Source organism: Ischnura elegans, chromosome 1 (genome assembly GCF_921293095.1).
Source record: "Ischnura elegans chromosome 1, ioIscEleg1.1, whole genome shotgun sequence".
In the NCBI taxonomy this organism is placed as follows: domain Eukaryota; kingdom Metazoa; phylum Arthropoda; class Insecta; order Odonata; family Coenagrionidae; genus Ischnura; species Ischnura elegans.
Window position 1 is genome coordinate 41,854,111 of NC_060246.1, and position 144,179 is coordinate 41,998,289.

The following is a 144,179-nucleotide window of genomic DNA, read 5'->3' on the forward strand; positions in this document are numbered from 1 at the left end:
AGCTACTTAATACTAGTAAAGTAGTAAAATTGTCCATCCCAATCTACTTGAGAGAAAATTTGTGCCACTGAAGTGGTACCATGCATAGCTATATATTTGGCGCTGTACTATCTATGCACTGTCTTCGTCATACAATCTCTATTTTTAGGTGACTCTTATCATTTTCTGATGTATTCATTCTTCTTGCTAATGTCACGCAAAGATTCCTGATTTTTCACTCGGTTTCTGTAATCTTTCAGAGTCACATTCCACCATATTTCGCTTTCTTCATAAAACGTAATAAGTTTTATTGTCTCCAAGTCCGACCATTTGTAACTACTTTGCACAAGGGGATTTTCCATCCTTTTCCCTTCATCCATCAACAAAACAACATGACACAAAAAACAAACAAAAAACAACAAATTACAGGAGACTCGAGAGACAACACAACTGCACTTCAGCCCAACTTCCGCAAAAGTGTCGGGAAATATCTCCCGCGGTTTGATCAGGCGACAGTGCGAGCGCGAGAAATTGCTAGAGCTAAGATTCATGTTTAGACCTGCGAGTCGAAGTGTCAGACACTCCGCCGCCCAGCTCGCGACACTGCTCGCGACAACTGTCGCGACACTGCTCGCCGACCCGTTTACACTTGCAATTTTGACTGTCAGACAGTAAACTCGCGCAATTTCTCGCAAGTGTAAGGGAGAATGTTACTACATCAAGAAGGAAGCGTAAATTACTTGACGCGGGTGAGGGAGAGATTATAAACCAATGGATATGCAACAATAGGTTGGAAATACAAATTGATACTTGGAAGAATTAAAATACCAAGAATGTGGTCTCCACACAGCGCTCCATTCAATTTCAATATTTTTGTGATAGGATAGTAATGTTAAGCACTAATTAAGGATAATACGTTGGAGTTGAACGCGTCCTATATTTTCGTTTCAACATAAAGCACCATTTTTCATGTTTAAAATTCCATTCCCCCGATCATGGGATAGGAAAAAAATAACACCACAACAGATATAAATCTTTTCGAGTAAGTATATATTTTAGTGCATTTCGAGTATAAGAAATTACGATAAACTGGCGAGGTCGGCAGTGGTATCGTGACACAACTTTCCTTTTCTGCGAGAGAAAATGAATGAAATTTCACAAGGAGTAGAGGTAGGAATCAATTAACTCCCTGGCTCCTTAACGACAACGCAAATGCATATATCGAAAGGTGAATCCGCCGGAATTCCTCTCCCATTTCGACCCCCCTTCTCCATTTTATGGCTCGCGTTCTAACAGTCTCTGCCATACGCCCGTGAATGTGGGGGTGTACGCAGACATATGCATGAGCCTTCAGAGAGAGAGAGAGGGAGACAGCCCCGCGGTGCAGCAGAATCCTTTGAGGGGACAGCAGCGCTGCCGGCGCCATCCTCGCGTGCGGAGAACGAGCGAACCTCCCCGACGGATGAAGAGACAAGAGTGCGCCCAGAGGACCATACTTTTCCGCTCACGTCATTCCACCAATTACCGCCAATTACGTAAGCGCCGGCGGTAAAATGACCGTTGCGGTGGATCCCTGCTCCGCGTCTCTTCCTCTCCCCCTCCCCCCTGTCCATCTCCTGCACCCACACTCAATGCCCGCTCACTCTCACATATATACACGCCCATTCCACGGCTCTGCTCCCCGCTGCCGTCAGATTGTGTGGTACAGTCAGGGCCACCCGACCGACGACGCGACGGCTGGGCCTAGTCAAGAGGAGTGTGGTCCACAAAGGGAGGAAGTGCGCGTAGAATGTAAAAAGTGGAAGAGGAGGTATCGAAGTGCGCAAGGAACCACTTTTAAATAAGGTAGAGCTTCTGAGAATATACTCAAATTTACTCTCATACTAAAACTACAATGTTAAGGACCGGTATAATGGGCAGGGTTACTTTTATGAAGTTCGAAAAGAGAGAAATACTAATACTGGTCCCTCGCAGCTCAATGTCAATTTTGATCTCTTGCGGAACGATGATAGTGAAACACCAATATCAAGGTACAGTAACAAGCGTACTAATATACTGTTTTTACTCTTAAAACAAAAATTTCAAATATAATTACACTCGGCAGAGTCACGCTTTGTCGTAAGTAACGGAAGAAAAGAAATACCTCGGTCTCTAATGAATGATTATCAGTGTGATGGTTATTGCCTTCTTTTAATGGGTAATGACAAACCTAAATCATGGTTCTGTGATACAGTCAAAGCCACCCGATGGCTGGTGCAACGTTGGGCGGAGCGCATGATTAGAAGGGGTGTGAGGCATAAAATAAGAAAAAGTCAGAGAAATGGAGAAATGTGGAAAAATAATGGTGAGATACGTATTTTGTTATAGATTACAGTAAGGCTCTACAAGCTGTAATCCTTTCAAAATTTCCTGTTGAATATCAGGGTTATCCAGATAAATAATGGTTCGTGAGCTATTTTTGTAATATATGGAATAAGGGCCGTATCAGTCCATCGTAAATGCTTCAAAACTCTATACAATGTATTTAGAAGTTGTTACACGAAATTTTTATCCAATTTGTAGGATATTTGGCATGTTTTGTGACCTTGTAGCACTAAATCGATGCCAATACAAACCATCTCATTGGCATGAATTTCAAAAACTTGCGATATTATCCCTATTTGTTTTACTCAATTAAATCTAATGTACAATCTAGTATTCAAAATGTATCAAATTCTTGGGAGTGTGTGAATCTAACCATCTGTGGCAGAAGGAGAAAGACGACTTTAATGCATATGCATGCATGTCTACCAGTTGTCCATCTTAGGACCAAAATTCTCACCCTCAACTTCGTGAGAGCATGGTTTTCTTAAAGTTTAAAAAATTTCTTCGTCAAATTGAACATACGATACGTGAAAATGAAAATAAAAATTATAAATTCATTGAATAGGAAAGATTATTTTAAAGTTTGGAATGTGCTATTGTCACCGTGTAATCTGAAGTTTTGTTTTCAGCCAGTTTTGGTCAATGAATTCAACATTTGAAATGCAGAGATGAATCAAAATGAGCGACTTCAACAAATCGGTCTTAATTTCTCTATACCACTGGAAAACAAGATACTAAATTGTTGGCCAGAATACATAAGAACTCCTCGCGATTTTTTTTTTGTAGGCTGGAGGAAAACTCTCAAATATTAAACCGTCCATCAGCACCACCAAATTAGCCTCCGTGAAACTTACCATCTTTGAGTTAACTCGCGAGAAAATTACCTTTCCTGCCACCAAAGTAACTTCAGAGTTTAAAAAATGGATGGAGGGAGAAAAACAGACGGGCGAAATAGCTGGGAAAGTGCAGGAGGGCGATTGGGAAAAAAACGGTGACGAGGGTTGCGGAGTATGTTTTGCCGGCGACGCCGGGAGAGGGTGCGAGGTTCGGATGGGGAAAGGGTAGTTTTCGGCTATGAGCGCTGGGGGGCGTGGCGGTAGTGAGTGAGTTCGGAAGAGCACGGCGGGAGAGGGAAGGTGGGCGGGCGAGGTGCCGTTGGGGGATTTGATGGGTGATGCTCGCCGTCAAATTGGCGTCGAGTGAGGGATGATGATAATGGGTGCGGGAGGCGAAAGGCCAGCGTCCGGGGAGACGGCTCCACCCCAGCCGCCTCCCGCACCCTCTCGCGCTGCGCCGCACCCAAGCAAATCTAAAATTGAATAGGAGGTAACCATTCGCATTTTACACAATTTCTCGTCTGCCTCCTCATATTTTTGCGCGGATCCTTCACGAAAAGGAAGGGCGAACATTTTTTCAGCTCCAGGGATCGTATGTATGTAGTTTTACCCTACACTATCAGCACAGCCGTTATACTGAATTCGACTCACGAAATTTCGTATGAATATTTTGGCTTGCCACCAATGTTCTAGCAATTTACCAATCACTGGGAGTGTTTTTCCGGCTCAGAGAAGAAATCGTTAGGTTGATGTGTTGTGCCGTCTCAGTATCCTAACGGTTCCGCTAAGTTTTCATTGTGCACGGAGTCAATCAGATAGAATATGTTGGGAATGCCCAGAAACAACTCGTTTAACCCGTCGCATAGTCGTGAGAGTGAAGGATTATATATACATTTCTGGGAATTTACTTCTCGCAACATATTGGTAGTTTTTATTTCTTACAAATATATAACAAGTTTTTCCTCCAGCTAGCGTTCTATACGCCTTTCATGTAAGCTTAACTCGTACTCCAAAAGAAATGCGATCTTCCATCTGCATTAATTAAAATTTCTATATTGCCAAAAATATAAATATCTGTCTTTCCATAAAAAATATGTTTATTAATAACTATAATCACTAATTTGTCTCACTCTCTCAGACATTCCATCGTTTTTCATTTTCAGGATATTTTTTTGCAAATACTTTTTTTCCGTAGCACATATCTCATTCACAATACTACCTTTAACATTCATATTCTGCACGAATATTTACGTGATATATTTAAAATGATATATATCTTGGCTCTGTAATGAATTTATCGACTAGGTAGAAATTTAAAAAAATTTCGAAACTAATTTTGAAATCCTAATCATAAGCAACAGATTATTTCAAATGCATCAAATATATGAATTTTGAAGGATTTTACGACGTTCCTGCATTTTTATTGGCATTCTTTTGGTATGGCGTCAAGTTACTGTTCAATCACGGCCGTCTTTAAACAGGCCGGAGGGATGATATTTGGCAACAACGCGGAGGAGGCCTGTTTAGTATTTGTTTATCATTCTACAACAGTGGACTCGTGGTGAATAAGATACTCGAAATGACTCGTTTGAAGTTAATTTTCTTCCTCTAAACCCTATTTTTGCAGGAGATGACGTTAGAAGATTCATTTTTTAACCTATCATATTAGCTGTAGTCGAAGGTAAGTTATTTATTTGTAAGTTGAAGCGTTGGAAGATGATGAGCTCATACTCAATCAGTTCGACCTCCTGGAAAGTATGAGCAAACCAATATTAATCACTGCCGAGGAATATTCGGGTCTCAATTACGTTTGTGGGTATGCTGTCAGGAAGGCATTGCAGTACTTAACCATTGATATATGTGCATGTTCATGTATTTCAAATGAGGGTTGTGAAGATGCCTATTCAAAGACTTTACACGGCACACGGAATTGCGCAATCGGACGTAGGTGCGAAGGCGCAATCAAAATTGCGTCGTGTAAAGCGGTGAATTGCTAGAACAAATGCGAGAATGCGTGGACGCGAGACGGCAAAATAGCCCATGTTCTATTTTCGTTAGAACAGGGGCTATTTTGCCGTCTCTACTTACTACTTCCTCGGCACTACAGCCCGGTATGGGCTTTGGCCTCCGTCAAGACGCCTGTCCATTCTCTCGTGTTCTGCACTTTCTCCCACCATCTGACAATCCTCATAGCCTTTATGTCTTCTTCCACATCCTGCATCCATCTTTTCCTCTGTCTTCTTCTTTCCATCCATATTTTCATGTAGAATCTTCTTAGGCATCCTTTCTTCACTCATTCTTTTTACATGACCTAGCCAAGCTAGCCGTTGGGTCTTCACAAATCTCACGTCTTCGCCTCGGATAATATTTTCTATTTCCTTGTTTGTTCTTATCCTCCAAGTTACCCCATATGTCACGGGACCATATATCTTTCGCAAAACCTTCCGTTCAAATATCCGCAGAGCTTGCTCGTTTCCAGCGGAGATGCTCCACGTTTCTGCTCCATTTGTCACGACCGGTCTGATAAGTGTCTTACAGATCTTGAATTTCATCTCCTTAGATAGAAGAGTTGACTTCAGGAGCTTAATATTAGCAAAGTAAGCCCTATTTCCAGCCATTATCCTCTTGTTGATGTCTTCTGTCATTGAGTTCTTACAGTTTAAATTAGTACCGAGGTAGCTGAAATATTTTACATTTTCAAAGTTGTACTGCCCAAACGTAACGTTTTGAGTCCATCTTCTGTCCTCCGTGGTCGACATTTTCATGTATTTCGTTTTTCTCTCATTGATTCTGAGCCCTATATTCTTACTCTTCTGTTCTAAGATTTTGAATATTTCTTTCAGAGAATCCATATTCCGTGCCATTAGAACTATGTCGTCAGCATAGGCACATGCCTGAGTAGATTTATGCACAATTGTCCCCTCTAACCCCAGTTCTTTCATGGCTTCATGTATACACAGATTAAATAGTACTGCTGATAGAGAATCTCCTTGTCTTACTCCAGTTGTTATCTACTAGTCTTGCCCCAGATATAGGCCTTAGCTTGAGATCCTTCCATAGTCATATTTACCAACTTAATTAGTTTTTTGGTGTTCCAAATCCCTCCAATGCCTTCAACATTTTTCTTCTATTGAAACTATCAAAAGCTTGCTGGAAATCGATGAAAAGCATATGTAGGTCAATGTTGTACTCAAAGCATTTCTCCATGCATGCATGCTCATTACAAAGATTTGGTCGGTTGTTCCTCTTCCCGGCCTGAAGCCACATTGGTATTCACCAAGGATTACTTCAGCATACGTGTTAAGTCTCCTCTGCAGTATACAAGAAAGTATCTTAGAAGTGACATTTAGTAATGTGATTCCCTTATAGTTGCTGCATTGCAATTTATCTCCCTTCTTGAATATAGGGCAAATTAAACCAATCTTCCATTTCTCAGGCATCTCTTCTTTCTCCCATATTTCACATATCAGTCAATTAGGTTCTTTGTTAATTTTTTTCCTCCATACTTGATTAACTCCGGTACAATTTGATCTTCCCCTGGAGCTCTCCCATTCCGCTGCCGTTTTAAATACTCCTCCACCCCCTCAATTGATGGTCTACTAATACTGGTGTCCATCCTCATGTCCAACATTTCTCCATCCTCCTCATCTATCTCATTGACATTCAGCAATTCCTGAAAGTACTCGGCCCATCTTCCCATTACTTCTTCCTCTGTTCCAACCAACCTCCCATTATTATCCTTACATGCGTTTGTTCTTGGTTGAAATTTATTTGTCATCCGTTTGATTGCCTGGTACATATAACTTTCTACTTTCATTTTGTGTGTTCAGTTCCTCAATCTTTTTCACATACCCTTTCAAGTACTGTTTTTTCTTTTTTCGTAGTATTTTATTTGCTTGTCTCCTGCTTTCTTTATATCTTTCGACATTTTGTCTTGTCTCTTTCTGGATGGTGTTCCTTCGATCTATATTCTTCCTTTCTATAGCTTTTCTGCACTCATCATCAAACGATTCTTCATTCCTTGTTCTCTTTCTTTCTCCTATGGTCTCCTTTGCAGCCTCTTCCATAGCCTTCTTTATATTAAGCAATTTTCTCTCTACCGAGTCATTTACACTCAGGGTCTCTGCTCCTTCTTCTAGTTTCTTAGCCAGGATTTCCTGGTATTGGGCTACAATTTTGCCGTCTCGCATCTGTTCTAGCAATTCACCGCTTTACACGACGCAATTTTGATTGCGCCTTCGTACATACGTAAGATTGCGCAATTCCGTGTACCGTGTAAAACGGACTTATTTCTCCTATGTCTGTAATAAGTGTTGGTCTTCATGCATTGGCCATTATGATGACTCTAGCAGAACCCAAGTATGAGGCTACATTTCTTAAAATTATCTTCCTTGACGATAATTTAAGAGGAATTTATGAAGACAGCTGTTTTCAGTGCAATGTACCGAACAGTGTTATTTTTTTGCAAGATTTATTAAAACTCTGACAAATGTATTTCTAAATAATTATACTAAAGTGAGGAATAACAGATTAGATGTCGCTAGACACACTTCCAATAAGAGAAAATACTCGACAATTATGCGACTGCTTTCAATTCCGTGACTATATATTTCAATAAAATCATCTGTTTTATACATGACTAATTTGTATCATTCCTGTCTGCTCCTGCTTCACAATCAGCAATGGATGCACGATTATCCCGTGGTAAGTAAAACAGCAGTTTTTTAGCGGATTTCCTTGCCGCAAAGCGATTTCTTTTGCCGATATTCTACGCCGAAACATTAAGACTTGGTCGTAGGTGAGAGCAATCCCGCAGGCCTCCTAGATGACGGGCGCGCGACGTTGCCACATCGGTCACTCCGGCCTGTTTAAAGACGGCCGTGGTTCAATGGTGACTAAGGATTCAGCGCGCCACGCCGTCTTCAACTTGAAGCAACGCTGACGTTAGACTTCCACCTCAAGACGCCAGCTGCAACGCTGTTGAAAATGTAACCATTCCAGAGAGATATCAAATACAATCTGAAATGACCACTTTTTTTAATCCATTCCTTCCACGAGTGGTCATTTATTCCAAATAGATTTTTGAGGAAAGATTTTATCTTCTTATAAAATAAAACTACATCTTTGTCTAATAATAATTTTCACTCTAAATTTCGTTTTAGAAGTTCCTGTGGACGTAGCGGATAAACCAGTTCATCCCTTTCATGAAGCCAAACTTTTTACTGAACAAAGAATAAGGAAATTCTTAGCGTCCAAACCTTGATGCCACTCTCAAAATAAGGTGCGTCGAAGCAAAAATTAAAGGACGGTAACCTTGGTTAATGCGATGTTTAACGTTTCCTTCCCATTTTTAATTCACTTTAGCCAAAATTTATTGACAAGTATTTTTCAGCATCGATTCCCGACTACCAAGTTAGATAGCCATTCCTGACATATACCCTGGAAGCTTTTAATGGCCCCTCTCTTAATTATAACGATCATAAAACGCAAATCGATGAAATTATTATCTTCGCTGATATATATTAAGTCTTCCCTTTGCAATACAAGTAACGCAATCCGTATGTTTTAATCAATAAGTATTACTCATCACCATCAATGGAATTAAGTGTTGAAAGTAACTTCCTTTTACTTATGATACTCAGTTTTCAAGAAGCTAGCTCAGCTCAGCTCGAGAAACTCATCTCGCAGAAGCTTATATTCATTGCTGAAATTAAAATGAAAGCTCTCCATATCTCTCATTAATATTGAACGCTAATATAATTTTCTTGCAAAAATTCACAATATGGCAATTAATTTTTAATGGACTTGAAAGTGTTTTTGAAAAATATATTCGCCTTTGGAGACCTAGGTGAGCACGTCGACTGCCGTCTCCAAAGAAGTGAGGCTGTTTAATCTCAAACTTGAAGATCTTTCCGAAGTTTCGAGTTTCACAAATATTGGGAAAAAAATTTTCTCTCGCGCATTGGAGAACTTTTAATTGATCCTTCTCTTAATGAATGATTCCGTTATGTGACTGTTCCTTTCGATAGATACTTACGCAAGTTTCTTCAAATGAGAAAATCCTAGGACTTACCACGATTTCCGAAGGAGAACTTGAAAGAAAGAAAGTGTTGATTGGAGTGCATTGAGTACTAATGGCTGCAAAAACTTTATTAAGGGCGGAATTTATTGATACTGTTGGTATACAATGTATTTCAAAGTCTAAAATTGGAAATTGTGAATTATCTCCCGTGAAAGAGTGTTTTACGTGAATATTTTAAATAACTTCGAAAAATTTAGCGTTAGACATAAATAATGGCATTGCGGTTTCTCGGTCTGCATTTTTGTAGTCAGTTTATTGTTGCCAAGATCCCGGTGGTAATCATGAAACATCACATTTGCACCTTTGACTTAATTGACTTTTCCAGCAAGCGAAAGAAGTCAAGGTGCTTCAATTTTCCATTCTATTTCCGAAAATTATTTTATAACTTGAAACTCCGTAGCATTTCAACGCTGGAATAGGAAATTACGACGAGGTGTAGAAGAATGCACAATGGCCTCGCTGAGTTTCACAGTCTTCAAAATTAACTCTCGGCATCCGTGAAAAATTTCTCGTTCGTGTCTTCCACAAACGTTCCCATTTCCCTTTGGCCCTTGCTCTTTCTGCAGCCAACGTTTTCCCCGAATACCCCCTCTTCCCTCAATCCTCCATCTTACCCTGCGCCTGATTTCCATGGTGACTCGAGAATTAGAAGAGCATTCGAAAATTTAAATGACTATAGAGTGATGGTGCCATCTACGTGAATAAAATTCAAATCTTCCGTTCTCAATCTCACATAGTGTCTTTTCCTTTTTTTTTCTCCTCCAACCCCGTAGCTCAAAGGAAAACGGATTAGCACTCGCGAGGAAAAATATAATAAAAAGAACGCAGCGAACACTCTCTGCCGGAAATTGCGACGCAATATTTTTCTCCGTCGCATTCAAAGAGCACTGGCGTGAGGGAGGAATGTGGGCAATTGAAGGGAAATAAAACGGTGCGCACGACCTCTTGGTTTGAATAGAAGATAGAAACGGCCACTGCAATCTAATGCAGTTGAGCAGCCGAGGAAATGCCAAACGTCGAAAAGCAAGAGAAATGCCCGAATAAGATGATTTTTTTTAATTCCACGGTTGGATGGCTGCTCCAAAATGGAATCTGGAGATTTTTTTTTAGTTAGGCCACGTTGAATCCGACGGACCTTGTGACGAATCTGTGACTGAGCTTGCAACTTATTGAATAATGAAATCAAAAGCTGTATTAAACCTTCCATGCCAGTGCGTTGTTTCACTTCTCTTCAAGATAATCAATAATAATCAGTGAAAACATCTATAGGTTGACACATTTGCTCGTTATAATATCCTAGTGGTGACACATAAGTTGGAATATATAAGTTTCTTTATTCCGTTTCTATTAAATATAAAATCCAAAATCAATCTTAAGATTATTAAGGTTTAAATCATGCTAGCATGGTTTTATTAAAACGGGAATTAAATGTCTATTAATTCATTAAAGGTCGTGATATTAGCTATACTAACCTATCTAACTTAATATGTACTAGTATACCTGATGACTCTTTATAAGGCAACATAAGCGACTATAAATCTGTAAAGTAAAATATAAAACCACAAAAACAAAATAAATTGCTAAAGGAGGAACTTAAGCTCATCATATTCGCGCCTACAGGTACCTCAATGCATGCATCAGGTGCGACTTCCGAAACTTACCAATAGGGGCCAAGGAGGTCAACAGGGATTTATTCGAGATCAAGAGAAGAGATTTGGAGGGTGCGGAGGTCAACAATTTAGGAAACCGCTCCTACTACCTTTTGAGTAAAGCTTGAGCGTTTGATACCGTCAAAAAGCACATTTTTCTGACGCCAATTTTGCTAGTTTTCCTTGTGTATCCTTATAATTCTTCGTATTGCATACCGTTTCAGAAGAGTAGGTATATATTCTCCCGCCTTAGAGAGAGAGTGAAAGAGAGGAGAAAAGAGTTATCGTTAAGGGAAAGAAGAAGCGAAATCCAGGACTAAAATATAAAAAATTGAGTGGGAAATGGATATGACGAGGAGGGAAAAATTCACGCACTCAAGAGACGTATGTGAGGTCTGCGACGGATGTGCAGGAAAGGAGGTCAACAGGAGAGATGGGTTTTCGCGGAGAGAGAGAAGAGGATTTTTTCAAGTGTCGAGCTGGCAAGGCCTCAGTATCCAGAGGTACTGAAAGAGAACGCAGCTGGACATACGTGGACATACGTAGGCACATGGAATGCGCGATAAAAGCATGCACAAACCCATGCACAAGTTTCTCAGAAATATATCTGTTCATTCACAATTTCCGCCTTTTCCTACCTATGATATGTCAGAGAAATAGAAGAATTCTTACAAACTTCAACTTCTTCCACCAACTTCAACTCTCTCCATTGACATTCGAATTGAGTAAACTAAGTGAGTAGCATAGATGTACGGTAAAAGCTTTTGCTACACCTTTGAAAGAGGTCTATTTTTGTCTATATAAATACTAAAATTGAGAGGGATCACTCTTGGCAGATGAATTCTAGATTATTCTTCTTTTTCTATTTAATCAATTTCGGAAGAAATTTATGTTACTAGCAAAGGTTTAATGAGGTTTTCTGTTACTTCTCCAGTCCCTGTGTCAGGAGTATGAGCTGTGAATATTTCTTGGCTTGCTGATACTAAATTGTACGGTGTTCATATTTCAAAATATTTCTTCATGCTAATATTAAGGCTCAGCAAAGATATTATTTCTCCTAGCGTCATTAACGATTACAAATTACTCAGAAAAATTAAAACACGAACAGATAATTTACATTAGTACGAAATACAGCGATATTTTTTTAAACTTCGGCAAATCGTAGCATACAAACTAATCACTTGCAGTTTTCTGAGGGAGTGAGCTCAGGTTGAACATTTTATCCTCATCATTATGAAGTTATCATTAGGAAGCTAGGCAGAGACTTGACACAGTCATGAGAAGAAGTCGACTTCCTTTAATGGTATCCTGCCATTTTCATCCTCTTATCAGATATATATTTTGCTAAGGTTTGTTTGACACCACAATCTACGTAGCATTTTCTCCTAACAGTTCTTACATTTGCGTACAAGAGCAAGGGAGTAATTAATAACTTCAAGTTCGGTGATGCAGATCATTATTTACGATGATCAGAAGTACGGATATTGGCTCAAAGAAATTTGCTTGTTTTCTATACAAAAAATGTTGTACCGTAGTTAATTTTCGGCTTGTAATTCAGGGCAAAAGATCTAACTTTACCTGATGTTGACGATCTTGCGTAGCATTCATTTTAGAACCTCTCCCTATCTGAAAACCTTCCCTTACACAAACCACTATTTCTCTCAATCATACTCTTCCCGGCAAGCCTTTTCGTCTGTCCCCGTATTCCCACTCGAGAACAACCTCTTTAAGCAATAAAAAAACTCCTTCCTCCCCTACTACATATCATGCTCGCTCCCTGCATTCCACCCAGATCCCACATTCTAAATTCGGCTGCACATCAAGAAATGCGTCGGGAGTTTTCACTCTGACGTGCCAGATGGAATAAGAAGTGCTTCCCGGGCACTCCACTCCAACCTCCGGGATACAAACATTCCGAAGGCCTTCTGGAATTTCTGCATCCGGATGAATGTGCAAGATTTCTTACGTTTGATATTGACATGTGGATTGCCTGGGTGAGCGGTAATGCTTGCACCTGCTCTTGCGGTGTTGCTGGCAGGACGAGGAAGGATGACGAAAATGTCACGCAAGAATTTCGGGCGAAGTCTTACGACAGGTGTAGTCTGCTGCTGCTAGTTATTTATACATGGATCTGGATCTTCGTGTGGTTATCAAACTGTTCTTTAACTCTAAAAGTTTCTCTGAGAAATCCGTCTTATGTGAAAACTAGAATAATGCATCAACGTAGCTAGGAAGTATTTTTAATTTTATCTGTCTGTATAAGTTTTACATTTTACCGCATCATTCTAACATTTTTTCACCCCAACTCCGTACTGATTCTCCGAGTTTCCAATTAATATTTATATTGGATCGCCATTCATTTATCTGAGAGCATAATTCGAATACCGACTTATTTTATTAGGCTTTTCGAGAATCAGGCCGTTGAAAGGGTCTTTTCAAATTTTACCAGGAAAGAGGATTGACCTCTCCCTGATAAACATCTTTTTTCGGAATGTATGACAAATTTATTCGGAGCTCACATTTTTTTCCTCCAAATCCTTCTTAATCAAATAAAACTTCTCGATGATATCACTTCAAGTCCTTCTGAACTTTATCCTGAGACAATTCATGCCAAAAAGTAAATTTTATACCTTATAAGATGTAGAGATGTGCTTCAAGCTAAGTGCGCCATGCAATCATGCTAATTAAAATGCAGATCATATTAGCGAACTTTCAAACTTGGTATTCAGCAATTTCTTCGCTTGGATAAAATTAAAGGTTTCATCCAATCATGAAGTTTGCCTCTATTCATTTCTTGACTCATCGGTTCCACAGCCTATAATGACCTCTTACAGTGCTTCAAAATTTGCTATCTCCGCACGGTGAAATCTCAGAGACACTTAGTGAAGTCTTACTCGACCTACCTTGCTCAGGTCTCATCTAAAACCCCCTGGAAGGTAATCATGTGAATGGCAGCAGATATTGTTACTCTGCCCCACATTCGAAAGAAGGAAAATATCATCATTTAGCGAAGTTTTATCAGTTTAAAGCTTCGATTTGACCTAGGGATATAATGACGCAATCGATATCTCCAAACTTGATCAGTCGCGAGCGTAAAAATATCTTAATGCTGATTCGAAATGTGGTTCGAAATGAATAACACTCATCTAATTCTCATACAGGTTTTTGAAACAGATAACGAATTTCACGGTATATGAATGTCATTTTTCGCCTATATATTATCGCCCACGTATTAATCTAGCCTTGTGTGTAGCTAAAAAAAAGTTACGATCGCTAATATTACTGAATTGATGCTTCTCACTATTTTCTATTTTCAAAATTCCGAGTCAGTTATTAAATTAGTCTTTCTTTCCTGGCGCTAGGGAATAGAATGTCTACTACAAAATCAATATTGCTAATAAATACTATACCTTAGATAAATATGCTCCACTTGACTTCAAGCCAAGATGAGGCGTTTAAGAAACAGGAGCTCCTTTCATTAGGATCTTGTAAATATAGCCCGGCAGTTCAAAGAATCAAGATTTTGGTCGATTTTTTTAATTCGTTTCCAGAATGACGCAATTTTGTCATTCAGCGCCCAATCAATTGTCTTTTCTAAATTATTAAGTTCAGCGACTAAAATATTAGACGAAATCACACGATTCCATAAAAATCAATCAAAAATTGATGAGTGGCGTGCAGTATACAAAACTTGGGTGATAAAATCCTGTCAAAATTTTGTTGATCTAAAAGGGTAAAGGAGTAAATATAACACAAAATGAGAAGAAGGCCAGCTGGAGCCGCCAACTCCGGCTCAAGGAAGGAAAATAAAACATTGAAGGGGGAGTGAACAACCACCGGAATGGACGACCGTGGAAACAGTGGGTTTTGAAAGAACAAATAATGGGGTTTGGGATACGAAGAGAATTTAGTGCGGCAAAGACCCTCCATTTTTTCCTTGATGGCATCTTTCGGGCGTATGTGCTAGGAGGATCTTTAAGTCCCCAAGGGGGTGCAGGCAGGAGAAAAAAAATTACGGGAGACTGAATGGAACGTGATACTGGTCGGAAAGGCCTTTTCTTCCCTGAAAGCCACCGGAAGAGCCATCTCAGGTGGGGCTAAGAACTAAGAGGGGTAAAATAGAGAGATGGATAGGGGGAGATAAGAGGAGTAACTGCTCGAGGAAAAGATTCGCGTGGAATTTTAGGAGGCATAGCGAAACGCCTCTTTTTTTTCTTTTCTTTCCGCCTTGTACCTTCAGAGGATTCCTTCCGAAAGAGAGAATAAGTTTAAAATTGTTCGCGATTGCAATTCATTTTACCTTCCTTTCATATGTCCACTTTGCATTCGTTAGTTTTTCCATTAATTATTGCAAAACATGTAAATAATTTAAATATGTTTGAAAAATCTTCACCTTTTACCTGTGAAATAACCGCATTGTAATTCGATGGATCAGTTTCATACATGAGGACACATGGTTTTAATAATCTTTGCACAAATTTTCTCGTCAAAGAAGATGAGATGCACTTAATTTTCATTTCCAATCTAGATACCGGTCACAATCATGGGATTATGTGTAGTAAACATCTCAGTGGTAATATTTCCAAATGTGCCTTCTTCTACAAAATTCTTACTTTCAATTTTATTGGAATTCCAGTTATAAACATCGCATCACATAGTTTGTGGAATGAGGAAATAGCGTTATTTAATTACAAAATTACGTATTTCGTAGTTTTAATTCTAATTTGAAGTCTAAAAAACTATATTAGCTGAAAAACTTAAATTCTTAACTGGAAATATCTTCACGACCAGTCATTAGCTTCATTAGGCATCTGAGTTTAACTTTTGTTATATCAGTTCATGTAATCCACGGAATTATTACAATATTTTAGATGATAACGATACCGCTGCAATCACAATCTAAATGTTGATTGGCTGATATTTTTTTATTTGAGGCATTGATTCATAAGTTTTCCTATCTTTCAATTCTCTATAAGTTATCTTCTTTTTTGCTCTCAATGTACTTCATTAACTCTTTTACTTATAGCGAATCCAATTGCCAATAGCACACCACCATTACAAGCGGAGAGGTGATCGGGTGCAAACGTTTGTATGCATTGCGTGTTGACGACTTGAATTGTTTTCTTAAATTTAACGATTATCTCGATATTTTAAGTCTCTCAGCATGTAAAATACATTTATTTTGGCCAGCTTCCTTTAACCAAAATCACAAAATCATTCAATTCCGATTAATTATATATGGTATTAGTGAAACCTCGTCTGCAGGAGTATGTGTCGATGGGAATGTACTCCAGACAGGAAAATTCAATATAAAAACTCGTGAGGCTAAATTTTCATTTCGTCTACGAAAGATGCCAGCTCTAATTCTAGATACATGTAATTCAACATTTTGTGCAGGTCTCGTTTGGGAAGATGAAACCATATTGCTGATGTCCCCGAAAGTGCTCGCGTAACAAATGCTATTTGTGAGTAATTTCAGTCCATAAAAGTTTATTCCAGTCAATTCTTAGAGAGTATATTTTTTGGAAGCCATCTCATAAAATATCGATATCGTTAATCCCAACCTCTGGAACACCGTCAAGAAATCAGGAAAACCACCTACGACCAAAGAGCCGTAATTAAAGTAAATACGTTCGTAATTTTATTCGCCTCCGACATAAATATTAGAAGAAAAATCCCTACCTGGTTTTTTCCAATGTAGAATTCCGGCAAAAATTAATTTGTTTGGGAATACGACCTTTGGTTCCATAGCATAATATAGTAATTAATACACCTCCCATCAAATGCGAACTTCCTTTGAGTTAATAATGGTATTAAGAGCCGGCAATTTCCGAGGACGATAAAAGCATGGACACACCATCCTAATAGCGACGACGTTTTCCCTTAGCCCTCGATAAATCATTTAAAAGTTGTATCGCGGAGTGACGAATAATTTGCTCTCCTTAATCATTTGCCATCCGCGGGACCCGTTATAGCTTCAGTAAATTCGCGAAGCAATATGCTCGTGGTTTCGTATTCCGTAAAATCTCCAGCAGTACATCAGCTATCAAAATTTCGGGCAATTAGGCGCACCGGATCCGCATTTTTAACCAGGACCGGATGGGAATGGAGATGAAGTAATTTAGCGCACTTTTCTTTCCGTTCCAAATTCAGATCCCAATACATACTACCCTTTCTCTCTTCCAACCTTCACCGAAAGCCACTTACGCGAACACATACATTCCGCATCCACCTCCTCCCCACTTGAACAAATTTGCATATTCGGATGAAAAAGGTGCTTTTTGTTACTCTCGCATACATCATTTCGGGGGCGAGAGGAATGAGGGGGGGGGTGAGGGAAGGGTGGACTTTCACCCGTTCCCATAAACAGCAGCGTGATCCGACCATGCTGCTCCATGAACACGGGTTTCAGCGTACGACTGATAAGTTCATCCCGCGAGGGGTCCAATTTAACCTGCCCTTGTTCCACGTAAATTAAAACCCCAGGAGAGAGAGAGAGAGAGATGAGGCGAGGTGGGCGGAATTAGGTGGAAAGGGAGAGTGGATAGGGGTAAGGGGTGTGAAGGGTACAGTGGAGGGAAGGGGTAGGAGCAGGGGTGGGGGAACAGAACTGTTGGTCCGACTCTCATCCGCGAAAACACTGTGGAAGGAGGAATAAGAGGGATGTCGAAGTCAGGAAACAGTCCTCGAAACGAATACTGCTCCTATGAGACCAAGAAAGGGTCCGAACGTGGAACACTGCCTTTATGCGCCTCCTCCGTATACCTTTCCCTCTCGTACTGTTTGGTACTCAGGTCTTCCCAGTTTCCATCAAATACTGCAAACCCATTTACCGGGATGGTGTTCTCACATAATTCCCCCCGGTCGAGATGGAACATAAGCCCTCGCTTAAAAATAGTGCATGTTATCCGAGTGAGTCGTTGCGTATGCTGAAGAATGAGAACGCAAGCGTTGGTGCTGATGAGGAATTGTTTCGTGTAACCGAACATAACATGGCATGTATTTACATACCACAGCAGCTAATTTCTGTCGTGGGCGTCACCTGTGGCGTACGGACCCCCATGCACCGCCTTCGCCATAGACCCACATATATTTTTCTATGTTCAATAGTTTCAGGTATAACTTGGTGGAAATTCATAGCAGTTATTACTGATTTGTTGGCAAATAAGTACCTTGGATTCGGTGAACTTCTACAGATTTCACTATGGCTTCACTCATCTTATGCATCATATGGATCATATCTACTCTCCAATAAATTATGTGAAAATTTACGAAGTTAGTAGCTCTCATTTAAAATGTCGGTAATTATCTTTTAGCATTTTTACTATTTGACTGATATTGAAAATAAGGTAAACATCGTTATGAGCAGCGTTCCTACTCCCCCAGACTTGAGGTAGGCCATAAGGCACCACACTGCTGAAAGTAATTCTACTGGTTAAGGATGTGCCAAATTCTTTGGCTGAAATCAGATAGGTTAATTTTTAAAAACTAATTTTTATATGCTCACAGCACTTTCAGAGCATATTCCAGCCATTGAAAAAATTCTTTATGATTTAGTTGACGGACAGGAATTAATCTTTTGCGAGCCTACCGCCATATTAATAACGACGCGTTTAGGTTTCGGAATTGAAATAACAGTTTATGGTAAATGTAAAAAATATGAGTTGTAAGAGCTTAATACTTCGTTGAAATACGTGTAATTTGCATTCAACGGCAATCGTTATAAGCAAACGCAATATAGTCACGAGATTATATTGTATCAACAAAACCAGGGACCTAATAGCATGAGTGAGATATGGAGTTCCAATGCAGATGAAGAGTGGAGTGTATGAGGTTCAACGTACCTGTGGGGATAGCTACATTGGCAAACTTCCAGATCTCTGAAATGCCTCCTGATGGAGCATCAAAGGGCAACGAAAAACAGGCAGTTGAAACTCTCCGCCATAGATGAGCACACTTGGGCACATGGCTTACACGCAAGTTATAAAATTCGAAGGGACCAAGCTAATATCCGAAGAGCGTAGATATTTTCCGATGATAAATATGTGAAACCATATTGATCACAGAGAAAGACAACTTCAATAGGAAATATAGCTATTCCCTCGCCCAGGCATGGAAACGTGTTTTGAGAAAAGAAGCAATCTTCAACAGCCAATCAGGAGCTAGGGCTATTCGCAATAGCCAATCAGGACCGACTTGACCGACGGCTAGGAAATAAAAGGCGAAAAAGATACTGCATCGTTACTTCAGTGACTTGTATAAGTCGACTGCAACGCCGGATAAATTGTCGTCCTAGAAAATAAGGACCGACGCGAAGTAAAGCCCGCAAGAGCTACATCTTCATTTCTATCATCCTACAGAAGCCTTCATAGGGTTTTCAACACCTTAGGATGGTTTGAAGAAGTGGGGGTAAGCACATCTCGTAAAAAATATAATGATGGCGAAGGCATAGCAAACAATTCCCTTCCAGGAGACTGACTAGAGCACCGAATGATTCCCAAGGGGAAATGGATAATTAGCAGACATCTTTATCTGATGTAATACGTAAATGAAACTCAAGTTATAATTACGAGAGTAACTGAGATAAACACCCCATGCTCTTCGCACGCATTCTGCTTGTTCGGAATAATTTTTTAAATTGGTAAGAAAGTCTTAGCGGTTTTTCCGCCGGTTGAATAAGTAAACGGAAGCTAAATTTTTTATTTTTTTAGTCCACTATGAAACTTAGATAAGTAGGATTATCACCTCAATAGTACAGAAGCTGCAATTAGAAGTGCATAGCTATATTTTTAAATGCGCCTTGAAGCTAAGAAAATGAATATATGGAGTAGGTATTTAAAAAATTCCCAGCCAACCACTCGCGACCTGAAGTTAACTATCTTCGGGACAACGAGAAGCCCTTGAGACAAAGAGCATGTCGAACATAGAAATTTGGGCTTGATGCAGTGAACAGAGCTGAACGCTGGGCAGCGCGGCTTCGTGATCCTATTTCGAGTGACCATCAAGACTTAAATGGTATGCAGGTTGCGTATGTGCAGGATACATAAACTTCTACTACCATCTTCATACGGTCATTTCTTGTCAAAGTGGTATTTCCCAACGTAATTTCATCCTTTATCCTACAAATATTGTTTTAATTCCTTTTTACTGATATATACCAATTTACCAAAAAAACAGTGGACTAATACAAAATTTATTTAATGTATATGTAAATACTTCCACCACAACAACTCCAATGTTGACACACCCAGAAAGAGACAAAGAGAAGTCATTGGTCTCAAACGAAACCTATTACCATACCTTCTTCCTATTTCTAATAAAAGCCATATATTTCGCCATGCACCATCTATAAACCCAACATACAACTCTTTTTCTCTATTCCCAGACATGTATTATACAATTTCTTTCCCTTACAATTTTCCTGACGACCCATGACATAACTTTTATCCCCATCTCCCTTCATACAGGTATTTCCTTGTAACTCCTGTGAAATTTTATTCAATGGCATCTAGTGATGAACAAGAATCACTCAACTCAAAACAGAAAATACATTTTCAATCCATTCCTCTCTTCAGTTTCATTTCAAATTTGGTGTCCCTTAGTGACCCTTGAAAGTAATGGAAAAATATGACTATGTATGTACATTTGTACAGCAATTAATAAGAAAGCTACAGAACACCTAAGTTGGGAAATTTTGTAGAATTTGGCCATGTCTCTCTAAATAGAAGTTTTTGATAGAGTCATGTACATTTTACAGTATTTCAGCATAGGGCCTTATTTTTAAAAGTGAATAATTTGTGCTTTAAACTGACATTTAACGTGGCCTGTTTTGTATGATTTCTCAAACCCTAGGCCTCTGAATTAAAGCTTTGACCTTAAATATCTCAAAACGCTTCCTCTTCTCTATTTTTATAAAAATATATTTTATTGTCCCAGTGTGTTGTTGATACAAATATATCCAGCAAAAATATCAGAGGCGAAAACTTGTGACATCACCAGAAAAAATTTAGAACAACTCCCATACACCATCAAAATTCCATTGGTAGCACCCCAATTTACTGACAATCAGCCAATCAAGGAGCATAGATTTACAAGGGTCTTGAGGGAGGGTCTTGAGGGAAGGTAAACCAAAATTGATATCATTATATAAGGTACATGGAATTAAAACCTCCGAACAATTAGCTGTTAAGCCAGCTCAAACATCATAAACAAGTTCAAGCCTCATACCCAGATCATCAAGAGCGACCAAACTTGAAAAAATTGAATTTTCAAAGAACAATAGCTCAGTTGGAATAGGCAATGGGAAATTCTTTGACATTTGGTGACAAATTCACAATCTTGGGAGGAGATCCCTACTGATACAACAGTAGGGAACTGCTGAACTAATAAAAATATCAATCACTGGTTACTATTTTCTTCAAAAATAAATATGTATGCCCAGGGGCGGATCCAGAATTTCTTTCTGGGGGGGGGGGGGGGCACAAGCAAAGCCGTATCCAGGATTTTGTTTGGGGGCACAAGGATACCCCATAATACAAAATGAACGGAATGATAACGGGACAGTATTAAATATCTTGCATACTTTTTAAGGGCCTGGGGATGCAGCACGTGCCCCCGTGCCTTCCCCCTAGATCTGTCTACGTGTATGCCCATCAATCCGGAAGAAAAAGACTTAAGCTGATTATCTTTAAAAGCTTAGAAACGGAGCATGACAAACTATACTGATACTTATACAGCTACGATTTCACCTATACACAGGTGAAATTGTAATAATGAATGGCATACTTAATGAAGATAATCTCTTTCACTATGTTTTTAGAAACTAGCATGACACAATTATGAAGGAATGAATGACAACAGAATTAATAAAGATGTGGATAAAAATCAATGCAAAGATCTATTCAACTACAGCCATGTGAATGCAAAACCAATCAAAGTTATCATTCCATGAAAGCCCAGCTGGAAGGAGCACCAGCCAGAAGGACCACTCGAATATACATCAAAATTTCTAAACACCAGAGGTTTTGTTGTATTTCAATCAAAATAATCAGTAGAATAAATTAATTTGCTGCAGGGAATGTAAATTATGTAAATAGATATGCCCCAACAACTTTGGGAAAAATCCCTCTTTGCCTGCTCTTCAAGCTACTTCTTATCTTATGGCCCAAGTAATTTATTTCTTGAGAGGGACAATCCACGACTCTTCCTTATTACCCAAACAATTCCTTACCTTGTTCTTTAAAGACCGTATTCCATCAGCACAAGCTGCCTTCCTTTTAATTTCCTTGCTCTTCATCTGGTATTTTTAGTTAAATTATGTAGATAAATTTGAATAGATTTCTTTGGTGTTTTTGGTTTAGACAATTACAAAAAAAAATTAATATGCACAAAACTTCATATACATATGCCTCCAAAATGTTTTGTCTACTGATTTGAAGAGCTGCTATTCAATCACCCAATGGCAATGGCCATCCACGTTGAAACTCCATAAAAGGGTCAGTAGGGGATTGTAAGGGTCTCATACCTGATCTACCCCTCAAAAGTCTTGCCTCCTTCAGTATTTCAGGAACACAGTGCCGAAGAAGAGAGGTTAAATGATACAGTTGCAGATTTTATAAATATTTGAGAGATGTAACTGGGCCTAAATAATATTGATAATATTGACCAAATTCTCCAAAAATTATCAAGTTGATAATCATTGTAGGCAGGCCCGTCGCTAGCTGATCTGGCGCCCGGGGCAAACTGGGATCGTGCCCCTCCCCCCCCCCCCCCCATTACATTGATGTATCTGCAATCCGGAGATTTGAAAATATAATTGAAAACATTTTCATAATAAAGATATTTTATTGATTATGAAAGTAAAGGAGCTCTTTCATTGTGTTGAAGGGAGCTGAGAGCGCCACAAAGCGGATAACGTTGTTAGTCAAAATTTTAAAAACATTTTAGTCGGCGAACACGGTGCGCCCCCAACTTGCTGCGCCCAGGGCAAAATGCCCTGGTTGACCCGCCCTCGCGACGGGCCTGATTGTAGGAGATCCGGCCATCGAGTAGACTCCTGATTATCCAGCCGCGGTTTATCTATGTTGCGGATTATCTGTGCATGAGTCCACACTCCTTCAAAGTTTTCCGCAATCTTTATAAAAAAATAAAATCAGACACAAAAGCACCAGGATATTTGCATTTCAATGCAAGGCCACACCGGGATTATTATTTCCATTCCCTTTGCAAAATGAAATTATTTTATATACTTGCTCACATGGAATGTTTCAAGATTACTTGGAGTCTGCTCTAGCATTGCAGATGACGATCAGTGGCAGGAAAAAATCTCTCGATTAATTTTGGAAGATTCTTCAATGGTAAAGCAAGAGAAATGTTACCTATTTCATAAATTAAGAGAAATGTTACCTATGATCTTTATTATTACCGTTGCCTCGCTTGCGGTTGAATACGGCCCAAGGGAACCGGAGATTTCGTCGCACTCTGGCATATTTACGCCAATACTAGTCAAGGTCAAACTGGAGAGGAAGGGAATAGTAGAAGTTAAGGCAACGGGGGAAGTAGAGATTACATGAGTCATAGCCAGGCACTCACCTGCTTAGCTTTGCTGTATGTCCCGGTTTCCTCTAACAGCCGCTGCGAAATGGCATGATTACATTCCCGTCCACGGGAGTTCCGTGTTCCTGTTTTCCAAGCATTGCGGTGCGTGATCGTGCTCAGTGATCACGGATCTGCATCCTGCAGCAGTTGCATCCTGAGCAACTTGTGCAAGATGTGACAACTCGGTATGGTGTCTGACAGTGTAATTTCCGACATCCTGCTAAGGTTTTGAAGCATTCGTGCAAACCACTTTTCTCAATCCATGATCTCTCAGCCCCGTGCGCATGGTTTCCAGAAACCAGGTATTACATGGGGCAGTAGGAGTACGAGAATAATCACCTTATCGCCGCTAAAAAGATCGCGGTCGGGGAAAGGAAGGACTTAATGATTCCAGAAATCAACCTAAAATGACAGATAATGTGCGTAAATAATAATAGATTACTTGATTTGCGTAAATTGTGAAAATTAGAAGAAATTAAAGCGAAAGTTTGGTTTATTTGTGTTTTCCGATTATTCATGCCCCCTCTTCCCATTATTAGCCCGGATAATGGGGAGTACACTGTATTCCCAAAATCACTTTAGACTCAAGGTCAACTAGGTTTTACAATGCAACCAATTTCCCATAAGACCATCATTTGCTTGGAAGGTGTGCAAAACCACTTCCAAAAAAATCTGTTTTCGAGCACCAAGAACCAAATGTCTTCTTCTTCTTCTTCCTTCCAGGGGGTCTATTCTCTAACTCGAAGCGCGGTAGCTTTCTGGTGGAAAGATGCTTAATTAAGCTACTTGCTCCCACTTGTATTCTCTAACGCTGAAGCTCCGGCGAAGGGAGCTTGCAGAAGCTACCGGTAGCTTATTAGGCTCCAACCCTTATTCTCTATGGGATTTGAAGCTACTTCCGTAGCTTCAAACTAGCTACCACGGTAGCTTCGCGAAGCGCGCCCTCGAACCCCGCGCTTCAGCTAGCTACCATCAAAATACATAGGGAATTCCCATAGGGCCATGGGAATTCATATGAACCGCCGTGAACCAAGTGGCGCGTGTCGCTAATCTTTTGTTCTATCCCATCAGTCTTTCTTGACACGGCTAGCGATTGAGTGGTAAACAAGAAAAGTGTTGACTATTTTTGTTGTTTTGCGTAATTATTTTCTTTAATGAGGTCGGGAATGCTGCGTAAATTATTTGAAGCCTTCAATTATTGTATTCTTAACAAAGTAGTGGGCATGAGTGACAAATTTCGTGACTAAACATATATGTTTCGGAGTGAACTATCGATCGCGTTAACTAGTTGATTTCATTATTTGGAGAAGAAAAATGTTACTTTCAATCATTTCATATCACGTGAAATCTTATTTTGCATGAAGTCATTACTAGTGAGAAGAAAAACCCCGAAAACAGTGATTATTATTGATGCTGCGAGAGACTGTTGTAGTAACGGTACAAATTGATGCGTTGAAATCATTACCAATGCCAATGTATCCACTGCACAGAGATGGATGTCTTATTTTTGCAAGTGTTTATACATTTATGATTAACTTTACCGTGCATTATTAGCAACGATCTTTGTTGTGAAGTGATTGTGTGAAGAGAGTTTAGTGTTACATAGATGCAGACCGGAGAGAGGTGGATATATTATTGTGTTATAATGCAATTTAAGGTGTTTCATGATAGTTATTAATAAATGTTATGCTCTTCCAATGAATAAATGTGTTCATGATATCATTCTGCTTTCATTTGTGTGTCTTTGGCCGTATATACGCATTTAATCTCAGTGCCGGTAGTTAAGTTGGTGTATTTGTTTTGAATTTTGAGAAAGTGTAGCCATGGATATTCCAGAAGCCCACGGAGGAAGTCATCACAAAAACAATAATATAATATGGCTTTAATATTGGGAGAAGGAACTACGTTTAATAGGTTGTTTTTTCACAATGATGGTCAAGTTCTAATGAATCGCCCTCGCTTGCAATAGTGCAAGCTTGGCGGTTGGCATATAATACTTATTCGTAAAACCATTTAAATATTAATTTAGCCGTCGTGAGAACGGCACGACAGTAGAGTTTTGTGTAAATATCGATTGAAGCATATTGTGAGCCTAAAATGATTGCTTAGGCCAATCTGAGTGAAATGACGTAACTTTCAAACATAATTTTCTCCACCTTCCCATTAACTTTGTTGAAGATATTCCCGAAATAATATACATTTATCGTATGCACATGTTATTGCGATATTCTCTCGCAGTGCAAGAAGGAACAATCTCTGCACAGAAACAGTTGGTCATCAAAATTTTTGCATCAAACAGGCAAAAGCATAAGGAGCGCTGAGTGTAAAGTTCTCGGGAATTAGAACGACAATGTGATAGCATTGGTTTAAAGTGTTGGTAGTTTATTAACATTTTCTCTTCATTATATTTACATGGCCTACATGATTATCAATCGTGACATAAACTGCCGCATCGATCGAAACTATTGAATTGATATAAAAGCCGCTTAGCCAAATATAATTATTTCTACGTATTTCTATTATTATTCGTATTTCTATTATTATGAAAGCTGAAGGCACTCAGCATTTCGTAATTTACAAAGCACATTAATTTCAACTAGAAGAAAAAGTCAGCCGAGAACGACTACATTATGATTTTCCCGCAGGTTACGAAATGAAACGAGCGATTTCATTGGTTCTAAGAGTAAAATCTGAGTTCGCACGAAATATTTCTCATACCCCATATCCGGTCTGAGAAAGCTACCAGAAATTCTCGGTCTGAGAAAGCTACTCCCTGTTAGAGAATAAGGTTGGTAGCCAATTCTGGTAGCTAGTTCGAAGCTACCACGACGGGAGCTTCGAGTTAGAGAATAGACCCCCAGGATTAGGCTACTAAGCCTGTTCCGGCTCCACATTACCATCTTTTCCTTGGTCTTCCTATACTTCTCTTGCCAAATGGTTGATATTCCATTGCTTGTTTTGGAATTCTTTCATTTGGCATTCGAAGTAAATGTTCCTTCCACCTATGTTTGTAGTCTTTAAGTTTGTCAGTGACTGCTTGGACACCCAGTTCATCTCTTATTTGAGTGTTTCTTATTTTATCCAATATTGTGCAGCCTTTTACTGATCTTAAAAATTTCATTTCAGACGATTCTATCTGCCTTAATTCCTTCTTTTTTGGTACCCAACATTCTGATCCGTAGAGTACAGTAGGGACTGCCATCACTTTGTAAAATTTTATTTGTGTTTCTTTTCTTGTTTTGTTCTTTAGAGTTCTTCTAATAGTGCCACATATTCTCTGAAAAGTGTTAACCTTATTTATAATATCTTTTTCCTCGTCATATGTTATATCGCATCCTACGTACTGGAAGTGCGACACTTGTTCCAGGACTTGATCCTCAATAACAATTTTTGTTCGTATAGGGTTGCTTCCTAAAAATGCCATAGTCTTTGTTTTGGTTTTTGAAATTCTCAGGTTGTATAGCTTGCTCAACTGGTGTAGTCTGTGTACTGCCATCTGGAGTTTGTCCTCTTTATCTTGTATTATAACCTGATCGTCAGCAAACAGATTTGTATTTAAGTATTGAGATGGTCCTATTTCTATGCCTGGTGATACATTATTCTCTTTCCACATTCTCAGAACGTCATCTATATATAGATTAAACAAGGTTGGGGATAGGCTGCAACCCTGTCTAACTCCTCGGTTAATGATAATTTCTTGGGTGATCTGTTTCCCTGTGTCAATTACAATTCTGGTGTCTCTGTATAGACTCTGGGAAGCTTTTATCAGATGTCTAGGAAACCCTCTTTTCTGCATAACTGACCATAACATTTCTCTATTTACACAATCGAACGCCTTTTCAAAATCTATGAATGCCAGATGTGTTTCTAGATTGAACTCTCTTCGTTTTTCAATGATTTGTTTTAAAGTAAAAACATCGTCAATGCAAGATCTTCCCTTCCTAAATCCAGCCTGTTCTTCTAATAAAATGGTATCAGAGATAGCTTGTAGTCAGGTATTTAATATTCTACTGTAAATTTTATATGCATTATTTAGTAGACTTACTGGATTATTTCTTTTTCCTTTTTTAAACAATGAAACAACCTTAGCCACATTCCAATCCTTTGGGATTTCAAGCTTTTTCCAACACATGTTGTATAGATGGAGGATTCTTATTTGTAGGGATGTACCTCCATATTTTATCAGCTCTGATTCAATTCCATCTATGCCAGCAGCTTTCCTATTTTTTGTCTTATTCAGAGCATACTCTAGTTCTTTCAAGTCAATAGGGTCTACTCCTATTGTTTCCTCTGGAGTGTTGATCGTATCATCTAATGTTGGATCATACTATAATCTCCTATAGTGTTCTATCCATTCTTCCTTCAGTATAACATTTAGTTGAGCAGTATCTTTCTCTGCTTTGTTGAGCTGTTTCATCAGTTTATATGCTATTTCTTGCCTACCATGAATATCATCCTCTACTCCACTTATAAATCTATCCCATGATATCATATGTGCATTCCTTATTATTGCTTTCGTGTGGTTTCTGACCCAGTGATATTTTTCTTTCGTTTCCTCTGTTTTTCTCTGTAGGTAATCTCTGAATGCTTTGTTTTTATTTTCGATGGCCTGTGCTATCTCTTCATTCCAGATCTTTAAACCTCTTTTCTGTTTCTTTTTATTTCTGGTGCCCAAAACTTCATTAGCTATTTGTAAAATAGCTTTCTTAAGATTTTCCCATTCCTTATTGATGTCATGTTCTGGTTTTATCTGTTCGAGCAGTTATGTAATCCTGTGTTGGTAGTTTTCGAATACTACTCTCCTTCAAAAGGTATGTTTTGAAGATTTTCTTTACTTGACATTGTTTCTTTTCCGTATTTTGCCTTTTCCACCTTGCCCATAGTTGTATTTTTGCCTTAACAAGGAAATGATCGGTGCATATATTTGCTCCTCTATATACATGAGTATCTGTTATCCTTGAGGCTAATTTTCGGTTTACAATTATGTAATCAATTAGTAGAGGTCCGTGAAAGTGGTTTTATTTTTTGCTAAAATTCGTTTTAAAACCATGTGATTTCGGTGTTATAGAAAATCTTGGCGGTGTTATTATAATGTTACATTTTTCCCGGTGTATAGGCGTTTTATTATTTTATGGTACTTGTTTCATTAATACCTATACTTTTATTAAGCATTTTACTTAACATTTAACACAATTTCAATAGCACAAAATTTCTGATAAAACAACATGAAAGAAGTGGTTCAATTTATATTGGTTCAAGGTATATGAATGGTTCAAGTATGTAGTCTTAGCTAATACAATCAGCAAACGGCAAAATCCCCGCTACCTTATATGTGTATACTTCGAGAGCCATTCCGGGATTTTTGCATTTCTCTACACTAAATAAAGCCTTTAAAAATGCTTCTGTAGTAGCAACAACAAGCTCCTCCTTTCCTTTCTTTGAGTGAGTGACTGTGTGTTCAAATGATAGCTGTCGTTTTGTGGGTCCCCTTTCTTTCGCACGTTTATGAGTATCGCTACTGATGTGCTTTAACAAAGTGTCACATCTTTTGAATTAAAATCTTTTATCACAAACTTTGCACAGTAATACTCTGTCTTTCACATAACATCCTTTTCAACTAAATTTACTTACCCTGGTGTGAAGAGTATCACTAGCTTTTGGCATTTTAAAATTCCTATGCTTCGTTCAATATTGAAAGCTGGAACTACGATAATAAAAACAGTCTAACCCCAAAACACAACCTATCACGGTGGTGTTTTCAAACTGAGTGCTGGGTAGCTGCAGTACTGTATAACTTACAAATTGTCTGAAATGTTTCATGTCGTGGGTTCCCTTTCGATACCCCTCACCCAGGTGTTGAGGGAAGATGGGACAGCAGCTAGATACAACAAAGTCGCTTAGTTTTGATTACAGCTGTTGCCTATCAGTCAGGAAAGGCAGAGAAAGAAGCGCACATAACAAAACATAATCGGATTCAAAGAAACTTGAAAAATTATTTCCCATTTATCGATCCTGAAGCATCTAGAATGAGACGCTTTCTCACCTGAAGAATTAGGTATTAGATTTGGCCAATGTCGAAATGATTTTTTTGCATTGTAGCTCAGTGGAGAGCTGAATATGTATTCGACGATCCGTCTGCAAATAAGGAGAATCCCCTCTCCTCCTATCCTTCCAGTTCCTTCCTTCCCTTCTCCCAACTGCTAGCGCTTCGTGCTTTCAAATAACCTTACGTGTCTATGGATGTCTTAAAACGAATCGAACCGCGCAGTTAACGCACGGTGCCGTTGGCGGCCGCCATGGTCACCACGGCGTCCATTGCAATCCGGCCCAGCGGTGCGCCGTGTACGGCGCGAAATACAGGCAGTGCTACATTGAGGCCGCTTTCTGACGAAACGACTTTTCGCCGGCCGCCGCTCACGTCACGACGCCGTGAAATTCAGGCCGCTTTCAGACGAGACGACTCTGCCACGCTGTGGGCCGTGCCGTGAACGGCGGCCCGGTCCCAGCCAGCGGCCGTGTTTAAGTCAACGAAATTGTTACATTAGACCCATACTCAAGGTATTCCTGCAACAAGTTATCCAATAACGCAGTCTAATGCGCCGCGGTGAGTCGCCGGAATTACTGCTCGGCATTGACGCGTATCGGGCGTGTGAGCTTATATTTCCGCTCCTCCGCGGCCGTGCTAAATTTCTTTCCGCGCATTATTAATTCATAATATCTAATCCTTCAGGTAAGAAAGAGGCAGTGATAAATTTAACGGCAAATTCTGGCGGATAAATCACCACAGTGCGCGATATTACGCGGATGCGCGAGACTTAACGAGCCTATTGACCTTGGAATCGTAATGAGATAGAGCAAATGAACGTCGGCAGCGTTAAACAATGAAGGCTTATGTTTTAATAGATTACGACTCATTACCTATGATTTTTTCGCTAATCCACCTAAAATCACAAATAACGCGAAATTTCGTTTTAAATAACCGATTTCGCATTATTTCGTGTTATTTCGCGATATCGCGTCTCGCAAAATTCACAGACCTCTATCAATTAGGGATCGGTGACCCCTGGCTGACCAGGTGAATTTATTGATATCTTTTTTCTTGAAAAATGTGTTTGTTACTTTTAGTTCGTTGAAAGTTATAAATTCTCTTAATTTACTTCCATTAAGAACCAAATGTATCATCATTTCTTTGTTTACATGGAGGATTCTTAGATTAAGCTAAGATGTCAAACCAAATGTATCATCATTTTTCATGACGATCAAAAGGAATTTCTTAAAGGTCCTAAAGTCTTACAATGAATTTAGCATCTAAGTTGCTTTTATAAAATTGGAAGGAAAGAGGACTTTTGTGATAAATTAATATATTTTTTGGCAAAACAATTTGGGCTATTGATCATTCCCTAGGTATAAAATGTTGACAAGAGAAGAATAAGTTATTGAAAGAAGAAGGATATTTATGACGATTAGGTATTTGCACCCAAAAGAACATACTATGTATTTTTATCCATCTAGAATATCGCTCCATCTAATGAGTGACAAAATAATTAGTTTATACAAAGCTAAGATGTCTCCTTCAAAATTTACATGCAGCTTTCTGAAAGCAAATACAATACCTATTATGGGATTACTGACAGAAACGAACTAAGTCCCAAAGATCAATTCTTCAATTTAATGAGAAGCAAAAAGAAATATAAAATAAATTACAGAAAGCTTCAAAGTACTCTATACAATAATTTCCCTCAAATGTAACCACAACACTTTTATTGACTTAGCTTTTAAAGTCAGGCACTACTTCACAATTAATTTAGCAATTACAGCACTTCCTACTCTCTTGATGGCAGAAGCAATCGGTGATAATCCTTTTTGGCAAATGCTTGAAATTAAGTTTCCGGAATAATTTTCATCAGTGCTGACAAAAAGCTGGTGATCATAGTCCTCCTGGTTCCAAATACAACAGAGTTACAGGATAAAGTTTTACCAAATGAATATTAGAAATAATAAAACTTGTTTGTAAAAACAGTATAACCAATTTCAAAATATTTCGGTCCACCTTGCCTGACAACGAATAAAATATTATTCATGAGATAAATTAATCTAACTTCAACAAACGCAGCACTGTACACACTTTTAACAGTCTTATACTCTCGCACAGAAAAGGCTACGATGCACTGCCCTTACCAGCAGTTTCTGGCTTTTTGTCATCACCACTAGGTTCTTCAGTTGCTTTCTTTCTATCAACATTCCAGTCTTTAAGGCCTTCAGGAAGAGAGGTGTCCTCTTCAAAAGAACCAGTTCCTTCCACAAACTCTTCATACGTTGCCTTTTCTGGGAATGGCCTTTTGCCCAACAGTTCAATCATATCATCTCTACTTAAAATTTCTTGTTTTAGGAGTCGTTCCGCAACCTGAAAGTTAAATCAGATTAAAGGGCATTACTCATTAGTTACTCGATATTCAACGAAGTCAAAGAAGCAACTCTTGTGTGTGTATTTTAAATATTACCATACAACTAAATTATAATTTGGCTCTTTAACTAACATGAGAGTGTAATCATGAGATATTTGCCAAGGAAACCTTGAAAAAGGTCCTCATATAAAATATAATTACAATAAAAAACGGCCTATGCAGAAGGAGTGAGGAAAACCTGTCTCCGTTGCCATTTAAAATCTTAATCCCACATCATTTCAAATGATGAAGTACCAGAAGTTTGTGGAAGGCTACTAGACTAGATCTACATAGACGTACACTACATATATATGAGCACTTTATATAAGTAATTTTTCAGAAAAAATAGAATTTTATTCAGGAAATACTGTCAAAAAGTACCGTTTTTGGTGAGTATAGATGGTGGTTACTACTTATGATACTTAGACTTAGTTACCACAGGGCTGTAACTGCCATAATTAATCATGTTGTCTCAAATACCCTAGTCTTCCTCACCAGAAGGCAACAATTGTATTCTCCACAATGATCTTACAATATTATCAAAACATTATATTTTATTTTACACTACATGTATTTAAACTACATATTTATTTATTTATTACATTTATACACTAATATATTTTATTTACTGGAATACAAAATGAAGTTGTTTGATCAATTTTATGCATTGATGATAGATAAGGAAGTAAATCTGGTATATAATCAGACTAACCAATGTAATTTTCCCTACAAAATGCATAGCATTGCAACTCAAACTTAAAACTTTAAGCTTTAGCTGAACTCAACTTGGTTGAAAATTTGGAGGGAAGAGAAAGAGAAAGAGAGTTCAAGAGAAATTCTTTGATTGAATTGAATTGGATCTAGTCTGTTCCCATTTCTCTGGCTATCATGCAATGGATTGCAATTTAGGATTAGTTTTTTTTTTTTAATTTGCAATTTAGGATTAAATTTTTAGTTTTTCCGAGTTTTTCTTGAGGGTTGCATTATGATTTCTCATTTTCATCCATATGTACAAAAAAATTAATTTATAGTCATTTGAGAGACGATGAGATGAAATGATTATGTTCAACTACCCAACCCTATCCTCATCACTGCCAGTGATGGTGAGATTTTCATCTAATTGCAGTCTTACTTGATAAATACCGCAACACCACAGAAAGATTGAATCTACTACTCTCAGAAAAATAGTATAAAATTTATCTAAGAGTATTACTGCAAGAGCCGAGAAAACAATACCACATGGCAAAATATCCTCCCACCATATGCTTCATACATCAAGGTAAAAAAATGAAATACATCACCTTTTCTACATCTGCCTTGTGCTTGGTTAAAAGATCCTTGGTATGTGTGTGTGCCCTTTGAATGAGGTTTCGTACTTCAGTATCTATTAATTGTGCAGTTTCTTCAGAATATGGTTTTTCCAAAACCATTTCACCAGGTTGAGGCATGTCGAAACTAATGTTTCCAACTTTTGGATTCATGCCATAATGCACCACCTGAAAAAGAAATTTACTGGTTAGCAATGTGTTGAATTTCCTGCCCAAAGGATGCAAAAAAGAAGAAATTAATTACTTCCGTAAGATATTCAGGCGTATTATGTATAACAACAATCATTACTGCCAAATCAATACTACCATAGTACGGATATTTTATGAAATGTAAACACCTAAAAATCCCTGTAATAGTCTAAAATTGCAAAGCCACAGAAAACCTTTCATTTCTTTATTTACCTAACAAAATACTAACACAATAAAACCTCATCAAAGCAAGTTATACACATAATGGGCTGAAATCATAAGTAATTTGAGTCATTTCAGGTTTATATTAGTGGATGAAACAATCTGCTTTTACCAAAGAAAAATGAGCCAGTCCACTCAACACAGATTGTAATGATCTATTCACAGAAAAAATTTCAAATATTCCTTTATTGCTTCACATCAAATTTCTGAGATTTTCATCTAATTGTAGTCTTGCTTGATAAATACCACAACAGCATAGAAAGATAGAACCTACTACTCTCAGAAAAATTGTTTGAATTTTATCTACAAGTACCACTGCAAGAGTAGAGATTCATTTAAGTCACAGCCTTTGAGGAAATTTTTAATAAATCTTCTACTTAGCATACATAAACTCTAACTTCCATGCATAACATTAACATTTAGTTGAGCATCAAGAAAGATTCAAGATTGAATTCCAAATTAAAGCAACTTAATCACTTAAAATAACAACCATTCCACACATAGTTACCTGAGCATATGCACTCTGTGTGACTTTCTTGAGATCATCTTGGGCACCAGTTGTAATTCGACCAAAGAATATTTCCTCTGAAACTCTTCCACCCAAGGTCATACACATTCGATCAAACAACTGCTCTGTAGTGTATAAATACTGTTCCTTTGGCAAATACTGTGCATACCCTAACCCTTTTCCTCTCGGAATGATTGATACCTGGAAGAAAACAAAATATCCTATGTGAAGAATGTTGACATAATTCACAGTTTTTACCTTCACTCAAAAGCAGTCTTCTCAGCGGAAATAGTAGGGCCAGCCTAAAAAGCAGTCAGTTTGTCTAATAAGTTATAAAACTGTGACTAGGTGTGAATATTAGCCTGGTAAGGATGCATATTCTCTCCCATGATTTTTAGAAGTTCCATTAAGAAACAAGTAAACAAAAAAGTTTAAGAAATGTGTGCACACAGATGGAGTCAGCATGGTGGGCTTTCTAGCAATATAATATTGAAAGTAGACACAAAAACAGAGCTAGGAAAATGGTACAATAACCTAGAAAAGACAACAAAGAGGTTTATCTAACTAAAGATAACCAAATAAAGAACTAAAGTGTAAGTTAAGGAAGAAGCCATTGGACTAGCGCAGCCATTCAGAAGATACCTATATCAGCATACATAGTGAATGTGATCTGCTATCTAAGAAGTAAAATCGCCAGATAGGTAAGAATCAAAACAGAATTAATCAGTTGCACAGCACAGGTGTAACATCAACCTGTCTGCAGAAGAATCTTATAACTGCAAGGACAACAATCTTGGCAGCAAAATAGTGCTCTGTCAACTCTTATCAGATACACCCAGGCAATGAGTCAATGGTTATGATACATGGATGACGAAAAGGAAAATAAGCCTTTGAAATTTGACACTAAAATGTGATTGTTGAAATAGTACTACGATTGAGAAACAAGGAAGGTAAAGCACCATAATGTAGAATTTTCATTGAATCCAGAAGAATAAGGGAGAGAATCGCTTAACACTAGAATGACCGGGGGCAGTCAATTGACTGCTTGCATTTTTCTTTCGCGCACCATTTTATTATTTTCTGATCAATATCGCTGGGATTTTTTTACTTTCTATATTTTCGAACAAATAACCTGCAAATGAAGTTTTTTTGGCTGTAAGTAATTCATGTTCAGAGAAATGTCAGCTTTTACCTAGAATGACCACGAGCAGTCAATTGACCATTTTTGTATTTTATGCCATAATGGTCTCTTTGCCGATCCTTGGAGTCTACATATTTCATAAATAGAAAAATATCCTCTAACTGCTACAACACTGCCATGAATGGGAATATATTTGTGTTATAAAACTGCTATGAAAGATTATAGTGGTAAAAGGTGATATCTGACAGGGGAACACAAGATTCCACCCATCCATAAAAATTTCCATCAAACAGTGCAAGATAGATGATTTGAATTACAGTTTAAACTTGAATGTCAGGATTGCTATCTTTTCCATTTATTCTACATAGCACACACTGAATTCCAGCATGAATTTGGGTAGGGTCCATTCAGTTGGAATGTTTTTTTTTTTATTTCAGCTGTATTATAGCTTGTTCCCTCGGCTTGATTCCAGCTGTATCACAGTTTGTACAGTCTAAACTAATGCGAAAAATCCACAGAGGAAAAATCATTCGCCTTGACCGGGATGATTTTTCCTCTGTGGATTTTTCGCACTATTTGTGCATTGCGGGTGACTCCGTAAAAAGTTATCACCGTGGCTAGTCCCGGTATACTTGAATCAGTCTAAACTAAGGTTAAAATCTAGTGTACTAACCCACTGAAATCAAGTTGAAAAGAGTAAAGCTGGATTTTGTCTGGATCTAGACTTGCAAACTGGATTTATCTAGCTGGAGATTGACTAGTACACTAGATATTGCAGGGTGCATTTTTTTAGCATCGAGAAGTATCGTCCACCTGAAACTTCATTTAATAACTAACACTGGACCAACATACAGGGAGTTTCCATTATGTAGTTTACCTATCAAAGCCTTATATAAAATCCCTGCTTCCCAGCAATTTTCCACCCCAAAATTTTGACAATTACAATATTATTTATATTTTTTTCAGATGCTTAGCTCAGATTAATAACATTATTGGTACAATGAATTTCCAACATATTGTCTCGATATGCATCTTCATGCTAAAAATACGGACAATAACTACTTTGTCAATAAATAATGGAGTACACAGAACATGATGTTTTTTTTTGTTAAAAATCCATCTGCATCCATTATTTTTAAAGCAAGATCCATCAGATTAGGCTCAAGTCAACTACATGAATATGAGACTAATGAATAATTTCCATTTGTGATCTATATGAGGCAATATTATTTCAAAAAAATGTCTGACATTTCAAAGCTATATTTAGCTAAAAGGGATGTTATGCAACAATTACACTTTATGTATGTATATTGAAATACAATATCTGTAGTTTTTTCTGTTCTATAAAGATAACCTGACTTTAAGAGTGATTTAGATCTAGTGCCAATAAAGTAGAAAAGGCAATCCTAGACTGCGCTGTCAGAACCATGAGTAGTACTGAATGAACTACTCCATATTGATAGAGAAATTGGTACCAGCTCTCGATGATGCTAATAATGAATACTTCTCATAGCCTATGGCATTGAGATTTGGGCATGCTAACCCTTTAAGTTCTGGAGCTACTCTGGAGAAATGAATGCATTCGTAGAAGAATATTTTAGTGATGGAATAGAGAATTGAAAAATTGAGGTTTCTGCTTGAGGCTTTTGCAGTGCTGTCTTGCAGTTCTCTCTATGGTTTTCGGGTTAGCTGCATCAAAGTTGCTTTCAAAATTGTGTTTCACGGCCTACATTGCCACATCTTCATCAGATCAGGTCTGAGTGAAGAACGTACATATACCAAACCCCTGGTGGCCTACAAGTGGCGTGACTAAACAGCAACCTCCAAAAGCCTGCCAAAATCAAGGGTCCTCGATGGTATTTAGTCACCCCACTGGTAGAACACCCTTGGGATGGTATATTTAGAGGGATATTTCTATCTGTGGGCAATCAGACTTGATCTGAAGATCTGGCCAGCAAAATGTCATCTTGAAAACAACTTCGATGCAGCTAATCCAAAAACCATGGAAAGAACTGAAATACATTGGTCATTCCTTTCGTCCATTCTTACTTAATTTCAATCATCTCCATCCTACGCCTCTATATTTCCTCTATCAAGGTCACCAACCCAATCGTCCACCAGCATCTACCCAAACCAACTTTCACCATATACAACCCACTTCAGTACCCCTTTCTATCTACCCCATCTCACATCCCTCTTTCATCATACCCTACCTCCTGTTTCCCTTTCATTACACCCACCCTCCATTGAGTCGAGACTTGGCCTCATCCCCATCCCCTGGAAAAATTTGAAGCCATGGTGGAAGAGGCAACGGAGCAGAGTGAAGTTCAAAAACATTTAACTACCTTTTTTCAAAAAACATCACCATAATACACATTCAAAATATAAGGCCAAAAATATATGTCATATGAAAAATAAAAACTAAATTATTCTCTGAATCGGTTTCTTCTTTGAATATAAATATATTCCCCCTCATTTACTTTCTAAAACCAATTAACCACCAAAGCACATGGTTCAAGCCCACCAATGAATTTGCATACTAATGGTAGATACCATATAAATGCATGTAAGAGACACACCCGTGTAAGAGACGCACTGCTATTTTGAGCATCAGAGCTAAAGAAAAAATTTTTGCGGCAATTTTTTTTCTATCACACAGGTGTCAAATATCCTTTTACTGCTCAGAACCATTTGCCTATTTAAATTCTGTAGTCATCCAACGCTCGTATATTTATTATTTTTGCATAAGTTCCATGACATACCTTTTTATAGTACTTCGCTGTATTCATCTTTTGGGAAATTCTGGCTTCCAAGTAGCAGTACCTTGATTGATATGAACCAGTGAATATTCTGTTTCAAATGTTTGTTCTCAGCTCAATCTTTAATCATACATACGCATCTAAGGCTATTCCAGAGCATGATTATATAAATACAGAAGAGGGAGCAAACTATAAAAGGGGGTAAGGCAGATTTTTGATCACAGAATTTCGTTAGGAAATGTTACCACAAAGGTCTTCAGTACTAACTTTTGATTTTTTGGTCCCATCAGCTTCGTAATAATGAGAGTCTGATGTATTGTAGATATCCCTGTTCAAAACAATTCCTAAGTCCTTAGAATGAATATTTGACCAAAATAAGAAGTGACAGTTTAGTCAAATACTGCAAATCGGTAAATTTTTCAATGCCATAAGTGCTTTTACCAAAGTGGCTACAGATTCTCAATAAGGTGAAGAATGTAGATATGTTTACAGTGAATAGCATGCAAAATATTATGTAATAGCCTTATCAAAGTCAACATAGAAATTCATACCAAACACGTAAAGCAAAAAATAAACCAAACTTTAATTAGTGCAAAGAAAATAATAGTCTTGAATTAGGAAAAAAGAAAAATGAACCATGAGAGGCAATTAAACAGTCACACACAGATGGCAATTCCCTTGAAAGTCACCTTAAGCAGAGGATCAGCAAACCTAAGAAACCACCCAGCCACTGCATGACCAGCTTCATGATAAGCAACAGTCCTCTTTTCTTCTGGGCCTAAAACATTGGTCTTCTTTTCCATACCTGCCACAACTCGTTCAATAGCTTGCTCGAAATGCTTCATATTTATAGTCTCATTGAGATCACGAGCCGCTATTAATGCAGCTTCATTGCACACATTAGCAATATCAGCTCCTGCCAAAAATTAATAGTATGTTAATAGATAGAAAAGCCATTACTAAATTTAATTTATGTTTACTACCCCTCATACACAAAAATCATCAACTTCAAGCAATAAATCCAGCAAATATTGACTTTTTTGATAAAGAGTACCAAAGAGAAGGATGTAGATGGGAAAAATAGTGTTATGAAAAAAGCATTTAATCTTGCAAAATTCCAGCATACAAATGACTATAATACCACAATGAGAGAGCAAATTTCTTCAATTCCAGAAGTATATTTAAAGAATTTATGAGCTCTATTTCTAGGAAGTAAGGCCCAAATGTAAGTACCAAAAAAGTGCTTCTCGATAAGCCACAAGATGTCCCCAAGGCAATCAAGTGAAAGCTACGCATGAGCAGGGCATAGAACTAGTTGCAAGTAATGAGCGGCAGCCAATGTTACATGAACAGGCCTAGGGTTAGCAGACAAAACAAATCAGTATTAGTACCACCAGCAAATTTATTCTAAGATGAGTATTTTAAATAACATGTGGTTCCATATCTACGTATTCAGATTAAAGAATATCTATAAGAAAAACAATGCCCAAAATTCTTTGGAATATTTCAAACAGCTTAGTTTACATTTACCAAAAGTTCTAGAGTAGAACCTCGACATAAGGAAATTCAAGGGACCAAAAAAGTAGTAAATTCATTAATGTGAAGTTAGAGTTTTTTCTTCAAATTTGGTTTAGCATAGCAAATCCTGCAGAATACATTAGCGTTAAATGCATTCTTCTCATTAACTTTTAAATCATAATTAAAAATTTACTAAGATATTGGTTGTTCATGATGAACACAGACTTTCAATGTTCAAAGACTGAAGAATTCAGTCTTCACCTACCATAATGTGAACATATGCTATTTCCGTGAAAGAAACTTGTCTATTTATGGAGATAGCATCCATGCATTTATTCACAGCATGCGGAGGCACACCTGCAAACACTATTGATCTTTACATCAAAAATTAGAACACAATAACTGGAAATTGTGCTTTAGGAAATCAAAAGAGAAAAACAACAACATGAGATTCACGATCTGAAGAGTTGGTTTCCAAAAAAACCACGCATCAATGCAGTACTTTGCAAGGATGTGACAAGCAACAGCATGGTATCAGAAACTAAACTGTAAGATATCATGTCACACAGTTGCATCACCTGCATAAGTTGCCCAGGACGCAACTATTATGAGACACGGATCCAAGATCACAGAGCTCGGTCATGCCCTGGTTCTGCCTGCAATGCTTGAAAACTAGAAGCACAGAGTCTACGTAAAGTCTATTGGTTCCCAAGGAAGCCATCATGAAGTGGCCTAGTGAGTAGTAGCAACTTTGCCTGGGTAGGGAAGGTTGTAAATCAAGTTCTAGCTTGCGACCAACCAGAATGCAATAGACAACCTTCTGAGTGATTTCGTAGTTTTCTTCCTTTCATAGCAAAATTGTAAATCACTATACAAAATTTGAAAACAACATTCGATTTTTTTGGTGAATTCAAGCATCTGCCTTGTTCCAACAATCACGGCGTGTGGCTTCCTCAATCCCTAATCGCTACACTGATGCTGCAGCAGGCAGCCCACAGCATGGCCTTTAGTCTTCTTCCCACCCTAAGTTACAAGGAATACAAACTAGGAAATGGCACAAGGATTTAAAAGAAAAAAAAATAGCTCTCTGGTGGGGCAATCATTCAGTGTAAGCACGATTAGTTGCATGACTACAGAATCTGATGGTGATCAGATGCAAATTGTGACGGGCATTCTAGCACGCCTACTTCCAAACCAATGCTATCTTCAATGTTAATTGGTCACTATCGACTGAAACTTGAGTTCTAATCATTATGAAGAACAAAATGATACTTATGAATAAAAGAATAAGAAATCATCCTTGAATGAGAAAATTTAGAGAGATTCAGAGCATAGATCTGAGCAGACACACTGCTGTGGTTTAGAACAGTCATCTGTTTCTCGAGAGCACAAGTCTAGGTTTGTAATAGCAAAATGTCATTACATCATGGTTCTAATGTATTTTATTCTTCATAGCTATAACAAATGCTACACTCAAATATCTCTAAGTTCACATCCAAACTAATGCATGGAATGACTAAAATTAGGGCTCCTTGCTTGCAGTAAATACATATATACATTCATTCATGACTTCATATTTTTTTAGCATTTATGACACAGTTTTTAGTATTCCTTGATATACTTTAATTATTTAATTGATTTTTGATGGTGTTTGGACCTAAAAACCACATTCAAAAATTGCAAGCAATGATGAGATGGGAAAAATTCACATTCACAAAAATTGAGGAACTCCAACTATAATATTTAATAAATATTATGTAATGATCTCAGAAACTTTTTCCAGCATAGAGACAGTTGAATACAGAAATTATTTTAGAAGTGATTTTGAAGCCTTTTATTTTTTTAGGTTCCTTTAAACATTGTTTCAATGTTGTCAGAACAACGAGATTGGGACTTGATTTTTTTAATGACCCTAAAAAATCCATCCAAAGCAGTCCAAACATCAGACCACTTTAAAAATGTCATAAAATGCTGGAATGATATAAACTGTCAAGACATTATGTAAACAAACACATTTTTAAAAATGTAATGCACCAAAGCTTCACTTTTTTGTTCTAATGAAGAGGAAAGGTTAAACTGATAATCAAAAGAGGCAGATGAACCATTCATGATCATCTCCTTTTCATACTTTTGTTTGTGTTTCATGCTTTCTCTGGCAAAGGCAAATTAGTCTGTACTCATTAAGTATTATTATTGGATTATACTAGAGATGTGCGAATAGTATCCGCGAATACTCGAATACCTCGAATACTAGAAAGTATTCGATATTCGAGATTTCGAATAGTTATGCGAAAACTACCGCCTCGAATACCTCGAATACTTTGAATTTCGCATCATACACTGTCGCACGCACGTCGTTGGTAGTGACTCGGAAAAATGTAGAGAACTGTAGTCATTTAGTGCTCGCAGCGCCGTTTTACGCAAGTTGACGAATTGCATCAAATTCGTGGATTTTAGCGGTGAAAAGTGTTCGACGAGGGGAACCGAAAATAGTCGGGTGAAAAAATCCGAAAATCCCCGATTCCCCCCACCAGGAGAAACTCAGTGCCGTGGGATAGCAACCTTAGGGCATTTCCCACGATCCTCTATCCCCCTCCATTCAGCACTCGCCTCAACCACTCTGACGCTTTCCTCTTCTCCGAAATCAAGCAAAAGGTCCCAGCTCGCCCAGGGATCGCATTACGAAGACCCCTGCTTCGAAAAAAATATCGAGTTACGAGAACAATAAAAACGTGTTTCACGCCCTCCCCCCTTTTCTCACCCACTGACCTTTTTCTGGCTACCTGCTTCGAAGTTCCCCATTTCTGGAGGTCAACTGCTGTGTGAGTACCGTGGGATACTTACATTAGCGCATTTCCCAAGGTCCGGTATCCCTCTCTATTCAGCACTAGCCCACCCCTCTGAGGATTTCCTCTTCTTCGAAATAAAAAAAAGGTCACAGCTCGCGCAGGGATCATATTACGAAGACCTTAGCTTCGAAAAAATACCGGGTTGCACGAGAACAATAGAAACGTGTTTCCGGCCCTCCCTTTTCTCCCCCACTGACCTTTATTTTCCTACCAGCTTCGAAGTTCTCCATTTCTGTGGAGGTCAACCGCTGAATGAGTCATCTATTAGCACAAAGGGTGTCTAAGAATGACTTTCGTCAATTGATGTTACACCTTTATTGAATTGAAATATTAGTAATGTGCGCGTAATTTCAAAAAGAATAAGACCAAACACGACGTATTTCTGAGTTTATTTAAGCATTTTACGCAAAGAAATAAATGTCAAAACACGACGGAGACTTAGCATTCTGGCGAAACTCGATATGAGCAGCAGAGCTTCTCGGAAGTTGATGCGGTATTTTTTTCCGAAAACATATATCAAGCTACAATTTATGAGTGGTGCTATAAATCTTTATTGTTACAGTCACATACAAAAGGATATTTTCTCAGAATATTTGGTTTCTCCCTGATAGCAATTCCAATTCATCTTCTTATCTCGTGAGAACTCCCAAAGATGGACTGAAAATAATTGAAGAAAATCCGGTGGAAAAGAGCTTGTATTTTGCAAAATGCCTCAGATTGTCAGCTAGCACTTGGCAGCAGGAGTGGGGGTAAAGCGATGTTAGTTGAATTAATTATATGCCCAATTGTTTCCATAAAATTAAATTATTCATTAATCAGCTAAATTCCTGTTCGAATCATTTTAAGGAAATCAAAATTACTCCCCAAAATCTTGTGTTGCCTGCTGCATAGGCAACCGAGTCAAACATTCCAGCATTCATCATTTAGTATTCGAGGTATTCGAAATTCGAGGTATTCGAAATTCGAGGTATTCGAATATTCGAGCTATGATTTAATATTCGAATTCGATATTCGAATTCGAGAAATCTGCTATTCGACCCATCTCTAGATTATACTATTCAACACCGCAATAAAAAACACAAAACACATACATACCGGTAAATCCAGGAGTTAATGCTGCCATTTTCCTAGATAAATTGTTTTTGTCCAATGCTGTTTTTAGTGGCTGTAAGTGCACTTTAAATATAGATGCTCTCCCCTTAATGTCTGGAGCAGGAACATATATCTGTCTATCAAACCTTCCAGGCCTCAATAAAGCATGGTCCAGAATATCTACTCTGTTTGTGGCAGCCAGGACAACTACGTTTGTAGTGGTATTGAACCCTAAAATGAACACATTAGAGAATAGTTAGCCCCCTCATTAGCCATTACATAACTAAGGTACGACATCCAATACGACGCAATTGAAATATCAAACTCAAGTTTTATTTGAACATGTATTGCACTATCACATTTTTTTCCTTTTGACAGCACAATTTTTTTTCCAAATTACTTTGACTCTAACAACAGAAGGTACCCAAATGCCACAGCCTGATCACGTTAAAATTTTGCAGAGTGATAGAAAATATCAATTTAAGATATAATTATTTTGCTCAAGCACAACTGGGCATTAGTTTTCCAAATACAGTAAAACCTCTTTACATCGTAATGGAGGGGACCAAAATTTGGGCAATTTGATGTATGGAGGTTCACTATAGAGAGGTTTTAGTGGTAGGCACCATTTTTTCATATCCTTGGGAAATGAAAGGTGCTACTGTCTTTAAAGCCATTATATTAATATATTTAAATATATAGGTATGCATAAATGAACATATATTTACAATTTAATGATTACACAAAGGTAAAAGTAAATCGTTCAAGAGGCCTTTTTAGAAAATAAACTAGTTAATGGGTTGGCTTAAAATTTTTTTCAAACTCTTTCGAAATAATGTTTTCAATTCCACGAGCACTTTTTAATGTCATTTTCACTGTAAATAAATCACTAGCTGTTTTCGTTAATGCCCTTTGACCTAAGAAATAATTCCCTGGTCTAAGGGTTGTAATTTACTACTACTGTTCGGAGGAAAGAACAATAGTTTTATATTTCTAGACATAATTTCTTCATCCTCGTATTTAACTGCCTGAGTTTTTTTTAGTTGTGCAGCCTTGCCAGTTTCTTCTGTTTTTCCTTGCTTGTTTAAAATAGATGTGAGGGTGAATGATGGTATTCCAAAGGTCACTGCCTTCTGCCTGTCCTCGTTGATGGCTAGGAAAATTGCTAATAATGTGGTAATGTCAAGCAGTCGCCTTCTTTTATTTCTCGAATCCATCACCAGCCTATGATTAATTAAGTAATTTTCATATTTTATGGCAAATAATTTAAAATACTCCTTATTATATCTTTAAGAATTGATTTATCATTCTTATAATATGTGACTTGTTAAAGATTATAAAAAAAATAAACACGTGACTACCGCAAAAAATAGACAAAAAATTAAGCGTGATTTTGAAAATTTTGTTGAATTCCCTCTCTCCAAAATACAATACACGTATAGTTCCGAAGAAAAACTCAGTCGAGGGCACACAGAAACGCTAGGTCTGCGAAACGACGTGGTTTCCCGGTGAGAATGCTGGGCGAACTACTTCAGAATGCGGCGGCGACGATAAAAAAATTTCATTGCCCTACCGCGTATCAGCTAATCAGCTGCCTCCTTCACCTAACACTGCCGCGCATGGATTGATGTTCGTTCAGTATTGCTAGAAATTGACGTCCCGGACTCCCGATGGAATAGTCAGATTTTGCGGCATAAATACGCAGGCAAGACATATGACTGTCGCTAAGCGCAATAAATTTTAAACTACGATTGTTCACGAAAGCATCGAAAAAATTACCAAGGCGGTAGTAAGAAAGTGCTACACCGGGAAATATGGGAATAAAATAATTGCGAAACTATTTGATTTATTTCAAGTCGCGGAAAATTCTTGAAATACTTTAATTTTAGAAGCGGAAGTAGCAATGCGGTCGAGTAATTCTGACTCCATGGATTGGAGTGAAGTTAGTTGAAATATTTCCGTCAGAAAGTGATTTTAGGCTGCGCTGGTCGCCTCTTTTATTAACTGAACATAGTATGGATAGTATGTAGGCACTACAAGAAAATAAAGCCATCAGTAAAGTAAAGCGAATGCTATCGCGCGATTTTGACCGTGATTCGAGAGAAAACGATGTGTTCTGTCTTCATTTACCGTCACTTAATATTATTAGGATAGTTGGATGCCCTAACTAATGGTTAACGTGAACATTATTGAAGGTGTATAAGAAAAAAATAAGCGTGAAACATTTATCGCTGAAAATGTCATTCCATGTAGGTAATCGCGGCTGCATTAGGTGCTTTCCATTCATTGACACACGTCGACACAAGTCGACTTGCGTCGCAGTTTTCGTGTTCCATTCTGTGTGTGTCGCCCACTGTTGTGACACAAGTCAACAAACGGTAACTCACAGGAATAGGAGAGTTATAAACAGTTACCGCGAGGCGACACAAGTCGACGCGTGAGTCGCATGAATGGAAAGCACCCATTAATGGTCTCTAGTTGTCTCGGTACGATTTGCGGAGGTAGTTAGGCCGTCTCGGGGCTGTCTTGTTGGTACGATATATGGAGGTTTTACGAGATAAAGAGGTTCACTATAGAGAGGTTTGCCTACAAATTTACATGTAAATCGGACGGGACCAGAGGGTTGGTACGAAGTATGGAGGTTTACGATGTAAAGAGGTTCACTACATAGAGGTTTTACTGTATTATCCATCGAATGTACTCGTATAATTGCTTGATTTACACAACCTGCTAAACAACAAAAATGCAATACAATAGCAATACAGCACCATTCACATTTAAGCAGGCTCTTTCATTTGTTGCCAGGCTCCAGAAAGAGCATGGAAGGGGCTAAACTGTCATTATGTTGAAATTTTGAAGTAAAGTGGGCCGCATTTATATTGGTGTTATACTAGTACTGCCAATCGATAATAATTCAAAAACTAAGGTCTATCAACATGCAAGCAAAAATATATATCACTTAAAATGTCATTTTATATCACACTGTGAAATTTGAACACAATCTCGTGGTCACACTTGGGAGCCATCCTTTTTAAGAGCAATGCAGCTGAAAAATTTATATTCCTATTCCCTAGTGAGATAATAATTTAAGTCAATTCAATTTAATGGATTTTCCTATTGCAATATCCATAGGAAAATTAAGAACAAGAGAAAAAATTCCAACACATGTAAATAAAGGAGATCAAGACATTCACAGTGTTTGAAAGGTATAAAAACTACTGGATGCTAAACACATTTAAATATTACTACATATCATGTGAGATGGTTCTTTTAAGACAGAAAACATTATCAACAGTATTTCATTATCATCATTAATATCTTCAAAACTCCATGAAGATATTTTATTCTAGCATTAAAGTATAAATAAATAGTAGCATTCATTTTCAAACTCATAACTGTTTAAAACAATAACTAATAAAAGCTGGATATTGCATTACATACTTAAAGAAGAAGTATTTCTCACCGTCCATTTCAACTAATAGTTGATTCAAGGTGTTCTCTTGCTCAGAATGGCCACCAAAACTGCGCCCTCCTCTCTTCCTACCAACCGCATCAATTTCATCAATAAACAATATGCAAGGCGCATGCTTCCTAGCCATTGCAAACATATCTCGAACCTAAAAGATAATAAAATCTATTAAAGGTCTCTTATTTCTAAAACATGCTTAATCAACATATTCTTAACAATAATAAGATCATTAGCATATGAAAAAACAAATTCCCGTATTAAAGAACACAAACGAGCGATATTACATCGTGACACGGAGAAGTCGGCGACAGCGGAGCATGCTTACTCGGAAGATGGGCATCGAATTTTAATCGACGAGATGCAGGTGTTAGCCCAAGAGAAATTTTATCATCGACGACTAATTCGGGAGGCTATTGAGAGATCTGGCACCACTTCCTTCACGCTCAATGTTCTCCAAACGACTGCCCCTCCCAGGCGTTGTCCCGCCTATATACCCAGCCAGCCGACAGCGAATAGGCCGCCGACTTGGCATAGGGAGGCAGGACGGTCCGGGACGGACAGTCGGCTGGATTTTGAGCGGTCAGGACGTAGCGCCAGGTCACAACCTGTGACTGATTCTTTATTAACTCAATAAACAATGTTTTTACATAATGATTCTTAAATTCTAAACCCTTTCTTCTGTTTAGAGTATGCATAGTGGACATATTATCAGTGTATACAACTATATTGGTCCCAATCTGGGAAATGGCTACGCATGCCTTACTGCCATTACTGCTGCTATACATTCAGCTTTATAAATCGGGAGCTCTTTGGGTAGCGCCCATATTTCACAAATATCCCGACTTGGGATAACCCAGGCGACTTGCCAGGGTGTGGCATCGCAAAACACATCCAAATTTACACTATAATTCACAAATTGTCACGGGCGTTGCAATATATCTTCCTCCCACAGAACTTTCCACCAACGCATGAAGCGTTGTGCCGCATCTTTTATCAGGAACAGCGGCAAACATTTTATACAAGTTACCCAAGACAAAAACCCCAACGCCTTGGGCATATCTTTCAACCTTAACCTTGGAATAACTGATATTATATAATGGGTACGTTGTAACGTCCCAGATGTCAATGACAATTCCATCTTAACAGTGTCTATTTTTACACCAAGATATTTTATACGTGTTTGCGGGAAGAGATTGCACTTTTTATCATTGAAAAATTGAAAAATGCCCCCAAAATTTCAACAGAGTTGACGGCGTTAAACTCAGCCAGACCTGGAAAACGATTTTCCGAAAGAGAAAACGGCAAATATGTTACCAACAAGGTTATTCACTAGACAAGAAGAAGAGTCCGCTCGCCGCTCAAGGACAGGGGTGAGAGTTCTGCTGACGTCAGCTCCGCCGTCCTCCCCCACTACTCCGGTGGATGGGGGAGGTTGGACGAGTATATTAATTGACCACCAATTCCATAATTTCATTCATCGCCTGATGATGCGCCCTGTAACGATCGCGAAAGCTTGCACGACAAAGCGCAACACGCAGCTGCACCCGGAAGCTGTTAGCAACGTTGGCAATGCAGTATAAAAAAGGGTTGAAAATCGGTTTTAAAAAAGTCGGTATAAAGATCCAGTATGTGATGAAGGCAGCAACTAAAATTGTTCATACAAGACTTTCTGTGCAAAACTGAAAATTTTTAATAATCCCAAAATCCACCTGATTTTTTGCAAAAACTTGCAACTATAGGGCTAGAATTATTGTTATGTTTCTTAAAAGTAATTGGCGGCAGGCATTTTTAAATGAAATTGTATCATTAAAAACATTGCCAGTAGTCATTCCATAGGGCCACAACCGATTTCTAGCTCCAAAAGCCCTACCCTACCTCCACTGGCTAGGTGCCTGTGGTGGATTATACCTCACAAACATAAAGAGATAGATCCAAACGATCTCAAACTCAATTCTGGGTCCTCAGTACTTGGGGCCATCAGGGCAAGGGTTCACTAATCAAATTTTAGTCAGGGTTATAATTGAAAATGAAAAACTTTGTGTATGTCCACAGTATTTATTGTTGTACTATGCATTTCAGCGAATCACCTTCGCCATGATCAAGCATTTGTACCTCATGATGGCGAAGGTGATCTGCTGAAACGCATAGTACAACAATAAATACCGTGGGCATACACAAAGTTTTTCATTTCCATTATCATCGAAAAATGTTCCACAACATCTCGCCGAACACTGATGAATACATTTAGTAATAATTATAAAATTCCCGTTTTTTTCCAAGTTTTCACGGTCTAAATTTCGTCAAATTCACAATCTGTCGATAAGCCATGTTAGGAAGAAATACTGATAACGTAACAATCAGTGGCCACACATTAACTAAAAAGTTAACAAATGCGATAAACGCCGGGAATGCAAACACAGCAATGAAAGTACTCTCATGATGTCGCCTATCGTTAGCAAAATTTAGGGCTAAAGGTTGTGGGTGGGAAAATGCAGGGTGGCAGGGAAGTGAAGAGGTGTCTGATTTTTTGCTGGGGTTAATGAACACTTTGGTTACCAGTCTTCCCATCACAGGCTTAAGGTCTGTGTGTCGTCATGGCACATGAACCAATAATTGCCCTTCGAATATAATTATGCAGATCAATGCCTATCGATTATTCTTTCGATCTGTCAATCGTAGTTCTACAATCAAGTTTGAGAGATTTTTAAGGTTTTATGATGAAATTCAAGGCTTTTTCCAGGTTTTTTTCACAGAAGATGAAATTCACGGCTCACTCACGGTTTTAAGGTTTTCAAGCTTAAATGTGAGACCTGTTAGTGCATGAATATAACTTCTTGGTGATCATTTGGAGATTAGCAAAACATCCCTCACTCAGTGATTTAACCTGAAGATTGGTTTAAATTGGTAAGGTTTGAGCTAACCAAAACTGAGCTACAAGAAGTGAATTTCACACATTCTAAGAGCCAGTTCCTTTCCCTGAAAATGATTTTGATTTGGGGTGATACGAATTGTTGCAACATCGTATGAAAATTGTCAGAGCAAGATGTCATCGTTATGATTTATAGATTGAAAATATTAAAGTTATAAACTTTTCTTGTACTTAATCATCAATAAAAATCACCATATCAAACCATATGAACCAAAGGCATCAAGGGTTTTCTAATGGCACCAAGCAGGTTGCATATCGCATGATTCTACTTTCTTTCATCTGCAGTGGAGATTCCAAGGCAATTATTTGTCCCAAGTATTCATCGTTTTAGGCCGATTTCATGCGAGATGATCATTTTGAATTGGGTTCAAAATAGCTTCCTACAGCTACTTATGTGTACGAAGCTATTTCAGTTAGCTACTAAGTACATTATTCAATAATACATACAATATTTATAATTTTACTCTCCACAATACATAAATTTAGTACTGCTTTGATATTATAAACCCACAAGATATTTCATTAATTTAACAGCTTAATGTTTTAGCACACAATGAAAAATGCCCTAGTACCCTAAAATATTCGCTGATCAACCTGAAATCAAGGACCTGAATCCAAACAAAATCCTGAATCTGTCCATCCTCATTTAAAATTATGCGTATGAGCATACTAAATAACTTTGAAATTTACACAATCACAAGGATAGTTCAAAATTATATCCTTCAAAATCCTCGTGAATAACCTCAATAATGAATATAGGACAACAAGGACCTCTTTAGGAGAATACCACAGTTGAGTCATTATAAATTAACCAAGTTGCATTTTTAATCTTTAGAGATAATATTACTAAGCCATATGAGCAATGGCTAAACATAAAGATATAGAACTAAACTATGCTTATCAAAATTGGGGAACAGCGATGTCTATTGAAATTCATAAATTCATTCCAAAATCCATACGTTAACCAGAAATATTTTCCAACCAGGCCTTAATTTTGGTTCAAAACTAAACAATGGTTTTCCCTACTACTCCCTGCCTGACTGGCTGAGTTAAGTTTGGCAATTTCTACATGATACCAAAGAAATTCCATCAAATTTACATGGATCAAATAAAATTGCAATCAAAATATGTACTATCATAAATATCAACACTCATTTTATGATACTTCAGATAATATCCAAACAATGCACCAGTATGCATAGCAAAGGCAACTATGTATACACACAAAAAAATATGTAAAAGGAATGAACATAATGCTCTAAATTTTTTCCGCTTACCCTGGAAGGACCCACACCCACAAACATTTCAAGGAACTCAGATCCTGAGACTGTGATAAAGGGCACATTTGCTTCACCAGCAGTTGCTTTGGCAAGGAGAGTTTTTCCAGTTCCAGGAGGCCCTGTAAAAGTATAACAGTTAAAATTTTCTGACATAAAAATCTGCCAAGACACTAACATATATTTATGCCATTCCGCCACTTTGTAATTACACATTTCAGTTAGTATTATCAATTGTATTGGTAGCGATAGAGTAAAAAATTAATAAGTGCTTATCAAAATTGGGGAACAGCGATGCCCATTGAGATTGATATTTTCATTTCAAAATCCACTCCTTAAGGTTCTCAGGTTCTTCTCAGGTTAACCAGTAATATTTCCCAGCCAGGCCTTAATTCAAGACGTTAAACAGTAAAATACATAGTGAACAGTAAGGAAAATCGAGAATTGCAATTCAGCATCAAACATAACCAGTGTGTTCACAATATATGTACATATAGATTTCAAAAGACCTGGGCACATTATATCTTCACTTCCATCTGCCCAAATCAGGAGACATTATGCCATATCATCCATTAAGGTCAATCTGAGGGTATTAACAGTCAGCATTAACATAAGTAAACTGAAGGTACTAACAGTCATCACTTCGCAATAAAGATGTAGATAATGCCTAAACTTTGAAAAAGTCCTAAAAGGGATTTTGCCGGCCAAATAGCTCCACTTTTGGTAATTTTCTTAAGAATTAAAGCTGCGTAGAGGTGAATATTTAAAATTTGATCTCAATAAGTATTCATAGAAAAGACTTCCTTTTCCTAATGGAAGATTCAAATTATTAAACCGTAATTTTTTTAAACCAGTTAAAAAACCAGCAATAGCAACAAAATGAGAAAAAGAAAAAAATCTTTAAATTGACATGTCCCCAATAAGAGCAAAAAAAGAGATAACAGCAACAAAGAAGAAAGCTAAGGTTCAAGTCAACTGAACTCACCCGTTAGCATAGCTCCTTTAGGTATTTTTGCACCTAAGTCAATGTACTGCTGAGGATTTTTTAGAAAATTAACAAATTCCATAATTTCCACTTTAGCTTCCTCACAACCAGCAACATCCCTGAAAATAAATTTTTCTATTAATATTTTAAAACACAATGGCACACTTTGTATTGAGATATGAATGATTGAATGACTAAAGAAGAAAAACACACCGAAATATCCAAATGAAATAGATTTTCACAATTTTTATGGCTACAATGAAAAGTAACTTAAAAGAAGATAACAACAACAATTCAAGCAGAATGGTTTCAAATGACTGATTAATATGTGGCAAGTTAATTGTAAAATCCCGCCTGTTAAGCCTTTTCATTCCTTAGATACACAATTTGGAACCCAAAATAAATATGACATTAGCAACTTAATGTGCACCAGTTTATATTGCATAAATAAGCCACAAACATGTATTGAGGGTAACCTAGGTAAAAACCTGCGGATAAAAAACAAAGAATTTCTGATTGAGGAGGAGGAGTTTCTGCTTCCACTTACAGAAAATTGGATAGCAATACCATGAAATTAGTGGAACAAGAGACCAGATTCATAATTAAGAAAGTGTTCATTCCTCAGAAAGAACAGAGGGGATTATTATCATCAGCAACCACAGTACCCAGGTTATAGGGCTAGTCCTAAGTACACAAGAAGGGTAGAATTTTGAGGTCAACCATAAGCAACATTGACTCTTCAAGTAACAAGTGACTTTTTGATCAATCATGCGCACATATGCACAAGTTATTTCCACCATGGAAGAAATTCACTATTAAATAAATCATTTGGCTTCACCTGGATTCAAACTCAGACCTCCCAATTGCCATTCAAGTATGCTACCAATTGCATTGCAAAGCCATCTTCTTCTTAGGTTAATTTCGGATTGGATTTACCAAACACCATATTGACATATCCAATCCAATTAAGCATGACCTCTGTCTCCATTGCTATAATATGTGTTGAGATGTCAACATCTTTTTCCGTGAACCCATCCTGAAATTTAGCTTGGAAGAAGATGAGTTTGATGTGTAACTGGTAGCATACATGACAGGCAATTGGAAGATGGGCTCAAACTCCATTAAAGTCAAATGATATTTTCACCCTTGGTCGAAACTGACATACCAAACTATTGCCTCGCCATCTTCTAGGCCATCTTTCTCGAATGAAGCTGGTTCGTCTCCACAAGGATTTTTCATAATAAAGTCCTTGAGGAACTGGTCAACCTTGATGACATAATGGGTCTGTTCGCATTATATGGGGCTCTTTCACGGAAGGGATAGCTGGGGTTTCCAGCATTCATTCCAACAACGTTTCCTATGAGACACCATCACATGAAAAACCTTTTTTCTGATTCCTGCCCTTACCTACCTGGCAGGGCTGCCCCAAGGGGGCTATAGCCTCCTCTTGAGGTATCCAATTTACACGAGATAAAATGATAACTTTATTCAGACCCCCAGTACTGCTGGGAGGAAACCCCCTTAGGCCCCCCACATCCCTATCCTGGATCAGCCACTGGTTTCCCATAATAGGAAGTATTTGAGAAATACCGCCACCAGTACAGGTCTAAGGGTCATTGAAACATGCCTTCTCACCACAACAAAGATTGTAACCCACTATATTCCTATGCAGTTCAGTACGGCAGTGCATCATACCTTGATGGCAGATACATATTTTTTGACGTGTCTAAATCTGAGCCATGATCATGAGCACATCATGATGATAAACAGCACTCCCTTTTAAAAACTTGCAGACATATATCACTACAATCACCTAATAATTCACGGAAGAACCTGCCAATCAACAAATGATTTAGGGTAGGCTTGAAACAAAACCCAACATTTTTACACGTGCATGATAGAATAACACTTGGGACCACGCTTTTTTCCTTTTCCCTGAATCTTTAAAAAAATTATAGGGTTTAAATGAAAAGACATATTAAGGAGATGACAACTCCTGCAATTACTCACTTGAATCTTACGCCAATGTCACTAGAATTAATGAGCTTGGCAGTGGACTCCATTACACCACCAAATATCCCTCCTCCTTTCCTTCCTCCACGTGCACCCATCATTTCGGCTGACCTTCTCATCATGTAGATTAGAAAACCTAGAAGAAAGGGCAGTCATGGATTAGATAAAAACTACTTGCAGCACCAGTACGCAGCTCCAACCAACAATCATTACCAATGATCAGCAAAGTTGGGAGGATTCCAGTAATATTTGAAGCCTCTATTTCGTTTTTGTATATAACAGGAATGAAATTAGCTGGTTCCAAATTCATTTCGATTTGTGCATTTTCCAGGTTTCTTTCGAACGAATCCACACTTCCGATGTTAAACCACAAGACACTCTGAAATAAAATAAACTCCTTTTAACTGGGCTCAACCACATGCCTAGCCACTTCATGCAAATGTATTAAATGAGCTAAAACTTACTGATCCATTCACACTATTGCCGGGAAGTAATCGCACTTTAACCCATTTTTTATTTATGACTTCCAGCTTTTCCACGATCTGTTTTGACAGGTAACTGCAAAATGAATGTTCTTCATCGTTAGACAAGGTATATATAAACATAATTGTCAATGTAACAACGTAGTAAATACTGACTCACTTGTTAACAAATTCTTTCCATGCAATTTCTTTGTATCCTTTTTCATAATACGCTATAGTCCCAAGGATGGCAACGGTACCCACTACTCCGATTATTAGCCACTTGTCACGCTCGCTGTCGCCAAAACCTTTAGCTCCGCCGGCACCAGGACCCCTAAACCAACACAGAGCAATCTTATTTTTAATACAACAGGACGAAGGCCTCACCCGCCTTACCTAAAACCTTAGAGATAAAAACGCCACCTTGGTCCACCAAACATCCCGAATGACCACTGCTCCGGAGGTTTTTGCTGCATTCTTGGAGGTGATGAAATTTCTCCCTTCGACGGGGTTGGCTCTTCTTTCGGCATCTCTTTGCCATTTTTGTTTCCTTCAGGTTTTGCTGCTGTCTTTTTCCCTCCAGGTTTAAAAAACTTTTCAAATCCTTTGGGAGGTTTCTCGCATAAGAGCCTCCAGTTCTGAATAAATAATTCTAGACAAGGGGCACCAGGAGAATTCCTCAAAAGTGAAAGCTTCCGACCGAGCTGCAAAATAATTCAGGTTGGATGTACTCAGATACAAATAATTCAAGACAAATAGTCATTATTCCCATCGTAACGTAACTTCACTATAAGTTGCGTTATGAACCACGACCAAAAATTCCAATCGTTTACATAATCATCTCCGCATTTATTAATATACGAATCAAAGCATACTTACAGCGTTACTGTCAATGTTTCCCCTCTTCACTCCATTCCATAAGAGTCTTTCTAATGTCCGTGCTGTGGATAATAAACGATGTGCCATTCTGATGAAATTGTGAACAAACAATTATCCTTCTGAAACCGACCAAAACACTGTGACACGCTTTCGATGCGTTGATGTTATATTTTCTCTATTCAACTGTAGAGGTCATCGTCGCATCGTGTGTCACCTGTAAGCTGAAAGGACGGTGACAACACGGGCAATATCAACACATTTTGGGAGCTCAACTTTCCCGTTCCTTATTGTGAAGAAGAATTTTATTGTACATTCCTCTTTAGGAAGTGAGTGCTTTAGCCGAAGAGGATTCTGTTTTTGAAAATGGTCCTCACTCGTAAGTGACAATACCATAGTAGGGACGTGCCGATATAATTTTTCAGGAGATACTGAGCCCTTCGTTGTTATCTTGGAGTAGATATCGTCATGAAGTGGGAAAGTGGCAGTATTACTTTTTGAAATAAATGTTAATACTTCTATTGTTTCACATCATAATTACCTATCTCGAAGATAATGTCGTCTCGAGTACTTCGTAAACTTCAGGGTGACCAAGACCTTGGAAGTGTTCTAGGAGTTGATGCAAATAGTGATGTCGAAGCTGATGTGACTGGTTCTACTGATAGGAAAAAGTCATTAAACGTCAATCGTTATGATTTGGTTAGTGATTTTTTGTATTATTTTTCTTACATAGAATTTTTTTAGATCACATTTTCTAAATTCATATATGTACTTGGATTCTGTATCAATTGGAATTCATCATCCTGCAGCTAAATCAGCAATCACTGTCGGAGTCAGAAGTTAAAGAAGATGATGACCACGAGACTGAAGCGAAAGATGCAAAGGATGGCCATGGGGACAGAGATTCGTCGAGAAGGAAAAAGAAGAAGAAGAAAAAGAAATCAGTCAAGTCCCTAAACTGCCGTAGGAGTAGTGAAGATGTAGAGGTAACTAGTAATTTTCTCTTTCTCCATGATGTTACAATTCAATGGTAATTGTTGAAAATAGTGCGCGGTGTCTCACGAAATCAGAATATTCATAATGATTTTGATTGTCTCGGGAGTAAAGTTAAAGATGACTGTGTTTTAGTGTTTGCTTGATTTTCATGTTCTATCGGTACTTTCTGTAATTTTTTTCACCGGGGTTCTCCTTTGAGGGGGCACTTGCGATGCAGGGTCTTACACAGCATGTGTAAATAATTTTTGCCTCATTAATTACTTCTTTTGTATATACTTTTGTATCCAAAACCCGTTTAAGCGTTATTTTTTTCAACAGGGAGATGAAGTTGAGCGCTCAGTTCGGGAAGTAAATAAAATATTAGGAGAAACACCGTCGTTGAACAGTTACTCAAGTACTGACGCAAAAGCTGGAGGAAGCAAGAAATTTTCTGGTATATTAAGTGTTGAACATAGGAATTTAAACCCTAATATTGAAATGAAAAGAATATTCGGATCCAAAGTTATTCAGACTGAACAGAGGTGAGCATATTAGGTTTCATATATGCGTTGTATATCTTCATGAAATGTTGTAAAACTTATTTTCTTTATCATTTTAGCAAAAGAAGGGGTCGCGGGCGAGGCACTCTAAAGTCAACTTGGCTTGTCACACCTAAGGAGAATTGGCCCTCTATTGGGAAGTCTGGTAAGACTTGCATGTTCTATTATAAAATTGCAATTTAAAATACTCTTTTCACTATGATAAAAAATACTGCCCACAGGTTTGTCAATGAGCCTTGCTGAGACGAAAAATGGAATTCAGTACTTCAAGTATGAGCACAACTTCTCCTACCAACAAATTCAGATGAAATTCCTCGAAGCAGTGGAAAGTCTGAATCCTGACAACATTGTGGTGGGTTTTTCTCGTAATGATCTAAAAATACCTGAGCTATTTGTTGACTGATGTTATGTTTTAGGTGCAACAATTTTTGGTTTCCCGTATGAGCTCCTCTGGTTCAGCTGGGTGTTGCCTTTGTAGTCTCACTATGTTCATTATGTTGACTCAAGCCAAGAGAAACTTTTCATCCTCCTTCTTATCCTCAATCCTCATTACATTATGTTAGTCACTCATAAAAGAATGGATGAACTACCCATATGGGCTTCTTTGCTATTAGGCCATCAAGAGCTTAATTACTAGTTGGTGCATTATGTAAATAGTGTGAGTAATATGGGATGAACATTAGTCAGTAGCAGAGTTACACAATTTTGTGCAGCATTGCTAAAAAAATTGTGTAGCTTAACATATAAGTAGATGGGCTCAAATTTGAGTAGGCGGAGCAGTTGGAATATTTGGGCCTTCTTTAGAGGAAAATGGATTGCAGTAAGATATCATGAAGGGAAATTCACTGAGGCTCTATTTGTAAATAGGAAAGAGCAGGTGAGAGGATCTTCTTAAAGAGTGAAAAGAAAATGCTAAGTAGTGAAGATTTTAATTGAAACTCTGAATGGTGTGGAAATGTAGATGCTGAGGAAACAGGGACAGAAAAGAGTGGTAGCATTTGAGATATAGGTATGGAGGAGAATGAAGAAGGTGAAGTGGATAGAGAGGAAAATGAAGAGTGAACTGCTTGATAATGTGGGCAATTAGAGAAAACTTCAAGGGACAGGGAAAGTGGTGGCAGAAGACTTATTAGCAGCCAGCCCTTGATACTAGAAACTGTCCTTGTAAAGTCAACATCAATTCCACCTAAGGGCATTGTTAGTCGAGGTCGACAGGCCATGTTAACAGCGATTGTCGGCATCAGTGGCGGTGGGAATAAGTCCTTGCCTACCATTCCGAAGGTCGCTGGTTCGAGTCCTGCCTGGATAGGTTGCTCCTTTCAGGACATGGGTGTGTGGGATTGTCTGTTGTTGATTGTTTAAACTCCTGATGTAAAGGCCACATTGTGCTGTTTTCAGGGGTAATTGAGATGAGTAAACATGAGATGAGTAAACAGACAGCTGGCTGCTCAGCTTGTCATCAGGTATTGATTCTTACTGAGGTTATCACACTAGTTTCTCCACCAACTAAGCTAGACTTGGTCACCGGCTGGTTACAAAATCCCATGGTCACTCAGGGTTGCCACATTGACTTTTAATTACTTAATTACCGAAATCAAATGGCCCCTTTGTTTGGTAGCCAGTTGCGTCACCTGGTACATCACTTGGCTGCATAATAAGCTTGGCCTGGCCACCTCATCTAATAAAGGGCTAACTAGTTTTATATTCCTTCTATATACCCTCAAGCAACCTAACGATCCTGGAAAGTACTGGCAACCAATAATCTTGGCAATAGCCATGGAGTATGAGAGAGATTGTCATCCTCAGCAGGTGTTGAGAGGAGATCTTCACTCAATGCATGGAGAGGAGATGACTCTGTGGGCTATTGCTTCCAATTTCTATGAGCACCGCAAGTAACTTAAAAAATTCCTACATTTTGTCACTGAAGATTTCCTTCCAAGCATTATTAAGATTTTCTGTGATTTTCAGTTCACTTGTACGTTCACTCCTTTGACCTGCAGTTGGAATGAACCCCTAAAGACACACTTTTCTGGACACCCTTTCTTCCCCTCCCCCCCACATGCACACATCCTCCATCCTTCTCCCCTTCGCCATATGCCACCCATCTTAAAATTCCATGTGTAAGAGCTTGACACTTGTTTTGTACTCTGAAAATACCTTCGAAGTAGGGTAAACCCAGGTTTTTGGATTATGGTGGATTGGAGATGACGTATGGATTATGGAGTAGATATGGTATGTTCTAGAGCAGGGGTTCCCAAACTTTTTTTTGTACCACGCCCCCCCTCCCCGCTACACATATCAGCTTTCCATTTTGCAATACCCTATTTCCACGGTGCCGTCCAAACCAACTCCTACTTGTACAAGTACTTGTACTCGTACATGTATGTGCCTACTTGATACGGTGAGTAGGTAGATTTTTTTGTTCACTGTTGAATGCAGTAACGCAGAATGGAAAGATTCAATAATTGTACGTATGATGAAAATTAAAACAAGTATTACATGAAAAACGAATATAATTACCTGTAACCTTCTTTGATAAAGTTTACAACTTTATTGAAACTTTACAAAAACAATTATGAAAACTTAGAAAGACTATTTCAAAGATTTGAGGAAATTATTTTTGTAATTTTTTTATTTATTTCATTTGGGAGTCACGCCCCCCCAGGGGGGCGCACCCCCCAGTTTGGGAACCCCTATTCTAGAGAATAAAAAAAGGTAGGAAATGGATAATAGAGTAGTGTAGGAAGGGGAGATCAAGGAATTTTTTGGGGAACTACCAAGGATGGTTGGAGGTGGGTAATTAAACTTTTAGGTGAATTGAATGACAGAGGTTATGAAGTATGGAGGGAACTATAAAGTAAGCTCTCTTTTCGTCTCTTCTGACCACAACTAATGTTGAAGTGGTTCTAACATCCAAGGTTGTTTTTTTGATTCCTTTCTTGTAAACTCATTCCCATTATCTCTTCTTAAGCAACAATTATTGAACGACACTGCAAAACCGGAAGATATTTAAGAGCAACTCAAGACCTCTCAACTTTTCCTCTGTGCCCCAAGCTGTGGCTACTGTTGTGCAAAAGATATGTTGATGTGTACTTCTAACAATGAGTACATAATCCTAATATTCCCTTTTTCAACCAGGCCTCCACTCATTCAATTACTATGCCAGAGCCACAAATTCATATAAAGTTCTAAAGATTGCTTTAAAAAGCTGTCAATCTCATGCCTTCCCTTATTTTAACATGAAAAATTACTCATGTTGGCCATAAATATTTTTGTTCCACTTTTGTTCCAAACTGTGTTATGCAGTAAAAACTAGCCATCATTGGTTTAGAATGTCTCCTTTTTAACAATTTTCAGGTGCTAAAGAGCATTTTATATGGGAGAACAAGTGATATTTATGGCAGAGGCCCATGAAGTCTATGAATATCAGAAAATGAGGTTTAATATGCTGATCAGGAAAGGATATGGATTATTGTGTTTATTTAAGGCAGGTTCCTTGGGATCTGATAGGTTTGTGTTTAGTGATTGTTTGGGAACTAGGGGTGCACCAAGGGCCCATGCAAATGGACATACTATAAATGATTTGTTTCAGGGCCTATTTTAGAGGATTTTGGTCCAGTGTTTTTTTTGGTGGAGTTTTCATTCTTTTGCCAATGAAGCTGTTGACATAGGAGCCAAAAATGTTGCAGATAAAGATTAATGTATGTTTATCATTTTTGATGGTTGGAAATTTTATTTTTTGCTTAATATATATAATAAGAAATGCATTAAATACCTTCCTCAGCATTTTTGGGATCATATGGTGCATTATTACGTGGAACTATGCTGGAGTTCATAAATGGAAATTATTAAAATATGTGAAAGGATTATGATTGGCTATAGTTGTTAATTTTTTGGACTTGTCCTATTATATCACTAATTACTGAGTATGCATTTGTGCTTATTTCAGTCAATTATCAACATGCATCCATATCATGTCGATGCCCTCATCCAGTTATCAGATCTAAGCAGGATGAGTGAAGATTTGCAAATGGCAGTAGATCTGATTGCTCGAGCACTTTATTGCTTGGAATGTGCATTTCATCCTCTGTTCAACATAGCTCAAGGAAATTGTCAGCTTGATTATAGAAGACAAGAAAACAGGTATGCAATGATAACTTCAGTCTTCTGTTATCTAACCTTTTATCACCTCAACTTTCTGGAGAATAGGCCAAGTGGCTATGTAAATAATGAATCTCATTGCTATAGGTACATCCAAGGTTCTAGAAGTTTTTGAGCATGTCATCCTCTAAGTGATGCCCACTCCTTGCACTTCAATTACATATAGTATATATACACATTATAGGGAAGCTTCAGTTTATAGCACTTCATGTCAGTCTGGTTGAAATTTACCAGATTCCAGTTTTGTGTGTTGTTTCTACTTTAGTAGTATGATATGCCATCATGTAGTTTTCTATTTTGGAAATCTGCAGTTGATTGATTAAAATATTATGTAATTATTTTTTTTCCTCTTCTATTCTTGACCTTGTTTAATACATTTTATAATATTTCTTGGAGTTTAGGTCAATGTAAAATAAGTTATAGCCAACGTTTCGATTTATTTTAAATCATCCTCAGGGCTATGAAAGAAAAAAACATGAACAATATAAAATACAAAGATAACAATGATATACAATATTTTTGCATAAAAATGTTACTATCGCGTTTTACTATATATTAATTAAAAATAATATAGTAAAAATAGTAACGATAACTTTAAACAATAAGCGATAAATTTTTTTTTTTTTTCAAGGAATTATTTTTCGAACTTTCAGCCAAGTAATGCCTTTTTGAGAAAAATGGGCTTATTTAATAATATAATAATATGTTTTTTTTTATTTTAATTATATTACTGTATAAAAAACGTGATCGTAACATTTTTATGTAAAAATATTGTATATTGTTGTTATCTTTGTATTTTATATTTTTCATGTTTTTTCTTTCATAGCCCTGAGGATGATTAAAAATAAATCGAAACGTTGGCTATAACTTGTTTTACATTGACCTAAACTCCAAGAAATATTATAAAATATTATGTTGTACGTAAAATAACTCGTTGATGTAAGTTATTTTTCTACTTCCAATATGTTAGTAAGGGTGCCCAGCTTTATCTACTTTTCTTGTGATATTTTTACCCTGTTTTTTGCTGCTTGTTATCAAAAACTCAAATTTTTATGATTTTTTTTTTCTTTTTATGTCTGGCTTCACTCAGGAAAGACACTGTCCTGGCCAAGTTAGGTCTTGGAGTTACTAAAATCTGAACTCAAATTGCTTCTCTCCTTACAGATTTCTCATAAATAAATAAAAATTAAGTTTTGGTGAATGGAAGTAATGTCTATCTTAAGTTATTTTAGTTTTTATCGCTTTGATTTGTTGATTGTCTATGATTATTCTCCTATGCATTTACAAATGTCTAAAGATGAAATAGTGGCCATGGCCAAAAACTGCATGGAAAACTTTTGTCCTTGGATAATAATACATTGAATATGTGCATTTATTGCATAAAGTAAAAATACCAAGGGAAAAAATGTATAAATCATCTCAGGAAAGGCATCGTCAATGGAATGGAATATAATGGAATGGGTGGATTGGTTAAAGTGAATTTTGGATTGTCACCCTTTTCACATCTGTTTAAATTTTTTAACAAGATTTCACTCTTTATGTTTTGGTTGCCTTTGAAAAAGTATGAATGTTCATGCAATATAAAGTCAAATATTTCTTTTCTCATGTTTTTATTGTGGTGAGAAGTATTTGAAATCATAATTCATTTAAAGTTTTATATGGACAATTTCTTTGAAGCAAAAATTATTACTGTGTGGACTTAACCAAATGATTAGTTAATCAGCTTTCATATCAGTCAAATAAAATAAAAAGGAAATAAAAGTTCCGTTAGAAATTATTAGAAATGTCTGGGAGTTAAAAATCAGAACTGGTTGAATGTCCAGAATGTTGCTGTGTTCAAAGTGGCGAGATGGGCATTTTTTTATGCTGTGCTGGCAGGGTTTAGGAGTAGTACCAACTTGGTGCTATTTATTTCTTTACTTCTACTTCTGTTACGGCATGACTTTTATTTCATAGTACACATAGCTGTATTTTTTCCTGTCACTATTAAAATCCTGGTTAACGACCGCTTTAACAATGACATAAAGTCAGGGAAATTAAAATTATAAGTTGGTATGAACCCTTTTAATGAAATTTTCAATTTTTAAGAATGAATAACGGTGTTTAAACTATTTTCAATGATGAAATTCAAATCAGTCCATCCATCAATATGCAAAATGGGTTCTTGACACAATAATTTTTGTGTTGCATTTTCTATACAAGTGATTGTCAGATAATCATTGACTCTAAACAAATTAATTGTGAATTCTAGGGAAGATATGCTTAAGCGATAACTTTTTTTTTCAAGGAATTATTTTTCGAGCTTTCGGCCAAATAATGCCTTTGTGAGAAAAATGGGCTTATATGTATTCATACCTCTACCATTTCAAGGTATTGAAATACACTGTTAATATGTTTCCCAAGGCTGTACCAATGTCTCTATCAAGGCTCTGGCAACCTGGGTGTATTTTTTGAAACCCTCCCATTGAATGCTTGATAGATTTAATTTAAGGGTATCCCCTCCAAAAGAACTCCTACAATATAACCTATCCTCAAGTTAATCCCCCCACATTTTTCCCTGCCCGTGATCCTGGTCTGAGTTGGTGCTTGTCTTGTAGAAGCTAACTGTTTAAACATGGGTACATATAATATTGATGTCAGCCTATATGTTACTACATTTATTTTCATTTTTCTCTTTCACTAGGGCACTCTTCATTGCTTTATTCAAGCATATGACCTTCGTTGGCCAAAGAGCATGTTATCGAACATCATTAGAATTCTGCAAGCTGTTGTTATCCCTTGATCCAGAAGGTGACCCTCTGGCAGCCATATTGATAGTTGATTTCTATGCATTGCGTTGCCATGAATATGAGTGGTTCATACGTTTGTTTGAAGAATGGGAAGGTCAAGGTCGCAACCTGTTGCAGCTGCCCAACTTTGCTTTTTCTGTGGCTGTTGCTCACTTTTATCTGGCCACCCATGAAGCAGAGGCAAAGTCAAGTTCAGATGGAAGCAAACCATCTCCGAAGTGGGACATTCTTGTTGCCGACGAATTCCTTCAAAACGCTTTAATTATGTTCCCGGGAGTGCTGCTTCCTCTTCTTGAAAAGTGTTCAATTCAGCCTGAGGAAAGTGTGACTAATTTTCCTTTCTTTGGTGTTAAGGCTCAAATGAGGTAATTATTTTCTTAGCTCTTGTGCCCTATATTTCATAGGTTAACAATCTAAAAATGGTCTTAGGTAGTGATTTTGTTGTTGGTACATTCTCCAAGTGTTTCAGATTATCTTGAAAGATTAATGTGAAAAATTTTTTTTATTACCTGAAGCCCACTGATATTTGTGCTCATAGAGACATTAGTTTAATATGGGTAGATTTCTGGTCCTCATGATTGCATAAACTTGGATTTTTCAAATACATAGATGAAATACAGTAAAGCTTTTGTAATATTTTCATTTATTAATATTTCAGTCAACCACCTGCACTACTCCAATTAATACAACTATATATTGCACGGAATTATCATATTTGGAAAGAACCTGCTCTTCTGCCATGGTTAGAAAAAAATGTTCACAAAGTAATGGACCGAGTGGCAGCTGGAGATCCGTTAGTGAAGGAGTCCGAGATCAAGAGAATGAAGAGATACTTGAGATCACCGAAGAATATTTTTAGGCATATTATACTGTCAGACTTGAAGGATGTCTCTGCAAATATTGCTGGGGTAAACATTTTTATTACTTTTATGCACTTGATATTAGTGTTCGATTTGAGATTGTACATTGTGATTAACCTTAAAAGCCCCTTAGTCTTTGGGACTCTAGATTTCTACCCCTTTGGATTTCTCTTTTTGTTTCCCTCTGTTTTAGAAAATCTGACATTATAGTTGAAGAAGGCTTAGTTGTTAGTCCTATTAATTTTCCCATCCCTAGCAGTTCCGCCTAGGATTTATTTAAGTCCTTAGTTCTGGGGAAAACAAATTCCTGTACCTATCTGTTTGGTAGAGTATCTCTCTTATAGAGTATCTCTCTTAATTTATCAGTTCTTTCGGACCTAGAAATATAGTGGGGTTTTAACACTTAGTGGTCCAACGTCGAGGCTGGCTCGACAAGTCTAGTACTACGAGCACTATGCTTGTCGTAGCATCGGGTCTAACTTCAAGTTGAGCTCAACATCGCAAGGCGAAGCTATTTATACAAGGGCAATGTTTCAATAGATACTTTCAATTTTCTGTCAACTAGAAGTTAGACCTGATGCTACGACAAGCCTAGTGCTCGTAGCACTAGACTTATCGAGCCAGCCTCGACATTGGACCGCAAAGGATTAATGCGATATTCTGAAAGCTGAATATTCTTAATTGCTAAAGTAGTCTAAGCCTAGTGTATAGCCTCCAAGTCTCTATCTGCTCCCATCCTAATTCGTTTCATGTGTGTATTGCTTTCTGCTATTGCAGCTTTTGCAAGTTGTACAGCTTTCCTTTGTATTTTATTAAGTTCATTGATGTCTTTTAGCATGGGATTCCATATGCTCACTCCATGTTCAAGGTGTGACCAGAGGAGTGAGGAATAGCTTCTCCCTATTACCTTTTCATCCAAAAATCTTCCCACAAAATGCTAGACAAACCTTAGTTTCTTCAGGGCTCTGTCACAAATATTTCTTTTTGATTTCTTTGGTGTAGGATTTGTAATAAATATTTCCATGATACATCAGTGTTTGTGTCCTCTGTTTTAGCAACAAGGTCCTCATATGGTTCATTAAGCATCTCTCCAAATTTAATGAAGTAAAATTTAGCAAATAAATATTGTGTTTTGGTTTTACAGTTAATTCAAATTCTGTGTTTAAGGTTGCTAAAATTAACCATTTTTCATCCGAAAATATGGTGACTCCTAGTTTTGAAAATAACCTTTATTGATAAACTGAAATGATTCTGGCATGACTTCATGGAATTGTATTCTTAGTGAATGGACAAAAAGATACCTTGATAATGCCAATGGAGTACATAAAACCTGGGTCAGTTATTAAATATTTTGTAGAATATACTAAGTCTTATTATGTATTCACTTACAATGCTTATTGGCTGTAGCAAATTAGTAATGGTAGTTGTAAGAGATAGCCCCTTTCTTTATCACATGCCCAAAACTTATTAATAGTTTTCAAAACAGGAAATCATGTGGTGTATAGGAGTTATTCGATCCAAATTATTTGCTCATTAAAGTTAAGGGAAACACCAGAAATGTCTAATTTAAATCTTGGAATTATTCATTATTATATTTCTCTCTCATGATGATGATGAATGTAATATTTTTTTTGTTATTTTCAGGATCTTCAAGGGCCTCTCCTTAGTTTTGACCCTCTGCCTCCTCCTGATTCTATTAACTTATATACTAGACCACAGAGAACTAGAGCCCATGAAAATTCAAATGCATTTTCAATGTTTTTTAGGTCAATATTGCCAAATTTCAATATAAATGAACCAGCCAGGGAGAATGCTCAGCCAGAGTAAGTATACTTACAAAGGTTGTATCAATCTGTACAGTAGGCCCTTGTTTTACTTGTTGCACATGGGACCGATTGTAAAGTGAAGCGACGTAATTCCAGGCGAGTAATTGGTTTAAGTAAGGACATCACCAGTCCATTCAGTGTGTGTAACCATTTATTCATACAAAACACATCAATTGAAATTATTTAAAGCGTTTTTAACAAATAGGGTAGTTTCCTTCATCAAAGAAAAGGAAAGGCATTGATTGCGATTCGTTACCCACCATTAGTGTATTCATAATAAACAAATTATTTGGTTTTAGAAATCCCAGTTTAGACGAATAGCAATGGTCAATTTTAACCGTATTTGAAAAAGGCCATATTGGTACCCATGCGGTGCCACTCCACATGACGTCATAGGGACCTAGTTTCTATACGAGTAGATAGGAGTTTCACATCGTCTGAGATTACCAATGCATGCATGAGGCACAGAGCTCAGGAAAACATCTCTTAATAATCACCTAATAAAACTGCCTATGGTTGGAAAGTTTCCTTCGTTTGATAAGGTATTGATAATCCTTATTTAAGCCAAGCGCTACCTGCTAGCAGCCTGCATCGCAGCAGCGTACATATCCTCGCCCCAAGGTCACCTCACACGACGGCAGCAGGAACCAGAAATACGTCACACGGGCTTTTCCTAGCATTCATACTTAGCCGTCGCGTTTTCGCGAGCTTGAAATTTTTCATTTTCCATTTGATCGCGAAAAATAGATATTGTCATTTAAAAATCTAAAAGTGGGAAATGCATACTCCAAGAGTAATAATCTTTCAATTTAGGCAATAAAAAAATAATAGGAAACCACCCTATTGCTAAAAGTTGCACTAAATACTGCTATTGTAGCTTTTAATTTACCTTGATGAAGATAACTGCGGGATGTGCATCTCCACCCCATACTCACAGTCTCTCTGGTTGCAATCTCAGAGGCTTTCATCACTTTTTTTAAGCAATGAAAAGGTGTGAAGGAAGTACAATGTAACTCAATTTGTACAACTTTGAAGGGAAGGTAAACTTAATTTCTTCTGTCAATAATCTGTGTATTGCGATTTCTTCCATGAAAAATTTGATAGGGAAAGGTTTTCTTTGTTACCTTCATTAGCACAAAACTAATCAATCCATTACACTAAAAATTGGCTGACCTTAATATGAGAGAGAATGCATCGGCAACAGATGAATGAATAGCCAGTGACTGTTAGTTATCATTAGTTTTTTCTGCAAATTATTTATGCATACAATGCCTTCATCAATCACTGGCAGCTCTAAATCCTGCTCTATTCATGATTGTCACTTGGAGATTGAATCAGTCAACTATAACAGTGATGTGCAATATTGCAGGGGGCAAACTCATACAGCCATTTTTAAAACTCTTGTCTGACAAGTCGCCTCTTCTTTGTCATCGGTAACATGCTCCTTTTCCAAAGATCTTCCTCAAGCCAAGTCAGCGGTGACTTGCAGTTTTATTCTCCTTTTGCCGGTCAAGAAAATGCCTAACACACTGATATGAATAGGTGCTGCAAGGTGTAGAACCTCCACTCTTAGCACATTTTTCTCTGAGCAGACTTGCTATAGCATGCAAAATATGGTCAGGAGTGGGAGAGAGAAGTCAAGAGTGTTCCTCCCTGTGTCTGATAAATATTTCCAACATACATTGAGTGTGCATTGGGGTATCTTCAAACAAAATTCAGTTCAGCATGTTTCTTTACAATTGTTGTCACTGTATCCCAAGCAGTGAGCAATTCCTTAATATCATATGAAGTCACAGCATTTCCTTTATTTGTTAAGTAAACATTAGCACCACCATCTTCAGCAACCACTTTCTCCAGTTCTTGAAGTTCTATGGTGCTCAGCTCTTTCCCATGATGATTGATGACCTTTTCTATGCCATTTTCATATGCCTCCAGGTCCAAAGGAGGACCATTGTCAATAGTTTCCTCATCCATTACTTGATCTTCATGAAATCCATGAAAATTGTTAGCAAATACCAGCCAATTATTTTTCTAATCCAAATTTAGGTACATATCTGATACATAAGCTCTTCATTCCAAAAGTCCATGATTAATCAGACACTCTAAAATTTTGTAGTTTAACTTCCAAAAATCTTTTTTGGGGAATAGCATTTATACTGCTGGTCTCCTCAAAGCTCTTTGCAAGTGCCTTTTTTAAATTGCCTTTTTATTTTCAAAACCTACCATAGTACATATTTATAAAAATGAAATAAGTGTGTTCTTAATCAAATCTTTTTCTCCTTGCGCAGATGCAACCCTCTTAACTAACATACATATGTAGAAGGCAGATTTAATTATTGTACCCTGATGGTGGCCTAACATTCTAATCCCTGGGCCATGCTGTTCTACCAGTAATTAAGATGCAGTGCACCCAAGTTTCAGTATTAAAATGGATAAAAACTCAAAGACAAAGCTTTCACATTTTTGAAAGACATTGAAATCTCTTTTGCATTAGACCTTCAATTATTAATAGATTTGATTTATGATATGCCCTGTCTTTTCGTTTCCTTTTTAAAGTTTCAAATTTCACGTCTTTCATTTGCACCTGCACAATTTGCCATTCAGTCCACATTCCTTCCTGCATTGTTCATTATTAACTTCAATTAAGTATCATATGATTGAGAGTATTTTTATTTTAAGCCAGGGCCTATTTTATGCTCCCCCTCTCACTAATACTCTCTGTAATTGATTTTCACAGTGTAGCAGAATGTGGAATGGGGTCAGTATCTGTAACTTGCCATCTTGGCACTGTAATTCCGTAGAAGAATTGTTTTCCTCTTCTTTTAATGTTTTTTGAATGTTGTAAATCAAACTATCTTTCATGGAATTCTTTCCTGGATAATTTCTAATGATGTAATGAAAGATAATTTGGTGCCTTTGCCTATTGTGGTGAAACTCTTTTATATCTTAAGTTTCAGGCTTCACTTTGTAGAACTAAGACATTGGAAGGTACTAAGCAAATTTTATTTTTCATGAACTCTTTTCTTTCTGATGTAAAATCAAAATTATAAGTATCATTCATAGCTAAGTAAAATACATAGGGCAAATAAATCATCCCCTTTTTGTTGATTTAAACTGCCTTTCACTTTGCATTTTTAAGAAGAAATCTTATTTCCTGGGGTAGGTTATGTGTTTGTCCTATTTTAAATGAAGGCATTAAAAACCCCTCTTTATTCCTATTGAGTCATGTAGAATGATGGATTGTATGTTTAATTATTTATTCTGAGTTTCTTCCGAATTGTAGCGAAGGAGCTGATGGGGCTGAAGGTGGAGGTAATGCGGAGAACAGCCTAACATCCTCAGTAGACCTCCATCGCAGTGTGACCTCCTTGTTGGATGCCATGCGTGACCTTCTCAGCAATATCCATTTCCCCGACGTACCTCATGATGGAGACGTTGATGATGATGATGACAGTGAAGAGGACAACAATCCATATCGCAGGCCATAAACATTGAGCTCATCATTTAATGTGACCAAATTAATGTAACTATCGCATTTTGTGTAGAGAGATCTCAGGTTAAAGGTAACATTGTGACAGCATTGAAAACATGTGTTTTACAAGGACTTGATGAAAGTGAGTTCTCTTGTGCTTACAATGCCAAATGTTAATCATAGGAACATAACCACCTCTTTAATATGATGGAAGCTCAAAGTGATTTTTTATGTCAAAGATGAGTTGTAGTTTGTTAAGGTTTTCTGTATGTTTCTTAGTTTCTTTTAACTAACTGTCATGAAAACATTGTGAATGATTAGTACATATCTGGCAAGCTTTTGCTGATCAGCCAGTGGGTTTCTTTAAGCTGGTGACTTCATCATCTCCATGTATGTGACTGCCTTTTTGATGTATAACAACATGAACACAAGAATCCTACCCCTAAGTATTGGCTGTGTCATTTATTAATAGCTTAGTCTCCATATATCTACCCTTGCTCTTTTTCAAATGTATTACTTTATTTTCCCTCAACCCTAAAATTCAAGGAATGTATCCAATATGTATTTATTGATCTGGGGACATAAAAATAGGGTTAGGAGAATGAAGATCCTATGGCCATATTGGCTTAAAAATGCAGCCATGCTGTGATATATTGAAGGCAGGGTAACAAGAAATGCCAGAACGTGTGCTTCATGGAAAAATGTTCCCCCCAAACTACCTTGGCACAAAATCATGAATGTGTGTGTATCCTTATGCACAAAGCTTTAAAAACCTACCTTGCTTCATGGTTACGTGTAAGCAGAATTTGTATGTTGTCCATGGTTGTTTGAAGGAGCTATCAACATACGTAAACTGTCAATAAGGACTAACTACCTATCAGTAGTCAAAATTGTAGCTACTGATTGTATCATTTATCATGTTGTGACTGAAATGTTAGATTTAAGTTTTGGGTTAGTGGCAATCGAGATTTACCTTTACCATCAACTTTTTCTTGACAAGTAATAATTGTCTTTGACACTGTATATAAATTAGATGGAATAAATTGGTGTGAAATGCTAAATCTTAGTTTTTCAACAAGGTGAGGAAAGAATTATTGTCTTATGATTCTTGGTGAATGGTGCAATGCCTCCTAAGTGGAATGTGTATACTGATTACTTGTCTCTGATTTTTGTGTATCCTTATGAGAAGTAAATTAGAATTGGCTGTGAAAAATACCAGATATCATAATGCATATACTACTCTGATAATGGCATTTTGACAATGCAATTCCATCTCGACTGCAAATGATGAAAGAGTCATTTGATGTACTCTGAGTCTGCAGAAATGAGAGGTCTAATTACTTTATCAAGAGCTTTCAATGTGGTGAGTGAATTACTTTTATGAGTACATAGTAGTTCAAAGGTGGCTGGATCAAAGTTTCCATCAGTTTCAATTGTGATGGAAAATCTGGTGCTTTCCTGGTGAAGTAACTGGATAAAGTTATCCTAGCTTTCCAACTGGGTGAGAGAATTTATCGGACCAGCATTTCCATGCCCATTACTTACCTTGTCCTGTGACACATCATTACGTGAGTACAAGGAACGTGATGGACCTATGTATAAAAGTTGGTAAATATAGATTTTCCAATGTGGCTGGAAACCTGTGCAGACTTGATACATCAATATTATTTTCAATACATATATTAAATATTAGGCCATACCCTCGAAATCTGGGAGCAGGTAACCAGACCCTTCATCTTATATTACCCCTCTTTGTGGTAAGGGACCACAGCATAGAGTAAATATATTATATACTTACTCTATGACCGCGGTCATTCAATTATTCATTCAGTCAGTATTCGAAATAAATATTTGTTCTTTTCTCAAGATATATAAACTAAGAATTGGATTCTTTGTCTTTTGAGGAGTGTTTACAATTTTTAAACGAAATTCTGCGATAAGTATTAATTTATTTCTTGATTTAAATGTAATCATCAACATGAAAATTGCTGCTGCATTAAATGCATTAATATTGATGGTGGAGCTTGCTACAAAATTTAACAATTCTCAGAATAAAACAAGGAATTCAATTCGAAGTCTGCATTTCACATGCAAGCAGCAGTTGTCTATCTAGCTAATTCATATAAACAAAGCATGATTGACCGTGAACCAATGTTGCTGTCAGGGTTATAAACCCCGAAAAGAGGGAGCCCAACTACCCTCGGAGTCCGAGATAATGCAGAGTCCCCACTACGAAGGGTCGAAAAAGGTTGGTGCTGAGAGTATATGATTATCCACAAGACCCTTCTTAATGAATGTCTTGCAAAAATGTTCCGTACTGAGGGGACGGAAAAGTCTCTTTGGGGTCTGTCCAGCAGTAATGCTAAGGAGAGAACTCGATCGTCTCAAATGGGTTTAAAATAAATTCCCCGATAATGGTTGCTTTAGTGAAATATGTATGCATATTCTTTATTGTAAGAGTATCTACAAATGTGATTTTATGCTTTGTAATTATTATTGCATGTAGTACCAAATAGTATATAGCTACAGGTGGTACCCAGTAGGGGCCTGCAAGGGGTTGCAGAAAGCAGACTCTCTCTGGCTATTTCTGTGAAAGTTTGCAAGAGAATGTATTGCTCATCCTTACACATGCTGCCCTTTCTCTCCGAAGGGGTCATTTCAGACGATTAAAGCATAGCGCTAAACACCGGCTAGAAATGCAAAAGGCCATGGTCGGCCACCTCCTTAACCCTTTTGGTGCAGCGTGCGGATATATCGGCTTGTGCATAGTCCATCATTTAATTGGCTATAACTTATTAAATAAGTCTTATTTCAATAAACATAAAAATATTTTGTCAATATTAACCGCTTTAACCTTTTCAACAATTTAGAAAAACTGCATATGGATATGTAATAATTAAGCTTTGTATTGCTTTTTTCCTAGTTGCTACATTTTATGAAAATACTCTCCGCATTTCTCGCCAGTACCTCAGGAAGAAGGATAGCACTAAGAGGGTTAATCTACTTGGATCCGAACGCAAACTGACTGCCATAGGCTCTGAATGGGAAGAGTTTGGGTTCTGTGTTTGCTTGCAGGACTCTAGTACCCTGGGCCAGGCACGCAGCTAGGAATTAACTCACTCAATGCGGATGCCTTGAATTCAAGGCATCTCGTGCAAGCCGGAGGGGCGGATGCGTTGACGTCAAAGCATCGGTCCCGTTACACTTCTTGGCCTTCTCTAGTTCCCTAGCATTGGCGCTCTGTCTTGATCCTTTCTCCAGCATCTTAGTCTTGTCCTAGGCACGCGAGGATATAGTTCGTTCTCGGCTGGTTGTGTTTCGCTACATTTTTTTTCTTTTCTCGCTCGGTGTGTCTGTTCGAGGGTGTTCATCATTTTCCTTTGCAAAATGGATACAAAGAGGCTTGGTAAGTAGCATTTTTTTGCATTGTAACTGTTTTTAAATGATCGATTTCAATGTATTCATTTCTTATCGATTTAAATTTTTTTTTTATTTTAGTGGACATCAAGCGTAAGCACGATGATGATGACGATGCTGCTGCAGGACCCTCTGGAATATCCTCCAGTTGGTACTTATGCTTTATTGTTTTAGTTTTTTCTGTATTATTATATTGTAGATGTATTCTTACTCATATCTGTAATCTTTTTTAGGAAAAACATGTTCTTCACAGCGGGATAAAAAGAAAGCGGCTCAGGAATCCCCCTCCCATTTGCCAGGTAATTCAATTCATCTTTGTTACTCTCTAAAATTTATTTATATGGCTGACTTAATACATAATAGGTATATGTAAACGTATTATTATTGTTCATTATTGTAATTTTTGTTTGCTCTAAATTGTTTTAAAGGCACCTCTGCTAAGAAGAAACTGACTCGTTCATCATCTCTTGCTTCTCCTGGGCACCTTTCTGTTGATCAGATCGAAAAGATTGTTCATGCCTTTTCTTCGGATGAAGAATTTTTGGATTCGACTTCAGAGTCAGAAAGCGAAGAGGAAATGCCTGGTTTATCCTTGCCAGGTAAAGATTGTCAAACCTCAGTCACCAGTACCTCTAGGCACACCCTAACCCCTCCGTCTCCAGATGTCCCTTCGACTTCCTCTTCCGTTACCCCTGCAGCTCCAGTCCCTTCTGCTTCCCTCCTCCCACCAGATTCTAATAGCCCAGTAACATGGACTGTGTTCCGTCCTTCCCTCCCTAGTATTCAATTCACAGCGACACCCTGTCTTAAAAGAATGCCGCAAATTCAAACACCCCGCGGATATTTCGACCTAATATTTTGTGACGAAGTATATAATTACGTTTTGATGTAAACGGAAAAATTTGCTGAATCACTATTTTTGGATAGTCCTTATGAGAAATCAAGAATTTCTGCATGGAAAACTTTAGAAAAGGGAGAGTTTCAGCTTTGGTTGGGTCTTCTATTTTATATGGGGTATATTCAAGTAAATAGACTCTAAAGTTATTGGAAAACTGATCCACTTTATAGAATCCCCATATTCAGGGAAAAAATGAGTCGAGATCGTTTCCTAATGATAATGCAAGCACTGCATTTTGCTGAAAATCCTGGTGTAGGGGAACCTGATCCTTCAGACAGGCTCTATAAAATTAGACCATTGATTGATATTTTTCATAATGTCATGAAATCAGTTGTGTATCCGAAAAAGAACCTCTCAATAGATGAGTCAATGGTCCTTTGGACTGGCGGCCTAATTTTTAGGCAGTACGTCCAAGGGAAAAAGCACAAGTTTGGGATAAAAACATACATGCTAACTGAGGCTTGGCGTTTGGTGCTTCGAATACATGTATACACAGGATCGGCAGATAAAGATGTTGGAGGCTGCGGACATGCTGGGAAAGTGGTCCATTCCCTCCTAAATGATTTTAAGGGTGAGGGGCATTCCGTATTCATGGATAATTTTTATAATAGTGTGAATTTATCAAGAGAACTGCTTGGGAAAAAGTTCACACTACGGGGACACTAAGGGGAAACAGACAAAACAACCCCTCAGAAATTGTGAAAAGAAAATTGAAGAAGGGGGAGGTAATACACCGATGGTCTGAGGACGGTGTTTGTGTGTTAAAATGGCATGATAGGCGTGAAGTATTGCTGCTAAGCACCGAATTTGGCCCAGAAATGGTTGATATCTCCGGAAGACCGGGAGTTAAAAAGCCTCAAGCAGTTGTAGAGTACAATCGCTCAATGGGAGGAATTGATCATTTTGATCAACTGTGTGCTTATTATACCTGCGAGCATCGCACACTGAAATGGTATAAAAAACTTGGAATCCATATATTTCAAATGATGCTGTTGAACAGCTATGTTCTTTTCAACAAATATAGTGGCGAAAAAAAACCTTCATGATTTCCGACATGAGGTTATCGGGTCTCTTCTACAGATAGGTCTGGAACACAGGGCTACTCCTATGAAAGTTTCCAACCGGCTTTTCCCCCAACCTACCCCTTTTTCCGCCAGCGGTAAGAAACATCTCATCCAAAAGAGGTGTAGGGTGTGCCATAAACAGGGCATAAAAAAGATGGTGACATATATGTGTCCCGACTGCAAGGATGAACCAGGTCTCTGCATCAAGTTTTTTCAAGATTATGAACGAGTGAAGGTTGAAATAATTTTAAAAACCTTGTAAATAAATGTTCGTATTGTAAATAAGAATACATATTCCATTTATGGAGATTGTGTAAACCATGTCAATTTCGTAGCATATCTTGTATTTTAATTGATTTGCTGAGCATTTTATGCTAAAAATATTTTTAATGTTTAGTGTTTTTGAATAAAGAACTTAAAATGAAATTTCGGTAAATCTTTATTGCGGGATACATTCAAAGCGTCTCGCATGCGGATGCCTTGAATTGAAGCAATGGATTTTGCTTCAAGCAAAGAGGAAAGGCCTTGTACCCCAATGCCCCCCTCTCTTCTATTCCCGCTACCGTTAGTGAAACCCTTTCTAGCTATTCCCAAGGAAGTCCTTCGCCTGCACCATCCCTCTCGGGCCCATTTACCCCTGTCCATTCTTTACGCAGTTCCGTCAGGCTGTCGCGCCGGGCTAATCCCTTAGTATGGACTTCTTAGCCCTATTCCTTTCATTGCTGGTCCGGACTGAAAGAAGCACCGGTCTCCCAAACACCCCGAGGGTATTTTGACCTCGTGTTCAACAAATATTTCTATAAATTAATTCTCCAAGAAACTGAAAAGTTTGCTGAGCACTCTTATCTGGAAAGTCCCAATGTCAAAGCGCCAATTCTTTCGGGGAAAATTTTGGAAAAGGAGTTCCAAGTGTGGCTGGAATTCTTTTACCAAATTGAACACATTCAGATAACTAGCTTAGAGTTATTTGAGGACATAACAATGGGCAGCTGGCAGTGTGAGTGTGTCTTGAAGTGGCAAGATAGAGCTGAAGTCCTGATTTTGAGCACAGAGTTTGGAGCGGAAATGGTGGTGGTGCCCGGTCTTTTGACACTTTATATAATTCATACATTCATCATGCCATTTTGTGAAATTGATAATTAAATTAAGAAAGATTTTTAAAACTATATTGGATTTAAATGCGAAAATAAAATTTCCGATACAACTTCGGTGTGCTGCGGGTTGCATAACCGAGGGTCATCGCCATACGCGGATGCCTTGAATTCAAGACATTTTTTTTAATTAATTTTTTTTAATAGCTCGAGATAATTATGTTTGTAAACGATTAAAAAAAGCATTAACTATGATCTTGTTATAAAAAATTAGTTCAGCATGGCGGTATGTTTTGAAAAATTTTATTAGCATAGAATGGGTTAAGACTAGGGGGAGGGGGAGGTTTAAGGAGCAGCGAATGCGTAAGGAATACGGGAGGTGCGGGTGCCCTCCCCCAGAAAATTTTTAAGATAAATGGCAAGTTTTACGGCTTACTGAAAGATATTTTATTAACCTTTACACTTTTCGATAAGTAATATTTATCCAATTAACTAAAATGAATTAAGTTTTAAAATTTCTCTGAGTTCTGGAGGGGTTTTTATCCCCCAAAACCCACCCATCCACTGCCACTGCCCAGGGCAACCTTAGGGAGGTGCCCGCCTGGCCTATCAATGGAGCCCCCTAAAAAGTGCACCTGAATGGACAGCATGCCTAGCTACTATCTGTCTGCACACCATTTTACAAATTTATTAAGAAAAAGCGACTTTTTTCAAATGGTTTGGAAGCCAAGTCCTTAGCCAGTGGTTCTCGCCCTCAGGGAGGGGGAGGTTGACCTCTACATTTTGGAAAATAAGTCACCGGAATCTGTGTAGTTTAACTTAGTATGCTTAGATTTCTATTTTTATGAAAATCAATTTAATTTACTGATTTCTTAATTTAGTAACTCTCTCAGAGATACAACCTGAAGTTTGGTTGTGATAGGTGAGGATAGTGCGGCTCATCTCAGACTATTAAGCCACAGCTGCATGTGAACTTTTCATACATTCTGGGTAAAGAAGCCAGTATCTTTCGTTGGTTCATCTGCAAGTTGGAGGATTTTAAATTGGCGGTTTTCAAAGGCTTCACTAGTGATTTCTGTAGATTTCTTATGCGTGGATATTTGGCTGTCTAAAACCAATCATCTGACTATGGTTGCCAAAAAAAATTACAGCTTGGATTTACTTCACAAGACTTGCAAATATTATGGAATATTTGTCTTCTAGTATGCCCTTAAAGATTAGGCACTTCATTTAAGGGTATACCAATGTTATTTGCAGCTGCCTTGAAGGTATAATATGTAGAGTATCCTAAGTTATCTTTGTAGTATCCCCACTAATTTTCACCTGCCCTTGTGTTGATGACATTTCTTTTTTAGTATTCAAGCTTATTTTTAGATAAAAAAAGAAATATCACTGAACTTACGATAATAGTGATGAAGATGGATGCGATGATATGTTTACAAAAGGATGGAGTTAACATTTTTGTTTTGTTTTGAGCTTGAGGGCTATTGGGATCTCAAAAAATATTATCACGGTTCTTTAATATATTTATTAGGGAAAAAGAGATAATTTGATACTTTTAATTTAAATTAATCTCAAATTTAAATTGCTTTATCCAAATTTCTCCTCTCTTGACACACCAATTCAGTTTTCAGATCTTCGAATGACCGCGTTCATCGGTCTGAAGTCGCAACGCTACCTGTTGGATACTGGTGCAACTTAATTACAAAACAATAACAAAGTCAGGCTGCAAAATGGGTATTTAATTGTGATGGTAATCGTCGTCGGTGAGTTATTATGAATCATAATTTAAGGTGCCTGCTGACTTTCATAAGATAATGTTTTTTGTTTGTATATAGAGGCGGGTTACATCGTATGGTGCACGCGTATCTACCAAATTTCATGGCGTGTCCTAAGTCGGTAAACGCTTCCCGAACTCATCGCACATAAGAAATACTTAGAACGTATAAGTGATGCATATAATTTTGCTACTTTGATTCTTCTGTGATTTTTTAGTTTATAAGATAGAACACGGTGTTGATGTGTCCCTTATATCTTCTTCTTGTGTTTATTTACACATTTTGGGTAGTTGATGCCTGTGTGTTTTCCCTATCGCCTAGCTTAACACAGCTCGGTGGTGCTAGTAACATCTATCCCTAATTTTTTCCCTCTAATTTTAATGTATTCCTTATCACATGAATTATAATTTTATTTAGGAAAGGATTTTAGTATAACTCCAATTATAACTGAAGTTCAATTGTAATTGTAGTTCCGTAGCGTACGTAGGTTAGTGTGCCAAAATTTTAAATGTTTTGGCGTGCTGCTTTGCGTTTATGAGTTATCGCAATTATTTTTTCTTAGCACCTCAGCTGGAACTGCATCGAACATGGCCTGCGTATTCTGTGATCCTTATAAATGTACTTCCCCAGCAGAGGCGAACCGAAGCTTAAACAAAGTAAGGAACCGAGTATGTAAAAGATTCTAATGATTTAATTTTATAATTTCAGGTACTGTGATGCTCTCAGTATCGGTGCATGTAAGGAAACATGGTTATTAACCGAAGTGATGCCAAGAAAAGAAAGAAGGAAGGAGAAATGCTCCAAAACTCTCTACCCGAGAGCCCTAAAAGGTTCTTATCCGCCAATTTGGTGCCTTTAAAGAAATATCATGTAATTTTCGTGAATACTATAGAAAATTTATTTACAGGACTAAAGTTCATGCTCAGAGAAAATTTGCTCAGGGGTCTAGTCTCAGCAGCCCAACGATGACACCAGTGAAGGATAAAGACAAATCAAAGAGCAATGGATCAGTCTCTTCATCAGAACTCATTCCATCCAAGAGACCGAAAACAGAAGATTTCCTTACCTTTTTGTGCCTGAGAGGTATGGTAAACTACAATTAAGGGTAACAATTAATGTGATAAATATTTTAGGTTTCAGCCTAACCTGAAGATCAGCTTTCTTTAGTAGATACTCAGTTGTTGTCATAACCAGTGGTAGTTATCATTCCCCAAATCATTTTTCCATGTTTTATTATAATGCAAAGCTTTTTACTGCTAGATCTTCATTTTAATCTCTTGGTGTTCTCTAATGGAAAAATTTTGAAGGGCTAGAACTTCATTTTTGTCTGGCTCAAGCAAGGCCGTGGCCAGAAAATATTTTTGGGGGGTTTATGGAATAGTAGACAAACATAAAATTATTTTTATAAGATAAATAAAATAGTGTATACGGTTAAATATACATATTTATTATAAACCCTTAAAGGAAAATATAAAAATATTATTATAAAATTGAATTTAGCCTTCTAGCTTTCTTTGCAGCGAACAAATGAATTAACTCCTCGGTGTCGATGCCAATTCTGCGGTCCCTCAGGAGGCTCATAAGTCACTCACATCTCTACTAATTCACAGCACTATTATTTCACACACTGCACTACAATTACACACACTGCACCTACAAATTCTCTTAGATAATTGTTGACTTAAGTCGCATTGGACTACTAGATGTCCCTGCGCCGCTATATAATATCGTTGTGTGAGCACCAAGCGAGCATAAAGTGTCTATTTAATTTTTATCATTTCGGGGGGTGATCAATCCCCCTCTATCCCCCCCCCCCCCTGGCTACGGCCTTGGGCTCAAGTACTGTTTTTAATCAGGAAGGGCAAAAACGTTTTTTCCTTTGATATTTATGATGTTTTGTAATTAATATTCATTTTTTAATTCTTCAGGAACACCGATTCTTCCTCCTAGGCTAGATTTCTTCAATCTTGCATCTGTCCCTGATGGTCAAGAGGATGAACAGGTGCCAGTCCAAGAAGTCACTAAAGATTCAGCACGAAGTAAGACTGTTCCCACTCATTCAAATAGCAGACCTGCAAGCAATCCTATGCCTCCCCCAAAAAGTAGTCCGAAGTTAAGTGCAAAGGCTACGGAGAAAAAGACTGATGCCTGTGATTTACCTGTTAGTACATATGTTTTTACATTCCATTATTATGATAGCATAATATTATTTGGAATGCCATAAAAGCTGTGTCTTTAACCAAAGATTATCCAGTGCAATATACTGTTTTCTAATTATACCCTTTTTCCTACACCCATCAGACCAGTGGTACAAGCAGAAGGAGCGAAAGAAGTGAATCTAAAGATTCCACCTTAAGGAGTGGACACAGTATCAACAAGAGACCAACCACTGCCGTCCAAGCTCTAAAGAAAAAATATCAAGAGCAACGTCTGGCAAAACAGCGGGGAAGTTCTTTGAGTAAACTTGCTCAAATAGGTTAGTCATAATATTACTATCATCATGTGTAGATTTTCTTTCGAGCTATCTTTTATATTTGTTGCCAAAAGGAAAAATTTAACTCTCTCAACTAAGATCAGATGATCAAAAATTGCTACCCATGAGTACCTCATTGATATTATTTTTATATTCTCCAAATTTATGTTCTCTCAGCTTAAATATGAGTGCTGAAGTATATTCATTTGTGATACCTTCACCTGTAACTGTAATCAATCAAGCACATGTCCGCTCACTTGTATGCAAGTTTAATAGTAATGTGGCATCATCACCTCACAGTGTTCTTAGTTCCGGATTTATTCAAAAATGAAAGGGGATAACATAAATTGATAGAAGCTTAACTCTTGAAACGTTCACAATGTTGCGCCTATGTGTCTTTCCATTATGTTTTCAAGTTGCATTTAGGATAAAATTATGTTTTATTATCATTATCATCGTAATCTATGCACTCATTCACCTTGTCTTGTTTGATTCTCCTCCTCTCACAGATTTATCTCTTCGAGCTTTCCTCTTCTTCCATATCCTCTGCTCCTATGGTGTGTTCCATATTTTACTATTTGCCTCGGCCTCTAGCACACTGGGTTGTGCTTAGCCACTACAAGTTTTCTTTCTGTGAAGTAGCTTCATTATTTTCATTCTCTAGGGCAATAGTATCAATTGGGCATATCTAATAAGGTTGATAACGTCTTGCATTGTCACTATCACCATGCGGCTGATCAGCTGTCCGTATTTGCTGGGAATTCGCATGCTCGTTGCAGTGAGAATGACTTTGCCAGGCTCCGTTCTTTCCTTTCATCTAGGAGTTGTTGTGGTTGGCCTTCTCGTGGTCCCCAATAATGTCTTTGGTATCCACTCTTTCTTCCCTCTAGTATTCTTTGGCTTTGATCAAACCGTCCTCTTTGCCCCATCTGCCCAGGATGTCTATCTCCTCTTGGGATCCTGTCGTATCTTGCCAGCAATGCTTAGAATTGTTGTACCGAGCTTATGTTGCCTAAGCTCTTTTGCTATGCTGATTTTAGAGGTATCACATGGGTTTTGAGTCTGCCAATGTCGGAATCTTCAACTGAACAGTGGATGCTAATGCCCCATTGACTCTTTGTTTTTTTCTATTCATTCACTGTGTCACCTCTTTCATCCTTTGTTCTTGAATACGCTGCTCCATCTTCAATCCCTCATTGCTTATTTCGGATGTTAGCTGTTTCATGATCTCTTCATTCTCATCATCATCAAACATGGATCTGCCTCCAGCAGCAATTGCCTCCCTGATAACTTGTTTGCAATTCAACTGCGTGGCATGGTGCCTGGCAATGTAGTTTCCGACATCGTGCAGTGCTTTTGATGCATTTTTGCAAACCACTTTCCTGCATCCTTGATCAAGCAGTCAGGGATGTGTGGTTCTTGGAAACCAGGGCTTCAGGCTTCAACTTTTCTTCAGTTGTATCAATGTATAATTATTGCCAGATAAGTAAATGCATGCATATTCATCATCATTCAGGCATTAATTGCTCTGTTTGTTGGAGTTCAAATGCATAGATGATATTTCGATTAATTTGAGTCTTTGTAGTCACCTTTTTCTTACAAACTGTATCTAAAGTTTTGCATTGATTATTTTTATTGTTTTTCCAGTGAAGGAAAAAAGTATGATGCGTACAAGATCATCAGCTGTGTCTGAGTCCATCCACCTAACAACTCGAAGTCAACCTGTTGTCAAACTTGAAAAACTTTCAAAGAGCAAAATACTGAAAAAAATTTCAGGAAAGTCTGTTACTCCTCCCAAAAAAGAGTCGGCTCCGAAGAAGGCTGTATCCAGAAATGCAAGCTCAAATAAAAGGTAATTTTGAGAGATTAAGCAGGATGAATATCAAATATTATTTAAAACCATATCCCAATAGCAAAAAGTTTTAAGTACATGTTGTTTTTGCTCTCATGTATGTTTGAGATTTTTCCTCAAAATTTTAAATAATATCATTCTTAGCTTTAAAATTCATATTCGTAATTGCAAATAATCTGTATTGGTATTTAGTCAATGATTATATCACTTCATAAGCACAGTTTTCCATTCATGGTTGGTTAAAAATCTGATTTGCTGTTCTTTGTTTCATGAGTCATAGTATTATCAACGTTTCAACATTGATTTTTTTGTATTCATATTCATCAAATATTCCGTTTGTATGTTGTTTTCATATTGTAATGCTCAATGATTAATTGGCTAATAATTGCCTTGTGAACTATGATGTGGACGGTTATCCATTGAAGTTGAGCTGGCATCATTATTGGCACCACATGCTTATGCTGTAGGCTATAGAGCATGTTCGTATGCAATTTAACTCAAGAGCAGTGCTGTAGTAGGGACAGTACGGCGTACACCCTAAAATCCAAACTCTTTATAAGAGCACCGGTTAAAATACCTTCGCGGCTGGATGTATAATACATGTTCAGCTGTCAGAATTTTTGGTGAGTGCCATCTAAATTTTGTTTCCAACTACAGCACTGCTCAAGAGTAAGATGATTGAACAAGGTACATGGTATTTGAAGGCCAGGTTTTATACCCTTTATTCAATAGATCTTTACTGAAGCCTGTATTAGATCTTCTCAAAAGCCACAGTATTTTTAATTTGGAATTGAATCAATACGGAAGCATGGTAAATTATGAAAGTACCGAAAAAATACATTTTTACTAATACATTTCCTGTAAGAGATCTCATATATTCATAGTTAATGTTGTGTACAGCAAAGTAAAAAAAATGCCTTCTAACTGAGGCATCATAATTTGCTAACTATTGAAAAGAAAAAAGGTTGTCAGCTCTGTCATGAATCATTAATATTCTGTAGGTAAAAGGTATAATAATATTCTTAATAGACTATTGACATGCATGTAATAGATATACGTATGTAGAACTTGCTTTGAGATCATAAGTGTGAACACCTAAATACTACAAAAGTACCTACTTTCAAAAGATAGCTGTCTATGTCAGTTGTTTGTTGTAGCTATGAAATTACAGTAGTCATTATCACTTTTAATAGCTGCTAAAACTAATGCATTGAAAAAGAATCTAAAATATTCATGGTTTCCTGATTGATATAAATGAAGGTTTATATTATAGAGAAAATAGTTGACTTTTCCTCAAAATTTAATTTAAATTTCTGAATTTTTTTTAAACTGATAAATTTTATGATAGAAAGTGCTCAATTTTTCTATTTGGGAATCAAAAACTGACATTTTGAATGTTTAGCTTATTCTTTAGAAATAAGTGTATTAATTATAAATTTTTGAAGTACTGTGGAGCTGTAAAACTTGATTAGCTGCTCTGGAAGTTTCTCAATGTAATTCTTGGTTGTTGTTGTTTTTCGTACTTCAGCATCTCACAACACAATAATAGTTATGTATGTAAGCACTAACTCTTGAATAATCTAATAGCCTCAAGATAATAATCACGGATTCATTTTTCACTGATTGTAGCATCATTGGTTAATTTTTGGCCATAAATTATGGAATAAAATAATCAGAGAACAGAAGATAATCATTGTTCTTGAATTATTGATTATGTAATGACTATGACTATTAATACCACCTGTTTGTCTGCATGAAAATAATTCAGTTGTGAATTTAACTTTGTTTTCGTTTATTATTTGTAGATCTTTAGTTTTTTGTGTTTGACAAGAGCTATCATTGGTCTTTTTTTGGCAGGGTTACTCGGAGTATTATTCCATCAAAGGAGAGTCCACCAAAAGCATCCAAATCTTCAAGTACTCCTAATTCAGCCGTTAAAAGTTCTCCTAAGGTGGAAGTGAGCAATCCAAAAAGAGGTAGCTTGAGAAGTCGTGGGAGTTTACCATTATCCGAAGAGGAGAGTAACCTTAGCAAAAGGAGAAGTGTATCTCGCCCAACCCCAGTGGGAGACAAACAGCAGACCAAACCTCAAAAAAGGGATTCAACAAAGCTTGCCACTGGAAAAGCTCAGGAAAAGAAGTCTCATGGCTCAAAGTCTACTAAGGGTGTGTATCTTTATAATTTTTGCTGATATTTTCCTCTTAAAGTAGGTTTACACATAATAAAACTCATACAATTAACAAATCTCTAATCCATCCTGATTCCTGCTTTGTAATTCTTTCTATAACCCCATGTAAGAGCTAGAATTCTCATTCTATACGTGATCTTTATTATCTTCCTTCTTTCCCACTTACCTAACATCTTTCCATCTTGTCACAGTTTTCAGTATCTCCTCTCCCCTTTGTTAACACTCTATTCACACCCTTTATCTTGGTCTCATCTCCTCTTAACTCTTACTTCAAAGGTTTCTGCAGTGTCATGAAGATGATTGGTCCATATTTTCTGGCATTTTCACTGTATCGTTGTTACCGATGGCAAACTAAATTTTTAAACTGTCCCTTTTGCTTGAGTTTGTGGCTATCTATTTCAAGCCTCAAATTTGCTCTTGAGAGTTAAGAAAAATGCAGGACTTGGTCTTCTTGTGAGAAATCTTCTTGCCATATTGCTTGCAATGTTTGCCCAAGGTTTCTTCCTACCCGCGACAAGCCTTTTTCTAACTGGATTAACCAATTAATAACAAAAATTAACTAATAGCAATTACAGCTTGATCTGCATTGTACGTAATTGATTTAATTATCAATCCACTTTGACTTTGACTGCATTTAGCTGTTCTGCATTCTCCTTAATTATCTCATGCACATCAAACAGCATTGTTTCATACCTCAGACTCTGTCTACCCCTTCCTAATTCTTCAGCTATCCTTACTTCTATGGTCTGAGTCATATTTCGAGAATACATATGTACAATATACCTATTTTTCTATAAAATTCCCCTTTCTCTTCCCAACCCTTTCAATTATTTCAAACCTTTTATTCAATATCTATAAAACTAGCAAAGTCATTAAATCTTGGTAATTCTATAAGTTCCCTTCTACATGATGCAGTCCTCTTTACTGCAATGATATCCTGAATTGATTTTATCCTTAATCGTGGATTAAACAAAACAATGTTAAACTGGATACACAACTTTCTTAGTGATAGCAGGCAAAAAGTAGTTCTTGATGCAGATGCTTTTTAAACATGGGACAGGGTTTTGAATGCCCTCTAGAATTAATTATTTGATCTTTTTGAACATCATGTTGCTGTTTTATATTTAATGGTATGCAAACTTATTCAGTGAAAAATAACATTGTAATAAATTCATTTTTTGCTTTTATTTCTTATCAAGGTGGTGGAAAAGAATTTGCAAGCTCTCTGTCTGACTTTTCATCTGATGATGACCAGCCATTGATTAGAAAGACCACAAAAATGTCAATACAAAATGTCAGGAGAACCAAACTAGTGAAAAAAGCTCTGAAGAGAATTGTGATGAAGAATAAAAAACCAATGCGAATGATAACCCGCTCTCAGCAGCATAGATCTGGAGTAACCACTAGTCGGTAAGTTTCTTTTTATCGACTAAATTCAAATTGATAAATATGATGATAGTTTTATTTAATAAAATAAATTTACTTTAGATTTGAGTGATGCAAAGGAAAACTTAGCAATTTTAGTAGGCCTTTCCATTATTTTCAGTCGTATTATTCAATTTAGGAAATTATTTGTTGATTTTAATTTATGGTCTAAGATTTTGGTAATTTACTGGATGATTTTGAGTTTTTTCAGCATGGTTGCCCATCATTAATGATTGTGGGTTCCTCTCAATACTATGATTTTAATCATTTAATATATTTTTCATATTCCCCCAAAGGTTTTTTTTTCATTTGCACACAATTAGTGCCCTAGTTGCAGTGAAAATTTTTTTATTATGAGGCAGCCCTGATTTTGGATTTTAAATGTGCAAACTATGGTATCTCCCTCGCCTTAGTTGTTGCATGATCAATTTGTAGATGAAAATTTTTGCCACTTGAACAATCATGAAGATGACATATGATGTATAATCAAAGCCATGTGATACTTACAGTACTTTACATCGAATGTGAAGGAAATCTGTATTTTCTGTATATATTGAGAGCAACTAAAGATCACAGTCGATGAGTTGACTCGATAAAAGGGAGTCATATCCTCTACAATGCTGTATGTCTTCATGCCATCAAGTTACTTGCATTGTCTGTACTCACCTCAGTCAACGACAGGCCCTATCTGCTCAGAATTTAAGAGCTGCTGTGTGGCTGTCCTCCACATCTTCCGTCATAATATGTGACATCTTGCAATTATGAGAATGGCATTGAAACGTAATGAAAATTAATGGTGTGTATCAGAAAATTAGGTGCATTAGGGCACCTTGCATTTACAGCAGGAAAATCACTCATTATAATGCTAACTCATTAAAGCTGATGTCTATCAAATGTTGCGTCTTTATCATGCTGTTATAGCACAGAAAGTAGAGTTTATGCAATGCATGTATATATTTATCCAGTGGGTAATGAACCTATGTGACAACTTTTACTTTTAAGAAATAATTACATTATCATAATGTCTACAAAAAAAAATGCCCCATTAGTCGAATTACACAGTTAAATTGATCTATGTATTAATAATCAGATCAGAAAATTCATTAAAATTACGATTTTTACGTAACAATAGTAATAATGAAGTCGCTCAGCAAAAATTCCTAATCTTCCTCTAAACTATCGCTCTTCACTTATCTCATAATTTTTTTTGGAGCCATCAAGGTGATAATCATAGGAGGGGACTTCTTCGTAACGCCAGCCTCCATCTCAAGAAGAAGTTGGCTGAGTGATATGGTAGGGCCTTTTAATTGTTAAGCAATTCTCCGTCAGTAATCTAGCATGGCTATGTTAACACTAGGACAGGAGTTTCGCACTACCTAGAAGGAAGGTCATGGGTCATTTTGACCCTTAAAATTTATCAGCATGAAATACACCCTTCTTAATCTGGAAACTTTATTTTTTTCTTCTCAAATAACATTATAAAGGCTTTTTCAATTTTTATTGCATTGAAAAAAATTTTATTAACAATTTTGCCAAATTAAACTATTTCAATGGATCATATCATGAACTATTCATCAATAACTGTTCCTAGGGATTGAAAGACGAGACATCTTGCGCAACATCATGCTTATTTAGAGAAAGTTTCTATCATTTGATAAATGATAATTTTGCAAAAACTTTTTCCCAATACAAAATACCAAAAATCACATCCAAGTAGAGACACCTCCATGTATTTGTATTTTGAAGTAATCACTTTTGTGCACATGTTGTAGATACAGTTATTTTGTTTAGTACATTTTCTGCAATCATCTCTCTTGCAATGGGAATATGGATTGGCCTTTTATTTTAGTTTTAAAATAATATGTCTCCAATTTCCTTTTACCTATTTCTGAAATAATCACAGATAAATAATAAATAATTATAATATGTTTTATTTGCCCAAAGACCAACGTACATTTGTCAAGGTATAAGGCATGTCAATCATAAGTTACTCAACAAAACATAAAGTCAGTCTACACATATATCATTAGCATTCATAACAAAGAAAAAAAAACATTGTAAAACATTTCATCAAGCCATTCCTTTACTCACATAAGTATTCCTCCAAAGAATAATAGGAACCTAGTAGAAGGAAACTTTTTAATTACACTTTAAATGCATTAAATTCTTAAATATTTTTTAATAATCCAATATGGATTGTCTCATTTCCAGGCATGGATTATTTATGATTGCCTCTAGTTTTGAAAATGGAGGAAAAGACTCATATTCCTGTCAACTTTAATCAAATTTTGCACTACATATGTCAATTCCAAATGTAAGCACTATGCATACAACGGCCGAATGAAATTTGAAGTATATTTAATGCTAATCCGCAGACTTAGTTAAGTGAAGGTAAAAGTTAAAACCATAAATAATTTATTTTCGTAATTTAGGTTAGCCCCTACCAGAGAAGTGCTCATACCTGTGAATGGCATTTAAATGAAAAATGAAATGTTCAAGTTCCAAACTAGATATGAAGTGATGGATATCAATTAAGAGAAAATAGATATCAGCTATTAGTAGGTGAAGAAAATGCAAAGGAAACTTGACGCCGATGCAAAGAAAAGTTATGGGTCAAAATGAGGAGAAAACATCAAATCCCTCTTCCCACTGAACTCTGGCTGAGCACGGAAGCAGGCATATTTTCAGTCTCCCTGAGTAGAGAAATTAAGCACTACATAGAGACTTAAAGATAATCTAGCAGCAAACTCTTAGCCACCTAGAATAAATATTTGAATTTGAGGTAATAAGCGACTATTTCTCATACATAATCACCGCTCTGAAAAATGAGCTAGCATCACTCTAACTGAATGTCTTCTGAGCGGTTGCATTCTTGGAGAAATTCCATGACTGGAGCACTCGCTTCCCAAGTTACAAATGATAATTTGTTTTGTTCTGTCTTCTTTTAACTCTCCTTAAAGCAGTTAATAATGGACATGAGTCCAATTACTCTAGTCCTGTTATGTTTTGCCCATACTTTAGTTATTTGAAGATGTCGCCAATTCGACTTGTGCTTAATACTCATAAAGTAATCCTTTTATTTGATATAGTAGCAATAAACATGGCATGATTTTCAATAATTTTTAGCCAATTAGACCTTTATAATTTGAATCCTGGTTGTAAACATTCACAACATAATAATTTTTTTCTGAACTACAATCTTAATTGCGCATACTTCAAGCACTGCATGAAATAAGTGACTTTGTACGCAGTCACGTGCACAGGTGCAAAGTTATATACACCGATGAATGAAGGGCACCATGAAAAAATAGGTATTTGGCATAGCCGGGATTCGAACCCGAATCTCTCGATTGCCGGTCATGCATTCTAGCCAATTACACCACAAACCCATCGTCTCTTCTCAGGGAGATCTGGGTTTGAATCTAAGCTAAGCCGAGTATTTTTTCATGGCAAACTTCATCCAATGGTGTATATGCCCATTTTTCTTGTGACTAGGGTCTGTAGTAGCATTAAAAAGAAGAAAGAGTTGCAGAAGTTAGCATTGAAAAATTCGTTTCTTTGCATAACACTTTTAATTTTAATGAGTCATTTTCATATATGTGGATGAAAGCATGTAATTTTTGGCTAAGCTATGATGGCTTTGCGTTTGTATTATTTTTTAACAGGACAGTGAGATAAGTGTTATTAAGTTAATATTAAAGTATTAATGTTAAAGCATTATTAAATATTAAGTATTATTAATGTATTTTAGAAAAAAATAATGCTCAATAACGGTAATGAAAATCAATTCAAAACAGCCTTAACTAAGTACAAGCTTAGCCTGAAAAAAAGAGTAGTTGTATGAGTAATTAGAAAATATTTTATCTATGGAGAGCAAATTTTACCTTTGTCCTTGAAGGGAAGAATGGTAGTTAAAACCAATAATCAGGAGTGTATCAATAAGTTTAAACATAACTGTAAATTGTACCTCATATCTAAACTGTGCAGGTAATGATAGAAAGGAAAAGAAAAAGGCATTAAAGTGAGCCTTGAGTCCCTATTACCGGATGCTTTGGTGTCACCAGTGCTATTTTCTTGAGTGCTCTGGCCAACAGCTAGGAAGCTGAAAGTGCTGCCATGTCACTGGTTTAAATAGCCTGTTGTCCAGGTTTAGTCAATACAATTTTTATTGTTTTAGATTTTGATTAATAGAAAGTTTTCCAATTTTATTTTCATGCTCTATTCAGAAGAATATCTCACCGACCCACACGGAAAACAAAGGAAGCTGCTGCTGTGTTCATGGAGCTTATAGGAAAGAAATGGACGTCACCAGAAGAAGATACTGGTGAAGATGACTTGGTTGCTCTTGAAGACTTTCCTGATGTTCGGAAATTCAACAAGTCAGGTATAGTTTCTTTCATGTTTATTTGATCTTATGTGTGTATCTTACTAGCATATTTAATGAAATAGCAATATTTTTTTATTTAGGTAAAACTGAGAATGAGAACAAGGCTAAGACTTCAGGTGAGTCTTCAAGAAAAGAAACTACGTCACTAAGAGAGAAGAATAAGCCTGCATTGAAGGTTGACATTTCTACGAGGAGAGTAAGTGACAGTGCTAAGGAAGGAAATCAAGATGTTAAGGCGAAAAAGAATATAAGGGAGAGGGCTGAACCCAGCAAAAGCAATTCCGGAAAAGATAAGAAACGGACATTATCTCACAAGGAAAGGATTCTGCGTGAGAAAATGCGTAGGAATGCTGGTAAAGTTATTTGTAACAAAACTGCCCATTCTAAGTGTATTACTGGTGCTGCCACTGGGAAGAAGGGGATTTCAAAACCAAAGTCTGAAATCAGTCACGTTCAAACAAGGAATAGATCCTTGCGCAGTGACTCTTCTGATGATGTCTCCAAGAAGCAGCCTAATTCAGGAAAATTGGTTGTGGTAGATGATGTTGAGGATAAAATGAAATTGAATCGCACAACTCGTCTAAGTACTAAGGGATCAGATGAACCAAAGACCAGCACTCCACCCAAGATTGCTGTTGAAAACAAAGAAGAATCTAAGACAAAGCAATCTGATGGAGTAAATGTGTCCGTTCATCCATTGCGGGCATCACGGAAATCTGCTTCTAGAACTGATGCAGTTCATCAACTGCATAATTCTAGTCAATTTGAAGACAAATTCAGTGATTCTGACGAAGAGCCTCTGGGTCGCAAAGTTGTCAAGAATCTACGGCAGTCTATAGGAGTAAGTAAATCTCTTCCTGACAGCAAAGAAGCAAGTGAAAAGTCAAAGTTGATAGCTGTTAAGGAAGAAGACAAAATCAAGGAGAGTAGCAAAAAGGCTGAGGAGAAACTGAAACATCCTGTGAAAAAGAAAGATGATATCCATAGAGACAAGAAAGTTTCTGATAAATCAAAAGATAGTAAGAAAACTATTGAGAAACTTAAAGACTTTGGAAAAAAGAGTGATGGAAAAACTTTAGATGATGTTAAAACTAGTGATGACAAAAGTAAGGAAGTAAATGTTAGAGGTGAGAGCAAAATAAAAGATGAGAAAAGCAAAGAAGTAAATGTTAAAGGTGACAGCAAAATTAAGGATGACAGAAGCAAGGAAGTAAATGTTAAAGGTGACAGTAAAATTAAGGATGACAGAAGTAAGGAAATAGATGTTAAAGGTGAGAGTAAAATTAAGGATGACAGAAGCAAGGAAGTTAAAGGTGAAAACAGAAGCAAAGAATTTAATGTTAAAGGTGAGAACAAAAGCAATGATGACAGAAGCAAAGAATTTAATGTTAAAAGTGACAGAAAAAGCAAGGGTTTTGGGAAAAAATCGAGTGATAAAAGTAAGGAAGGACTAAAAAAGAAGAGTGATAAGAAGAAAAATAAGAAGAATATTACAAAGAAAGTGGATGAAACATCCAGGGAGGTTATCGTTAGAAAATCTGATGATAAAGCTAAAGAGACTCACAGAAGAGCTAGCCATTCTTCCTCCAAGAAAGCTGAATCTGTCGACAGTGAGATACATGAGATTTCTACTCGAGCTCGGAGTCTGAAAATCAGTGCACCTGAGGGAGATAGTCCAAAAATAGCCAAACCTGTGGCCATTGAAAATGAAAAAGCAGTCAAGCTTCCAGTATTAAAAGATGCTGAGCCTCCAAAAGTGAATGAATCCCCTCATAATGTATTACTTAAAAAAGCTGAATCCTCAGCAGTAGGTGATGATGTTTTGAAGAGGATAACAAGGAATGAAAAAACTTCAAAGACTACCGATCTTCCTGGCAATGCAACTACAGACCTGCCATCAAAAGTAGAGGAAAAGCCTCAGAGGAAAAAGTCTGTCGATGAAAGTGGGAATGTTTCCACTCCAAAAGGTAGTGGTGTTGTCAAATGTAAAGCCAAAGAAGTAAGTGTTAGTGAAATATCAAAAGATGCTATTCTCAATATTCCTAAATTAGATGGGAAGAGGCCTCTTGAGTCCTCTGAGAGAGTCCCTGGTCAGAGCGATTCAAAGAAGTTTAAATGTAATGTCACTGCCGATTCGGCTTCTAAAGCATCTTCGAACCAAATGTCCAAACTTAATGAATCATTGGATAATTCGGTAAAAACAGAATCTAAATCTCCTGATTTGGAAAAGTTTTCTGCTGTTGGAAGCAATGTGGATGAAGCTTTACAATCAATGAAAAAGGATGCTGCTTGTTCTTTGATATCTGATACAGAAGTGCCTGTTGAGTTAGCTAAGGTTGAAACTGGTGTGAAAAAGAAACTCTCTAGTGCCACACATCAGCCAAAGAAAGAACCCACAAAGCATCCCCCTTCCAAAAAATCTATCTCTACTCCAGAGATGGGTGTAAAGCATCGTCAGCCAGTTGAAATTCGTTGTGATAAGATGTGCGAGAAAAGTAAACTTTTTAGCATTGAAAAGCAGGCTCATGGGGGATTGGTGTTAGTCAAAAAAGTCCCATCCAGTGAATTAATCGATGGTGTTTCTCCCTCAAGTAAGGCCCCTGAGTCTAAGAGCTTGGAATCTTCCCCTGTGGATGTTGCGGTGAAAAAGACTGAAGCAATTGCTACGGGATCATTTTCCTCTCTTAATATACCAAAAGTACCTCTCATTTCTATACCTGGAGTGTTTACCTGCAGCTGTAAATCGTGGGTAACAATTCCTGGTAAGCTCACCCCTGCCACCAGTTCTTCCTGCCCTATTCATGGAGAGGGAACCAGCTTAAGTCACACTGTTATAAGTGAAGAGCAGAAGGCTAAAGATGTGGATTCACCTTCCAAGGACTCAAAGAAGTGTTTAGAGGAAGGGATGAATGCTGAAAGTGTGCACAATACTTCAGTGTTTGGAACAGATGTGGATTCCGTCAATGACATTGAATGTGCTGACAATGAAGTGAGGCGGAAAGTCAGCAAGACAGTGGAAGAAATTGAAAAGTGGTTGTTAGTTAGTGAAAGAACAGTAGTGGAAGAAGAAAAACATGAGGATAGTGATTTGCAGGCTAATAAAATTGAGTTTGATAATATACGGGAATCGATGTTGACAGACGTTGATGTGGGTCGTGTGACAATTGAGGATAGTGTAGCAGATAGGAAACCCCAGGTCAGTTCTCAAGTCAGCTCAACTCTAGAAAGTGTGGAGAAAGGCATAGGAATACCTCTACAAACCTTTTATAATCGTGGGATGCATAAAGGCTTACCTAAAATCCCAGACCCTTACGGGTCAAAAACTAATAAATTCAGGGAAGATAGAACTTTAAGCTTAAGTAATTCAGCCCATTTAGCATCCAAACTTGTGCAGCGAAGAGATGTTATTCCCTTAAAAAATGATAAGCCCTCTATTAAGCCAAAGGTGGATGCAGTTGGCCCATCTGAAAAAACTCCTGTAATTGCAGAATTATTGTCAAAGGTTGAGGATAATGTGGTTAAAGAACCCTCCTCCAGTGTACCATCCCAGAGCAGTAAAGCCAGCTCTCCTCCATCTAAGCCCAAGGTAGAGACCAAGAAAAGCCCAACAAAAAGTAAAATTGGAGGAATAGTCTCAGGATTGAAAAAAACAAGTAGTTTGAGGAATTTCAGAATGAAGCATGATGCAAAAATGAAGGCTATTGTGGATGAACCTGTTGTTTTGCCGCCAAAGTCTTCTAAAAGTCCATCTCCCACTGCTGTTTCACCTGGTAAAGTTACGCAGCAAGTTTTAAAGAGCCCTAGTAATGAATCATCTCAAATTTTTCTGCTGAACAGTTCTTCCAGCTCGGATGAGATTGCTTTGTCTGTGATCAAAAGTGAAGTTTTGAAAAACCAGCGAAGTCCTGGGGAGCATGGGATGATGACATCTACTCCTGAAAAGAAGCCAATAATTCTTAAAGGAGGGAACAATTTTACTGTGAGAAAGCCTAAGGAATGCTTAATTCGTCGTACACCAAGTGTGGGTGCATTTTCCCCGGAAAATGAGAGCAGTGTTTATGCATTTGAAACAGAAGATAGGGAAGCTACTCCAATTTCCACTCCTTTCCGAAGAAAAACTAAGGATGGAGGTACAAATACCTCACCAGATAAGCTCCACCACCGCCATTCATCTTCCTCATCTGAGAGCTCATCTTTTGTGTGCAGTGAAGTTGGGTCACCTGGTGCTAAGTCTGTCTCTGCAGGGATCGCTCACATATCTAAGTCATTCACTCCCGATAGTCCTGTGTGTGGTGGAGGCAATGATAATGTTATCAAAAATCCAACCTGCACGACTTCAATTGCAGTTCAAGTTAATCTAGATGAATCTCTCACACGCAACACCAAGTCTCCCCCTATCTCTGTCCCCATTTATATTCCCAGCACCTCTAAAGATATTGGTTTATCCACCTCATCTCCTACTCCGGTAGTCATCCTCCCAGAAATGAGAAGCACCGAGTGCTCCACTCAGACAGATAACAGCGATGCGAATGATAAAGGTCAAAGTATAACCGTGGAGACATCAACAAGTCAAAAACAAACCCATGCAACTTCAGAAGGTCATCTGTTTTACATTCCTCTTCGTCCTACTCCAATGGTGAATCAGACAGCAATAATTGGATCACCGACAACATCCATATCATCTAACCAGCTCATCCGTGGAGTCACTGTGAAGCTAGGAACAGAAGGTCCCACTGGGCCCAATCAACGTGTGATTATGCATGCTGAATTGGTGACTGATCCTCCCCAGTTTGCCCCTACCATTCATTGCCAAGCAGGAACACTCACGTCTGGTGCAACCACCTTTTCTTCTGAACTACCAGACGTGAAAGGTGCTACATTTGTTGCTGGACCAAGCAGGTATGTTCTCTTTTTATCTTTTGAAATTAAACATTTCTTTAATCTGCTATTCTTAACTGGTAATTAACATTCTTTTTCAGGTCTTCTGTCCAGCATATTCATCCTGCTGTTGTCAGCCTTCCATCGGATCAAAAGCACATGTGTCATTCTTCTCTCCTGCCTATCTCAGTTGTCAGCCCAGCATCACAGCCTTTATTGACTCAACAGCAATCTCCTTTGTCTCGTCCATCTGTACCTCCTCCTGTTGGCACAGTACAACCCACGACAAGGCCTCGTCCAGTTGCCTCAGTTGATGGTACTGCTGGCAAAGGTCCCACACTGTGTGTGACATCAACTCAGACTGACAATGAAAAAGTAGATACTGTTTGGCCAAGTTCTAATACTACTACAAAAGAAACCACTACTACGACGAAACCAACTAAAGCGACTGCCAAGTCAAAGGAAAGTGCTGATCATTCTGCAGCTGGGCCATCAAGTTCTAAAGCTTCCACTAGTAAAAGGTAAGCATTTTCATCACTTAAAATGTTATGAGGAAATTAGCCAACGATAAATGGGTGTGGGTTTTTTTTTTTAGGATACTGTAGACTCTCGTTATTATGAAGTTCACGGGACCAAAAAACTGGAGGTTCGTGATAATGAAGTTCATATGAACGTTTCTTTTAGGAATCATTGTAAGAAAAAAAACATACTTTGTCAAAATTTCTTGTCTCTTCAATCTCCCGCCCTTCAAAGTCAAGTCATTATATACACGATTAAAATATGCAAGATTCCTTGATTTATGAAGAAGATGCATTCTGAGACGATGCTTGTAAGTTGATAAACCTATACAACACATCGAGGAGAGTGGTTATCGTGCATAATGCAACACTGCATCACAATTGAGCGTTAACTCATGATCGTGACGAACTGATCTAGCTTGCAACGTAGCCGAATGATACTTTGTTCAGATTATGCCCAAAGTGCAAGTTCCTTCCTCTAAACCACGTCGTGTCACATCGGCAAACTCTAAAAGCGCAAAGTTTGAAATTTCGGGCGTCCTTGAATTTTTCGAATGTCCATATCTCTGAAAGTTCGTAAACCCAGTGTGCGTAGGAAGAGGATATACTGATTGTAATTTAGGAGTGTTAATGAGTGGGTCACCATAATTCCACAGGAATGAAGCTTATTATGTGATGATGCGTGCATATTGAATGTATCTCCTACTGAAGAAAGATTGACCTAAATAATTGAGACCTAAGAAATCATAACGTGGCCTTGTTAATTATTTATATCCATAAATATGGGTTATCCATAAAACTAATGATATGCCGATACTTGCTCTAATTTTACCAAATATTTTGCATAATTTTTAACATATGTTTTGCATCCCAATATTAGCATAATTGGAGAAAACATATTAAAAATGTGGATATATATTTTAAAGCACATGATGTTCTGTGAAACAGTTAAAATTGTTCTGATTGACGCTCTTGTGCACAGTTCAAGAAGAAGAGAACTTAAGCATAGATCAATGATGATAACATAGCGTAGTGTATATCCACCTAAATGCCGTTGCTTTTTCGTGAAACTTCGTAATAAAGTTCATTTTGTAACCACCGGGACTGGGACTGAGATTCGTAATTTCATAATAACCTTCTTTTGCTATAAATAGGATAGGCCTTATTGTCTGGATCAACGATTTGCTTAGTAATAATGTTGTTCATATTAAGGAGAGTCTACTGTATCAATTTATTAGGATATGGATAGGAGTGGTAAGCATGAATTAATTTGATGGCTCGATATTATTTGTGTGTTCTATTTTGGTATATCTTCCCATCATCATCTGAGCATGTATAACCTGTAGCTTGGCTTCCAATCTCTGAATGAATTCTAATGGATATCAGAGACATTTATATTGCTCTTCAGTCCTAAGAAATCATAATGTGGCCTTGTTAATTATGTATATCCATAAATATGGGTTTTCCATACTTGCTTGATACTTGCTCTCTAGTTTTACCAAATATTTTGCATAATTTTTAACATATGTTTTGCATCCCAATATTAGCATAAGTGGAGAATACATATTAAATTTGTGGATACATATTTTAAAGCACATGATGTTCTGTGAAACAGTTAAAATTGTGTTGTTCCGCTCTTTTTATTGCATTGGTGTTTGTAAATGAATTTGTATTTTTCTCAAATTAAATGTGTAGGCCCATTATTTATCATTCTTGTTATCATTATCTAAAATCAATATTGTTGATGTACCCCTTCCACTCAGACTCATCTTTGGACATTTGCATTTATTTTATGGAATCCTGTTTTTACTATCATTAATTTTTGTGTTTTTATGATAATTTGATTTTAGCATTTTCAATATATATAGACAAAAAAGTTGTAAAAATATAGACTTTGAAGACTGGAGTAGTGGTAGTCCTGGAACTGGATGGTAAAACCTTTGTTCTTCTGAGGTCCATACTGTGAAATTCCCTAGTGAACTGCTCACAGTGTAGCAATCAAAAAGTTAATTTATGAGGTATACATTGAAGCACCGTCCACCTAAAAATGATTGGTGGTGTATGCAATAACCACCAAACTGCAAAGCTAAAAATAAAAGCCGTGAAAATTTATATGTATTTGATATTGTTAATGTAGCTCTTTGATTTGGGACATTGGGCATTAGTATGAAACCCTAATAGGGTGGTTTCCTATTATTTTTTTATTGCCTTAATCGAAAGATTATTACTCCTGTAGTACGTATTTAACGCTTTTAGATTTTTAAATGACAATATCTATTTTTCGTGATTAAATGAAAAGTGAAAATTTTCAAGCGCGCGAAAACGCGACGCTCAAGTATGAATGCCGGGAAATATCTCCGTACGTCGTATTTCTGGTTCCCCCTCCTGCCCGGTGAGGTGACCTTGAGGCGAGGCTTAGCGCTGATACGTCGCAGGCTGCCAGCGGGTAGCTGAGTACCTTGCTGAAAGGTAGCGCTTGGCTTAAAAAAGGTTTATTAATACCTTATCAAACGAAGAAAACTTTCCGACCTTAGCCAGTTTTAATAGGTGATTATTAAGACATGTTTCCCTGAGCTCTGTGCCTCATGCATGCATTGGTAACCTCAGACGATGTATAACTCCTATCCTCTCGTGTAGAAACTAGGTCCCTGTGATGTCACGTGGAGTGGAATCGCATGGGCGCCAATCTGGCCTTTTTCAAATGAGGATAAAATTTGACCCTTGCCATTCGTCTAAACCGGTATTTCAAAAACCAAATAATTTGTGTATTATGAATACACTAATGGTGGGTAAGGAATCGCAATCAATGCCTTTCGTTTTCTTTGATGAAGGAAACTACCCTATTATACTTAGGAATGTGTTGTTACTGTTAAAATTGATGGAAAATGATGAATCAAAAATTTGTAGATAAATACCTGTGAAAATGATTAAGATTTGAAAGGTTAATATTATCAAGTTGCATTATTTTTGTCTGTAAATAATTAATTCGTGGTCGTTTTACTTCTAGATCGCAGCCTAAAGCAAAGGGGAGGGCATCATTGTCTTCAGCGAATGAAAGTGAGGGATCCTCATCAGTGATGGGAGGGTCATCTTCATCTGTGCCTCTCACCAATCACCCAAATCCCATTGCTACTTTCCCTAATGCAGGAAGTCCTCGTATGGTAGAGGCACCAACATTTTATCCTACGGAAAAAGAATTCCAAGATCCAATGGAATTTATTGAGCGCATAAGACCAATTGCCGAGAAATTTGGATTGTGCAGAGTTGTTCCACCTACAAACTTCAAGGTAAGTACGTGCATTAATATGAATAGCAGCATTAATTTTTTGATGCTGCTATTCATACTTCCCTGATGTTTTATGTTTTGAGATTTACTGGCTTGAATTCATTTCGATAATAATAATAATTATGTGTTATACCTTCTGCTCAAGATGTAAATGAAGTTCGCTAGATTGTTTCTGATGGTGTTTTAGATATGCCTGTTGTTATTTAGGTAATGGAAATTTTTCTGTATTCAGTATAGGTATTCAGACTTCGGTTTTCTAGTAATATGATTGGAATTATGTTCGTAAATATTCCCGACTAGAAGTTTTCATCGACCGTTCAAACCCAAAGTGTAAAAATTAGGGAAAGAATCAGTGTTAGGCACTTAGTCTGCACCAATGTTGCTCACGTCTTATGGTTGAATATTTTTTAAGATAAATCGACTTTTTTCGGTGAAAGTTTTAATTGTTAACATTTGTCAGGGTAAATGGTTATGTGGATGATATTCATAAAGGAATTTAGTTGACCAATTAGCTGGCTGGTGTTAATGAAAGCCCCACACAAAATGTGTAACATATCTCAAGTCTTTCTCTTAGAAAGTAATGCAATAAATGTATGCTGGTTGTTAAAAGTTTTTTAAGTTTCCTTTTTCTGTTACTTGTGTTTGTTAACTAATAAATCATGAACATTTTTTGTGTGATAACTTTTTGTATGTGCCTGCATATATTTATCTTAAATTTAAAGAATTTTTTTCTATGCTTTGGTTAGATTTTTGCACACTTCCATGATTAGAAATATTATGGTTTGTTTTCCCTTACCTGTTAAACATTGATTTTCATGTACTGATAACTATACTTAGCTTGAATAATTTTTAAACTTTGGTGAATTAATACCTGCATACATTATGTACTCTCATTTATTTCAGCCTGATTGCCAAGTCAGTGATGATATGAGGTTTACAGCTTACAATCAATATGTGCATAAAATGTTGCACAGATGGGGACCAAATGTGAAGGAGATGATGGTGATCAAGAAATACTTGAGGACCCAAAGTATTTCATTCACTCATCCTCCATGGGTAAATAATTTCCCCCTTCCATTGAGATTGAAGTTGATTGCCTTCTTGTCTGACATTTGTTGGGATTTGAGGCCTTAAATTCTCCTAAGGCTTTTGTATTTAATTTAATGCTTTACACATCTATTTTCTTTCAGATTGGTGGCATGGAAATCGATTTGCCTCGACTTTACCAAACAGTTCAAAGCTTTGGTGGTCTCAAGGAGGTGATTGAAAAGAAAAAGTGGCAAAGAGTAGCTGATGGTATGCGAATTCCAAAGTTGGCTCAAGATAGAGTGACTAAATTGGATGATATATATTGTAAATACCTTCTCCCATATGATACTCTTTCTCCAGGTAACTATCTTTATTGTCATATGTATATTTTAGTCATATGTTCTTCATGTTATATTCCCACTGATATGAAATGTAGGTTGGCAGCTATTGATTGTAATCATTCACTTTGTACTCGTGTGAGGTTTACATTTTTATCATAGTTATAACATTTGTTTTCAGATGAAAGGCAAAAGCTTTTTGATGATATTGAAAAGGAATGGGGTGATCGAGAGAATCAGCCACTTAATCTAGAGGGACAGAGCAATGATGATGATTCCGAAGGAGATGGCTCGGATGAATTTGATGAATGCATTGTCAAGGTGAGTTACTGTAAATAATTATATGTTTTGGTGGTGCTGTGATACTTTAATCGAAAACCTGTGAGCTAAAAGAGTAATTTTAAGTATACCGGGACCAGCCACGGTGATAACTTTTACGGGAGTCACCTGCAATGCACAAATGCACAATGCACAAATTCAAAGCCACAGTGAAAAAATCATTCGCCTTCACCAAAATTCGAACCTGAACTTGGATTCCTCAATTGGGAAATAGGGAGATCCAGGTTCGAATCCTGGTCAAGGCAAACGATTTTTTCTCTGTGGATTTTTCTCACAATTTGAGCAAAAAGAGTGGTTTTGCAGCTGTATTTATGCTGATATTAAGTTCTGTATGGTATGTCCATTTCACTCACTGAACTACGTAGTTTCTAAGATCTAGTGAAGTAATGAGATATTCTGTTTTTAAATGTATAATTCCCTTGACCTTGTGAGGGATACAAGGCTTTTTCCTTGGGAATTCCTTTTGAGAGATATTTTTCTCATTTCAAGCCTTTTCTTGCATTTCTGTGCTTATTTTTTGCTAATAGTGATAATATGGGTTTATTGTCATTAGCCCGCAAGGTCCTAAAGATTTTGCAGAAATAGAAATTTAGATTGCTTTAACATTTAATAAACAATAAGACATCATATGAAATTCCAAAGAACTACAACAGACATTAAATTCGACAGAAAATACATAAATAGATATTACCTTCCATATATCAACAACAACTTCCTTTCAATGCACAACTAGACCTGGAACAAGAAAATGGGGAAAGTTCACAAAAACATATACATATGAATAAGAAAAGTGACTGAACAATGATAGATTGTATCACACACTAAAGAATCAATTCAAGGTTTACATTCATACAGAAGGTATAAACAGATCATACCCACATAATTTTAATGGCAGAGAATAAACAAAATCTAAATTTGGACAAATTTTTCTTATGAACTATGCTTGAGAAGGCTTTTCATTTTTCAAAAATATGTAATTAAATAATTTTGCTGGAAGCATGTTAAGCAGCTTATAATGTTCTTTTTACAAGTAAAAGAATTAAAATTGTACGTATTCAAATTGCAATTAAATTATACATTTGTGGTGCCTAATGTACCAAACTGCAATTTTTCTTGAATTGGCTAAAATCTTGAAAGAGCATAGAAAGGTATGGTTTAGGTTCAGAAAGTCGTTGAGAGTATGAAATTCATGTCAATCTAGTTTTCAAATTGCATAAACTTGATTTAAGTTTAATTTGGTTTATTCAAACATTTTTTTCTTTTTTGAGTTGAAAACAATAAATTTGCATAACTTCTGACAATATTAACCCATTTAAGCCCACAATTCTGGACTCGATAATACCTCCAAATGCCCACAATTCCAAAAATGTTTTTTTAGTGTTTTGGATGTTAAATTTGCATTAAAATGTCACACAAGTGGCAAATAAACAAACAACATTTACAATTTTAACCGTTAAAATTGTTTATCTGGTGAGGTCGAAAACGACCACTTGGGATAATGGGACATAAATTTACTCATTGTCAGCTCCCACTGATCCCTTATCTTTTTCTTTAGCTCACAAATAACATAACTCATTTTTAAATTAAATTTTCAAGCCTCTGACTTTATTTATTTCAAACAATGTTTAAATATTAACAGGCATTCATAATAATCATTTAAGTGTGGAATGGAATGAAGCATTTATCATGTAAGGGGACATTACACGTTTCACATGCATTCGCAGTTTTGTTTTTACAATGAACACAGTTTCTTCTTGGTTGAGCAGTTACCACTAAATGCCTCCCTAACTCTTTCTGACATTGACTTACTCTATTTTTTTTAAATGGACCACTGACCTTTCGTTTTGTACCATGGGTTTTGCAGAGTGAATCCACAGCCTGACGTAAAAACTCTAGCTTATCCCATCTACACCCATACGATTTACTAAGAAGCCATGCATTGTTCACGCAAACATCAATGGTCCAGAACAGAATAGGCATGTACCATTTTTTACCGCGCATTCCTATCTGATAATTGGAAATATGGTTATCCATTTGATCCACTCCACCCATATATCTGTTGTACATTTTAATTATATTTGGCTCAGGAATCTCAATTTTTCGTTTCTCCTTCAAGGAATACCGCGTTGCTTTCGATAAAGGCTCTACACCAAATTGGTTTGACATAAGTAAAGCTGCATTATTATCTTTCCATTCCACTGCGATAATATTTCTTCCTTTTTCAACGCGTTTGTCAATTGTTCCTCTTTCCATTTTTTTCATGTCCTTCTTTGACGTGATGGTGCATTTTTCCGTTCGATTTTCACGTACAGTACCAGTAGCACCTAATTCTCTTTCTGAGAGTTGTGAAATTACTTTAGAGCTGGTAAAAAAATTGTCAAAGAACAAGGAAAATTTAAATCCGGGGTATGAACTCTCCAATAAATCTACAAAACTGAAAATAACGGACCCTCCCAAGCCAAATTCTTTCTTGTTCTCACCATTTGAAGTATCTTTTCCCTGATATAACATAAATTGAAGACAATACCCTGATTTCAAAGCCAATGACCATGCTTTATAACCAAAACGTACCGGCTTTCCCTTCAAAAACTGTTTGCAGGAATGCTTTCCAAAGTACCTGATCATAGATTCATCAATTGATGCAAAACTCTCTAATGGAGCAAATCGTATGAAACGTTAATTGACTTTACTTACAAGTGGTCTAACCTTAGCAAACTTATCATTGGCGTCCAAATTCAAATTATCACAAGCGTGAAAATGGCGAAATAGTTCATCGAATTGATTCCGTCTCATGGTGTTTTTCACTAGCGCATTTTCGGTGTCGGCTCTATTTTCCCAATACATTCTTCGGCGAGGGCATGAATTATAACCCGATAGAATTAAAATCCCTATGAACGCGTACATATCATCATGATTCACAAGGAGGGAACTGTTTTTCTGGGAAGAATACATTGAAGTGTGTTTCACCAAACCTTCGACAATTTCTTCATTGAGAAATAGTTTCAGGAAGTCAATTGCCTCGGAGTGTTCCGAGATCGTGAGAGGAGGGAGAAAACATTTTTCTTCAGGCACTGGTATAGATTCCACATCACTAATATCTCCGTGGACCCATTCACATACTTTAAGCTTCTTAAAAGCACTTGCACTTTCGTCATGTGGTATGTCATCACTCCTATCCTCACGGTCACTGAAACGCACTTCCGCCGGAGCCGTTAACTGGTTACGATTCAATCTATTGGGGTCAAAATCGTCCTCATCTCCAGAATCTTCATCAGTTTCATCACATGTTTGGATAGGAGGCAATATATAAATTGAATCAGGAATATCATCCTCACTCAAGCGCTCACACTCCTCTATTATTTCTGCGGTGGTGAGGCATTTCCCTCTAAACAGAACAGAAAACACGTAGGTACATAGCTGTAGGTGTATGAACATAGGAACATAAAAATAATAGGCTGTACGAAAATAAAAATATGCAACTAAGCATTTACAGAGTTTTAATCTTTCAGAGTGGCGGGCAGTCTTAAACCCATCGGCAAAAACATCGGGACAACGAATCCTTCATCTCACGATTCGCTACGGAAAATAAGCAAGCAGAGCATGCATTATCCCAAGTGGTCGAAAACGACCACTCATAGATAAATAGGCTCTAGGCTCAATATGACTCTAGATAAACATGTAATTCGCTGGTATACAATAAAACAGGCTATCTATTTTATGAAATACATGTTTTTTTAGTGCTTAAATAAAAAATGGAAAACTTACCGAGACATTTTTACTGACATGCCAATGTAGAATAGACTTCCCGAAGTTCACGAGGCCGATCTCTCTACCACACTGACTAAATTGCGAGATCTCAACCCCACATAGTTCCGAGAAGTCAAATGTTACATTTAAGTTACATTGTAGGTACATCGGTGGGTTGCCGGCGCGTAGAACAAAAAAAATCCCCCAAGGTCGTTTTCGACCGCTTGGGATAAAATGATACACTGGTCGTTTTCGACCGCTTGGGCTTAAATGGGTTAAACTATTTTTCTTATCTTTTCATGGAAGAATATTGAAGCAAAAATCCAAGTCTCTCCCGTTTATATGGGTTTTCCATTGCATTTTATGTCAGAGTTAAATGTTTTTTCATTATAAATGTGTCTCAAAAACTCATTTATTTTCATGTCATATGAAGTATTTATTTTCTTTATTTCATTTCTCATGCAATACTTTATTTTTCTTAATTTACAGGGAAGGAGTATGGCTCTGAATGCTTTTTACCGTATTGCACGAAACACAATGGCAACTTGGTTCAAACAGCCCGAACCAAGTGCCACTGATGTCGAAACTGAGTATTGGCGTCATGTGACAGGTCGGAACCATCATGTTTGTGTTCACTCTGGTAGCATTGATTCAAGTGTTTGGGGCTATGGCTTCCCTTGTACGAAAGGAAGTCCTCTGGCTCGCCACCCTTGGAATCTCAAAGTTTTCACAAACAACAGTGGCTCTATTCTTCGAAGTATGGGGCCTGTCATGGGTAAGTGTTATTTTAGTGCGTATATCATTTGCATCTCTTTGTTGATAGTTTTTTTCCTTACAGGATTTGTCTCTAGAAATGGCGTAAAGCTTGTTATCAGATGCATGGTATCATTAACTTGGTTACAGGTGTCACTGTTCCAACACTTCATGTGGGCATGCTTTTCACCACTTGCTGTTGGTATAGAGATCCCCATGGCCTCCCTTGGGTTGAATATCTTCACACTGGTGCAAGTAAAATTTGGTGAGTGAAACAACTTTTTTGTTAAAGTATGCTATTTATGTGCGGGTCTAACAGTGTTATTGTAAAGAAAGGTTAAAGGAAGATTTTTAAGCATTTTGCTGTGGCCATTTCACTTCCACGATTTTTCAAGTTCCTGTATTAAATGAACAGTGCATACATTTATTCAGTGGCATTCTCTTTTTATTTACTTGTGCTATCATTTTTGTTCCCATTTACAAATTGTTGCTTTTGATTTATTGTACTCAGGTATGGAATACCTCACAGCCAGAGCGATTCTTTCTGTGCTGCTATGACAAAGTTAGTTCCAAGGTATTGTAAAAATAAAACTATATGGCTGCCATCTGATACTGCAATGGTAGGTATAATATTAAGTAAAACCTTGGTGATTAGTCAGCGCTGTAAGCTACCATTGTATCAGTTATTCAGATTGGGCTTTTCTTTTTGCATAGGTTCCTCCAAATTTACTGGTGAAAAATGGAGTTTCCCTCTGCCGCACTGTTCAGGAGCCTGGCCAGTTTATCCTAGTCTTTCCACGTGCATTTACTTCAAGCATTTGTGCTGGCTATCTTGTATCAGAAAGTGTATATTTCTCTCAGCCTGGATGGCTCTCTACTGCTGAAGAAGTATTCAAGGTAATTTTTTGTGCTTCTATTTCAGGTAGCATGAGATGATCTCATAATGAATTTTGCTTTATTTTTTTATTTTGTATTTGTAGGTGATTTTCTTTTCTTGGGGATTGTTTTTATGTCAAAATCTATGGAAAGATTAATAATTATTAATTTTAATTAGTGAATGTTAGTCTTTTTATCTCAACTTATGTTTCACAAATCACAACATACTGTGTATTACAACAAAAAATTTCAATATTGAACATTGTATTAATTATAACAATATACATATTTTTTATTGTTAGTACTGTGTAAAATCCAGTTATAACATGGGTCTCGGTGACAAAAGTTATACCCTTGTTTTCAGTAACCCACATTACTATTGTGGGAAACCTCTTGGTAAACAAAGAAAAAACATTTTAATCTAATATACCACTCACCGTTTGACCATATACATATTGTATGGAATAATTCTCTGGGACACAATATTGTGTTGCTGCCCATGTTGATTGCTTGAAGTTTTGCTATATAGCCTGTATACCATAGGGTTGTGCATATAGACTATAATATTTATCGATCAGTACATCATGATAAATTGTTGCCCAATGGTTTCCCACAGTTAGGAATCAAAGTCATAATGTTATGACTCAGGGGGACAAGATGAGACTCACATTAAATCATGGTTTAGTGGTACTCGTTATGAGCGGTTTTCATTGTGTTTTAGCATTTGTGTTTGTTTTTTGATTCATTAGTATATCTCTTTTGATGATTAATGAGTATTTGTGATCTTTTTCCATAGGATATTAAAGATAGCTGTGAGCCCTCTATGTTTTCCTTAGAGAGGTTTTTGTTCCGCGTAGCCACCGACCCCAAGTCTCATGTGGATGTCCTTAAGCAGGTAATGATGTGGCAGTAAGAATAAATGAAGTCAAAAGAGGCATTTGTTTTGCAAAAAAATTAACTATGGCTGACTTTTTCTCAAAGGTGCTTCCAATGATATTCCGTATCCGTGAAAATGAGTTGGAGAAGCGTAAGCAACTGCTCTCCCTGGGATTGAAATCATGTGAGCGATTGCCTCAGCAACCTGTTAAGAGAAATCGTAAAGGACCACGCTCAGCTCGAGATGATGATGGAGATTATGAGTGTGAAATATGCCGAGCAAATCTTTATATTTCATTGGTAAGATCAAACATCTGTTTGTAGGTCTACTCAGTGTAGAAAAATGTACAATGGAATTTTGTTAACCCTCCTTCTTTAAAAGGGACTGCCTTAACCAGGTTAATGTTTCTGTAAACTGCTTCCTATAATACATCAGTGAAACATAGCCTCTTTTTCAACTTGAACGCGGAGTTGCTAAATATCCGTAGTAATTTAGTTGGTAATGTCTGAAAATTTAACATGGTAAAAGGAACATACTGAATCAAGAAAAAATCTGATTACAATTAGTATTTAGGATGCTACCATGAGTTTTTATTTTAATTTTGAGATATTTCAGTATGGTTTCAAATGTTACAGTCGTCATCCTTAACGGGAGTTCTCATAGAACTCTGGTAACCTAAAGTAGGTCAAATTCATGTGTAGAAAGTTATTTAAAAATTGTGGTTGTGTCCCCTAGAAAATGTATGAACACATGGAACTGATCTGATTGACATGAACTCAACTTCAAGAAATGTAATTGTATTTATTTTTTGTGTGTTTACTCAAGTTACCTAAGTTATTTACTAATGTGATGTAGAAGTTGAAAAACAGACGTCTACAACAACTACGTAATACATTATCATTTTTCTAAGGACCCACTTCTTCTTGAATCACTTTCAGCATTTTTTTCATTAACCCAGAGAATAAGAATTCATTAAGAGGAAAAAAATGTGATTTTGATGGGTTTTAAAGGGACATTTTACCACCTGCAATTCATTTCATTTGCCTGGCCTATATATTGTGCTGTACTTAGCATAAGTGTGTTTGATTATTTGCAGCAAAAAATAGGAAAATTTCTGGGAAAGTACCTTAAATTATAGGCCATATGTGTCAACCTTACCCATTTTATTTCTGGAAAAATTTTTTTATATGCATATTACATATTTAATTTTTTAATTTTATAAATTTCCCTATAGGTCACGGACTCCAATGAGGAGTGTGTCTACTGTTTGCAGCATGCTGTTGAACTTTTGACCAAGAAAAAGAATCATGTGAAGTACTGCAAGCTGATGTATACTTATGACCAAGTAAGTGCTTTTTTATTGTTATGAGTTATCTCCATTGTTTGTACTCCTCTTAATGAGGTTCTTTAAGCTTTGCTGAAAGACATTTTTTCTATTTATACTGCTCTCTGTAGTAGGGAAATGCTGTGCAGAATGAATCGCATTCAGCTTTTCTGGAAAGGAATGAATTCTATGTTTTTGCATTGACTTGTAATCCATTTTAAGGTGATGCAGAGATGTCAAAACAAGTCTTGAATTTGAGTAGGCATGGAAATTTACAAGTGTATTTCAGTTAAAATGGCTTAAGTTAATTTGACTCCAAGTTTGAATTGCTTTGTTAAACTGTGTAGCAATACTGCATGAGTTGAATTTCTCAGGATGTATCACTATAAATAACTTTTTGGTATTGCAGGCCGAGCTCAATGATATGATTCAGAAGTTGCTGGAGAAAATTGAAACAAAAACACAAAAGAAATCTCAATCCAAACATGGTGCTGTATCCAGATAATCACAATGAAACCTATGAAGTTGAAGTTGAAATGGATATTTTCATTCACTGCCAGTAGAATTGTACCCAAAAGACAGACTTATTATTATTTTGAGTAGTTTACCTATGTTCAGATATATTTTAACAGTGGTGTGTTTATATGGTAGATCTCCGGTGTGTAAAAAAGTTTATTTACATTTTTGGATGTGTGTAAACATTATTGTGATCCATTTTTCTGCTTTCAGAGAGAATGGCATTTACAGATTACTAGGAAAAATATAGTTTATTCTAAACCATTTTAATGGTGTTTCTGTGTTGTTTATAGATTCATAATAAAAATAGAGTTGAAAGAAAACTACATACATGCCAACATTAGATATTCGAAGTTTGATATGGTTACATGGCAGTATTATTGTACACTTTTTCAACTTTTAAATAAATGTTTGTGCATCATAAAATAGTAGTTTAGGTTATATTCATCTGAGGACCGTGGCTTCATTAACTTGGTTTGCCAAGCAAGATATTTTGTGATTAAATGATATTGAATGATGTTTTTACAATTTTAACGATCATTTTTGTCAGTATTAAATGTTCAATACAGTGTTATTGGAAGATATCATTTTGTATGTGGCAACAATCTTTTATAATGTTGGCCGTTTATGGAGCAACCTTTTTAAATCTGTGATGTTTAACTTTTATGTATATATAATATACAAAACTTTTTTGTCCTTATTTTATTTTCAGTTGCATTTAGCCGAAATTCCATGTCATGTATTCCATGTGTACTTTAATTTACGGAACCTGCCACTAAGTGATGTTTTACTTGAAATTATTTATATTTTCTACATACTTTTCACTTCATTAGAAATAGAGTATTTTTTGATTAAAAAGAAATATTTTGTATGTGAAGAGATTAGAGTGTGTGCATTTTTTACTTTATTAAAAATAAAACAATTTTCATCACTCCTTCTACATCCTTGGGTTTACACATTGTTTTATAATTTTATTGTGCAGTGTAAACAATTAAGTGCTCTCTCATTTATAATTTGGGATATTTTTCTAAATATTCAAAATGATGTTGTAAAAAAATTCGTATTACTTGAATTGTTTTGTGAAAGATATTCTTTGTTTGCCCTTATTTAATAAATGAACCCTGTAACCCAGAACTCATGAATTTATTTCATCCATCAATTTTTCCAGTGCATATTCTATCCTCATCTGTGGTTATAGCCACTATTGATGGCATAAATTTTTTATTAGTTTTGACCCTAGAATCATACTTCGTGCTGGGTCATTTCACGGGACCTCACTTTCATCAGTAAATGTTTTAGTAAGTGTAGGTAATTAGTAAAAAACTTGGAAAAACCGTGTAACAAATGTTATAATTAGCGGAAACAAATTTCTCATCTATAGTGCAAATATTGCTAGTCAGTTGTGGATACATACGGGGGGCACAGGGGTCGCGCACCCCCCACCCTTGTGGGGCCGATTGCATTACCTAACATAGCATAACCACAGTGGTAATTTTTTATATCGTAAGATAGCATTATCTTGGATATGTGTATAATAAGGTTAAATGAAAATTTCTCAAAAACTTTACATGCGACTTATTTTTCATTCCGATAAAAGTTTACAAGAAATATTTTGTGCCCCACTTATGAAAGGGGGTTCATTACGACTAGCAGGCCATTTTGGGGAAGGACGATAAGACTGCCGTTCAGTGAACAGTTAACAACCACAAAAGGTGCAGAATGCGAGGAAAAACATAAATTCTAATGATACCATTCACGAAAATACCTTCTGACACAACATGCGACTCTAATATCTTACTTCCAAGATAAACAACTCTCATAAAGATCAAGTAAATCAACTTTACTTAGTTACATGAAGACTTTACTTTCAAGAGCATTAATAGAAAACTCAACGGATTCAAATAAAACTAAGTGACAATATGCTTTTGGTACAGTGGTATCATGGCAATGTTTTCAGGATACACATTTGTATCAATCGCATGTGCAGCTGCCACCGCAGGGTCGTGCAGTGGTCTGTAATAAAAAAAAGCAGGCCAAAAATGATTATTCTTACTTTTAATTTTGGAGACTGAAGTATTTCAAGGTCCATGAAAACAGCCAATAACACTTCCTGATGCTAAGTTAAAATTAGGGATGGTCGGATTGGATACCTCGGATCCAAATATCTGCGGATATTGCCCTTCATCGGATCCAAAATCGCGGAAGGCATCGGATCTAGATGCGAAATTTTAAATAATAGGTTCAGTGAATGCAACACCCCATAAGGGTGGAAAGAGTTCCGATTCTATCTTCGAATGCGCCAGCGCATTGCGATTCTTGTCCTACTCATGAACTGATTTGTTTGAAAGCTTTCGCAGAGGTTACGTAGGAGAATTTCAGCCATGGAAAATAAAAAAGGCAAAATACGACTGGCACATAGTGTGGCTCTTCCCAAAAGATTGAACAATCATCGGGGGAATCTCAGCGACAGGAATTTGAAAATGCATTTGGATCCGAAAATAGCCGATCCGAAATATCCGGCTCTGAAAATCAAGGATCCGATCCGAATCGGGATCCAAGAAAAATCCTGGATCCGTCCATCCCTAGTTAAAATATCTCCCAAATATCTTTGAGTTCGTAAACAATCTCCATGAATTGTCAATTATTAATTGACAATCCTAATATGGTGTAAAATCCTTCTCAAGGAATTCTGCATGACCAAATTACCCATTTCTTCGTAATTTTAAGAGCTGTGTCCACTGGACTTCATGTAAATGGTACAGTTTTCTCAGCATAACGCCTAAAAACAGTTAAACTCTACGTAAACATTTATCCATGGAATCACATGGCACCAACTGTTCACAGCGTTTTGATAAATGAAGCTGCAACTGTGAAACATGTCATCATTCTTGTTGGACAGCTTTCCGAAGAGGCCTTGGAAGCGTGGCACTGAAAAACATACCAGAAAAGTGTCTGAAATTGCCATACACCATGGCCTTTTCTAAAGGCATCCACTTACATCAGATCCTTTTATTTCTTGATCTGCAGGGGTTCCCCTTAAAGTAAAAATAAACACCAGAGGAGGTGAAAAATCTTCTGATGTAAGAAGAAAATATTTTGGAATATGAGAAGTCCTCATCTTCTCACTCAGAATAGGAATTAAAGCGGCACGCCTCAGTTTTTGAGTATTTAGCAATAAAAATATTTGTTAATGATATTTAAAAAAATTAAGATCAATAACCAAAATTTCAAGTTTGAAGACCTAATACCAATATTTAATCATCATCTAACTAATCAAAAGCTTGATAGCTTTAACATTGTTAATAATAGAATAAATTCTATCTCTCCCCTGATGTTCCCGCATCAAAGTTTACACACCTGCACATATGGGGGCAAACTACACAGCCTATAAGGTCATAATTCCAAAAAAAATTACAGAAAGCATCATTTGATAATACATATTGCGAAGCATACAGCCAAGTGTGCCATTTCTCTACTGTTTCCATAAAAAAATTTCTCATGACTCCACTAAGGTTGAGATAGATGACAATATCATTTTGGTTGGAATCAACAAATAAGCTTTGAACTGGAAACAAATATGTACCTCAATAGAGGAACAAACCCACAATGAGTCCACAAGCAGTGGTGCCAACTCCATGGGGCCTGAGGGGGCCCAAGCCCCCTCAACAAGTCGTTATGGGGGGGGGAAGAAATGATGTGTCAGGCATGTTGATTTTCCCAGGGTTGTCGTGTCATCGAGAGTCGAGTTTTCAGGGTTCTTATGTTGATCATATGACTCTTCTAAATTGCTTAAAATAAATTTAAAACTCACCATTTATAAAATTTCAAGGGGCAAGACCCCGGTATGGGCCCCCAATATTTTTTTATAAGTCAGCATCAGGGGCGCAGCTAGGAATTAAGGTTGGGGGGGGGGGGGTTAGGTTCAGCTCATACGGGGGGGTGTTGGGGTATGGAATACCCACCAGGATAAGTATGAGATTAATTATTATAGTATTCTACCGATCAAGGTAGGTTTCCATGGAGTATTCAAGAAGTGATCTGGGAGCCTCCCTTTCCTTCCAGCACTGCTTTCTTTAATTCACTGTAAGGCCTACTCCCTTTCAATCCGTCTAAAAAACCTATTCTTTTCCTTCCCCTCCCTCGTTTCCCTAACATTCTACCCTCTAACCCCATTTTCAACATTCCCTCCCCGCTAAGCACTAACTCCACCCATACCTTCTGTCTTCTCCGTATCTCATCCAATAGCTGCCTCTCCTCACCCACCATGTCCAGCACTTCGTCGTTCCTTTTCCTCTCCATTCTTCTCCATGAATTGCAGACTTTTAAGATGAATGATTCAAAATGGTGAGATTTATGGATTTCTGAGGGATAATTTATTAATCCTTACACTATTCTATTAGTAATATCAATCTAATTAAGTAAAATGTATTAAACTTAAAAATTTCTCTGAGCTCTGGGGTTTTTTTTATCCCCCAAACCACCCCCCTCCCTTGCTGCGCCACTGTCCATATATAAAGCAATCTTCTCAAAGAGTTCTTCCCTTTGACATGGTAATGTGTTATTGCATACATTCGACTTTCAATTCCCCTTAAAAATATTTGTCTCCAAAATTGTTGATTACTTTACACATGATTGTTGTTGCTACAGGACCAAAAACGGAGACAATCCAAGAGTAATTGATAATTAACACACTAGAGAGTGAATTTTTTTACGAACCTATTCAGGAGGCCAGATACATACTTTTTTCCAGAGGGTCCCTAACTGCTATCCCTGGCCCCTTGCTGAGTCCCAATTGCAAACTGTAATTCTCCCTGAGTCAGCCTATTGCAAAGTCCCTTGATTAAGTGACCAGCCCCTACACTCCTGATTTTGCTCCTAGTTTGGCCATTGTTGTTTTTTTTGGCCTCTCAGCAACTTGCTCAGCAAAAAATGATTTATGTAATGGAGATAGATAGTTCGCAAAACACAAGCAAACATGAGATTCATTTGAAATGTGATAAGCCTGAAGGTAAACTGGCAACATTCTTAATCCAAGAACTTTAAAGCATAAATATCATGGCATGGTAATACATATTAGAAAGGCAAGTATATAGATGAGAATGGTCAGCATCTGACCAACCAATTACCATTTGCATTAAAGGAGAATACTTGGTTGAGCAAATTAAGAATAAATAGGGTTGTTATGAGCATGACAATGAAAAACGTACTCTACAGTTTCATAGTTATATTTTTCATATCAAATATACAACCACGCTGAAGCATTGTAAGGTCTGTTTTGGTGCAAACACGAACTACCAGGCAAGGGAAAAAAAAACAAATATAAAATCTGCAATAGATTTTCATCCTTGCCACTCAAGAAATTCTCTTCTCGATGCATTTTCTTTTTTTTCATTAAAAGTGTCTAAAATCACATATATGATACATTCTCTTCTGTGTGGTTCTCTATAGTCCACTTTTTCATTTCTAACACTTGTTTTCTGAAACTGAATTCAACTTGCATCCCAAAAACACAAACGATGAGGTTTTTGAGGTCAGAACATCAGCAGCACCCCTTATGGTGTCCCCCTCAGTCTCAGGTGCATCCAATAACCCATTGGAGCAAGCATAGCTTGGAGAGCAAAAGCAGTGCACTCCTCAGAATCATAAATGTCTCAGTTAATGGAGACTGAATGAGGAATTAACACTTTTGCCAGTTCAAGCGAATTAAAAGGAGAGGAGCAACAACAGCTGCATAAGTATACAACAGTGAGATAGCAACAGTGATAACGGACTGTTTTACCTTTTGTCTTGGATGAAAATAACATAAATGATAAAAGCACACAGTAAGAGAAATAAAATTCCCGATGCTACAGCTTCACAAACTTAAGAAAAATTAACTGCTCTGCTCTGAAATCGCTTCTGATATTATGCCTCAATTTCCTTCATAAAACAAGGCAAAAGATACACCACACATAATTAGCTTTACCTCCATGTGCTAATCAAGTAAATATTCAGTTAATAATTGTTGAAGTTTAAAAAATAATATTGTACATGATAGACCTTTACAACCTGTTTGTTATCAGCCACTCTAGCACCATTCCTGTACAAAAAAAAGGTGCTCCATTACTATCTCAAGGAGAGGGCAACAGCAATTTACAACCCGATTGGAATTTTGCCATTAAACATAATTATAAGTTGTTCTTCGTTTAACAGGAGACCAGAAACTTTCTCCCCAAGTCCAACACATACAAGAACACATATATTAACACTCCCCTCCTCCCTTGCCTTGAAAATTTTCTCAGTCAATGATATTTACCTCAAGTTTTCAAGAAACTATTCCCACTGTCATTTCCATCTTCTCAAGCTGCCATGTACACATTCGGCGATTGAATGCCCGTTTACAAATATGGATAGATATAATATCATTTATGGTAGTGCATTTCATTTCTCACATACGCAGGCTGATTTCCCCCCATTCTAATCAATTTATTCCGTAACAGGGGGTGGAGGAGAGGATGATGATTAGATTAAAAAGAGGGCACAAAGCAGCACAAGGCAAATTTTTGGGAGGACGGCTCAAAGGCTGTCTCTATTTCACGATGCTCTCCTTCATTTTATTTATATATATATATATATATCTCCATATTCACAGCGTGCCAACTTTTTACATCTCCACTTTACTGGATGACACAGCACTTGCACTTGGGTTTCTTCTTGAGCACTACGTGCTCCACTTGACACTGATCCCCAGGGGCAACATGACCCCTCTGCACCTCCACCGACGAGGGAGCGCCTTTCGACGGGGTCACCGTGGTCGCTGGGGCTGCATTGCCATTGGCTCCCGTCCCAGCCCCCTTCGGACTGGAAGGAGGCTTAGCCACACCGTCAGGCTTCACAGAGTTGCTAAGGGCCACTGGTGTCGACTTTTCAACACTGTGCACACCAGGTGGTGTTGAAGGTGCTCCATCTGTGGTGTCCCCCACCTCAGGTAAAGGAGGCGCAACGCTGCCGGGCGTGGGAGTGATTGGTTTCCCTCCTTTGATCAGTTCAACAATCTCGTCTGCCTCACGACTCAGGTCACCATCTGGCCGGAAAGGATTGTCCCATCCGCTGTCGGTGCTGTGGAAAATAATGAAAATATCTCTATCAATAGAGAAACCTTTAAACAAACAAACAGAAAGAATGAAGTCAATTTAAGAAAAAGTGGGTAGTAATACCCAATTTCTATTAAGAATTACAAATTGCATCACAAAGAGCAGACTAAATATTAATAAATGCTTGAACTTAAGGTAATACTATCATTTGGCATTTATGCCTAAGATTTTACAATTTATGCAAAAAAATGGCTCTGCATCTTGATACCAAAAAGTTACACATAAATATCAAGTATGTATTCATGTTTTTAAAATAGCAAGTTTACTGTCCAATTCTCAACTGAACTAAAAAATTAATATATTAGTTCTAAAGCTGTTAAAATTTTGACATGGCACTGATGTAGTGACAAATTTTTTCATTGGTAAATACTATCAGGGGGGATCCAGGATTTCTTTCCGGGGGGGGGGGGGGGGGGGAGGCACAAGGATACCTCATAATACAAAACGAACGTAATGATAATGGGACTTTATTTAAATCTTCCATATTTTTTAAGGTTCTGGGGGGGCACGGGCCCCCGTGCCCCCCCCCCCCCCCCCCCGACATTCATATATATTCATTCATATTGATATAATGCATATAAATAATATACGGCATATTATTCAAAGACGTCCATCACCTCAAAGAACCATTGGTACTGATTTATAGGATGAGACCATAATAGTGAACTGAAAACTTTTCTTCGGCTTTTTAAAAAAAATCAAACCATTTAAAATTTAATTTTTTTGCATTATTTTTTAATTCAACATATTACATTTATTTAATATTTTATAAGCGGCAATTCTGGAATAATGTCTAAACACAGACAATTATTTACGGCTATCAAAAATTGAAATCAATTTAAAAAATCAATGCTGTGAAAATTTAGGCATACATTAAAAATTCATGAATCATGCATTTACAGTGACGATCGATATAATAGTGAAAATTACGCCCGAACACGAGATGGTGTACGATTCAATAAGAACTTCGAAATGCCTTAGAAACTTACAGGCAGCGTTTCGAAACTTCGGTAGGGTATTTCGGAATGTGTGTCTCCGCCTCTTTACATTGCGAATTCATCCAAGTATACATGGCAGCCAGTGGCGTAGCCAGGGGGGGGGGGGAGGGGGTCCGGACCCCCCCCTCCCGAAATATAAAAACTCAATAATTTTTCCTCATAACAGAAAACAAAATATTGAAAAATCATGAATTTACAAAATATTTCTTTAACAAATGAAGTTTTTTCGATTATGAAAAGTGTTAAAATTAGTTTAAAACCCAATTCTTAGCATCCCGTTTTTCAAAAATTTTCCCCCCTGGTTTTGGACCTCCCCCGAACGAAATTCCTGACTACGCCCCTGATGGCAGCGACCATCCATAACATCGTTAAATTATCTCCTAATAACTTCGAAGTTAAGATATTAGACGACTATATTTCTAAAACTGATCACTAATTGCATCGGTATCACTGGCGGAGAAAACACGGTAAACACCATAATGCTTTGGCACTAGTATGCGGCACTGTAATTTCATTGCGACTCCTAAAAGTTTAAAATGGAGGGAAAATATGAACCTTTAACTTTAAAAAGGCACTCCAGCATATATGATATCTACTCCAGTTCTTTAAGCGCGGTACATCAGTTTGAAAGCACTACGTGGAGAGCGGAAAACAAATATAACATTTTCGCAACTACATCGGGTGAATAGAAACCACAGCCATTCACGGAGAGCCTTGTGCAACTCGGACATCCGCATTTCACGGGTAAACTCGTCTCCCAAATCTTTCTCATCAACAGTCGTCACAGAAGAGCCGCACGCCGGACATTGCGAATGCCCATTAAATGCCACAACAATACGGATTCAGGACATGCCCATCCCATTTTCAAACGTAAGTTCAGGTGGACAGATAGACATCCTGGCTCGCAATTTCATTCACATTGATAGATAATGGAACAAAGGTAGGAGTGATATCGACTCAAGGCCGGAATCATGCTGAAAGAAGCATAGATGCCACCGAAAGGAAAAAATATACAATGTGTCATAGTCTAATTCACATTCCTGAGTTTGTTTGCTGTGCCTTAATACCCGTTAAATATCGGCTGTAACTTGAGGTAAATGATCAAACTACCAGGTACAGAAAAAACTCCAATTACAGTTTGGAATTAAGCCACGATCAACAAAAAAGTGGGTATAAAAAAATCAGAAAAATAAATACACAAATGATATTTTCTCTTAATATATTCCCTCTGGATCGATTTCTTTGAAAAGAAGTTAATAAATAAGAAAACCCTCGTACTTTCCTTCAAAGTTAAAGCACCCAAACTGTCATCTGATTACAATAAATGAATTAAAAAATAGGTGCAGGCAAAAAATAATGCTTGTTAATATCATTACCTCATGATTCGCCACAAATTGATCACGTGAAAAATAGAAGAACAGATATGGTACAAATTACTCGGCCGGTACTTGGCAAAATTTCATAACTTCAAATTAATATGCATACAATTATTTTACAAGAGTATAGCAATAGAAAACCTCAATAATGCCAAGGCAGGAAACTGATAAGATTAAATTTCAATGGAATAATTCATTTAGGTATTACCTCCTTTCGGCAATACTTAACACATATATTGATTTTCTATCATGAAATCACGAATAATCTATACACATAATTAATTAATCCATTTTCCTACACCTGTTTTTGCATTACTTAAACAAATTATGACCCAATTTAAGATGCACTGTTTGGTAGCCAGTGGGAGCATAAACATCGAGGTTTATCATGCCACTGACGAAAACACCTCCAAAGATTCGACTCCAAATTCTACAGGTAACTTAAAATTAAAATTTGTCGAGGGATTGCTGGTGAAATCTATTCAAAGTGGAGGAGAGGTGTGGAAAACAGTATAACAGAATTGATAAAAAAAAGGATTAATGAGAGAGATGCTCCATGTAATTGTAGTCTAATGAAGTCTGTGCAAATTATATTATTATTATTATTATTATTATTATTATTATTACATAAATTGTTACAAGTCGACCATAATGTCGGGTGGTAACATAAAATCAGGAAGCACATAATACAGAGAAAAAGAACCAGAATATATATCCATGATAAAAATAACACCCAAATTCTAATCACATACAACTAAGAATTTAACATTATCCCAATAAAACAATTTTAAAACAATCCATTAAATACATTAATTCTAATATAATACAACTAAAAAATAAGCATTGACCCAACTTCAAACTCTCTTTTTGAACCATTATGTACTAAATCAATAGGTCAGTGCTTCACACTTCTTCCTAAAAATTTTGGCATTTGAAGGGAAGATCTTAAAAATCACTTCAGGTAGGTCATTCCACTCTTTAATTCCTCTATGCAGGAAGGATTTTCTCAAAATGTCTGTTTTCTGTTTTTTCAATTGAATTTTAAATTTATGGTCTTTCCTTCCTATGTAGCAGGGTGAGCCCATGGGCATATCCAGGACATGCTGCAGCTTTAGACCTAATTCTTTCCAACCCTGCTCTTTTGTGAATGCTTTGTATACCCCGCATAGCCTATTAATGGTTCTTCTCACTTTTAGAGGTTTCCATCCTAAGCTCCCTAGCATTGCTGATACACTTTCCCCTCTTCCATGTTTTCCTAGTGTACCATGAGAATAAGAATTAACTACAGAAATATATAAAAACTTTCCGAGAGGGTTACCAGCAAATTTGGATGGGGAGAGCAGGAAATAGTACGTGAAAACATTCGCGTGGGCAGTGGCAATCTGCGGCTCAGAAGCATGGACTATCGGAAAGAAGAGATCAGAAAGGAATAAGAAGCTTTCGAGACCTGATTCTGGAGGACACTGGATATAAAATAACGGATTGAGTGAGAAATTAGGATTTACATAAAAACATAGGAGAAGAAATGACACAATGATCTCTGTACACAGTAGAAGAGCATAGTTGATGGGCCACGTAATGAAACACAGCAGTTATGTGGGAAATATAATGGATATAAAAATTCACGGTAAACTCCCCATGGGAAGACCAAGGGACAAGTGCCTAGATGAAGAAGAATAAAGGGAAAAAGAGTCACCGGGAGGTAAAAGAAATAACTTGGGATAGGAAGAAATGGGGGGCAGTGAATTACCAATCTTAGGATGCAGTATCCACTATGTGTTGATGAAACTTTTCTTTACTTTAGTATCCCGGTGGTTAGGGTGCACGTCTACTGACCGGTGGTCCCAGGATCGATTCTCGGAGGCGACACTTTTTGCGGCTCTTGGAGGCGGCAGGGTAAACTCCTAGCCTACCAAACAGGAGGTCACGGGTTCGAGTCCCACCTTCCTAAGATACCCCTATCCAGGGCATGGTTGTTTGTGTACGTTAAATTGTTAAAATGTTAATAACCCCGATGTAAAAGGCCGTATAGAGCTGTTTTCGGTGCTATGGAAATATATAAACAAAATAAAATGTGACAACATCCCGCGGTGTGCGACGAAATTCTTTATTTTCAGTTACTACCGTGTTGATTGCTGTGGCGAAGACAACCTGAAGACACTGGCAGTAGTGCCAGCGAAACTGTTGCCTTTCCCATACCAACCGACGCGAGAGTAACTGAAAATGAAATATACTACGTATGTATTCAAATGGGTGAGCAGTCAAGGTTCTTGGTGGTGGGCACCTCCCAATCGACACAATCCCAAAATTCACCGAGATCACTATTGGACGAAAAAGGGCGACGCGGTCCTAACCCAAATGGGAGGCGAAATAAAATGGCCAAAGTGATCCAGCAGTCGCCCACCAAATCGATGGGCCACGGATTGGTTCAGTAAGGCCTCTCGACGGAAAACGCCCATCATCAAATGCACACACCACCAGCTCCGCGATTCGGATATGGGAAATGATCATCCTCCCACACCTTTCATCTTCTTTTCCAATTTTCCCAACCCGAAACAGATTGAAGCGAAAAGCGATGAATGGGGCAATGGAACGGGACGAGACCGAAAATGCACGTGCCCAGGACCCACGAAACACGCGAGCGTCCCATGCAAAAGAAATCAACTACTAAAAAGTATGCTAGCATGTGCAAAAATCCAAAATATAAAAAAACACCAATGCCACTCGTCCGTCGGTATTAAATTTCTGGTCAGGTATAATACATAACATTCGAAGATATTGCGACCTAAAAAAGCTAATTGTGATTGGTAAACATAGAGCATACGGCCAAACTCGGAAGATTTCTTCCTATAGTATACAGCAGATAGCACAAACAGAAAAGTATCGTACAAAAATCCACTAAAATATTGCAAGATTGGGAGAAGGAAGAGTAAAAAGGGGGCGGGGTCATCCTTGTCCAGAGCATTCGTGTTTGGAATAAAAATATTTGCAATGACATAGGATAGAGGTAATCTGGTCTAAAGCTTAACTTATTTGTGTTTCGATAATTAACACTTACAATCAACATGAAAAAGGAAGTGTAAAAAATGTAATACATAACTGCAAGATATTCATGAAGGGGATCGTCCTGGCCTCGGATTTTTATTTTGAAAACACAAAAAAAATAATTTTCACTGTTCCATGCAAGGGGACCACATAAAGGGGCTTTAATTTCATTCATGTTTCCTATAGTACACAACACATTGAAAATCTTTCCACATCGTAAGGTGACCACCTCTCGGAGACTCTAAATAAGTTCCCATTACGCCGCAAATGATAGAGTCATCCATCCCACCTTTCTCATCAAGCCACCACCAGCTGCTCCTCTTTCTGCCCTCCCTCCTCCACCACCGAGAACCACCAAGCGTGGAGGCGGCGATCGGGGATTGCGTGTTTCGCAATAGCGAGAGTAAATAAAAGAGGCGGGTTGGGAGAGAGGAGGAGTCCACGAAAGGGGAGGGAGGGAAGAATACACGGGAGAGGAGCGCGCGCGATCATTCGACCTTGCAAGAGCGACCGACCGCAACTCTCTCATTATGAAACATTCCCGCGAAGCGCATGAGTTTCCCCGCCGCGCTCAGAGAGGGGGTGGCGGGCGGCAGCTAAGGCATACCGACATGAGGGATGCACAAACATAATGCACTCGAGGAATACTGGATTAGGAGGCAAGAAGTGGCAATGATTAAGTTAATTATTGAGCTCAGTGCAATAAGAGAGTAACCCTCAATTTGGGACATAGATCAAAATTCGCCTTTCTTCTTAAAATTGCAGCACACTGTTGCAATCACTCCGAGTAGTGCAGTTAATTAGCTGAATAGAATCTCATTATGCAGAAAATCCATTTAAACCCTTGAATATATAATTCAAACTTATTTCCGGAACACTACGAATTCCACTAATATGATACATTATCCACATTTAATTATACATACGAAGTAATGATAATTAATAATGATAATATTAGAGGTAAAGCATACTTCTCGTTTATGTGATAATAAGATTAGAAAACATTTATTGGACTAGACGGAAAACCTATCGTCAATTTTTACCTTCATTTTCACGCCAGTTTATCAGACTTCATTAAAATGAATTTTGCAACAAAATGAAGAGTAAAAATTGCCCGATGAAATAATATTGCTAATGAGAGGGGCAAGCCCACTAGAATACATAAAATATTACTCGATGCACACCCGAGTTAAAAAAAATAACAATCGCATATTCTTCTTGCCATTTCATCACTGGAATTTTAGGATTACGTAAGCGCAATCTCGGAGGAGGCATCGTCCCCTTCAGAGCAAATGTGGATATTTATTTTACAGGTTGGTCCCTTGCTGATTTTGACCCTTAGAGCCGTGCCATCTACTCCCCTTCCTTCTGTAAATTACCACTTCATCCCTTTCTCCGAATCGAAAATCCCTTCCACCAAAAGTTTTTAAGGTAAAGTTTTAAGGTCCAATTCGGAGCGGCCGAATCAATTCCAAAATAATTGACATGGAAATTGGAATGGATGCAGAGTCGAACCACCACATTCAACGTTCCCTTAGAGGTGTAAAAAATCCGATAAACAAAAATTTTGGAACATAAAAATTCGCCTGCGGTAGATGAGCTTTCAAAATTTATTTCGGCTGTGCGAAATATTATTTATTTCCAATTCCTAGGCGACCAAATTGCTTTCATTTTCCCAAACATTTTCAACGTCGAAACTATTTTAAAATTATACATAGGTAGATTTTGAGTAAGTAGCATTAAAATTATTATTAGGCTAAATGAAGACGAAGAAAAAATATCATACACCCATGACCCATTCATCATAATTCTGAAGAGCGACATTTATGGAATGATAGGACTACGTAGACGTCACCTCACAACATAATACCTGAGATGTGACTACATTTCTTAGGGTATCCCAGTGCTGAAGCCGATTCCTATGGTCTATTGGGTAATGCCCTCAGCTCATACTCCCTCCTTCGGCACATGATCGTTTCCTTCCATTCTCCATGATCTAAAATACCTCGCTTTATCTCATCCTCCCTACAAGGGGTGCATCTGTGGAGAGAGAGAGAGCGAGAGAGAGAGCTAGAGGAAGGCTAAGAAGAGGGTGAACACAGTCCGAAGGATTCAAGGGCGATCGAGTGACGATCCAAATCCTATTTTAAACTCTCGCTGCTTCTTGGCAGCTGTTCGTGAGTGCAAGTAGCAGCGACGGAGGTCAGCCGGCAGAGGACGCGTAAACTTTCATTCGATTACAGATGTGGCACGCGGGTCAAGAGAACTGGGATGCATTCTGGCAGGGGCGGATCCAGGATTTCTTTCTGGGGGGGGGGGGGGCACAAGCAAGGCCGTATCCAGGATTTTGTTCTGGGGGGGCACAAGGATATCTCGTAACACAAAACGAGTGCAATGATAATGGGACCGTATTAACAATCTTGCATACTTTTAAGGGCATTCTGGGTTTCATCACTGATATTATAAGCTCGTATTGGGTTTGGAAAGTAAAGCAACGAGAAAGGTCCTTTCAACAAAGGAATAGAACTTTCAAACCCAGGGTATATCGAGACGGAAGCTGGAGAGCACGCGACTAACGAAAACAGAATTGCGGATTTCCTAAGCACCACTATCAGGTGAACTAAGCGCGAAACCAGGCTTTAGCGATAACTGAAGTTAAAATCACTCATACGATGACTTCAGGAGTCGATCGGAATTATCTCCATCAATTCTCATTAAAAATGGAATTTCGTCGAAATACTCCATGGAAATGACACTTGAATATCCAAAACATATTCTTCATGTTTAATGCTTTGATTTCAATGCTTACTAGTGGATTGAAAAATGAAGATTGCAATTCCAATTCACATGTAATTTCCACAGAAAATTGTTAAAGGTGCAAAACTAACTACGAGTCATAAAAAATAAAAGGCCAGTAACTTTGTGCTCCTGGCATATCAAGCTGTAAAAGAAGTCTGAACTCGTAAAAGGACAATTGTATTACAACTGGAAAACATAAGTGCACCACCGGAATATAGCTAAAAAAATTAATGGAAACAGAAAGGTTGTTCAGAAAATACCGTGGAAATCTTAGACCTCAGTTACGATAGAAAAAAGTACATAAATAAGAAAATTGAACAGACCAAACCTTATTACGAGAGAGCAAGGACTCAAACCAGCTCCAAGGAGGACAGGACAGCGAGAGATATAATTTTTGGGTTTTTCCCGGCGAACAATTGCAGTGAAGTTTTCTCGGGTTTCGCACCGGGTCAGGTCCTTCATTTCTCCTTCCAACGTTTCGATGGACCCAAAATTTATCAAAAAAATTTGGATCTGACCCGGTGCGAAACACGAGAAAACTTCACTGCGACAGCGAGAGACATGTGGGTGAAAAATGTATATGAAGATATAAAAAGCGTCTAGTTCATGCAAGAGTAGAATCTGCTCAAAGTATAGTTAGAAACCACATCAAGGAAACAAGGGACGAGAATCACGACTTAATGACTGAAAACGAAGACGAAATGAAGAGATGGAAGTAATACCTGGAAGAGCGGAGACAGTCTCAGCAAGAAAGTAATAGAAGGGGTAGTATAAGAATCCAAGTTTTATGAGGCGAGATCATTGGCCCAAAAAGTTTGAGGCTAAACAAGAATTATATAATGAGCTAGCAATAGACAACGCAAATTATAGACAATGACTTAACGTTATTCCTCTCTCGGAAACTTTGTAGTAGAAATATGGAATTACTGCTAACATGAAGCTTTGAAATCCTGGCCGAGAAAAGATAAATATGGTTGAAGGAAAGGGTCCGTATCTTACTAGGCTTATACGATAGCAGTCATTTAGTAAGGGAACAATACATTATCCTTCCAAACACGTTAGTTCCAGGAATCTTGTTCCCTCAGGTCTCCAAATTTAGAACAGGCAGGGTATCAGCCAGAAAGGAGTAGCCAAGTGCAAACAAAATTTACCACGCTGAGACTCGGAAGCATGGAATCATTACTCATAATTAGTGATTTCACTATGAGGCTCTATTTTAGAGAGCAGGATACAGAGTTTTAGTAACCGTAAATACTACCTTTTTTCGCTTATTACATGCTGGTTCCGGAGAAGATGAAGTAAACAGTAATTCAAATTAAAGTGTATTTCATTTTTATAGCCTTCATTAGCCGAGATAACTTCGACTAATATAAAAAAATAAAAGGCGTCGTGATCTATCAGCCCATTAGTTTTCACAATGAAGAATTTAGTTAATTTATTCGCAATAAAAATTTTACAAAAGCAATGAAAAATGAAAAAGAGAAAATGGTCCACATGAGGTAAAATTATCATCACGCTCACCAATGACTGAAATTGACCCCAGAGAATATTATTTTCCTCGTGAGAAGACGCATACCTTCCGATCGTTCGCTCTTTTTGTGCGACGGATTATTCACCAAAAGCTTATGCAGTCATTTTGAAAATTGCAGGGAATAAGAAGTAGACCGTTGCTAACATTTGCCTGTATCTCAAATATGAAAATTTTTACCTTCCATTTATTTTCTCACACGTAATATTTTAATAATTGATACAAAGGAAAACGTTGAATATGTTATTCCACTAACCTTAAATTTTCAAGATGATGGCTTAAGACAGTGGCGTAGCCAGGATTTTGAAATGGGGGGAGGGATTACCGGAGATTTCAGCGCCCTTCCGTGGTGTATGGAAAACACACCAGGGTAGAGGGGGTCCGGGGAAAATTTTGGGATTTTTGATGCTGAAAACGTGATTTCTGGGACTCAAAGACAGTAATTTTGTACGAGTATTTACTTAAATAAAGTATAAAAAGTTTTTGGCACATCTTTCAAAGACCTTAAGGGGGTTTAACTCGGAAAACCCTCCCTCCCAGTGGCCAAGCCACTGTCTTAAGATATACGCGACTTTTCGGTTACCAAAACTGACAAAACGGAGAGGGCCCTCTAAAATCCGAAACTAAAATTGCATTCCCTTTGAATTTAAATGATTATTTGGTTCCGCCTTTCACATTCCTCACCTACTCCGGCATCGAATTTCATAAAATTGGACAAGAAAAATCAATTTTCCAAATCACGGCTTCGATTCTCGCATCGCGGCTGCGGATGGAATGTCGATCGCCGGCGGATGGTTGGAAGCGTGCTTCGGCCAACGGTCTCGCTGCCTCCGAGTGGGCCAAACCCTCCAAGCATTCGCCGCTAGCATGCACTGAATGTTGTGACGGTTGCTATGGATTTGTGGGCACCCAGAGTAATGTGACCGCGGACATCAGATCGCGCACGAAACTCACTAACTTACAGCGTCCACAAGGCTGTGTCATTCCAATGACGCCGCAGCGATACTATTTCATCGCAAGGGTGAGCATTCCGATTCGGCTGTAGCTACATTGAAAACAATGTGATCAGCAGGTACTCGGAGAAAAATAATTAATACTTTAGCCGCAATAGTCGTGCAGCCTTTAAATATGATTCCCTGAAATGAACCGCTCAACAAAAATAATCATAAAATGGAAATAAACAAATACATGACAAGGCAAATGACATTAAGTCATGAAAATATAGGCTGTACTGCATCAATAAATAGGGTGAGAAATACATAGTGTTTCGTGCTGTAATGTAGCATGTCTGTTTAACCACATCACATCGTGAAAGTATATTGCGTTCATGATTACATATTCATGCTTTTCCACAAAATATTAATTTCACTACAGCATATTCACCGCTAGGGAAAATTATAAAGTTAATTTAGTTTATGTAAACGGTAAAATTTCTGTAAAATTAATGTACTAGATGGAGCCGCTTAATGGTGAAACAAGTTGAGCTGAAGTTAAAATTTGAAGGTATAGTAGTAATAGCTAATAATGAATATCATTTGCGTTCCAGATAAAGATCTAGATTAAATTGTCTGCCAGCAGTTTTGAATGAAAATGCTCTCAGATCTAAAAACGCAAGAAAATTAACACTTCGGAAAGCACCGCTGAAACATTTTGAAAATAACTGCAGTGGGTTAGCATGAATTTACAAAAGAATGTAGCTGATTCTGACAAGGGCTTAACGATTAATGCGGTTTAGTATTTTGATCATTTATGAGCACAAAAATATAATTTCCCTGAAGATAAACAGAAAAATGGCAAGAGTAATGGCCATTTAATATGCCATAAAAAGGCAATAAAATGGCCTTAGCTCACTTTCACTTTTAAAACTACATAATTTATATTTAATAATGACGCATTGACAGAAAATAAATATATTTAAGAAGAAGATGTTAACCAAGTTTGTAAGCCTTATCATGTATAGCTTTGAAAAACCCTCAAACTATTGCCTCCCTTCATGGATTTTACAATCCATTTCTCACGCTAAACACAAACTCGAAAGAAATTGAAACGCGTGTGTACGCGCTATACCAAAGCGTATTTTAAAGCTTCAACTTTTTCACGAGATCCGTGCGGTTGCTGCTGGTGGAGTGAAACACATCCATGCCATCAGGTGAGCTCAATCAGTGGCGAACGCGGAAGCCGTCGTTTAAGCCGCAACGCCGCACCGCAGCTGCACACAATAAGACAACGAATTTACGCAACCAGTCGACCAAGAAACCTGCCGAAAGGACGAACGGACGAATGGGGTGGAAGGCATGAGAGGAGATGGGTTAACCAATTGCCCACAACGCGAGCATTTCAAATTACAATACGAACCCGCGATCTCATCTCAAGTATGTGATTCATCATAAATATAAAAATTAAGCTATTTCACAGACCTATCACAGCAATATTGTATAAAAATACAATCAAAACTTTCAGGGAGGTAAGGTATTTGTTCATCGGCCTCTACCGCATAGTCATGATGCAAAGTATGATTCTAATAGTAACATTTACGTAAACTTTATGAAAGCATATTGGTCCTTGATAATAGCACATATTTTGTCAGAACCAAGGGCAATAAATAAATTTTGGATAATATTTACAGCTGGATTCCTATTTATCAACATCTGCTACGCAGACAAACCAAGAAATTGTCTCCTCCGTCAAATTCAATTTTTCGAAAAAATAATTTGATATGGACCACCGTCTATAATATTTACTTCACAACTATGAACTATTTATGTATTAAAGCATTTACCTAATATTAAGGAATATAAAATTATTTTAAATAGGTGAAATCAATCGCCAGCGTCACGGTCAAGATAAGAGGAGACACTTTCCTGTTATCGACGACACAGGTTACATCAACCGATCGACGAAATACAAGACACTAACCTAAATCATCAAAATATAATTATGGGTAAAACCAATGTTTCTAAGCGCCATGGGAAATCTCGTAACAAATATCTTGTGAAGTGAGATTTCATGGTAAAAATTTCCATTTATTCTCAATCATTAGTGATTGAGATAACACATTTTAATGCCTGAAAACCTGTTTTTCATCATCCATTTTAATTTCTCCACCATCCATTTAATTTCTTTAATAAGAAGAGATGTTTACCACCCCACATTGTTTGCCCACTCCCAGCTGCCCTGACCTAATGCCGAGGGAAGCACCACTACGCACCTGATGGGCCCCTTGGTGGGATGCACGACCGGCGTGCAGCGGCCCGCCGTGCTCGCGGCCGCCGCGGCCCTCGGCACCCGCACCACGTAATACAGGATGCCCCCGTGACTCGCCGACATGTTTCACCACACTGTTTCAAACACTATATTCTCGTAGAGCACACACTTCGCGAGAGAGCGTAGCCGGTACAGGCACAGCAACAGAAATCTCCACGAGTACAGATGGAAGATTAAAAAAAAAATAAAATAAAATTCCATATATCTCAGGAGGGCAATAAAGTCAACTACTGGCAACGACGACAGAGAAGATTTCTTCTTCGACGTGAAAGAATTTGAAATACTCCTCCATGAGAAATCCCCACGCCTAAAAAACGCGAGGCTTTCCTCCCACACACGAAAAGCCTCGTGGAAGAAGTGGAAATAAACAAATGACTGGCGCGGAGCACGTGTTCTGGCGGCGCGTTGGCCCTGGGGACTCGGAGGGCGATCATGTGCGGGGACTACACACGGTTGGAGTGGGTAATGGCGGGCGAATAGTCTCTCTTTCTAGAGCAGATAGAGAAGAGACAGAAACTCCCACAAAGTGACAAGAAGAACGCGACAAATCACTCCCAGAACTGAAGGAGGTAATCTTCCCTTCTCTCCTCCTCCTTTTTTCATAAAGAAATCCTCCGCCGCAGCAAGAAGAGGAGGAGACCACTCCTCCACTCCTTTGGCCCTCTGCACCACCCGCATTCCATGACGAAGCACCACACAGGCCAGACGCCGAGAGTAGAAAACGTCAAGGAATGCATGCACTAGCCACCCACAATCTCGTATAATCTATGTATGCACGAGGGGCCTGCACGGGGAGGATTTTCCGGGGTGGGTGGTGCAGAAAAAGTGCACTGGTCGCTTAAAAAATGAGGGCTGAAAATCTTTCCCAGCACGCACAGTCACGAGTCAACTCACTTCAGTGCACTCTGCTAAAGCTTCGGGCCACGTTCGCCGAGCAGATTAGGTCCACCCGCAAAAGGGAACTCTTAAAGAGGATTGTCGCAACGGAGGGTATAAAATTTTTTGTGGTAAAAGGGGGAACTTCACAACATTTGACACAAGAGACAGCCGGACATCCCTCTGGATCCAGGTCCAATGTCCACCTCAAAGCTTCGTGCCAACGTCTGTCGTACCACACAGATTAGACCTCCTTACCACAAAAAGTTGAGAGATTTTACGAGGCGGGAGAAATACAATAATGTGATGCTTGTGAACTGGTCTAATCTATGGTGATGTTCTAGCTGAAGACTCTGCCAGGCATCCCTCTGTAGCATGGTCTAGTTTCCACGATAGTCTTTCCCCGTAGCTAGGCGCAAATGTTCTAAAACATTTACACTTTAGTAAGAGGACTCTTAGTTATTCAAATTTCAGTGATATGGAATAAAAATATGTATATAAATAGAAAGGTCACAACACTGAGTGGAGAGACTGCCGTAAACTCGAACAATCGCGATCTATCCTCCTGGTTGCTTTTGTTACCAATCTTCCCGCCGAAGTCCGCAGGTAATCGTACACATTGGGTCTCCCCGCCACGGAAACTGAAGATTATCCGTAATGAGAGGTATAAAAATGTGAGTCGGGGGTAGTGTCACAGTAATCACCGACTTGAAATCCGAAAAACCCTTCGGATTGTAATCAAGGGTCCACGACACCACTGCATCAATGCTTCGAACTGAAGACCTCAGAACCACAAAATATTAAGCCTCCCCTCCTAGGAAATTTAAACATTTTCTGATGGGAGGTATAAAAATATGTCTTTAGGATGAAAATCACATTGACTGTAGACACCGTCGGTCACCTCTCCTATAATTTAAACCCAAGTCTTCCTGTTGACGACCACTCACAAATTAGTCCTCCCTGTCACGGAAACTAAATTTTCCGCAACGGGAGACATTAAAATATACGTCGCGGAGGGTGTCACAATATAAGCTGGAGACACTGCCGGACACCCCTCCTGATCGCAGCCTGACGTCCACTATGATCACGCCCGACTCCCGGCCTTCCGCCTTCTGCTCCGCGCTCGTCAATGAATCAGGCGCCCCCAACAGAGCCACTCCCCCACCTATCCCCCCACTCTACTCCCTATCACCTTCCCCTCTCTCGCTACACAGAACACATGCACCTTGGCTCCCTTCTCTATTTTCCCTCTCTCTATCCCCATAGCACGCCCCTCTTTCCCCCTCAATAGATATACGGAGTAAAAGTCTCTCTGCTGCTGCCCACCCTTCCGGCAATGCCCCCGCGCTTCGCTGAATCGTCTCGCGGTGGTCTAAATTTGGTCGTCGCGGGAGGGAACCGCGCCAGAGGGCGTCCGACGCCGCTCGCTTCAAGGGTTCTTACGGCGCTCTCTTCGCGGTGTTGAAAAGGACTCCTCTCGCACGGAAAGGGGAAGGGGGAACGTTTCCTCAGAAAACCGATAACTTTGGCGATCTCTCCCGTGGGCTCTAATGCACGAGTGCCCGCTCCGTCGACTCTATTCTAGGAAGCATCCGTCACTGAGCCCCTATTCCAGTATCCTCAAGGGGAAAATTATCGTGAATAATTGCGCTGGTATAGATGTAGATGATTGACGGGAAAAGGAACCACGGGGGGGGGGGGGGTAAGAACTTGGTCTCCGAGTGCTGCAATTAAAATAATCTACTCTTAAAGATAAATATAATATCTTCCGTGGGGCTCCCTAATGAATTATCGCAAAGAACGCCGAGCCGGTGATCAAAGGCTCCTTCGATGATTGACAAACAACGTATCTGGGTCTTTGAAGACTCATTCAGCCACCCTGTTTGCACCTTGGAAAGCCTCAACCTTTTAAGCCTATTGGATGCACCGATGTCGACTGACAGGATTACCGGCTTCGTAGAACGGCGACGAAGGAAGTGGGGTGGGAGTTTACCACAGGAAGAAAAACGAAGAGGAAAGAAAGACGGGTGTAAGGGGGGGAGAAGGGAGAAAGGTGTTTGCCCGCTTAGGCCTATTCACGAGGAACAGGGATGGAATAAAATATCCCCTACCGTTGGTGTCCACCGTCCACTTAAAATTATGTGTAAAAAAGATAGTTATGTAGAAAAATTCAAAGATACATCGAGGGAATCAAACTAACCTTGCCTCACTTAATCTTACTTAACTTTCACTGACGGAGTGTGACACATTCACGATAACTACTGTGTCCCACCTTTACTATCAAGATTATATCTTAATCATCTCTTGCTATCGACATCCCGTTGAACCCATCTACCCTCTCGACCAACTTTCACCCTCAAGTACTTATTTGAACCCCAACCTCCCCTTTCATACTTTCCCCCTTGCATTGTTCCCGTGCAGGGCAAAAACAAAAAAATACACCCTTCCCCACACAGAGCTCCACTTCGATCGCTCCTCTATCCCAAAAAGATGATCTCAAAGGGAAATGTCTCCAAGAGAGGCGAAGCGACTGCAGGCTAAGGAACCACGTGCGGGCAATCTCGCAACGTATAGATGTACTAACGCACCCCCTAACAAGGAAGGCAACAGTCTGTCGCACCGTGCAAGTGAATGCGCCAAAATAGACGCCGGCGCCACGAAAATACCACGAGACGACTGGCTACATGCCCCCACGGCAGTTCACTGCGGCGCCAGTATTTACGATGCAATATAGAGGAGGAGAACTCGAGACTGCAAGAGCATCATCACTCACAAAGTCCCACCCCCCCATGGCCATCCCACCCCCATTGTAGTCCGCGCGGCAGTCGTGGCATCGTCCCTATTCGTTCGATAATCTTGACCCCATTCGCGTCGGAGAGAGTTTAGGGGAGGATCGGATCATCATCATTGTTGGCAAGGATGCAGGGATAATCCCAGACCAACACACACACACACAAGAGGAAAACTCGGGAAGGGGTTGAAAAACCGCGGAAGCGAAACCAAAATTTCACTGAATTATCGAAGAGGAAGCGTCATCAGTTCACACCGCAGTGAGAGGGAGAGATAATGAGAGAAACACGACCAATACGATCAATCCGCATGACTAAAATCGACGAGGGGAGGCGAGGTTATTTACGCTGCGAGGTCGTTACCTCCGAACGGCTAGGAACGGAGTCGGCCATATGTTCATATCGATCCGGATGTCTCTTTAAAGTTCGCACACTTCCCGCAGGTATAAACTAGATGCACAATAAAGGGCGGGATATTGAAGGTGCACTCTCGAAGCAGACAAGGCACTCAAGTAGAGACACATGGCTGTCCCCGGCGCGTGATAAACATCGCCAGGGAATCCAAACAAGCCGGCCTAAACATTCAGATCACAGTCACATCGCAAGGGAAAGTTTTTCCTCCCGTCGCGAGCAGGCGAGTGAGGGGATTCGTTCCACTGACGGCAATTACGTCGAACCGGGAGAGTTTTTAAAGGGTTCCTCAACCGAAAATACAGAAACGCGAGTGGATGGGGGTCAGTGCGCCGGCGCCGCTGAAGCCAACTCCACGCCGCTCCCTTCTTCCCTTCAACAATCAGCGCGTGTCACAGCAACCTCGTGGCCACTCTTTATTCGCATTGGGAACCGGCGTTGCCTGACCCAGATGCGGATGGAAAAGAGACAGCTTGAGTACTCTGTCAAGGGTCTGAGGGTTTACCACACAAACAAGAGCAGTGCGAGTCGTGACGAACCCCGTGTATGCACCACAAGTTGTTGATAACGTGAAACTGTCTCTTGACCCTCGGCTTTACCACTTCCACCTGATGCTTAGTAATAGTTTAAAGATGCTTAAGCATAAACGGCATTGCCTGACCCAGAAGCGGAAGTAGGAGTGGTAGCTTAAGAATCCTGCCAAAAAAAGTCCACGGATGCAAGAGACGCACAAGCACAGGAGCGAGCCCCAACGAATCCCAGAAGCACTCGAGTTGATAATAACGTGAGGTTCTCCCTTAACTCACAATTGATATTGCACCTTCGTAACTACTTCCACTAGATGCTTTGCAATTGTTTAAAGTCGTTGCACCTGTTGCTAGATCTGATGGCAATCGATCTGTTCCCCTGCAACGGATACACACAATTACCAGTAACAACCACTTCACTGCCCACAAAAAAGGTAACTCCACAGAAATATCGCGTATCAACCCACTATCACTCGGACAAGTATATCCTTCGCTCTCCAGCGAGCGGAAAACGTCTCTGATTGGTTGAAAAATCACAGAAAAGAAAAAGTAAAAAGAAACGGAGATGCTCTTTTCCGCTCACGTTGACGTCTTTCAAACTTCAGGGTCTGTCGCACGTTCCCGAGTCGTCTCCACCCGAACCTCCGTGAAGGGACCGAAGTCCCGAGGATGTGCGGTGAAAAACGCACAGGTTGCGAGTGAACACGCGAGCTGGGAGGCAGTGAACTTCAAAAAAACATGACAGGGCGGGACAGATGAAGGAGGAGGGATCCAGTAGCCACGTGCCCCGATCCGTCACCCTCGGGAGAGCGCAGGCACGCTTTCTGGCGGGCGCGGGATAGGGAATGCGTGGACTGATGGGGGAAAGGCTTTTTGGGGGAATCCAGGGGAAGGTGGGAACGGAAGGGGCGGTGGATACGTATGGGGAGGGAGGGGAAGGGTTTGTGTGGGCGGGGGAGGAAGGGGAGGGAAGCGGCGAGAACAAGGGGAATGGGGAAGTGGGTGTGGGACTCTATGGGAGTACGCACGCACGGAAAAATCGATGGCCGAGGGTTCAAGGGCCCGGGAGACATCTGCAGGCAAGGCCTCACTTTCGGCTTGGGGTTGCCGGATACCGGACGGGAGTTTAGGGCGGGAGTATCAGGTTCGCGACATGGGACGACATAAAAAGTTTCGGGAGAACATGCGTAGAAATAAGGCCAGTTACCCTCCTTGAGAGAAAAAATGTAAGCGATTGCAAATTTTATAAAATTTCTGTCAGTAAAACGGCCTTCGCGGATGAAATATGTAGAAAAGGTGAAGAAGAATGGAAATGAGACAAATATCTAAGAGTGAAAGGATTAGCTGGCAGGCGAAATACTTGTGGAGCCTCGTCAAACAATCCAAGAATTTTCGACAACAGTGGAATCCTCCAGTCATGATTCAAAAATTTAACATTCATTCATCAATTTCATGTGCGCATTAAATATATTTGAAATTCTGTAGTATCCATCGCCTTTTCCTCTCAAAACTGACAGAGGTATTTGGAGGAGGCGAGAGACAGCTATTTGCACCATGAAGGAGGGGTAATGAAGGAAGGAAGGGTAGAGAGAAACCCGGTGTCGACATTATCCTGCTGTTAACGAAAGGCGCAAGGGGACCACGGCTGAGTGCACCATCCGACGAACGTAGCGCTGCCTTGAAGTTCTCTCCACAAAGCACTCAAGATCGATCAGCCTCTGATAAATTCCGACACTGCCGGGAATTGAACCCGGACCGTCTGAGTGGCAAGCTAACACAAGCGTAGAAATAAGGCCAGTTACCCTCCTTGAGAGAAAAAATGTAAGCGATTGCAAATTTTATAAAATTTCTGCTTCTACTTACTTACTTAAGGTGACGTTGGCGAAACTGGCTGAAGTACTCGACCGGAAATCGGGGAATCCTGGTTTGATATCCATATAATCGTTACTATGTACAAGCATGATATCATTTATTATGACCAGAAGTACGCTGGCATCAGTGCTTGCATGTAAACAGTGGTTGATATAATGGCAGGATGAACGAGAGTTCATTGGGAAAAAAATGCTCTTTTTTCAAGGTTGAATTCCCAAGTGATACACTTATATGAATGGAACACGCTTCATTGCTTTGGCCAATGCTCTCAAAACTCGACATAGTTGTGTTTGCATTGTTTTTGCCCTGATTTCAAATGGATTAGAGCAATTGTTGACAGATAATTATGATTATTACCTTTATACGTTTGATTTTTAAAGTGTAGCCAAATTTCAAAACTCAATTAACTATTTTAATGAGTTGTCAATTAGGTACTTATAAGAGTCTTAGAAACTCTTTCTCGTTTGGCGATGTTATGTGGAATTTATATTCAATAAGAATCAATATGAAGTTTTGCATTACTCTGAGACACATTGCACCTGCTTATGAACTACCCCACAGCTAAGATTTTTCTTTGATCATTTACAGTGGCGGGAAAAAGAAGACTTCCGGCCATAATGCATGCTATATAAGGCCCTGAGATGTAGTTCCTGTCATAGACTACCAAAGAATTCAACTTTAGAGACTTTTTCGGAAGACAGAGACGTGACCTATTGCTTAGCTTCCGCTTGCTTAGTCGTAGAGACGACCCTTTAAAACAGATGTGTCATTTGCAGGACAGAAACAAAATAACAACAGCACAAGTGGCCCTTTTATGGGCCATTGTGGTAGCAACGTTAAGAGGGTTGCAGGAATCCAATGTTGGCATTGACTATTTTTTACAACCACTTTTCATCACTATAGCTACTACTTCCTTTCAACTACCAGGAAATATTTCTCCACGCTAGAGTACATACACATATTTGACACCATTTCATTTCTCTTAAAGTCCTGCGGTTGAAATACGGTTGCCGTACAGGTTGCCAACCTCGTCCATGATATTTTTAGATCCTGCAAATTCAGTAAACTGCGTATATTAAATACTTCAATGGCGACACAAAATGGGTTTGCCTTGAGCGTAAGATTGACTTTATGTTTCCCTGTAACAGAACGTTTTGTTTAGAAAACATTGCTCGTCGAATAACCAACCAATACGAAAGCCATTTTTACACACTAGTGCATTATAAGAATTATCTTCGCAAAAATAAGAAAAAACCATTGAAAAAATTCATATTTATAATACCAAATTATTCTCCAACACTTACAAGAATATATATTATTACGGACAAAACACTAGGTTGAGGACAGAAGAAAATTATGATCTTCAGTTCGGTAAAAAGGCTGATGAATATACGATGGGCGCATAAGACAGGGACAGAGTACACACGCAAAAGAACATACGAGATATTGGGTTGGGCACGCAGTGGATCCCTGAGCGGCAGGATAAGCTTAAAGAGTAAACAATGCCTTCCGGATGAACGGGGGAGAATAGTAGGTCGATAAATTTCCGGGGATGACCGCCGCGCCGGGTCGATGGGACGCGAAAAATCCCTCGGCCGGGAAACTTAGCAAAAGCGGCATATCCTCGAATCTGGCGTTTTTGATATCATGACGTACGGTCGAACGAGCCCCAAGGGAGACCCTCCTAGGGGGAAAATACAGAAAAAAATATAATCCCATGAACCCTCGCAGATAATGAATATCACAAAATTTCCTTCTAACAAAAGGCGTTTTCTCCATACGAGACTAAAATAATATAGATAAATGAATATTTCACACGCATACAGGGTTTTCTCTCAAATATCAAATTGACTTTCCCATACTTTTCATGACTGTTCAGGCTATATTCGTAATTTTACAGGCAATTTCACGACTTATGGGTACCTTCCCAAAAAATCGTCTTTAAGGGTGATAAAAAAATAGGGTTAAGTAGGCGACGTATGAAGCTTGTCATATTTTAAGTAAAATACGACAATAATGAAATGCATGTTAACAATTAACGAAACACCGTCTGAATTACTCTTTGCAAATGAGATGTTCAAATATCAAATATTTGTCAAGGAATAAGAGGATAAGGCATGATTATCAAAATAATTGAATATAAAATGACTTTTCCATAATTAGTTCTCCATTTCCCGGACTTTTCCAAATTTCCAGAAGCAATGGAAACTCCAGACTTTCACTGACTTTCCAGATTCTACAGAAGTGGCCACAACGGCAAGTTATTTCTTTCGCTGATTTAGACCTGAGTTTAGATTTTATTGCTTTTCTAATTGCTGCACATATCATGAAATTCACGTTTTGAAGGTAGCACGAAGTTTTCTCATGCATGGAAATAACTATTGATATAATGTGTGTGTTTTTATACGATTTCAACAATTAGCTCATTACACCAAATTAATAGGTAAAATAGTTCTCGGAGTATAGGTCAATGGGACATTGGGTCAATATAATTTAAAGGTGAACCTTCGGCACCGAAGGTAGCGGGTCAACCCGCTGAAACGTCTGCTATATTTAAATTATGTTATTGTAAAAAAAACTCTATCGTAACATGTATTTATTAAAAATATTGCATATCATTGTATTTTATATTGTTCTCATGTTTTCTTCCATAGCCCTGATGATAGTTTAAAAATAAACTGAAACGTTGTCTTAAACTTTTTTGCATTACATACATTGACCTATACTCCGAGAACTATTTTACCATGAATTAAACGAGGGGAAGATAAGAAGGAAAAAAAACAAATAAATGTTGAAAATCCAGTTCCATACGCATTTCCTTCTTTCCCAACCTGGACACTGTTCAAATCGTGGTCAACAATATTAGTTCGCCCATCAATATCTGATAAAACCATTTCTTCCGTCTCCTTCCAGTCCCCTTTCCATCACTACTGCAACCATCATAAAGAACTCAATATAGCTCGTTTTCCTCTCCGTCAGCCGCATCTTTTCCATTCTTTTCCATATACTACCTCCGCCTGAACAACAAAAGGTGTGAATCATTTTCTTGCGCAAGGCCAGAGTTTCCGCTCCATTCAAAGAGAAACTCCACATACTGAAAATATTATCTTCACGTCCTTACACAAAGTATCCATCACTGATTCACTCTAGTTATCAAATAAACTTTGCTACGAGAATTCTTTTTCTGTAGTCCATATTTTCGTGTCTGCTTACATATTAACTTGCGACACAGGCATTACTATTTCCTTCACATTCCAGTCCATGCTCACCTATTTCGATTTTAGTTTTACTTTCTATCTCCTTTTCAGATCGATGGCCCAAGTTTTCTTGAATTCTATCCCAATTGAATAATTATCATCTAGCCATACTCATGTAGTCAGTAATACCAACAAGCAGACCGATAATTGAAAATCCAAAACTGTATGACTTATGGGAGACAATGGGTCGGATTCCACAGAACACAAAAAATAGAAGGATGAAGGGCAGCTGGTCAGTAGTGTGTTCTCTTTTCACAATCAGAATGCAAAAAAATAATACTGGGATAAATAGGTCATCACATTGCTATAGCAAAAGGGGTCACTCGGATGAGATGGCCATCAGGAGAATTGAACTGCACGGCTAATACACGAGGGAAACCACTCGCCTAAACGAATGATCGGCCGATAAACACCGAACAATCGATGCCTTTTGATGAGAGATACGCCCTCTTTAATGTGATGAACGCCCATGATTTCAACATGCCGGGATAGAGAGAGCGGCTACACTTTCGCGAATATCCTGTACTTCGTTTCAAGAAACTTGAAATATCACAGATTTAATTCCCCAATTTCTAGATATCTCAAATTGAAATCCAAAAGACATGAGATCTGTAGGGAGGAGCAGATGCGGGGATGGGTGTAGGCAAAATGAAGACGGGTGAGAGAGACGATGAATGCTGTTTGAGATAGGAATGGGCTTAATAGACGGGTGGCCATTCGGAGACAAAGGAAATGGATTGGCTGGCGGGGAAAAATATTTACCAGGAGAGAGATTTAGTGCTCTCGCGAGAAATGCTGAAAGCAAAGGCAAAGACTGATGAAAGCATGCCTTTTTTTTAAAACAAGGGTAAAAATGATAAAAATGTTTTCTAAGGCCTGCTCGCGTCCTGCATTCCACGAAGAACGATCGAACAAAAATACTATTCTACGCTAAATATTTTTGAAGATATTTGCTAAGATACAAAATGAAACACGATGCACGCTTTTAACAATACCTGCTTTCATTCAGTGTGAGAACAAAAGTCATTTATGAAAAGGATGAACAGTACACGAGTTCACGAAAAACTAAAGAGTTGAAATGGGCATTTTCATTTCACTGGTTATATATTTGAGAGATAACTCGGAGCAATAAGAGCTGGCAAAATGACGTCGCGAAGAAAGAAGTAAAAGAAGAAAATGTAAACATATTAATCACTTTGGATGAAGCCAACGTGGACGGCAAAGGGCAATGTAACTCCTTTTGATGATCAGGGCGTGGTCCCTTAGACGAAGCCTCTCAGAAGGAAAGGTATGGGGGCGGAAAAGATAAGTTCGCCACGACAGCATAGGGAGACAAAGAGAAAATTCTTATAAGAGCGAAGTAGCGAGAGACAAAGAGCTGGGGCTTTTTCCAGATAAGACATAAGTAAAATGGTATTGAATCACCAACTCTAAAATCGGTGAAGAGGTTGTGCAGTTGGACACAGATCGTGCTTGAAACTCGTTCAAAGCAGACTCAGAAAAAAACTGCTAGGTACATACATATTTTTAAAAATGGTTTTACCATTCATATTTTCAAGATGAATATTTCATCAAATACCGCCATAATTGAAATTTTAGGTTAAAAAACGAGAAATGATATATCATTAATTTACAAAATTACACGGCGTCAAGTGCAATACGAGCTTCTCGATCAAATATTTAATGCCGAATCCGATTGCAAAAGAAGTATGAAGAGGCCATTTTTACCCGTTTTTTAATCCTTCTCCTGCCTTTAGACGTCTTCCCATAAAAAATACGAGGTAAAACCGATAGAAAGGTAGAGATAAGTTATTACGTCGGCTGCGAATCTCGTCCAGTTACCATAAGCGCTGATTACCATATCTTTTCCTTCACTCCCCATGTCACATGGAAAGGAAGAAACCGAAACTCTAAAGAACATTTCTGAATCGCAGCAGCTTTCTTAAATTTTTAATTTGAATTTGTGAGTCAATGACAGACTGCATAAGAGGTGTATGCTTGAATATCAACCAAACCGTCAATTCCCATCCATAAAAAAATGTGCATAGTTTTAAGAATGTAGGTCAGAGTAAACGACCATATTCTAGATCGGGACGCCAAACAAGAGTGAGATTCGTGATGGAATCAGACCATTCCAAAACTCAGCTCTTAGGTGAGGAAGTTTGACTACATAGGGAACTCAATGGTTTCACATTAGATCGTGTCTCGCGCTAAGCCATCCCACATGCGGAAGGTTGGCGACCCCTCGCCATTAAGCCCCGAGACTATGTTCGCGGAAAAAAACGGAGTAAAAGATAGGACACAAAAATAAATGGAGGGAGAAACTAAATGGATTGGCACGGTTGGAGTCGTACCAGCGACGTGACAGGCATGCAGATGATAAAAGAGGTTTGAGGTCTCAGGCGCGTCAAACATATTCCCTGATGCGAAAAAATGATTTCCGCGCCTGACAAGCGACAGATAGCGAGAGAAATCACCCGAAAAAAGAGCAAAGGAAAAAATTGTCACTCGTTAAGATCCATCACAAGTTGATGACTGAAAATAATTACACTGAAAGTAATAACATCGTAAAATATACACGGGATATGGTTAATATAAATGAAATAGAATACAGATAATATGCGAAAAAAGAAAAAGGCGAATAAGATCGCGCTTTAACGTATGTTCTACATAAACTATGAAGAACTAATAAAAGAAAACTGAATTATTGGACGGAAAAATATATTATCTTTTATGCATGGTAATATTACGACAATATGGGAGCATTTCGGATTAAGACCAGTAAATAAGTAAGAAAAATAAATTAATTGAATACGAGAAGCACTCACTTTTCAAAATAAATAAAATACGTAGACAAATTTTAAATTATTTTCAGTTCATTGTCAACGCAATTCGATCTACAGGGCTAATAGGAGACTTGTAAAATCAGTGCCATTCAGAGAAATGTGTTTACAGATAGCGAGCGTGAGTTTCACTCAGCAGTAGGCAACGGAGAGACTGATGCCTCATCCCCGAATTAGAACCTCACAAGTGAAAAATTGAGGAGGAATATTGCAGCTAACTGGGATAATGAAGTCTGATGGTATACGGCTTTTTGGTAAGTTTAGTCGGCAAAAATAATGGCGACGTAGTCATCGTGTACAAATAAAACCTGCAGGAGGGGATGCATAAAATGACCACATATAGTTGATAATTTGTTTGCACCACATCAAGAAACGATATCATATATTATGTACCCGAGTAATCTTTATATTGTCGAGTAGGTAAATTTTGATTTCATGCATAAATATCTGGACAGAGTGTGGACAGAGTATTAAAAGCACATGCATTAAAAAATGAAATAAAAGATGTCCTAGCCAAGATAAAAGAAGGCCAAACTCGTAGAACCATACACATCGAACTATATTGCTTGTTTATGAGTAAGTACCCTCGAAATTTACACCTGCTCCCCGACTATCAGACGCTCGACCAACTTCTAGAACAAAAGTCATTTATTATTCAGAATGCGCTAAAGGCGACTATAAAGCGAAGGAATCATGAAGCAAGAGATATAAACCAATGATATACTAACGGAGGAGGAGAAAGGGAAATAAATTATTCTGATCAGCTAGACCGGAGAGCCGAAATGATTTCGAGAAGCTCAGCGCATTGAAATACAAGGTTTTGAAAACGTGAAGCCTTCTTTGCAGAAACTAGGTACACGGGAAAGATTAAGAGTAAGTTAGGCGTTATGAAACAGAACACTCGACCTTTCACAGGAATAGGGGACGACTCAAAAGGTCACCAATTAATCAAATTTGAACTTTTGTATAGGGAAAAGGTATAATCCGTGATCTCATGAGAAGGAACAACACAAGGGTGAGGGAAGGGCATTCACTTTGGCACGAAAATCATTTGTTTTCGCGGCGCTCAACTACACAACAGCTTCCTCAAGCGGGAAAGCATGATTATCAAATCAAAAGAGTCAATACTTAGAAATGGAGCGGGATGTAACCCCAATGAATCACAAAATAACGAGACGAGTAAACAAACATTCGCTTCTATTTATCTTTCGGATTTTTATTCCCGAAGGAGTTCATTAAGAAGGTCCTGACTCGGTCCTACGATTGAAATCGAATACGTAAATAGGCTTTTTTTGAAGTATTACACTGAAAATACTGATGTCCCATGCAGCATACTATGATTTAATACGGCGACTTTTGCCATCTCAACAGGCAAATTATTCGTGGAACGTACAATATTCAATACATATTTATTTCTCCAATGTAATTCGACTATGGCACCTTTCCCAATCAGCTAGCGCATTTGACTTAACGTACGTCATTAATTTGTTAACATAAACGAAAGTAGTTAATTGAGGTGCCTGTATGATATGTTATTGAGCAAGTCATACATATGTCATAATACTACTTATACCTTTTTTGTCAACACAATAATTATATACAGTTTAAAATCTGCACTTTTCTACACATATAGGCCTAGCCACAGCTTTTAAACATATCTCCGAAAAAGCTAATTAAGGTATCGGAAGTTATGACTCCAGTAACAAATTGTTTATGTCAGGCGGTCGATAAAATAGGTACCCAATACAACTGCAGAGCAAATTATGAAACTTGCAAGTGATAAATGTGTACTTCTTTCCTTCGCGTAGCGTTCTAAAGGGCTCTATTCCGTCGATTGAAAACACCCCCTTCTCCTAGGCCAAGATAGCCACCCCCAACAGAGGCGGGAGGTGAACGGCGCCACCGGCCCAAAGCAGCAGTCGGCGTTGCCACGTCTACGTGACTCACCTTGTGCTAAACCCTCCCGCCCACCCCTCCCCCACAGACCATTCGCCTCCCGGCGAATTCCCACCTGAAGCACCCAACCCTTTCCTATCAACCCTTCCAGCCAAACTAACCCCCCCCCCTCTCTCTCTCTCTCGCACCCCGCGCCCTTGTTTTCGCGAGTCCAAATGCCACGCTGAATTTCTTTTCCCCCACCGCTTCACCCACGACTAGACTTGGTCGATGATGGACGATTTAAGCTCGAATTGGCTGG

The 144,179-nt window shown here is 38.0% G+C and overlaps 4 protein-coding genes across 5 annotated transcripts in view; 2 read left to right on the forward strand and 2 right to left on the reverse strand.

Moving 5' to 3' along the window:
* Positions 1-31,153: 31,153 nt before the first annotated feature.
* LOC124159304 (AFG3-like protein 2) lies at positions 31,154-55,733 on the reverse strand. 2 transcript variants are annotated; one of them, XM_046535047.1, is made up of 15 exons: positions 55,571-55,733; positions 55,115-55,395; positions 54,873-55,025; positions 54,695-54,788; positions 54,444-54,609; positions 54,228-54,366; positions 52,218-52,336; positions 51,233-51,354; positions 47,021-47,174; positions 43,561-43,788; positions 38,788-39,014; positions 34,199-34,399; positions 33,253-33,447; positions 31,686-31,911; positions 31,154-31,445 (listed from the first exon to the last, which is right to left on the reverse strand). In XM_046535047.1, exons 1-15 carry the CDS (start codon positions 55,655-55,657, stop codon positions 31,435-31,437), a joined length of 2,403 nt encoding a protein of 800 aa, XP_046391003.1. In that variant the 5' UTR covers positions 55,658-55,733; the 3' UTR covers positions 31,154-31,434. The 2 variants fall into 2 exon arrangements, with proteins under 2 accessions (XP_046391003.1, XP_046390994.1); XM_046535038.1 differs by having other exon boundaries at positions 31,154-31,911.
* Positions 55,734-55,779: 46 nt separating this feature from the next.
* On the forward strand, positions 55,780-71,271 carry LOC124159313 (transcription factor 25). The gene is made up of 11 exons (XM_046535060.1): positions 55,780-55,946; positions 56,120-56,266; positions 56,377-56,553; positions 56,882-57,084; positions 57,162-57,247; positions 57,324-57,454; positions 61,052-61,245; positions 63,947-64,417; positions 64,711-64,960; positions 66,557-66,735; positions 70,022-71,271. Exons 2-11 carry the CDS (start codon positions 56,123-56,125, stop codon positions 70,224-70,226), a joined length of 2,040 nt encoding a protein of 679 aa, XP_046391016.1. The 5' UTR covers positions 55,780-55,946; positions 56,120-56,122; the 3' UTR covers positions 70,227-71,271.
* Positions 71,272-78,367: 7,096 nt separating this feature from the next.
* On the forward strand, positions 78,368-110,398 carry LOC124159323 (titin homolog). Its single transcript, XM_046535070.1, has 23 exons — positions 78,368-78,446; positions 79,167-79,288; positions 79,366-79,541; positions 80,387-80,619; positions 80,760-80,934; positions 82,579-82,783; positions 84,641-84,948; positions 86,171-86,381; positions 90,623-90,780; positions 90,864-95,682; positions 95,763-96,182; positions 99,187-99,466; positions 100,369-100,521; positions 100,656-100,854; positions 101,014-101,153; positions 105,408-105,693; positions 105,822-105,936; positions 106,183-106,291; positions 106,386-106,568; positions 107,344-107,442; positions 107,529-107,723; positions 108,659-108,769; positions 109,158-110,398. The coding sequence occupies exons 2-23, from the start codon at positions 79,206-79,208 to the stop codon at positions 109,251-109,253; spliced, it is 8,754 nt and encodes a 2,917-aa protein (XP_046391026.1). The 5' UTR covers positions 78,368-78,446; positions 79,167-79,205; the 3' UTR covers positions 109,254-110,398.
* Positions 110,399-114,473: 4,075 nt separating this feature from the next.
* Positions 114,474-144,179, reverse strand: part of LOC124159332 — a 457,426-nt gene continuing 427,720 nt past the window's right edge. The window contains exon 6 of the mRNA XM_046535083.1: positions 114,474-116,362. Within this exon, the coding sequence (XP_046391039.1) occupies positions 115,921-116,362 (442 nt within the window). The 3' untranslated portion in view covers positions 114,474-115,920. The remainder of the gene's footprint in view (positions 116,363-144,179) is intronic.

Excerpts from the sequence above, each read along its gene's own strand:
- LOC124159304 (XM_046535038.1), bottom strand. The coding sequence starts at position 55,657 with ATGGCACATCGTTTATTATCCACAGCACGGACATTAGAAAGACTCTTA. Across the intron at positions 52,337-54,227 it reads GACATTGGCGTAAGATTCAA|GGATGTTGCTGGTTGTGAGG; the intron begins GTGAGTAATTGC and ends ATTTATTTTCAG. Across the intron at positions 31,912-33,252 it reads ACAAGGCAGATGTAGAAAAG|GTTGCGGAACGACTCCTAAA; the intron begins GTGATGTATTTC and ends TTTAACTTTCAG.
- LOC124159323 (XM_046535070.1), top strand. The coding sequence starts at position 79,206 with ATGGTTATTAACCGAAGTGATGCCAAGAAAAGAAAGAAGGAAGGAGAA. Across the intron at positions 80,935-82,578 it reads GAGTAAACTTGCTCAAATAG|TGAAGGAAAAAAGTATGATG; the intron begins GTTAGTCATAAT and ends TTGTTTTTCCAG. Across the intron at positions 90,781-90,863 it reads TCGGAAATTCAACAAGTCAG|GTAAAACTGAGAATGAGAAC; the intron begins GTATAGTTTCTT and ends TTTTTTATTTAG.
- LOC124159313 (XM_046535060.1), top strand. The coding sequence starts at position 56,123 with ATGTCGTCTCGAGTACTTCGTAAACTTCAGGGTGACCAAGACCTTGGA. Across the intron at positions 57,085-57,161 it reads GTTATTCAGACTGAACAGAG|CAAAAGAAGGGGTCGCGGGC; the intron begins GTGAGCATATTA and ends TTATCATTTTAG. Across the intron at positions 66,736-70,021 it reads AGGGAGAATGCTCAGCCAGA|CGAAGGAGCTGATGGGGCTG; the intron begins GTAAGTATACTT and ends TCCGAATTGTAG.